The 144,179-nt window shown below is 46.2% G+C and overlaps 1 protein-coding gene across 1 annotated transcript; it reads right to left on the reverse strand.

Annotated features, from left to right (window-relative positions):
• Positions 1-9,684: 9,684 nt before the first annotated feature.
• Positions 9,685-54,728, reverse strand: TF (transferrin). The gene is made up of 17 exons (XM_038752325.1): positions 54,560-54,728; positions 47,322-47,482; positions 45,916-46,024; positions 45,050-45,241; positions 41,450-41,594; positions 39,713-39,768; positions 36,031-36,209; positions 32,556-32,727; positions 27,201-27,349; positions 24,011-24,101; positions 22,201-22,251; positions 20,534-20,689; positions 19,143-19,290; positions 17,106-17,170; positions 16,123-16,307; positions 11,900-12,086; positions 9,685-9,941 (listed from the first exon to the last, which is right to left on the reverse strand). Exons 1-17 carry the CDS (start codon positions 54,603-54,605, stop codon positions 9,907-9,909), a joined length of 2,127 nt encoding a protein of 708 aa, XP_038608253.1. The 5' UTR covers positions 54,606-54,728; the 3' UTR covers positions 9,685-9,906.
• Between the last annotated feature and the right edge of the window lie 89,451 nt (positions 54,729-144,179).

The raw sequence follows: 144,179 nt of genomic DNA on the forward strand, positions 1-144,179 counted from the left end.
GGGAAGTACAAGTTGGCAACACACAGTAAGCGCTCAATAAATACGATTGAATTAGTGAATGAATGACTAGGGGTGGGACAGTCAAGCAGAGGCCTACCCATTCCCTTCTTAGCTTGGCCAGAGGTTGGCGAGTGGAAGGCAATCTGCTACAAGTCAAAACTCACCTGTGTTGGGCAGCAGCGGCAGGGGAGAGAGTCATTCATTCATTCATTCAATCGTATTTATTGAGCGCTTACTGTGTGCAGAGCACTGTACTAAGCACTTGGGAAGTCCAAGTTGGCAACATCTAGAGACGGTCCCTGCCCCACAGCGGGCTCACAGTCTAGAAGGAGGAGACAGACAACAAAACCAAACATATTAACAAAATAAAATAAATGGAATAAATATGTACAAGTAAAATAGAGTAATAAATATGTACAAACATATATACATATATGCAGGTGCTGTGAGGAGGGGAAGGAGGTAAGGCGGCAGGGATGGGGAGGGGGAGGAAGGAGGGGGCTCAGTCTGAGGTGAGTCTGGGGCGAGTGAGTCGAGGACGCAGACTCAAGCTGACTCCTCGGAAAGAGGCAGTGGTAAACTAATTCCATATTTTTACCAAGAAAACTGTATGAATACACTACCACAACGATTGCAGATGGAGGTGGGGCATTTTGGGAGAGATGTGTTCATGACATCACTATGGGTTGGAGACGACAGAATAAAACAAGAAAACATTTCACGGGTTTCTACCAATCCAAGTCTCCTCCCTCCTCCCTTTAATTTCTGTCTCCCCTTGTAGACTGTAAGCTTCTTATGGGCAAAGATCACATCTACCAACTCTGTTCTATTGTACTTTCCCAGGGGCTTAGTACAGTGCACGGTACACAGCGTATGCCCAATAAATACCTTTGATTGACTGATCGATCTGTAGACCAGGAATAAGATACCTGCTCTCCTTACCTCTTATATTGTGAAACTGCATGGGAAAGGGCCTGTGTGGTATCTAGGCCCACGAAAAGCCATCAGGGGGGTTGGAATGATGGTAAAGTCCTCCCCTCCCTTCTAGACTGTGAGCCCACTGTTGGATAGGGACCGTCTCTATATGTTGCCAACTTGTACTTCCCAAGCGCTTAGTACAGTTCTCTGCACACAGTAAGCACTCATCATCATCATCAATCGTATTTATTGAGCGCTTACTGTGTGCAGAGCACTGTACTAAGCACTTGGGAAGTACAAGTTGGCAACATATAGAGACAGTCCCTACCCAACAGTGGGCTCACAGTCTAAAAGGGGGAGACAGAGAACAAAACCAAACATACTAACAAAATAAAATAAATACAATAGATATGTACAAGTAAAATAAATAAATAAATAAATAGAGAAATATGTACAAACATATATACATATATACAGGTGCTGTGGGGAAGGGAAGGAGGTAAGATGGGGGGTGGAGAGGGGGACGAGGGGGAGTCAATAAATACGATTGAATGAATGAATGTTTTGGAATAATCTGGTAAGGAATTGGAAGATCCTTGAGGACAAGGATTATGCCTTACCAGTTCCATTGCACTGTACTCTGCTAGGCTCTTAGTGCAGTGCTCTGCCATTGATTGGGAAATTGATTGATTGATTGATTGATTGAATTAGCTCTTAGCAGCACAGTCTAATGGAAAGACCACAAGCCTGGGGGGTCAAAGGTTCTAACCCTGGTTCTGCTGGTTGTCTGCTGTGGGACATTCGGCAGATCACTTAACTTCTCTGTGCTTCCATTTCCTCACGTGTAAAATGGGGGTGAAATGCCTGTTCTCCCTCTTACTTAGACTGGGAAACCCATGTGGGCAGCGTGGCTCAGTGGAAAGAGCCCGGGCTTTGGAGACAGAGGTCATGGATTCAAATCCTGGCTCCTTCAATTGTCAGCTATGTGACTTTGGGCAAGTCACTTCACTTCCCTGTGCCTCAGTCCCCTCATCTGTAAAATGGGGATAAAGACTGTGAGCCCCCTGTGGGACAACCTGATCACCTTGTAACCTCCCCAGTGCTTAGAACAGTGCTTTGCACATAGTAAGCGCTTAATAAATGCCATTCATTCATTCATTCATTCAATCATATTTATTGAGCATTTCCTGTGTTCAGAACACTGTACTAAGCGCTTGGGAAGTACAATTCGGCAACAGTTTAGAAGGGGGAGACAGACAACAAAACAAAACAAGTAGACAGGTGTCAATAGAGAAGCAGAAGTAGTAGAGAAGCAGCCTGGCTCAGTGGAAAGAGCCTGGGCTTTGGAGTCAGAGGTCATGGGTTCAAATCCCTGCTCTGCCAATTGTCAGCTGTGTGACTTTGGGCAAGTCACTTCACTTCTCTGGGCCTCAGCTCCCTCAGCTATAAAATGGGGATTAAGACTGTGAGCCCCCCGTGGGACAACCTGATCACCTTGTAACCTCCCCAGCACTTAGAACAGTGCTTTGCACCTAGTAGGCGTTTAATAAATGCCATTATTATTATTATTACTAATACCATCAAAATAAATAGAATTATCTACCCCAGCGCTTAAAACATTCATTCATTCAATCGTATTTATTGAGCGCTTACTGTGTGCAAAGCACTGGACTGAGCTCTTAGGAAGTACAATTCGGCAACAGTCTACAAGGGGGAGACAGACAACACAACGAAAGAAGTAGACAAGCATCAATACCATCAGACAAAATAGAATTATCTACCCCAGCGCTTAGAACATTCATTCATTCAATCATATTTATTGAGCGCTAACTGGGTGCAGAGCACTGGACTGAGCGCTTGGGAAGTACAAGTCGGCAACAGATAGAGACAGTCCCTACCCAACAGCGGGCTCACAATCTAGATTTGTACTTCCCAAGCGCTTAGCGCAGTGCTCCGCACACAGTAAGCACTCAATAAATACTATTGAATCATTATCCTTCTAGACTGTGAGCCCACTGTTAGGTAGGGACCGTCTCTAGATGTTGCCAACGTGTACTTCCCAAGTGCTTAGTACAGTGCTCCGCACACAGTAAGCGCTCAATAAATATAATTGAATGAATGAATGAACCAAATGTGACCTGATTATCTTGTTCTTAACCCAGCATTTAGTTCTTGCCTGACATGTAGTAGATGCTTAACAAATACCACAGTGATTATTATTATTAATAATACTAATAATAATAATTTTGGTATTTGTTAAGCACTTACTATGTGCCGAGCACTGTTCTAAGTGCTGGATAGATATACAAGGTAATCAGGTTGTCCCACATGGGGCTCACAGTCGTAAACCCCATTTTCCAGATGAGGTAACCAAGGTAAAGAGAAGTTAAGTGGCTTGCCCAAGGTCACACAGCTGACAACAGGTGGAGCCAGGATTTGAACCCATGATCTCTGATTCCCAAGCCTGTGCTCTTTCCACTGAGCCATTCTGCTTATTTTATTTTGTTAATGATGTGCATTTAGCTTTAATTGCATTTGTTCTGATGACGACACCTGTCCACATGTTTTGTTTTGTTGTCTGTCTCCCCCTTCTAGACTGTGAGCCCACTGTTGGGTAGGGACCGTCTCTATATGTTGCCAACTTGGACTTCCCAAGCGCTTAGTACAGTGCTCTGCACACAGTAAGTGCTCAATAAATACGATTGATTTGAATGAATGAAAAGCACCCTGGAGAGAATGGGGAGGGTAGCCCAGATCTAGTAGGGGGAGAGGAAGACACTTTGTCCTCTTTCACTGGAATAATAATAATAATAATAATAATGGCATTTATTAAGCACTTAGTATGTGCAAAGCACTGTTCTAAGCCCTGGGGAGGCTACAAGGTGATCAGGTTGTCCCCCAAGGGGCTCACAGTCTTAAGCCCCATTTTACAAATGAGGTAACTGAGGCCCAGAGAAGTTAAGCGACTTGCCCAAAGTCACACAGCTGACAAGTGGCAGAGACAGGATTTGAACCCATGACCTCTGACTCTTTCCACTGAGCCACGCTGCTTCTGGGAGTCTTTGTTCTGTCCTGAATGACCTATGGAAGCCATTTCTCTCACTAACTCGGATAGAGGCTTTGTTAAAAAGGTTTTTAGATTAGGCCATGGTTTCTAGGATGATTGTCTGTTAATCGGTACTAAATCCCTTCAGGAGCTGTAGATAGCTACCTTGTGACCCTCACCATCAACAATCCCTGTTTGTTTCTCTCTGTTTAAGTTTTAAATTCAATCCTGTGTGTTTCTTGTGCCTGTTCGTGAGTTAAACTCAGCCCAGGCCCCTGAGGTTTATAGAGTTTTATTTAGAATTGGGGGTTGGGGTGGGATTGGTTGCGGGAAGGTCTTAAATCCATTCCTGCCTTGGAAGATGTGAAGTTTGAAATGCTCAGTCTTGTTTGCCTCATTCAAAAGAGCCCCAAATCCAATCCAGAGGGAACCCAAGTTTGACAGATTTTAATACTACTCATAATAATTATGGTATTTGTTAAGTTCTTACTCTGTGCCAAGAACTGTGCTAAACATTGAAGTTGCTAGAGAAATATGCAGATGAGACACAGTCACTATCTCACATGGGGCTCACGTGGGGCTCACAATCTAATTAGGAGGGACAACAGATACATAATTTTATTTTACAGATAAAGAAACGGAGGCACAGAGAAATTAAGGGACTTGCCTAATAATAATAATAATGGCATTTATTAAGCACTTACTATGTGCAAAGCACTGTTCTAAGCGCTGGGAAGGTTACAAGGTGATCAGGTTGTCCCTTGGAGGGCTCACAGTCTTACTCCCCATTTTACAGATGAGGTAACTGAGGCACAGAGAAGTTAAATGACTTGCCCAAAGTCACACAGTTGACAATTGGTGGAGCTGGGATTTGAACCCATGACCTCTCGACTCCAAAGCCCGTGTTCTTTCCACTGAGCCACGCTGCTTCTCACAACAGGCAAAGAACTCTTCATCAATTTTCATGAAAGCAGAGCTTAGTACAGTGCTCTGCACAGTGCTCTGCACACAGTAAGCGCTCAATAAATATGAATGAATGAATGAAGTTGCAAAAATGATTGAAGAAGAAAATTCTGATGGAAAAAGGAATTCAGAGGTATGCAGAGGTTTTCAAAAGGAATTTCTCTGCAAGGCACTTTTTTGAAGAAAGGAAGAAGGTGGTGCAACCTAAATTGGATAAATAATGATAATAATAATAATAATAATGGTATTTATTAAGCACTTACTATGTCCAATGCGTTGTTCTAAGCTCTGGGGTACATACAAGGCAATCGACACACTCCCTGTCCCACATGGGGCTCACAATCGTAATCCCCATTTTACAGATGAGGTAACAAGGCACAGAGAAGTGAAGTAACCTGCCCAAGGTCTCACAGCAGACAAGTTGCGGAGCCAGGATTAGAATCCATGTCCTCTGACTCCTAAACCCATGTTCTTGCAATTAGGGCATACTGCTTCTCAGGAGTCAGGAGACCCAGGTTCTGGTCGAAGTTTTGCCACTGGCCTGCTGTGTGACCTTGGGAAGGTTTTTCAACCTCTCTGAGCCTCAATTCCCTTATGGGCTGCAATAATTGACCATCTCGTATCTACCCCAGCATTTAGTACAGTGCCTGGCCCTTAGTAAGAACTTAATAAATACCATTAAAAAATAGTGCAGAAGGAGAAGGGAGGGTGAATCTTGTCCGGAAAATGAGGTTAATCAGGGAAGACCCCTTAGAGGAGATAAGATTTTACCCATCTCTTTCCCTTATTCCCCTTTTCTTCTTTCTCCTTCCTCCTCTCTGCCCTTCCCATCTCCCTCTTTCATTCCCCTCCTTTCATTCCCTCTCTCACTTTCTCCTCTCTCCCACCCCCCTCCTCTCTTTCCTTTCCTCCCTTTTCCCTCTTTTCTTGCTCTGGGCAAATGGGAGAGGGGATGCTAGTGAGCAAAAGCAAGGAGGAACACATGTTCTAGAAATGAAGACATGAAGGAATAGAGCCTTCATTCATTCATTCAATCGTATTTATTGAGTGATTTCTGTGTGCAGAGCACTGGACTAAGCACTTGGGAAAGTATAATACAACAATAAACAGGATCCTGAGGAGTAACAGGCATGTCTGAGGGAAAATATACCTAGTGAAAAGGCTACTAGGGACCGAAAAGAACCTCTCCTTTTGTGAGGAGTGTGTGGGCTTTCTCTCCCTGATTCCGGGTGAGACATTATTATACTACAATTAGTCTCCTGCAAAAAAAAAAAAATTCTCTGGTCTGTGTCCAACCCTGTTTGCTTGTATCCATTCCAGCGATTAGTACAGTGTCTGGAAAGGAATAAGTGTTTAACAGACACCTTTGGCCCCACTCCGTTCATCACGGTCCTCTCCTCTTTGGAGGGCCGCCTCAAAATCCAACCTCTTCCAGGGAATTTTCCCTGCTTAACTCTAGACTGGAAGCAAGTTATAGGAAAGAAATTTGTCTACCAACTCTGTTATACTGCCTCATCTGTAAAATAATAATTGTGGTAGCTGTATATATGTTTGTATGTTTTTATTACTCCATTTATTTTATTTGTACCTATTTATTCTATTTATTTTATTCTGCTAATATGTTTTGTTTTGTTGTCTGTCTCCCCCTTCTAGACTGTGAGCCCGCTGTTGGGTAGGGACCATCTCTATATGTTGCTGACTTGTACTTCCCAAGCGCTTAGTACAGTGCTCTGCACCCAGTAAGTGCTCAATAAATATGATTGAATGAATGAATGAATGGTACTTGTTAAGCGCTTACTGTAGACCAAGAACTGTTCTAAGTGCTGAGGTAATTTCAGGTTAATTAGGTTGGACACTGTCCTTGTCCCCCTTGGGCTTACACTCTTAATCCCCACTGAGCAGATCACTGTACTAAGAACTTGGGAAAGTAATAATAATAGTAATGGTACTTGGTAAGCGCTTACTACGTGCCAAACATTAGGGTGGAAACAGTCCCTGTCCCACCAAGGGCTCATAGTCTCAAACCCCATTTTACAGATGAGGGAACTGAGGACCAGAGAAGTTAAGTGACTTGCCTAAGCTCACCCAGCAGACATGTGAGGGAGCAGGGATTAGAACCCAGGTCTTTATGACTCCCAGTCCTGGGCTCTCTCCACTGAGCCACGATGCCTGTATACTTGTTTTATTCTGTTGTCTGTCTCCCCCTTCTAATAATAATAATAATAATAATAATAGGCATTTGTTAAGCACTTACTATGTGCAAAGCACTGCTCTAAGTGCTGGGGAGGATACAGGGTGATCAGGTTGTCTCACCTGGGGCTCACAGTCTTAATCCCCATTTTACAGATGAGGTAACTGAGGCCCAGAGAAGTTAAGTGACTTGCCCAAGATCACACAGCCGACATGTGGCGGAGTCGGGATTCGAACCCATGACCTATGACTCCAAAGCCCGTGCTCTTTCCACTGAGCCACGCTGCTTCTACGCTGTTAACCCGTTGTTGGGTAGGGATTGTCCCTATTTTTTGCCGAATTGTACTTTCCAAGCGCTTAGTACAGTGCTCTGCACACAGTAAATGCTCAATAAATATGAACGAATGAATACCTTCCTAAACACTCTCCAGCTTAATCCCCAGTAAAATGGGGACTAAGAGTGTGAGCCCCACTGGGCTTAACCTGATTAATTTGTATATACCCCAGTGCTTAGAAGCATACTTGGCATATAGTAAGTGCTTAGCAAGTACCATAATAATTATTACTATTATGATTACTTTCCCAAGTTCTTAGTACAGTGCTCATGGCATTATCCTCAACTGATCTCTCTCATTCAACCCACATATTTGATCTGAGCGTAGAGAAGCAGCATGGCTTAATGAAAAGAGCACGGGTTTGGGAGTCAGAGGTCATGGGTTCCAATCCCAGCTCTGCTGTGTGACTTTGGGCAAATCACTTAACTTCTCGGTGCCTCAGTTACCTCACCTGTAAAATGGGGATTAAGACCGTGAGCCCCAATTGGGACAACCTGGTTACCTTGAATATACCTCAGAGCTTAGAACAACGCTTGGCATATAGTAAGTGCTTAACAAATACCATAATCATTATTATTGTTATCTGTCACCGAATCCTCTGCGTTCAATGGCAACATCGCTAAACTCCTCCCTTTCCTCTCCATCCAGACTGCTACCATGTTACTCCAAAATCCCATCTTGATCACTGCATCAGCCTCCTTGTTGACCTCCCTGCCTCCTGTCTCTCCCTATTTCAGTCCACACTTCACTCTGCTACCGGGATCATTTTTCTATAAATCTGTTCAATCCACATTTCCCCACTCCACAAGAACCTCCCGAGGTTGCCCATTCCATCAAACAGAAAAACTTTTCACCATCTATTTTAAAGTACTCAATCACCTTGGCCTCTCCTACTTTACTCCTGATTTCCTGCTGCAATGCAGCCCCATCACTCTGCTCCTCTGATGCCTCCTTCTTGCCAACCCCTCTCTGACATCCCGACTGTGGCCTGTACACCCTCCCTCTTCATTTCTAGTCCAGTGGCTAGAGCACAGCCCTGCGAGCCAGAAAAACCTGGATTCTAACCCCAGCTCTGCCACTTGGCTGCTGTATGACCCTGGACAAGTCACTTAAGCTTCTCTGGGCCACGCTTACCTAATCTGAAAAATGTGCATTGAGACCGTGAGCCCCATCTTACCTCCTTCCCTTCCCCACAGCACCTGTATATATGTATATACGGTTGTACATATTTATTACTCTATTTATTTATTTATTTATTTAGTTTACTTGTACATTTCTATCCTATTTATTTTATTTTGTTGGTATGTTTGGTTCTGTTCTCTGTCTCCCCCTTTTGGACTGTGAGCCCACTGTTGGGTAGGGACTGTCTCTATGTGTTGCCAATTTGTACTTCCCAAGCGCTTAGTACAGTGCTCTGCACATAGTAAGCGCTCAATAAATACGATTGATTGATTGATTGATTGATAGAGAAGCAGCATGGTTTAGTGGAAATAGCCCGTGCTTGGGAGTCAGAGGTCGTGGGTTTTAATCCCGGCACCACCACTTATCGGCTGTGTGACTTTGGGCAAGTCATTTAACTTTTCTGTGCCTCAGTTACCTTATCTGCAAAACGAGGATTAGGACTGTGAGCCCCACGTGGAACAACCTGATTATGTTGTGTCTACCCCAGTGCTTGACACATAGTAAGTGCTTAATAAATACCATCATTATCATGACTATCATTATATGGACTGTGTCCAACCTAATTAGCTTGTATAATAATAATGAAGGCATTTATTATGGACTGTGTCCAACCTAATTAGCTTGTATAATAATAATGAAGGCATTTATTAAGCACTTACTATGTGCAAAGCACTATTCTAACCACTGGGGAGGTTATAAGGTGATCAGGTTGTCCCACGTGGGGTTCACAGTCTTAATCCCCGTTTTCCAGAGGAGATAACTGATGCACAGAGAAGCTAAGTGACTTACCCAAAATCACACAGCTTACAATTGAGAGAGCCGGGATTTGAACCCATGACCTCTGACTCCAAAGCATGTGCTCTTTCCACTGAGCCACGCTGCTTCTCCAGCACTACCCCAGCCCATAGGGCAGAGATCATTTCTACCAACTGTTGCGCTGTCCCCTCTCAAGCGCTTAGTAAAGTGCTCTGCACAAGCGCTCAACAGATATAACTGGTTGAGAATTGACGCGCAACGGAGGAAGCAGCATTTAAAAGAGAAGCCAGTGGGTGGAATTTTTTTCATTTTATTTCTTGCTCAGAAACAGCAGGGAGTTGTTAAGGTGGATGAACCTGAATGAAACCTCTCAGGGGCCAGGTGGAAAAGAAAACGAGGAGGAGGCAGAAGCCTGGAGGAATCCCTACGGTGCTGGAGTTGGGCATGGAGAACGGGACGGGGAAGTGGAGCAGTCTGATTTTCGGTCCTGTCTGGGTGTTCTTCGGGACAGGGTTCCTATTCCGAGTGGAAGTTGCAGACTGCCAGGAGTTCTGTGGAGAATGTTCAGATGGAACATGTCAATTGCTTAAAAACAATTCCACTCCCTCCCTCCACCGACTGGGAAAACATGGATCCTATTCCAACCTATTCTATTTATTTTATTTTGTTGATATGTTTTGTTTTGTTCTCTGTCTCCCCCTTCTAGACTGTGAGCCCACTGTTGGGTAGGGACCGTCTCTATATGTTGCCAACTTGTACTTCAAGAGCTTAGTACAGTGCTCTGCACACAGTAAGCGCTCAATAAATACGATTGAATGAATGAATGAATGACCTTCTGGGATTACTTTAGCCATATGAAGTACAGTATTGTTACGTGGTCAGCAAAGCCTTGCTAAAAATATATCTTGGTACAGCGCTCTGCACACAGTAAGTGCTCAATCAATCAATCGTATTTATTGAGCGTTTACTGTGTGCAGAGCACTGTACTATATATGATTGAAGGAATGAATACATCTCTTCCAGGGAGATTTCTCTAATCTTTCATCTCCTTACCCTCTCCTCCCTCCCTTCTGCATCACCAATGCACTTGATTCTGTATCCTTCTAAGCTCTTTGATGGTCATTCAATACTCATCCCCACAGCACTTACGTCCAGTCAGTCGTATTTATTAAGCGCTTATTGTGTGCAGAGCACTGTTCTAAGTGCTCGGAAGAGTACATTTGTCACATCTTTATACTCTGCTGTTTCCCCTGCAAGTAATTTATTTTAATATCTGTCTCCCCCGCGAGATTGTACACTCCTGGAGGGCATCAGTTCTACCAACTTTATTCTATTGTACTCTCCTAAACACTTAATATCCATTGTTTGACTGACTGTTATCTGAAGGACAGCTCACTGCCTCTTTCCTGGGAAAGATCTCTGATGGCAGGGAATCTCTTATTTTTTATTATTCTCTCTCAATTGCTTGATACAGTGCTCTGCACACAGTAGGAGTTCAATAAGTACGACACATCGATTATTATTCGCCCCAGGGGCACTCCGCGATTACTTGTCCACTTATTTCAAAGTAGGAGGTTGGTGACAATCTCCCCCTTCCATTAAATGGAGCAAATTAAAACACTTAAAAAGTCTAAATCACAGCCTGGCTCACCACCCACAACGGCCCGCAGATGTATGCAGGTACTGATTTCTATTCCTGCCGAACCTTGTTTTTGTTTAGCTTTGCTTCGACCTAAATCTGCCTGCTAAAGCATCGCTTTGCTATTATTCATTGTCGAGTTCCACATCTCCGGGAGTTTCTCAGTGGAGCATCCAGCACCTTGCTGTCCCCCTGCCACTTTTCAATATGAATTTGAGGATTACGTAGGGGCGGTTTGCAGGTGGAGGGCGTGGTGGGGATACTGAGATACATCTTAGTATCTTTTGTTCTGAGCACAACCAAACTGTAAGAATCATCATCATCATCAATCGTATTTATTGAGTGCTTACTATGTGCAGAGCACTGTACTAAGCGCTTGGGAAGTACAAATTGGCAACATATAGAGACAGTCCCTACCCAACAGTGGGCTCACAGTCTAAAAGGGGGAATAAATTCCACCTGATGTCACCTGATGTCACCCCGACACTGACTAGGGAAACCTGGCTTCAAATAGAGCCAAGAAATAAGCCATTAAGGCTTGCTTGTAATAAATTCCACCTGATGTCACTCCGACACTGGTTAGGGAAACCCGGCTTCAAATAGAGCCAAGAAATAGGCCACCAGGGCTTGCTTGTATTTCCTCCCCTTGCAGGGAAAAGGGGAGAGGCGAAGCAGGTGGGCTTCCTTCCTCGCCGCAGGGCTGGCAAACGGGGAGGAACTTGAGCTAGAAGTGATCATCATCATCATCAATCGTATTTATTGAGCGCTTACTGTGTGCAGAGCACTGTACTAAGCGCTTGGGAAGTACAAGTTGGCAACATATAGAGAGAGTCCCTACCCAACAGTGGGCTCAGTGATGGCTCTACTTACCAGAGGTAGAACACTGGCTCAGACCAGAGACGGCTGCGAGATATTCCGGTCCTAGGAATTTCTGATAAGTTGTTTTATCCTTAAGGTCGGACAAGCACACGGTGGAGTCTTTGAACAGGAGGTCTTTGGTGTTGGACTTGAACAGCTCGAAGATGTCTTTTTCGCTTCCTTGGCTTCCATAGAGCTCCTGAACAGGGTTAACAGAGTCAATCAATCAATCAATCGTATTTATTGAGCGCTTACTGTGTGCAGAACACTGTACTAAGCACTTGGGAAATACAAGTTGGCAACATATAGAGACGGTCCCTACTCACAGTGGGCTCATTCGTTCAGCCGTATTTATTGGGTGTTACTGTGTGCAGAGCACCGTACTAAGTGCTTGGGAGAGTAGTCATTCGTTCAGCCGTATTTATTGGATGTTACTGTGTGCAGAGCACCGTACTAAGCGCTTGGGAGAGTACAATACCACAATAAAAAGGCCCATTCCCTGCCCGCAATGAGCTTACAGTCTAGATTTAGATATAAGTATCCATACAGGAGAGCCAGTGAACGGTAAATTAATCAATCATATATATTAACGCTTACCATGTGCAGAGCACCGTACTACGCGCTTAGGAGAGTACAATACCACAATAAAAAAGCCCATTCCCTGCCCACAATGAGCTTACAGTCTAGATTTAGATATAAGTATCCATACAAGAGAGCCAGTGAATGGTAAATTAATCAATCGTATTAACGCTTACCGTGTGCAGAGTACAATGCAACAAAAGGCACATTCCCTGCCCACAATGAACTTACAGTCTAGTGTCATTAAGCACTTAATAACACCCCATAAAGTAACTTAAACTTGAAAATAATGCACCATAAAGCGGCTTAAGCTCTTTGTGGGCAGGGAATATGTCTACCACATCTTGTACTCTCCTAAGCTGTCTGCTGTGTGACCTTAGGAAAATTAGAGAAGCAGCGTGGCTCAGTGGAAAGAGCCTGGGCTTTGGAGTCAGAGGTCACGGGTTCAAATCCTGGCTCGGCCACTTGTCAGCTGTGTGACTTTGGGCAAAGTCCCTTAACTTCTCTGTGCCTCAGTTACGTCATCTGTAAAATGGGGATTAAGACTGTGAGCCCCATGTGGGACAACCTGATCACCTTGTATCCCCCCCAGTGCTTAAAAGAGTGCTTTGCACGTAGTAAGTGCTTAACAAATACTATCATTATTATTATTATTATTATCACTTCACTTCTCTGGCCCTCAATTACCTCATCTGTAAAATGAGGAGAGAGACTGTGAGCCCCATGTGGGACAGGGACTGTATCCAACCCAATTTGCTTGTATCCACCCCAGGGCTTAGTACAGTGCCTGGCACAAAGTAAGCACTTAACAAATACCATTATTACAGTAAGCGCTCAGTAAATATGAGTGATCGATTGACGCGGCTGTTGGTTTTTACAGGGATATAAACGCCTCGAGGGCAGGGAAAGCTCTTGATTACTAAGATTGGACAGTGCCTGCTGTGATACCAAACTCTAGGTTTCACATCGAATCAGACGGAGCAATCTCACAAGTGACCATGGCACCAAGGCTCCTTCTAATAATAATTACGGTATTTGTCAAGCACTTACTAGGTGCCAGGCACTGTATTACTAAGCACTGAGGTGGATACAAGCAAATTGGGTTGGAAACAGTCCCTGTCCCACATAGGGCTCGCAGTCTGAATCCCCATTTTACAGATGTTAAGCACTTCCTATGTGCAAAGCACTGTTCTAAGCACTGGGGGGATACAAGGTGATTAGGTTGTCCCACGTGGGGTTCACAGTCACAATCCCCATTTTGCAGATGAGGTAACTGAGGCTCAGAGAAGTTAAGTGACTTGCCGAAGGTCACACAGCAGATATGTGGCGGAGTCAGAATTTGAACCCATGACCTCTGACTCCAAAGCCCGTGCTCTTTCCACTGAGCCACGCTGCTTCTCTAAAGGAGTTACAGATGAGGCAACTGAGGCCCAGAGAAGTGAAGTGACTTGCCCAAGATCACACCCTTTGCTTCTCCCAAACTCAGTTCCTCCTCAGGGTGGCTTGTTTTTTGACTCTCCCTCCCTGACACATTGTTCAAGCCCTTCTTTCTGCCCGGAATTCCCTCCTACTTCAAATCAGCCAAACCACAGCCCTGCCCATTCCCAAAGCGCTCTGGAAAACCCACCTCGAACAGGAGCCCTTCCCTGACTAAATCCCATTTTCCTTCCAGTCAATCAATGGTATTTACTGAGCACTCACTGTGTGTACAGCACTGAGAAGCAGTGTGGCCTTGTGGAAAGAGCATGGGCCTGAGAATCAGAGGACCTGGGTTCGAATCCCAGCTTCACCCCTTCACACATTCCCATTCTACGATGAGTTTTCAGTCTCAAGTGTTTAGTAGAGTGCTCTGCACCCAGTATAAATGCTCATTAAATGCCACTGATGACTATGCTGATAAAGCTTATATGCTACAGACCACTTATCCTTTAATATACACACACACACACACACATTTTAAGTTAATGAACATATAATCAAACAATTTCTTCTGCCCAACTTCCTGCTGTTACCAGCAGTGGTAAAGGTCTAGACTGTAAATTTGTTGTGGGCAGGGAATGTGTCTACCAACTCTGTTATATTATACTCTTCCAAGCTCTTAGCACAATGCCCTGCACACAGTGAGCACTCAACACAATTGATTGATTGATTGCTCTTAATTAATTAATGATGGTATTTGTTCATTCATTCATTCAATCGTATTTATTGAGTGCTTACTGTGTGCAGGGCACTGTACTAAGCACTTGGGAAGTACAAGTTGGCAACATATAGAGACGGTCCCTACCCAACAGTGGGCTCACAGTCTAGAAGAAGCACTTCCTATGTACCAAGCACTGTTCAAAGCACTGGGGTAGATACAAGGTTATCAGGTTCATTCATTCATTCATTCATTCAATCGTATTTATTGAGCGCTTTCTGTGTGCAGAGCACTGAACTAAGCGCTTGGGAAGTACAAATTGGCAACATATAGAGACAGTCCCTACCCAACAGTGTGGGCTCACAGTCTAGAAGGGGGGCTCACAGTCTAGAAGGGGGGTTGTCTCTAGAAGGTTGTCCCACATGGAGCTCACAGTTTTAATCCCCATTTTTCAGATGACGTAATTGAGGTACAGAGAATAATAATAATGTTGGTATTTGTTAAAACACTTACTATGTGCCAGGCACAGCTCTAAGCTCTGGGGTAGATACCGGACTATCAGGTTGTCCCATGTGGAGCTCACAGTCTTAAACCCCATTTTCCAGATGAGGTAACTGAGGCACAGAGAAGTGAAGTGACTTGCCCAAAGTCACAAAGCTGAGAAGTGACAGAGCCGGGATTCAAACCCACAACCTCTGACTCCCAAGCCCGTGCTCTTTCTGCCAAACTACGCTGCTTCTCTTCTGCTCTTATCATTTGCAAATAATTTGTGTCTATCTTCCCACTTTGACTATAAGCTCCTAGACAGCAGTGACCCAATCTTATTCATGTGCTTAGCTCCTTCAAGTAATAATAATAATAATGGCATTTATTAAGCGCTTACTATGTGCAAAGCACTGTTCTAAGCACTGGGGAGGTTGGAGGTGATCAGGTTGTCCCCCAGGGGGCTCACAGTTTTAATCCCCATTTTACAGATGAGGTAACTGAGGCACAGAGAAGTGAAGTGACTTGCCCAAAGTCACACAGCTGACAATTGGCAGAGCTGGGATCTGAACCCACGAACTCTGACTCCAAAGCCCGGGCTCTTTCCACTGAGCAGCGCAATAAGTACCATGGACCGATGGATTTTCAGAGCAGCAGGGTGGGCTAGTGGAAAGAGCATAGGCCTGGGATTCAGGAGACCTAAATTCTAATCCCAGCTCCACCATTTGCCCGCCGTGCGACGCTAGGCAAGTCGCTTAAACCGCTCTGATCCTCAGCTTCCTCATCTGTAAAACAGGGATTAAATAAATACTCTCCTTCTCATTTCAACTCCGTGTGGGACAGGTACAAGATCAGATTGTAACTTCCCCAGGGATCTGCCAAGCGTTGGCACCTAGTAAGCGGTTAACAAATGTCACGCTTGTCACTGTTGTTACTATTATTACTTTAAGCAGGGATGGAGCCGGCAGGGCAGAAAGAGAAAATGCTTCAGTGGTCTGGTCCCGGACCGCCCCAGGAGGCCCCGCGTCGTACGGACCTGTTGGTTGAGGAGGACCTGACGGACGACGTCGGCCTTGTCTGGCCGGGAGACCACGGCGTGGGTGGGAGCCTGGGCCAGGTGGCACGTCTTAGCTTCGGTCACAGGCTTCCTGGTACCGTCCAGGCACAGCAGCTCGAAGTCATCGCTCTTCAGGTCTTTGGCCCAGGGATCGGAGTTTAGACCTGGAAAGAAAACGAGGCTCAGCGTCCTGACAGCTCTCTCCCCTGCTGCCGGCTCAATCTGCAGGCGGCAGTCCACGGGGTGAGAGAAATAATAATAATAATAATAATGGTATCTGTTAAGCACTTACTATATGCAAAGCCCTGTTCTCAGTGCTGGGTGGATACAAGGTTATCAGGTTGTCTCACGGGGGGCTCACAGTCTTAATCTCCAATTTACAGATGAGGTAACTGAGGCCCAGAGAAGGGAAGTGACTTGCCCAAAGTCACACAGCTGACAAGCGGCAGAGCCGAGATTAAAACCCATAGCCTCTGACTCCCAAGCCCGGGCTCTTTCCACTGAGCCACGCTGCTTAACTGTACCACCTGCTCCTCCTCCTCCTCCTATCAACCGTCCTGTCCAGTATGTGGGAACTACCCTGCCTTTTCCCTAAAAAGGAACAAGCTCTCTGTGCCCCCCGCCCCCTCTACGCTCTTCTTATTGTGTGAGTTCCATTTCCTTTCCCTCCCCAGACCTCGCAACAAAACCAGCCTTGGGTCCTTTCTCAGGATTTCCTGGGCTTAACCACCAGTTTCCTTAACAACCCCCAAGGCCTCCTAAGAGCAATCAGAAGGCCCAGTTAGAATGCAAGACCCCTAGTTCTCCCGAAGACAAACTCATTCAGGCCCGGCCTCACTGATTCACAAAATCCCCAGGTAGATTGCCCTTCTTCGAGTCTGTAAAGACTGGAAGTCAGGGCCCTAGGCCTAAAATAATTCATGAAAGGCCTCCGTTTATTCTCAGATAAAGCAGTCACGTACCGTTTGTATTCTCCAGGACAGTGCTGTCTTTCACAAAAGCAACATCCCCCTTCTCAACAAGGCACCTGGAAAAAAAAGAAAGGAGAAAGAAAGAGAGAGAGAGGAGAGAGACAAAGACAGGGAGAGAAAAAGGGAGGAGAGAGAAGAAAAAGACAAGGAGGGAAAAAGAGAGAGAGAGAGAGAGAAAATTAAAAAGTGAAGGAAAGAAAGAAGGTAAAAAAAGGAAAGAAAGAAAAAAGAAAGGAAGAAAAAGAAAGAGAATATATTTTAGAATTCATTTTAAACTCCAACATACATGGTCAATAGCTCAGAAGAGGGAGAGTCAGGACAAATCAAGCAAGGAAGGGAGTCAAGGAGGAGAGACATTTGCAAGTAGGGTATCTGTTAAGCACTTATTAACTTTCAGGTATTATAGTAAGCACTGAGGGAGATACAAGATAATCAGGTTGGACACGGTCCATGCTTTTTTTAATCAATGATATTTGTCATTATTATTTTTAGTAGTAATAATAATAATAATTGTGGCATTTGTTAAGCACTTAGTAGGTTCCAGGCACTATACTAAGCACTGAGGTAGATGTAAGATAATCAGCTTGGACGCAACCTATGTTTTCAAAATGATATGTGCTATTATTGTTATTATTATCGGCATTTGTTAAGTGCTTACTGTGTGCCAAACACTGTACTAAGCACTGGGGTGAATACAAATTGGGTTGGACACAATCCCTGTCCCACATGGGGCTCAAAGTCTTAATCCCCATTTTACAGATGAGGTAACTAAGGCCCAGAAAAGTGAAGTGACTTGCCCAAGGCCACACAGCAGACAAGGGGCTGAGCCGGGATTAGAACCCATGACCTCTTGATTCCCAGGTCCACGCTCTATCCACTACGCCTTGCTGCTTCCCTAATAATGATAATAATAATTGTGGTATTTTTCAAACACTTCTTATGAGTCAGGTGCTGTTCTAAGCACTGGGTTGGATATATGTTAGGTTGCTTGTATCCACCTCAGTGCTTAGTACAGTGCCCGGCACATAGTAAGCGCTTAACAAATACCACAATTATTATTTGAGTCCTCACACCTCAGCACTTAGGTCTCCCTCAGCCCCCTCAGTACATTCATTTACTCATTCAATCAAAGCAACGTGGCTCAGTGGAAAGAGCCTTGGCTTTGGAGGCAGAGGTCATGGGTTCAAATCCCAGCTCTGCCACTTGTCAGCTGTGTGACTTTGGACAAGTCACTTCTCTTCTCTGGGCCTCAGTTCCCTCATCTGCAAAATGGGGATTAAGACTGTGAGCCCCCTGTGGGACAACCTAATCGCCTTGTATCTCCCCCAGCGCTTAGAATAGTGATTTGCACATAGTAAGCACTTAATAAATACCATCATTATTATTATTATTATTATTACTTATTGAGCAAGCGTGGTTCAGTGGAAAGAGCCCGGGCTTGGGAGTCAGAGGTCATGGGTTCTAACCCCGCCTCCGCCACTTGTCAGCTGTGTGACTTTGGGCAAGTCACTTCACTTCTCTGGGCCTTAGTTGCCTCATCTGTCAAATGGGGATGAAGACAGTGAGCCCCCCGTGGGACAACCTGATTACCTTCTATCCCCTAGTGCTTAGAACAGTGCTTGGCAAATAGTAGGTGCTTAACAAATGCCATTATTATTATTATCATTATTATTATTATTATTACTGAACACCATACTTCCCAAGCGCTTAGTACAGTGCTCTGCATACAGTAAGTGCTCAATAAATACGATTGAATGAATGAATATGTATCTTTAAACTCAGTCCCCCCCGCTTGTAATTTTAGTGTCTGTCTCCCTCACTAGATAGCAAGCTCCTTGAAGGCAAGGCCTTGCCTACTAATTCCAATTGTACTCTCCCAAGCACTTAGTACAGTGCTCTGCCCAGACTGAGCGCTCAATTAATGGCCCTGATTGTCTGTTATATTGTTCTATTGGACTCACCCAAGCTCTTAGTCTAGTGCTCTGCACACGGTAAGCGCTCAATAAATACGACTGACTGATTGATTACCTAAATGCTCCGGTGTAGCCGTAGTATTGCTCGTTGCTGTTGGCGACGCATTTGTGCACCTGGTCGGTCTTGGGGTTCCCAGCACAGAGTGCGCAGAGGTTGGAGTTCACATCCGAACCAGGAGCGCAGCTTTCGCTGAAGTACTCGCCTGAATAATAATAATAATAATAATAATAATGGCATTTATTAAGCACTGACTATGTGCAAAGCACTGTTCTAAGCGCTGGGGAGGTTACAAGGTGATCAGGTTGTCCCACGGGGGGCTCACAGTCTTAATCCCCATTTTACAGATGAGGGAGCTGAGGCCCAGAGAAGTGAAGTGACTTGCCCATAGTCGCACAGCTGACAATTGGCGGAGCCGGGATTTGAACCCGTGACCTCTGACTCCAAAGCCCGGGCTCTTTCCACTGAGCCACGCTGGCAGAGGTGGCAAACCTTCTTCCTCCTCCTCCTCCTCCTCTTCCCCCACGCCCACAGCCACCCCAAACCCCTTCACCCCATAGGTTTCAGGCACTCCGAGGCTTTTTTTTTTAATGGTATCTGTTAAGCGCTTACTACATGCCAGACACTGTACTAAAGCGCTGTGGTTGATAGAAGCTAGTCAGGTTGGCGCCGTCCAAGTCCCACGTGGGGCTCACGGTCTTAAACGCCATTTTTCAGGTGAGGGAACTGAGGCCCAGAGAAGTGAAGTGACTTGGCCAAGGTCACACGGCAGACAAGTGGCAGTAGAACTCAGGTCTTTCTGACTTCCAGCCCTGTGCTCTACCTGCTTCCTGGACCAAAATTGATTTGTCCTGGCTCTCACTCTTTCAAGCTGTTGGTCACATATCTTGGAGCTTAAATTAACTGTAACATATATTCTCTTTCTCTCTCTCTCTCTCTCTCTCTCTCTCTCTCTTTCCTCTCTCATTTCCTCTGTTTTCTCTCACTTTCTCTCTTTTTCTCTTAATTTTTCTTTTTTTCTTTCTCTTTTTCTATTTCTTTTTCTTTCCTTTTGTTTTTTCTTTTTTTCTTTCTTTCTCTTTTACTTTCTTTTTTTCTTTCTCTTTTTCTCTCTCTCTTTTTCTTTCCTTTTCTTTTTTCTCCTCTTTCTTTCCTTCTTTCTTTCTTTCTTTCTTTCTTTCTTTCTTTCTTTCTTTCTTTCTTTCTTTCTTCCTTCCTTTCTTCCTTCCTCAGTTACCTCATCTGTAAAGTGAGGATTAACAATGCATAAGCCCCCTGTCAGGAACTGTGTTCAACTCGATTTGCTCATGTCCACCCCAGCGCTTAGTACAGCGCCTGGCACATAGTAAGCACTTAACGAACACCATTATTGTTATTATTGCTATGATTGTAGACCACGTACCCCCCAAATGAAGGGCACGTCCGGCTGTGGAGGGGACCCCGCTTACCGAATTTGCAGTCGTGGGTCTGGTTGTACAGCAAGCCCATGGGGATGTTCCAGCCGGCCGTCCTCCCGACTCCCGTGTGGCACGATTTCTTGCCTTTCAGCTGGCCCCATTTGAGATTGGGGTCGGACTTCTTTGCCACGGCCACGGTGTAGTACCCTGACACCCCGCGCAAGGAAAAGAACGGACATCAATCCCACCCGGATCCTCTCCCCGGGCCCCGGAGTTCGGCTCCGCCATCTCCACTCTTGGCTCATTTCCCCCCGCTCCCTGCCTCGCCTGGTTTGGTGAGAGAAATAGGAAGGTAACCACCAGAGTTTTTACCTTCCTTCCCTAAAGAACACTAAGGAGTTTGTTCTTTTTATTTTTTTAAAAAAGAGATCATATATTCAGAGGTAACATTCAGATTTATCAGCTGAAGGATGAGGGCAGGGATCCTTGTCCTCTAGACTGCAATAATAATAATAATAATAGCATTTATTAAGCGCTTCCTATGTGCAAAGCACTGTTCTAAGTGCTGGGGAGGTTACAAGAGGATCAGGTTGTCCCCTGGGGGGCACACAGTTTTAATGCCCATTTGACAGATGAGGTAACTGAGGCACAGAAAAGTGAAGTGACTTGTCCAAAGTCACACAGCTGGCAATTGGTGGAGTGGGGATTTGAACCTACGACCTCTGACTCCAAATCCCGTGCTCTTTCCACTGAGTCACGCTAAATGAAGAGCAGAAGGGAAACCATTTCATGGAACAAGTGCTTACGTCTAAATGCCTACTGAAAATTACGGAAATTTTGAAGCATTGCTTGGCAATGTGACGGGGGGCAGTGGGATTAATGGTGCTATATCTTAAATGGTACTTCTGAATCCACTCCACAAAGTTCATCATTGAGCCATTTAAAAAGTCCCGGCTTACAAAGGGCAGGGAATGGATCTGCTAATTCTGTTGTATTGTGCTCTCTGAAGCGCTTAGTACAGTGCTCTGCACATAGTAAGCGCCCAATAAATACCACCTTCTAGTAACCAGATTGCCAACAGGCAGAGTTGACATCCGGCAGGGCAAGAGGAAAGAGTAGGAATCTGTAGTTTAATTTAATCTGTAACCGCAGTTTATTTATTCATCTAAATGTCTCTCTCTCCCCCTTTAGACTGTAAGATCTTTGTGGGGGGAGTTGTTAATTACTGTTAATGATTTTTCTCATGAAGTAGATGGGGAAACTGAAGGGTAATAATCCAAGAATGTAATCAATAAATGTTATTACTGCAAGAGCAAAATCAGCAGCAGAGGTGGGGTTCAGACCCTCAGTTCACTAGTGCCTTAACCACCTTCTCACTCATGGCCTAGTGGAGAGAGCACAGGTTTGGGAGTCAGAAGGTCATGAGTTCTAATCCTGGCTCCGCCGCTTGTCTGCTGTGTGACCTTGGACAAATCACTTCACTTCTCTTTCCCTCAGTGACCTCATCTGTAAAATGGGGATTGACACTGTGAGTCTCACGCGGGACAGGGGACTGTGTCCAACCGGATTTGCTAGTATCCACCCCAGTGTTTAGTATAATACCTGCCGCATAATAAGCGCTTACCAAATGCTATCATCATTATTATCATTATTATGTCAGAAGCTGAGCCATGGAGTTTTGGTTCCTCCTCCTGCCAGGGTTACCTACTGGCACTTACCTTCCGCGGGCCTCTTCACACAGTCAGGTGTGACGGAAGTGTCTAAAGGCGCTGCATGACAAGGATAAGAGAAAGATAGGGCAAAGAGTTAATAGCTGTGTAGCCAAATCTTAATCATCCTGCCTGTCCATATTCATTGATTCATTCAATCATATTTATTCATTCATTCATTCAATCGTATTTATTGAGTGCTTACTGTGTGCAGAGCACTGTACTAAGCGCTTGGGAAGTACAAGTTGGTAACATATAGAGACGGTCCCTACCCAACAGCAGGCTTACAGTCAAGAAGGGGCTCACATCCATTTTTAGACTGTGAGCCCACAGTTGGGTATAGACTGTCTCTATATGTTGCCAACTTGTACTTCCCCAAGCGCTTAGTACAGTGCTCTGCACACAGTAAGCGCTCAATAAATACGATTGATGATGATGATTTGCTTCTCGTTCTATTATATTTATTGAAGACATTGTCAGCAGAGCACTGCACTAAGCTCTTGGGAGAGTACAATTATGACAGAATTGTTAAACACGCTCCCTGCTCACAACGAGCTTACAGTCTAAATGGGGAGAGAGAAAAAAGTAGGGCTTCCCAGACTGAGCCACCTTTTTTCTCTCCTTCTCCCCATTCCCCCCCACCTTACCTCCTTCCCTTCCCCACAGCACCTGTATATATGTTTGTACAAATTTATTACTCTATTTTACCTGTACATATTTACTATTCTATTTTTTTGTTGATAATGTGCATCTAGCTTTATCTTTATTTATTCTGATGACCTGACACCCGTCCACATGTTTTGTTGTGTTGTCTGTCTCCCCCTTCTAGACTGTGAGTCCGTTGTTGGGTAGGGACCGTCTCTATATGTTGCCAACTTGTACTTCCCAAGAGCTTAGTACAGTTCTCTGCACACAGTAAGCGCTCAATAAATATGATTGAATGAATGAAATGAATAAAATTAAACTGCAGTTACAGATTAAATTAAATTACAGATTCCTGTTCCTCCCCCTTGCCGTGCCGGATGTCAACTCTGCAACTCTGCCTGTTGGCAATCTGGTTACTAGAAGGTGGATGGATGGTAGGATGGAGAGGAGGGGGAAAAAAATCTACAAAGTCTGATTATTTATCTGTGGATTTCGACAATCTGGGCTATTCATTTGTTCATTCAATTCATTCAATCGCATTTATTGAGCGCTTACTGTGTGCAGAGCACTGGACTAAGCGCTTGGGAAGTACAAATAGGCAACAGAGGTGGTCCCTACCCAACAATGGGCTCACAGTCTAGAAGGGGATATTCTTGTTCCTGTGCCCGAAGATAATCCGTGTACCCCTTCTGGGGCACGTAGGTCCTTCTCCTGTTTGATCGGACGATTGTCTGTAGTCATTTTGGGCAGGGAATGTGTCTGTTATATTGTTATATCGTACTCTCTCTGCACACAGAAGAGAAGCACTGTGACCCAGTGGAAAGAGCACAGGCTGGAAGTCAAAGGACATGGGTTCTAATTCCCGCTCCACCTTCATATCTGCAATGTGACCTTGGGCAAGTCACTAAGCTTCTCTGTATCTCAGTTACCTCACCTGTAAAATGGGGATTAAGACAGTGAGCCCCACGTGGGACAGGGACAGTGTCCAACCTGATTATGTTATAACTATTCCAGTGTTTAAAACAGTGCTTGGTACTTAGTAAGCGCTTAACAAACACCACAGTTATTAAGTGCTGAATAAATAGGATTGACTGACTGACTGACTCCACCTAGGGTGAGTCTCTGGTTGGGATGTCGGGGGGCTTCGGTGAGGGGGAAGAGCCGCGCTACTTACCGTAGCTCTCTGCCAGGACGGGCACTAATCCACACTTGCCGGCAGTATAGACAAATCCTCCATCCAAGCTGATGGCATCGGCTTCCCCTTTCTGCAGACAGAGAGAGTTGTCACAGAGAGTCCTCAGATGCTAATTTCTCACTGGGCCTCCATCTCACCTAGCTCGCCGCCAACCCCTGGCCCACGTCCTGCCTCCCTCCTCAAATCTGCCAGACAACCCCCATCTTCAAAGCCTTACTGGAGTCCCATCTCCTCCAAGAGGCCTTCCCAGACTAAGCCCCACTTTTCCTCATCTCCCACTCCCTTCTACGTCCCCCTGACTCGCTGTCTTTGCTCTTCCCCCTTCCCCTCGCCCCACGGCTCCTTTGTATAGATCTGTAATTTTTTTTATTTATATTGATGTCTGTCTCCCCTGCCTCTAGACTGTGAACTCGTTGTGGGCAGGGATTGTCTCTATTGCTATACTGTACTTTCTCAAGCGGTTAGTACAGTGCTCCGCACACAGTAAGTGCTCAATAAATACGATTGAATGAATGAATGAATGGTTAAGGGCCGGCCAGTTGGGTGGCAGAGTGAAGGGAAGCCAGGCTGAGTCCATCATCACCAGTCACATCCACTTTGGGTCACCTCAACCTCCTGATGGCAAAAAGGCAGAGGGAGCTACTGGCCAACCGAGTCTTGGGATGCCCATCTGTTATGGCAGCACTCCGTAATAATAATAATGGTACTCTATGAGCCCCATGAGGGACAACTTCATTACCTTGTATCTACCCCAGTGCTTAGAACAGTGCTTGGCACATAGTAAGCGCTTAACAAATACCATCGTTATTATTCTTATTATGACTGAAGGTCATCAATCAATCAATCAATTGTATTTATTGAGCACTTACTGTGTGCAGAGCACTGTACTAAGCACTTGGGAAGTACAAGTTGGCAACATATAGAGACAGTCCCTACCCAACAGTGGGCTCACAGTCTAAAAGGGGGAGACAGAGAACAAAACCAAACATACTAACAAAATAAAATAAATAGAATAGATATGTACAAGTAAAATAAATAGAGTAATAAATATGTACAAACATATATACAGGTGCTGTGGGGAAGGGAAGGAGGTAAGATGGGGGGGATGGAGAGGGGGACGAGGGGGAGAGGAAGGAAGGGGCTTAGTCTGGGAAGGCCTCCTGGAGGAGGTGAGCTCTTAGTAGGGCCTTGAAGGGAGGAAGAGAGCTAGCTTGGCGTATGGGCAGAGGGAGGGCATTCCAGGCCCCGGGGATCAAAGTAGCAGCAGCATTTGTTAAGCGCTTCCTTTGTGCAGAGCACTGTGTTAAGCTCTGGGAAAGAATACTGGACGAGGGAGTTGGATTCGGTCCGTGGCCCTCAGGGGGCTTAAAATTTAAAAACAAAAAGAAGCAGTTTTGCCTAGCGGTTAGGGAGTAGTTAGAGCAAGGGCCTGGGAGTTGGAAGGATCTGGGTTCTAACCCTGGCACTGCCACCTCCGCCACCTATTTTAGTCACTTAACTTCTCTGGGCCTCAGTTACCTCACCTGGAAAATGAGGAATAAGACTTTGAGTTCCAACCTGATTAGCGTCTCTCTACGCCAGTGATCAGTACGGAGCTTGGCGCAAAGTAAGTGCTTAACAAATACCACTGGGGAGGGGGAAAAATGTTGGGGAAGAGAGGGGAGTGAGGAGTCTTGGGGAACAGTTTAGCACATGGCTGGCTCTAGGGAGGTGGATATTTTCTGACCTATACAACACACACACACACACAAACACACAGTGGCTCTAAGGTGGTGGATGTTTTTTGATCTACACAACACACACACACACACACCTCCAAAGCTCTCCAGCCCCTTGGGAAATGGGGTCAACACTTCCTGGGGGGTGGGGAGAAGAGGGGGGACAAGATGGAGAAGCGTGGCTCAGTGGAAAGAGCACGGGCTTTGGAGGCAGAGGTCATGGGTTCAAATCCCGGCTCCAGCTTTGGGCAAGGCACTTAACCTCTCTGTGCCTCAGTTCCCTCATCTGTAAAATGGGGATGAAGACTGTGAGCCCCACATGGGGCAACCTGATCACCTTCTATGCCCCCAGCGCTTAGAACAGTGCTTGGCACATAGTATGCGCTTAACAAACACCATCATCATCATTATTATTATTCTCTGGGCCTCAGTTCCCTCATCTGTAAAATGGGGATGAAGACTGTGAGCCCCACGTGGGACAACCTGATCACTTTGTAACCTCCCCAGTGCTTAGCACATAGTAAGCGCTTAACAAATACCATCATCATTATTATTATTATTCTCTGGGCCTCCGTTCCCTCATCTGTAAAATGGGGATGAAGACTGTGAGCCCCACGTGGGACAACCTGATCACTTTGTAACCTCCCCAGTGCTTAGCACATAAGCGCTTAACAAATGCCATCATCATTATTATTCTCTGGGCCTCAGTTCCCTCATCTGTAAAATGGGGATGAAGACTTGTGAACCCCACGTGGGACAACCTGATCACTTTGTAACCTCCCCAGCGCTTAGCACATAGTAAGCGCTTAACAAATACCATCATCATCATTATTATTATTCTCTGGGCCTCAGTTCCCTCATCTGTAAAATGGGGATGAAGACTTGTGAACCCCCTGTGGGACAACCCGATCACTTTGTAACCTCCCCAGCGCTTAGCACATAGTAAGCGCTTAACAAATACCATCATCATTATTATTATTATTCTCTGGGCCTGAGTTCCCTCATCTGTAAAATGGGGATGAAGACTGTGAGCCCCACGTCGGACAACCTGATCACTTTGTAACCTCCCCAGCGCTTAGCACATAGTAAGCGCTTAACAAATACCATCATCATTATTATTATTATTCTCTGGGCCTGAGTTCCCTCATCTGTAAAATGGGGATGAAGACTGTGAGCCCCACGTGGGACAACCCGATCACTTTGTAACCTCCCCAGCGTTTAGGACATAGTAAGCGCTTAACAAATACCATCATTATTAGTATTATTATTGAAAAGTCAGCTCAAGGGATTTTTAAGAAATGACTCCTGCACTTTCTCCCTCTTTGGGGCTAATTACTCAGGCCCGGGCTAAACCAAGGTGGCTTCTCACCCGATGCCCCGGCTCAGCCTCCCTCCCCACAGCCAGGGGAGGGAAGAAGGAGGAGGAGGAGGAGAGCAGGAGGCGTCCATACCATAATCTTGGCAATGCAGTCTTCGGTGGTCTCGGCCACGGCGCACTCGACGGCCCCCCCGCTCACGGCGCTCCACTGGTCGCATTTGGCCTTCTCGTCCTTACTCACTGTGCACCATAGCACCTTCTTGGATTCGGCAGTGCTCTTCTCTAGGAGGACACGGGATGGGTGCGGGGAGAGAGGGGGCGAGAAGAGAGGAGGGTGGGCAAGGTCAAAGGGAGATTCCCAACATGGACTAGGCCCGGGGGGGGAGCGGGCGGAATACAAGGGCTGGACTAGAATAAGAGGCATCTTCATAAGAGCGCGGGTTTGGGAGTCAGAGGTCATGGGTTCTAATCCCACCTTTTAGACTGTGAGCCCACTGTTGGGTAGGGACTGTCTCTATACGTCGCCAACTTGTACTTCCCAAACGCTTAGTACAGTGCTCTGCACACAGTAAGGGCTCAATAAATACGATTGACTGACTTGTCAGCTGTGTGACTTTGAGCAAGTCACTTCACTTCTCTGGCCCTCAGTTCCCTCATCTGGAAAATGGGGATTAAGACTGTGAGCCCCACGTGGGACAACCTTGATTACCTTGTATCCCCCTGCCAGCGCTTAGAACAGTGCTTGGCACATATAAAGCGCTTAGCAAATACCAACGTTATTATTATAAGTACTGATAGCGCATAGAACAGCGCCTGACACATAGAGAATATGTGCTTCTGACATAGAGAAGCAGCGTGGCTCAGTGGAAAGAGCCCGGGCTTGGGAGTCAGAGGTCGCGGGTTCTGATCCCGGCTCCGCCACTTGTCCACTGTGTGACTTTAGGCAAGTCACTTCACTTAGAGAAGCAGCGTGGCTCAGTGGAAAGACCATGGGCTTTGGAGTCAGAGGTCATGGGTTCAACTCCAGACTCCACCACATGTCTGCTGTGTGACCCTGTGCAAGTCACTTCACATCTCGGAGCCTCAGTTACCTCATCTGTAAAACGGGGATTAAGACTGTGAGCCCCACGTGGAACAACTTGATCACCTGGTATCCCCCCACCCAGCACTTAGAACAGTGCTTTGCGCTTAGTAAGCGCTTAACAAATGCCATCATTCTTATTATTATTATTCTCGGGGCCTCAGTTACCTCATCTGTAAAATGGGGATTAAGACCGTGAGCCCCACGTGGGACAACTTGATTACCTTGTATCCCCCCCGAGCACTTAGAACAGTGCTTTGCACATAGTAAGCGCTTAGCAAATGCCATCATCATCATTATTATTATTATTCTCGGGGCCTCAGTTACCTCATCTGTAAAATGGGGATTAAGACCGTGAGCCCCACATGGGACAACTTGATCACCTTATATCCCCCCCCAGCACTTAGAACAGTGCTTTGCACATAGTAAGCGCTTAACAAATGCCATCATTATTATTTTTATTATTCTCAGGGCCTTGGTTACCCCATCTGTAAAATGGGGATTAAGATTCTGAGCCCCATACGGGACAACCTGATTACCTTATATTTCCCCCCAGGCTTAGAACAGTGCTTGGCACATAGTAAGCGCTTAACAAATACATCATTATTATTAGTAGTAGTAGTAATAATAATAATAAATAACATTGTTATTATTATATGTCTACGCCTGCACACTCATACATCCACACACTTGCACACATGCACACACGGAGCACAGCTGTCCTTCTGACCATGCTCAGCCACCAAACCAACCCCTTGCTACTGTTTTGTTTTGTCGTCCGTCTCCCCCTTCCAGACTGTGAGCCCGCTGTTGGGTAGGGACCGTCTCTCTCTGTTGCCGACTTGGACTTCCCAAGCTCTTAGTCCAGTGCTCTGCACACAGTAAGCGCTCACGACTGAATGAATGAACAAATGCTCCTACAGTGTCATCCGGTGGAATGTCCCAGGCGATCAAAGTCAGTCTCCCAGGGCAATTTCTCTGCCAAAACAACGAACCCCCTCCCTTCCTCCTGCCATGGCCACCCTCAGACCACCACCCTGGAGAGTCCCGGCCGCCACCCGAAGCCCCCCACCCTTTTATCTGCCACCCACTCAGTCACACACCTCCTGCCGCTCCACTTACCTTCCCCCGGCCAGATTCTGCCTCCAAAGCCGCCCTTCAGGCATCTACTGCCTATCCCGACTCCACTCCCGGACAAAAAAAAAGGCAAAGTACCTTCTGGTCCCACCTCCGCCAGCCCCTAATTGCCTGCTTACCTACCCTTCCTTGCCCCAAGACCCCAAGCCACAACTGTAGGAAGACCGTCACACGGCAGACGGAATTGGAAGTAGGAAACGATCAATCCATCGATCGATATTCAACAAGCACCTAAGCTGTGCGGAGCACTGTCCTAGGCACTTGGAAAGCAGCATGGCCTAGTGGATAGAAGGTATTCATTCATTCAATCGTATTTACTGAGCGCTTACTGTGTGCAGAGCACTGTACTAAGAGCTTGGGAAGTACAAGTTGGCAACATATAGAGACGGTCCCTACCCAACAGTGGGCTCACAGTCTAGAAGAATATATACTAGATATATCTAGCTTAGTACAGTGCTCTGCACACTAAGCGCTCAATAAATACGATTGATTGAATGAATAGAGCACAGGCCTAGGAGTCAGAAGGTCATGGGTTCCAATTCAGGCCCGCCACTCATCTGCTGTGCAACCTTGGGCAAGTCACTTCACTTCTCTGGGCCTCAGTTCCCTCATCTGGAAAATTCCCCCTTCTAGTCTGTGAGCCCGCTGTTGGGTAGGGACCGTCTGTATGTGTTGCCAACATGTACTTCCCAAGCGCTTAGTACAGTGCTCTGCACACAGTAAGCGCTCAATAAATACGATTGAATGAATGAATGAATGAAAGTGGGGATTGGGCTGGTGAGCCCCACAGGGAGCTGGAACTGTGTCCAACCCCATTGAGCCCATTGTTGGGAAGGGACCGTCTCTATATGTTGCCGACATACTTCCCAAGCGCTTAGTACAGTGCTCTGCACACAGTAAGCACTCAATACATACGATTGAATGAATGAATGAATGAAGGAATAAATACGATTGAATGAATGAATGAATGAATGAACCACCCCATAGCTCAGTGCAGTGCCTGGCACATAGTAAGCACTTAAATACCATTATTATTACTAGCAATAATATTAATAATTGATGGCATTTGTTAAGCCCTTACTATGTGCAAAGCACTGTTCTAAGCACTGGGCTTAGAACTAGGGGCTACTAGTAATAGTAGTAGTAGTAGTAGTAGTAGTAGTAGTAGTAGTAAACATAAGTGATGCTTTCACGGAACTTACAGTCTAGCATGGAAGATGGGCACTAAAATACATACATTGCAGGAAGGAAGAAGTAAGAGAGTATGAAGATTTGGGGAGGGCAGAAGGGAATGAATATCCAAGTGCTTTGATGACATCACAGTTGCATAAAAAAAGAAAGGGGAAGAGAGAGAAATCAACTAGAAGCAATCAATTAGAATCAATTAGAAGGACTATCTGAGAGGAAGTGCAATAGCAGAGGTAAAATAGGGATGAAAAAAGGAGAGGTGAAGGGGAGAATGGAGATCAGTCTGTGGAATAAAGAGAAGGTAGATAAGAAAACAAAAAGGAAGTCACCTTTTCTAGGTACTTGTGAACATGGAGGGAAAGCAGCCTGACTGAGCCCCCTTTTCCCTCTCCTCCTCCCCATCCCCTCAGCTCTACCTCCTTCTCCTCCCCACAGCACCTGTATATATGTTTGTACAGATTTATTACTCTATTTATTTCGCTTGTACATATTTACAATTCTATTTATTTTGTTAATGATGTGCATTTAGCTTTAATTCTATTTGTTCTGCTGACTTGACACCTGTCCACATGTTTTGTTTTGTTGTCTGTCTCCCCCTTCTAGACTGTGAGCCCGTTGTTGGGTAGGGACTGTCTCTCTATGTTGCCAACTTGTACTTCCCAAGCACTTAGTCCAGTGCTCTGCACACAGTAAGCGCTCAATAAATATGATTGAATGAATGAATGAAAGCAGGAGAAGGGGAAGGAGAGAGCAGACGGGACCCTCTGAAGGAAATAAAGGCCACAGAGGAGTGATGCCAAGGGTGAGAGAGGAAGGAAGGAATATCGAATGGAAGCTGTAGTAATAGTAACAGCATTTTTTAAGCACTTATTATGGGTCAAGCACTGTTCTAAGTGCTGGGATAGATACCAGTTTTTGATGGTACAGTGCTCTGCACACAGTAAGCGCTCAATAAATACGATTGATTGATTGATTGATGGAGTTTGCTAAGTGCTGTCTCTGTGGCAGGCACTGTAGGAAGCACTGAGGTAGATACAAGCTAAGTGCTGGGATAGATACAAATTTTTTTTATGGTGTTTGCTAAGTACTTTCTATGTTCCAGGCACTGGACTAAGCACTGGGGTAGAAAACATCCACGCCCCACACGGGGCTCACGGTATTAATCCCCATTCTGCAGGTGATGTAACCTAGGCACAGGGGAGTTAAGTGACTTACCCAAGACCCTACAACAGACAAGTGGCGGAGCCGGAATTAGAACCCAGTTCCTTCAGACACCTAGGCCTGCATTCGATCCATTAGGCCACGTTGCTCTCCTACAAATTAATCAAGTTGGACACAGTCCCTGTCCCACATGGGCTCACCGCCTAAGTAGGCAGGAGAACTGGTATTTAATCCCCATTTTACAGATGAGGAAACTGAAGGCACAGAGAAATTCAAGTGACTTGCCCAAGGTCCCACAGCAAGCAATTGGTAGAACCAGGATTAGAACCCAGGTCTCCTGACTCCCAACTGTTTTCCATTAGACCCAACTGCTCAGTTAAAAATGCTTGATTGGAGTTGCTGTGTGACCTCAGGCATGCCATGTAACCTCTCTGACTCTCTAGTAATCCACCTGTAAAAGTGAGGAGATCCTGCAGAAAGGGCTTTGCAGCGTGGCTCAGTGGAAAGACCACGGGCTTTGGAGTCAGAGGTCATGGATTCAAATCTTGGCTCAGCCAACTGTCAGCCGTGTGCCTTTGGATGCGTCACTTAACTCCTCTGGGCCTCAGTTACCTCATCTGTCAAATGGGGATTAAGACTGTGAGCCCCCTGTGGGACAACCTGGTCACCTTGTAACCTTCCCAGCGCTTAGAACAGTGCTTTGCACATAGTAAGCGTTTAATAAATGCCATTATTATTATTATTATTATTGTTATATCCCCCCCAGAGTGGTGGGCAAGCTCGAAAGGCGTCGACCAATTCAGGTGCATTGTACTCTCACAAACTCCCACACAGCGAGCACTCAATCAATACCACCGATGGATCGATCAATAGATTGAAAACACCCCGGCCCTTTCGGAACGGTCTTGTTCCGTTGCTTACCTTTCCTCAGATTCTGGATAGCCCGGGTGGTTTTGTAGCCCAGATACAGCGCCGAGTCCATCTTGGGTGGGATGTTGAGGAGCCTGTTGGCAGAATCCTTAAAGAGCAGGTCTTTCCCGTGAGGAGAGCTGAAGAGTTGGAATGCCTCGGGCTTGTCCTTGCCGAATTTTTCCTGTTGAAAGAACGAGAGGCCAGCGAAAGGTGAGGGAACGACGGCCCGGCTGAGGGGGTTGGTGATGGAGGCGGGAAAAGAGAATGACAAGGACTCCCAGGCTCCAGGGAAAATGAAAAAGGAGAGAGCAACAGGGGGAAAGGAGTTGAGCGGGGCCCTGGATTTCCCAGCATTGGCGGTGCTCTGTATTACATCGGTTAAAGGCAGGGTGGAGGCCTTCAACTGGTCACGGCCCGCCCCACTGCCACATAATAATAATAATGATGGCATTTATTAAACGCTTACTATGTGCAAAGCACTGTTCTAAGCGCTGGATACATAAAATGATGGTTCTCCCTCAGACCACCGGCTGGGTGCCCAAAGGGCCTCAAAGCCCGCTAGAAGTTGGATGGACACAAAGAGAGGCCAGGTATCTTGGAGTTAGAGGACCTGCTAGGAGGCAGTGTGGCCCAGTGGAAAGAGCCTGGGCTTTGGAGTCAGAGGTCAAGGGTTCGAATCCCCGCTCCGCCAATTGTCAGCTGAGTGACTCTGGGCAAGTCACTTCACTTCTCCGGGCCTCAGTTACCTCATCTGTAAAATGGGGATTAAGACTGTGGGCCCCCCGTGGAACAACCTGATCAACTTGTAGCCTCCCCAGCACTTAGAACAGTGCTTTGCACATAGTAAGCGCTTAAAAGATGCCATTATTATTATCATTAATACTTCCCAAGTGCTTAATAAAGTGCTCTGCACACAGTAAGCGCTCAATAAATATGATTGAATGAATCTCTCCCATCACATAGTACAGTGCTTGGCACCTTGTAAGCACTTTCCAAGTGCTTAATACAGTGCTCTGCATACAGTAAGCGCTCAATAAATATGATTGAATTAATGTTCTAAATGCTGGGGTAGATAATTCAATTTAGTCTGATGGTATTGACACCTGTCTACTTATTTTGTTGTGTTGTCTGTATCCCCCTTCTAGATTGTTGCCGAATTGTACTTCCCAAGCGCTTAGTACAGTGCTCTGCACACGGTAAGCGCTCAATAAATACGATTGAATGAATAAGTACGATTGAATGAATACTGGACCAGGAGTTAGAGGACCTGAGTTCTACTTCCAGGCTCTGTGACTTGCCCACTGTTGGACTCAGGCAATCTGGACCTCAGCACCCTCATCTGCAAAATGGGGATCTTAATCCCTTCTTCTCCCTTCTTCATATGGATGTTGGAAAGAAAATTCAGACTGCTGAAGTGAAGGTGCTTCGGGAAGATAAAGCGCTTTACACTTCCAAGGAATTTTTACTTATGGGTTGGTACTGAGGGCTGGGGGATAGAATGAGATTTTTAGAGTATCAAGAAGAAAAGGAAGTTGGGGGTTAGGGGTCTTTCTCTCTCCTTTTTTCTCTCCCCTCACCTAGACTGTAAACTGACTGTGGGCAGAGAATGTGTCTGTTTATTGTTGTACCGTACTTTCCCAAGCGCTTAAGAGAAGCAGCGTGATTCAATGGAAAGCGCTTAGTACAGTTCTCTGCACACAGTAAGCACTCAATAAATACGATTGAATGAATGAATGAATGAAAGAGGATGGGCTTGGGAGTCAGAGGTCATGGGTTCTGATCCCGGCTCCCCCCATAGGCCTGCTGTGTGACCTTGGGCAAGTCACTTAACTTCTCTGAGCCTCAGTTACCTCATCTGTAAAATGGGGAATCAGACTGTGAGCCCCACATGGGACAAGGTGATCACCTTGTATCCTCCCCAGTGTTTAGAACAGTGCTTTGCACAAAGTAAGTGCTTAACAAATGCCATTAGTATTATTAATACCATGCTCTGCACACAGTAAGCACTCAATAAATGTGATTGAATGATGAATTAATGAATAATAATAATGATGGCATTTGTTAAACACTTACTATGTGCCAAGTACTGTTTTAAGCGCTGGGACAAATACAACATAATCAGGCTGACTCACATGGGGCTCACAGTCTTCATCCCCATTTTATGCCTTCATTCATTCAATCGTGTTTATTGAGCGCTTACTGCGTGCAGAGCACTGTACTAAGCGCTTGGGGAGTACAGGTTGGCAACATATAGAGACGGTCCCTACCCAACAGTGGGCTCACAGTCTAGAAGGGGGAGACAAAGAGCAAAACAAAACATATTAACAAAATAAATAGAATAAATATGTACAAATAAAATAGAGTAACTGAGGCACAGAAAAGTGAAGTGACTTGCCCAAAGTTACTTAGAAGTGGCGGAGCTGGGATTAGAATCCACGACCTCTGATTCCCAAGCCCGGGCTCTTTCTATTAAGCCACGCTGCTTCTCTCCCATAGAATACAAACAAGGGTGATTGTAAGCTCCTTCAGGGCAGAGACTGTTTAGACTAACCTTTGTATTGGGCTTTCCCAACCTCCCTCTTCATATCCAACAGACTCTCCCCGCCTTCAAAGCCTTACTGAAGGCCCATCTCCTCCAAGAAGCCTTCTGTGACTAAGCCCCCCCTTCCTCTTCTACGTCACCCCGACTTGCTCCCTTTATTCATTTCCTCTCCCAACCCCACAGCACTTATGTCCACATCTGTAGATTATTTATTGCTCTTGACGTCTGTCTCCCACTCTAGACCGCAAGCTCGTCGTGGGCAGGGACTGCAACTGTCATACTGTTCCATCGCACTCACTCAAGCGCTTAAAACAGTGTTCTGCACGCAGCAAGCGCTCTATAAATACGACTGAATGAGCGAGTGAACGAATGAACAGAGAAAGCGCCCAAGAAACGGCACTGCTTTCTGGATGGAAATTTGTACTTCCCAAGCGATTAGTACAGTGCTCTGCACTTAGTAAGCGCTCAATAAATACGATTGATGATGATGATGGAATCATTTCATTCAGTCGTATTTATTGAATCGTATTTATTGAGCGCTTACTGTGTGCAGAGCATCGTACTAAGCACTTGGGAAGTACAAGTTGGCAGCATATAGAGACGGTCCCTACCCAACAATGGGCTCACCGTCTAGAAGCGGGAGACAGACAACAAAACATGTGGACAGGTGTCAAGTCACCAGCATAAATAAAAATAAAGCTAGATAGACATCATTAACAAAATAATTACAACAGCAAATATGTACATGTAAAATAAATAGAGTAATAAATCTGTATATACATATATATATACAGGTGCTGTGGGGAGGGGAAGGAGGTAGGGCAGGGGGGATGGGGAGGAAGAGAGGAAAAAGGGGGCTCAGTCTGGGAAGGCCTCTTGGAGGAGGTGAGCTCTACAGTAGGATTGACAGGAGGAGGTGGCAGAAGGCGGAAAGCATGGTACCTGGGCCTGCCTGAGGAAATCCCAGATGAGATCTCTCTTGCCATCGACGCTGCGAGCCACGACGGCGTGGGCGGGCACTTGGGCCAGGTTGCACGTCAGGTACTCTGACACTGGCTTCCTGGAGTCATCCTCGCAGAGCAGCTCAAATTTGTCCTGCTCCTCCTGGGTTTTCAGGTTCTCTGGGGAGTGCGGGATGTGCGGAAACCCTCAGAATGAGCAAACTCCAAGGAAAGAGAAGCCGCCCCACCACCAAACCTGGCCACGCTTCAGCCCTAGTCACAGACGAGGAAGGCGTGAGACAGAGCTGAAGGATAATCAGCAACAGGCCCGTTTGACCTCCCAACTTGGCTTTTCCCCCGGAGATGGGAGAAGAGCAGCGAGGGGGTGGAAGCGGAGGGGCTTGGTAGGTCATTATATCTCCCCTACCACCTAGCACAGTGCTTAGCACATGTTCAGCCCTTAAAAAGTACCACTATTATCATTATGTTGCCAATTTGTACTTCCCAAGTGCTTAGTACAGTGCTCTGCACACAGTAAGCACTCAATAAATACGATTGAATGAATAAATAATGAGGGGAGCGATGGCTTCGGACACGGCCCGGGGGGCTCAGAGAAGCAGCGTGGCTCAATGGAAAGAGCCTGGCCTTTGGAGTCAGAGGTCATGGGTTCCAATCCCGGCTCCCCCACTTGTCAGCTGTGTGACTTTGGGCAAGCCACTTCACTTCTCTGGGCCTCAGTTCCCTCATCTGTAAAATGGGGATGAAGACTGTGAGCCCCCCGTGGGACAACCTAATCGTCTTGTATCTCCCCCAGCGCTTAGAACAGTGCTTTGCACATAGTAAACGCTTAATACATGCCATCATTATTATTGTTATCCCCGTTTTACCGATGAGGGAGCCGAGGGACAGAGAAGTGAAGTGACTGGCCCAAGGTCACACAGCAGACAGGCGGCGGAGCCGGGATTAGAACCCAGATCCTCTGACTCCCAGCCTCAGTCCCTTCCTGCTTCTTCCGTAACCTCCCTCAATACCTTATACAGGTGAGGTAACTGGGGCCCAGAGAATAATAATGTTGGCATTTATTAAGCACTTGCTATGTGCCAAGCACTGCTCTAAGCGGACCCTCTCTCTATGTTGCCAACTTGTACTTCCCAAGTGCTTAGTACAGTGCTCTGCACACAGTAAGCGCTCAATAAATATGATTGAATGAATGAATGAATGAATAGAAAGTACAGAGAAACAGAGTGGCCTAGTGGAAAGAGCCCAGAACTGGGAGTCAGAGGACCTAGGTTCCATTAATAATAATAATAATAATGATGATGGTATTTGTTAAGTACTTACTCTGTGACAAGCAATCAATCAATCAATCAATCGTATTTATTGAGCACTTACTGTGTGCAGAGCATTGTACTAAGCGCTTGGGAAGTACAAGCTGGCAACATATAGAGATAGTTCCTACCCAACAGTGGGCTCACAGTCTAGAAAGGGGAGACAGAGAACAAAACCAAACATACTAACAAAATAAAATAAATAGAATAGATAGGTACAAGTAAAATAAATAAATAAATAGAGTAATAAATATATACAAACATATATACATATATACAGGTGCTGTGGGGAAGGGAAGGAGGTAAGAGCCGGGGCTTGGGAATCACTGTTCTAAGCACTGGGGTAGATACAAGGTAATCAGGTTGTCCCATGTGGGGCTCATAGTCTTCATTCCCATTATACAGGATGAGGAAACTGAGCCACAGAGAAGTTGAGTGACTTGCCCAAAGTCACACGGTTGACAAGTGGTGGAGACGAAATTCGAACCCACGACCTCTGACTCCTAAGGCCGTGTTCTTTCCACTAAACCACGCTGCTTCCAATCCCAACTCTGCCACTTGTCTGTCGCGTGATCTTGGACAAGTCACTTCACTTCTCTGTGCCTCAGTTTCCTCATCTGTAAAACAAGGATTAAATCCTACTGTCGTGCACAGCAGCTATGTACATATCTTTAAATTATACATTAGGGACTGTCTCTATATGTTGCCAACTTGTACTTCCCAAGCGCTTAGTACAGTGCTCTGCACACAGTAAGCGCTCAATAAATACGATTGATGGATTGAAAAAATAGCATTTATTTATATTAATGTCTGTCTGTCCCCAAGACTCTAGCTCGTTATGGGCAGGGAATGTGTCTGCTAATTCTGTTGCACTAGCCAAAGCGCTTAGCACAGTGCTGTGCACATAGTAAGCACTCAATAAATACCATTGATTGATTGATTGCTCAGACTTTGAGCCCCATGTGGCCAGAGGACTATGTCCAACCTAATCCCAGCTCTGCCAATTGCCAGCTGTGTGACTTTGGGCAAGTCACTTCACTTCTCTGGGCCTCAGTTCCCTCATCTGTAAAATGGGAATGAAGACTGCGAGCCCCCAGTGAGACAACCTGATCACCTGGTAATCTCCCCAGCGCTTAGAACAGTGCTTTGCACACAGTAAGTGCTTAATAAATGCTATCATTTTTATTATTATTAGTAATTATCCTGTATTTACTCCAGGGCTTAGTGCAGTGCTTGGCACACAGTAAGCACTTAATGATAATAATAATTGTAGTATTTGTTAAGCGGTTACTATGTGCCAGGCACTGTACTAAGCGCTGGGGTGGATACAAGCAAATCAGACTGGACAGAATCCCTGTCCCATGTGGGGCTCACAGGCTCAACAGAGAAGCAGTATGGCTTAGTGGAAAGAGCACGGACTTGGGAGTCAGAGGACGTGGGTTCTAATTCCGGTTCCCCCACTTGTCTGCTGTGTGTCCTTGGGCAAGCCACTTCACTTCTCTGGGCCTCATTTATCTCCTCTGGAAAATGGGAATTAAGACTGTGAGCCCCAAGTGGGATAACCTGATTACACTCTGTTCTATATGTTGCCAACTTGTACTTCCCAAGTGCTTAGTACAGTGCTCTGCACACAGTAAGCGCTCAATAAATATGACTGATTGATTGATTGATCACACTGCATCTACCCCAGTGCTTAAAACAGTGCTTGGCACGTGGTACGCGCTTAACAAATGCAATTATTTGGAGGCCTTCCCAGACTGAGCCCCTTCCTTCCTCTCCCCCTTTTCCCCTTTTCCATCCCCCCATCTTACCTCCTTCCCTTCCCCACAGCACCTGTATATATGCATATATGTTTGTACATATTTATTACTCTATTTATTTATTTTACTTGTACATATCTATTCTATTTATTTTATTTTGTTAGTATGTTTGGTTTTGTTCTCCGTCTCCCCCTTTTAGACTGTGAGCCCACTGTTGGGTAGGGACTGTCTCTATATGTTGCCAACTTGGACTTCCCAAGCGCTTAGTACAGTGCTCTGCACACAGTAAGCGCTCAATAATATGATTGATGATGATGATGATGATGATGATGAATTATCATCATTACCATTTTCCCAATCCACCCGCACTCAAATCTCTGAACAGGACCCAAAATATGATTAGGAGACGGGGGAAGAATCATTGTCAGATTTCCACAGTTGGGCTTGGGGAAAGGAGAAGAGTGAGCAAAGAGAGGAAGTGGAAAAGGGGGAAAAAAAAAATATCAAAAAGACGTAAAACCAAGATGAAGAGAGGTTGGACAGTCCCTGAAGCAGGCAGAGAGGGGCAGGGAAACGTTTTCGCCTCCGTACTTACCTAGAACAGTAGTGTGCTTGACAAAACACACATCCCCTGCACCTTCTTTCAAGCACCTACAAAGCGGAAAGAGACAGCAACAGTGAAGAGACTGCCGGGAGTTCAGGGAACCGTGACCATAATCGAATCGACCCCAGTGCTTAGCACAGTGCTCGGCATACGATCAGGACCTAAGAAAGCAGCGCTGAGCAGCAGCGTGGCTCAGTGGAAAGCGCACGGGCTTTGGAGTCAGAGGTCACGGGTCCAAATCCCCGCTCCGCCAACTGTCAGCCGCGTGACTTTGGGCAAGTCACTTCACTTCTCTGGGCCTCAGTTACCTCATCTGTAAAATAGGGATTAAAACTGAGCCCCCTGTGGGACAACCTGATCTCCTTGTAGCCTCCCCAGCGCTTGGAACAGTGCTTGGCACATAGTAAGTGCTTAAGAAATACCAACATTATTATTATATGTGGAGTCAGAGGTCATGGGTTCAAATCCCGGCTCTGCCAATTGTCAGCCGTGTGACTTTGGGCAAGTCACTTCGCTTCTCTGGGCCTCAGTTACCTCATCTGTAAAATGGGGATTAAAACTGAGCCCCCTGTGGGACAACCTGATCACGTTGTAGCTTCCCCAGCGCTTGGAACAGTGCTTGGCACATAGTAAGTGCTTAAGAAATACCAACACTATTATTATATGTGGAGTCAGAGGTCATGGGTTCAAATCCCGGCTCTGCCAATTGTCAGCCGTGTGACTTTGGGCAAGTCACTTCACTTCTCTGGGCCTCAGTTACCTCATCTGTAAAATGGGGATTAAAACTGAGCCCCCTGTGGGACAACCTGATCACGTTGTAGCTTCCCCAGCGCTTGGAACAGTGCTTGGCACATAGTAAGTGCTTAAGAAATACCAACATTATTATTATATTTGGAGTCAGAGGTCATGGGTTCAAATCCCAGCTCCGCCAATTGTCAGCCGTGTAACTTTGGGCAAGTCACTTCACTTCTCTGGGCCTCAGTTACCTCATCTGTAAAATGGGGATTAAAACTGAGCCCCCTGTGGGACAACCTGATCACGTTGTAGCTTCCCCAGTGCTTGGAACAGTGCTTGGCACATAGTAAGCGCTTAAGAAATGCCAACATTATTATTCTATTTGGAGTCAGAGGTCCTGGGTTCAAATCCCGGCTCCGCCAATTGTCAGCCATGTGACTTTGGGCAAGTCACTTCACTTCTCTGGGCCTCAGTTACCTCACCTGGAAAATGGGGATGAAGACTGTGAGCCCCCCCGTGGGACAACCTGATCACCTTGTAGCCTCCCCAGCGCTTAGAATAGTGCTTTGCACACAGTAAGCGCTTAATTACTTACTTAGCCTTTATTATCATTATTATTAATATTAAGGGCTGCTAGTCACTATTATTAGAGAGAAGGCAGGCAGCTGACTTGGGTCCTAATAATAATAATAATGGTGGTATTTGTTACGCGTTTACTATGTGCAAAGCACTCTTCTAAGCGCTGGGGGGATACAAGGTGATCAGGTTGTCCCACGTGGGGCTCACAGTCATCATCCCCATTTTCCAGATGAGGGAACTGAGGCTCCGAGAAGTGACTTGCCCAAGGTCACACAGCAGACGTGTGGCGGAGCCGGGATTCGAAGCCACGGCCTCTGACTCCAAAGCCCGGGCTCTTTCCACTGAGCCACGCTGCCCTGGAGCGGAGAGGGCTCCAGAGGGGATGAGCGGGCCGGCTCAACGTAGGTCACTCACTTGAAGGCCCCAGAGTAGCCGTAGTAGGGCTCTCGGTCCGAACAGGCGCACTTGTCGTTGCCCACACCCTTGCAGAGACGGCAGAGGTCGGGATCCTTCCCGGCGGCACAGGGGACGCAGCTCGCGGAGAAGAACTTGGCCACAGCTGTGTCGGAAACGGACGGCAGAGAGGAGAGGTTGGAGGAGGTGTCCGCCGCCCCCGAAACCCCACCCCGCAGGCAAGCGAGCCTCCCGTCCCCGACCAAACCGGGTCACCCTGCTCCGCCGTTTGTCAGCTGTGGGACCTGTGGGACTTCACCTCTCTGGGCCTCAGTTCCCTCATCCGGTGGTATTGACACCTGTCTACTTAACAATAACAATAATACAGTCTAGAAGTCCATCTCCCCCATTTGTTGTGGCAGGAAATGTGTCTGGATGTGTCAAAAATCTCCAGTGGCTACCAATCAATCTGCGCATCAGGCAGAAACTCCTCCCCCTGGGCTTCAAGGCTGTCCATCCCCTCGCCCCCTCCTACCTCACCTCCCTTCTGTCCTTCTCCAGCCCAGCCCGCACTCTCCGCTCCTCTGCGGCTGATCTCCTCACCGTACCTCGCTCTCGCCTGTCCCGCCATCGACCCCCGGCCCACGTCATCCCCCGGGCCTGGAATGCCCTCCCTCCGCCCATGCGCCAAGCTCGCTCTCTTCCTCCCTTCAGGGCCCTACTGAGAGCTCACCTCCTCCAGGAGGCCTTCCCAGACTGAGCCCCTTCCTTCCTCTCCCCCTCGTTCCCCTCTCCATCCCCCACATCTTACCTCCTTCCCTTCCCCACAGCACCTGTATATATGTATGTTTGTACATATTTATTACTCTATTTATTTATTTTACTTGTACATATCTATTCTATTTATTTTATTTTGTTAGTATGTTTGGTTTAGTTTTCTGTCCCCCCTTTTAGACTGTGAGCCCACTGTCGGGTAGGGACTGTCTCTATATGTTGCCAATTTGTACTTCCCAAGCGCTTAGTACAGTGCTCTGCACATAGTAAGCGCTCAATAAATACAATTGATGATGATGATGTTTATTGTTGTAGCGTACTCTCCCAAGGGCTCAGTACAGTGCTCGACCCACTGTAACCGCTCAGTAAATACAATCAAATGAGCGAGTGAAGGAATGAATAAATTCTGTTGATTGATTGACGCAGAGTGGGAGGATGGAGAAGCAACGTGGCTCAGTGGAAAGAGCCTGGGCTTTGGAGTCGGAGGTCAGGGGTTCAAATCCCGGCTCCGCCCCTTGTCAGCTGTGTGACTTTGGGCAAGTCACTTCACTTCTCTGGGCCTCAGTTCCCTCATCTGTAAAATGGGGATTAAGACTGTGAGCCCCCCGTGGGACAACCTGATCAGCTTGTAACCTCCCCAGCGCTTAGAACAGTGTTTTGCACATAGTAAGCACTTAACAAATGCTATCATTATTATTATTATTATTATTATTATTATTATTATTATTACGGAGGAATAGTGAGAGTAGGAGCGTTGGCAGGTGGAAGGTTGGCCATGATTCTGGACAGAATGATAGTCTTCCTAAGAGCCCAAATCTCCTATTTTGTTCTTTGCCCACGACTCAAATTTAGGCACCCAGGGGAAGAGAGTTTAATGGCTGTGCAGGAAGCCACCCACAGAGTGGTTTCTTTTTCAGCAGCCTTCCAGCAGTGTTGTGGTTGTTTAATTGTATTCATTCAATCGTATTTAATGAGCGCTTACTGTGTGCAGAGCACTGTACTAAGCACTTGGGAAGTACAAGTCGGCAATACATAGAGACGGTCCTTACCCAACAACAGGCTCACAGTCTAGAAGGTGTGGTATTGGATAATAATAATAATAATAATGGCATTTATTAAGTGCTCACTATGTGCAAAGCACTGTACTAAGCACTTGGGAAGTACAAGTCGGCAATACATAGAGACAGTCCCTACCCAACAACGGGCTCACAGTCTAGAAGGTGTGGCATTGGATAATAATAATAATAATAATAATAATGGCATTTATTAAGTGCTCACTATGTGCAAAGCACTGTACTAAGCACTTGGGAAGTACAAGTCGGCAATACATAGAGACGGTCCCTACCCAACAACGGGCTCACAGTCTAGAAGGTGTGGTATTGGATAATAATAATAACAATAATGGCATTTATTAAGTGCTTACTATGTGCAAAGCACTGTTCTAAGCACTGGGGAGGTTACAAGGTAATCAGCTTGTCCCATGGGGGGGGTCTCACAGTCTTCATTCCCATTTTACAGATGAGGTAACTGAGGCGCAGAGAAGTGACTCGCCCCAAGTCACGCAGCTGACAAGTGGTGGAGCTGGGATTTGAACCCATGACCTCTGACTCCAAAGCTCTTTCCACGGAGCCATGCTGCTTCTCTTTACGTGCCAGGCACTGTACTAACTGCTAGGGTAGATATAAGCTAATCGGGGTGGACTGTGTCCCACCTGGGGCTCACCGTCTCCATCCCCATTTTCGAGATGAGGTCACTGAGGCCCAGAGAAGTGAAGCGACTTGCCCAAGATCACACAGCAGACAAGTGGCAGAGCCTTCTGACTCCCAGACTAGTTCTTTAGAGAAGCAGCGTGGCTCAGTGGAAAGAGCTGGGCTTTAATAATGATGATGGCATTTATTAAGCGCTTACTATGTGCAAAGCACTGTTCTAAGCACTGGGGAGGGTACAAGGTGATGAAGTTGTCCTACAGGGTGCTCACAGTCTTCATCCCCATTTTACAGATGAGGGAACTGAGGCCCAGAGACGTGACTTGCCCAAAGTCACACAGCTGACAATTGGCAGAGCCGGGATTTGAACCCATGACCTCTGACTCCAAAGCCCGGGCTCTTTCCACTGAGCCACGCTGCTTCTCTTTAGAGTCAGAGGTCATGGGTTCAAACCCCGGCTCCACCAATTGCCAGCTGAGTGATTTTGGGCAAGTCACTTAATTTCTCTGTGCCTCAGTTCCCTCATCTGTAAAATGGGGATGAAGTCTGTGAGCCCCCCATGGGACAACCTGATCACCTTGTATCCTCCCCAGAGCTTAGAACAGTGCTTTGCACATAGTAAGCGCTTATTAAAGTGTACTTGTACATATCTATTCTATTTTATTTTGTTAATATGTTTTGTTTTGTTGTCTGCCTCCCCCTTCTAGACTGTGAGCCGCTGTTGGGTAGGGACTGTCTTTATATGTTGCCAACTTGGACTTCCCAAGCGCTTAGTACAGTGCTCTGCACACAGTAAGTGCTCAATAAATCCAATCGATTGATGGATTGATTAAATCAAGCAGCAGCGTGGCTCAGTGGAAAGAGCCCGGGCTTTGGAGTCCGAGGTCGTGGGTTCAAATCCCGGCTCTGCCAGTTGCCAGCTGTGTGACTTTGGGCAAGTCACTTCTCTGGGCCTCAGTTCCCTCATCTGTAAAATGGGGATTAAAACTGTGAGCCCCCCGTGGGACAACCTGATCACCTTGTAACCTCCCCAGCGCTTAGAACAGTGCTTTGCACATAGTAAGTGCTTAACAAATGCCATTATTATTATTATTATTATTGAGTCGGGACCACGGGGCCTCCCCGGGGCGTCCACACTAACCTTTCTCAATGGGCATGGTGGCCGCTCCCGGCCACTTTAGGAGATTGAGGTCCAGGAGACGTCCGATGGGCATGATCCAGCCCGCGAACCTGCCCAGGCCGGTGTGGCAGGATTTCTTGCCGCTGAGGTCTTTGAACTGGAAGCCGGTGCCCCTCTTCCCCACAGCCACGGTGAAGTAGTGAGTGTTGGGGTCTGCAAGAGAGAGGAAGCCCCTCAGCCGGTCAGCGGAAGACCCCGTGGTCAACTTGAACCCACGCTACCCAGGAAGGCCGTTCATTCAGTTCATTCATTCACTCAATCCTACTTATTGAGCGCTTCCTGTGTGCAGAGCACTGGACTAAGCGCTTGGGAAGTGCAAGTCGGCAACAGATACGGTCCCTACCCAACAACGGGCTCACAGTCTAGAATCAATCGTATTTATTGAGTGCTTACTGTGTGCAGAGCACCGGACTAAGCGCTGGGAAGTCCAAGTCGGCAACCTATAGAGACGGCCCCTACCCAAAAGTGGGCTCACAGTCTAGAAGGGGGAGACAGGCAACAAAACACGGAGACAGGTGTCAAAGTCGTCAGTCCTTCAGACTGGGACCCCCTTGTGGGACTAATTACCTAATTATCTTGTCCCCATCCCAGAGCTTAGCATAATGCCTGGCACCCAGCAAGCGCTTAGTATCACGGTAATTATGGAAATAATAATAGTGATAATGATTCTAAGGTCGCAATAGCCACCCCAAATGGTTCAGAATGACGCGTCTTGTGGGATTCCCAAGACTGTCCCATGTCCACCCGCTGTCTGCGGCCAGTGAGACCGCAAAAACCTACAGCCACTGTCCACATCGGCCGGTCCACTGGCATCAGGGAAAACTTACGGTCTCGAGTGCCATAGTCCTCGGCCACGATGGGCTTCAGGTTGTAGGGGGCCAGGCCTGCTTCATAGACCAAACCGCCGTCAACAGTTATGCCGTCGGCTTCGTTTTCCTGGGGGGATCAAAAACAACAAAGAAAAATTCCCCATCTCAGAGCCGGAGCCACGAGATTCCACGGAAGAGGGCTCCCGGGCAGGCAGTCGGGCGATTAAAGTTTCCGTGGCCTGGTGATCCACCAGTGCTTCGCACATAGTAAGTGCTTAAATACCATCATCATTATTATTAGACTATCAGCTGGTTGTGGGCATTCATTCATTCAATCGTATTTATTGAGCGTTTACTGTGTGCGGAGCACTGTACTAAGTGCTTGAGAAGTACAAGTTAGCACTTGAGAAGTACAAGCTAGGGACCGCGTCTACCAACTTTATGTTATTGTTCTATTGGACTCTCCCAAGCATTTAGGACAGTGCCCTGCACCGAGTAAGTGCTCAATAAATCCGATTGACTGATTGATTGAAGGAACTTCAAAGGACCCTCTAGAACATTCCTCTGCTCCAGATAGAACCACACTGAAGTCATTTCAGGCATTGTCTCCTAAAGCAAGTGTTATATGTTGCCAACTTGTACTTCCCAAGCACTTAGTCCAGTGCTCTGCACACAGTAAGCGCTCAATAAATACGAATGATTGATTGTTAAGAGTCTGCAGGGGCTAACCTCATGAGAACACATTGCAATGACCCAGAATTAGGGTTTTTCTCAGTGTACCCCCTAAATCCCTTATCCTGAAATTCTCACTCCATCCAGTTGCAATGGATGGCAGACAAGTGGCAGGATTTAGACTGGGAGCCATGTGGGACAGGGATTGTGTCCTACCTGATTTGCTCATATCCACCCCAGCGCTTAGTACAGTGCCTGGCACGTAGTAAGTGCTTAACAGATATCACCGCTGCAGGCTGGGCAACCAGATTTGGCCCCTTTTGCATTTCCGACTCTTAGAGTGCTTAGTACAATGCTCTGCAGATAATAAGCACTCAAAAACCATTGGTTGAATGAATGAATGATTGGTCAGCTCTCTGGAAGATATTTTGATAAGTATTATTCTATTTATTTATTTATTTTACTTGTATATATCTATTCTATTTATTTTATTTTGTTAGTATATTTGGTTTTGTTCTCTGTCTCCCCCTTTTAGACTGCGAGCCCACTGTTGGGTAGGGACTGTCTCTATATGTTGCCAACTTGGACTTCCCAAGCACTCAGTACAGTGCTCTGCACACAGTAAGCGCTCAATAAATACGATTGATTGATTGAATGATTGATTCCCATGGAAAACCAACTGGTCCCCGGGCCCTCCCGCCCCGGCCCGGCCCTCCTCGTCCCCCAAGAAGCCAGCCGTGGGGGTCACTCACGGCGATAGCCTTGATGCATTCGAGGGAGGAGGTCTTCTTCACGCAGCTAAGGGTGGGGGTGGCCTCTTTCATCTCTTCTTTGAGTTCGTTGCATTTCTTCAACTCACTGTCCGACGTGACGCACCACCTCACGTTCTTCTCGGGGGTGGCGAGGCATAGCCCTGGAAAGGCAGACCAATAACGAAGATGTCAAGGGGCCCTGAAAGCCTCACTCAGAGCAGAGTGAGCCAGCCGGCTCAAAGAAATAATAATAATAATAATAATAATAATAATAATAATAATAATAATGGCATTTGTTAAGGGGACTGGATCGTTCATTCATTCACTCAATCGTATTTATTGAGCGCTTACTGTGTGTAATAATAATAACGGCATTTATTAAGCGCTTACTATGTGCAAAGCACTGTTCTAAGCGCTGGGGAGGTTACAATGCGATCATGTTGTCCCACGGGCGGCTCACAGTCCTCATCTCCATTTTCCAGATGAGGGAACTGAGGCACAGAGAAGTGAAGTGACTTGCCCAAAGTCACACAGCTGACAAGTGGCGGAGCCGGGATTTGAACCCCTGACCTCTGACTCCTAAGCCCGGGCTCTTTTCCACTGAGCCAAGCTGGTGTGTAGAGCACTGTACTAAGCGCTTGGGAATAGGACTGTATATAGTGTATTACAGTATAGTACAGTACAGCATAGGGAAGCAGTGTGGTTCAGTGGCAAGAGCCCGGGCTTTCGAGTCAGACGTCAGGGGTTCAAATCCCGACTCCACCGCTTGTCAGCTGTGTGATCTTGGGCAAGTCACTTCACTTCTGTGGGCCTCAGTTCCATCTGTAAAATGGGGACGAAAACTGTGAGCCCCGTGGTGGGGCAACATGGTCACCTTGTATCCCCCAGCGCTTAGAGCAGTGCTTTGCACATAGTAAGCGCTTAATAAATGCCATCATTATTATTATTATTATTATTAAGCGCTTACTATGTGCTGAGCACTGTTTCTTCTAGACTGTGAGCCCGCTGTTGGGTAGGAACCGTCTCTATGTGTTGCCAACTTGGACTTCCCAAGTGCTTAGTCCAGTGCTCTGCACCCAGTAAGCGCTCAATAAGTACGATTGAATGAATGAATGAATGTTCTAAGCGCTGGGGGAGATACAAGGTCATCAGGTTCCCCCCTGTGGGGCTCACAGTCTTCATCCCCATTTTACAGATCAGGGACCTGAGGCCCAGAGAAGTCCAAGTGACTTGCCCAAAGTCACACAGCTGGTCAGTGGCGGAGTGTAAAATGGGGATTAATAATAATGATGGCATTTATTAAGCGATTACTACATGCAAAGCACTGTTCTAAGCGCTGGGGAGGTTACAAGGTGATCAGGTTGTCCCACGGGGGGCTCACAGTCTTAATCCCCATTTTCCAAATAAGGGAACTGAGGCCCAGAGAAGTGACTTGCCCAAAGTCACACAGCTGACGGAGCCGGGATTTGAACCCATGACCTCTGACTCCAAAGCCCAGGCTCTTTTCCACTGAGCCACGCTGCTTCTAAGACTGTGAGCCCCACGTGGGACAACCTGATCGCCTTGTATCCCCCCCAGCGCTTAGAACACTGCTTGGCACATAGTAAGTGCTTAACAAATGCCATCATTATTGTTATTATTATTATTAAAACCCTAAACTACATTGGATCCACTTTTCTGGGGGAACAATCCTTGGAGTCGGTCAGTGAATGGTAATCACAGAGCATGTACTGTGTGTAGAGCACTGTACTAAGCGCTTGGGAGAACACAAGACAACAGTATAACAGTATATATACTGTTATAACAGTGTAACAGTATAATAGTCCGTAATGAGTTTACAGTCTAGGGAAGAGCTCCAAATCCAGAGTTCTGTGCCCCGGGGCTTCCACACCTTCCTAGAAGAAACCAGCCAGAGGGATTTCCAGGACAGAGGAGGCCAGGTGGGCCTGGGAGCCAGAAGGTCCTGGGTTCTAATCCCTCCTCCGCCACTTGTCTGCTGTGCAGCCTTGGATAAGTCACTTCCCTTCTCTGTGCCTCAGTTACCTCAACTGCAAAATAGGGATTAAGACTGTGAGCCCCATATGGGGCATGGGCTGTGACCAACCAAATTAGCTTGTACCTAACCCAGTGCTTAGTACAGTGGCCTGGCACATAGTAAGCGCTTAACAAATATCACTAAAAAAAGAAAGAAAGAACCCCGTTACAACTGGGGCTTGAGGCATTGAGGAGTTTTCTCCCTACTTAAGAGAAGCAGCGTGGCTCGGTGGAAAGAGCACGGGTTTGGGAGCCAGAGGTCATGGGTTCTAATCCCAACTCTGCTGCTTGTCAGCTGTGTGACTTTGGGCAAGCCACTTAACTTCTCTGTGCCTCAGTTACCTCATCTATAAAATGGGGATTAAGACTGTGAGCCCCACATGGGACAACCTGATCACTTTGTATCCCCCCCGCCGCCCCGGCACTTAGATTAGTGTCTCACACATAATAAGCGCTTAACAAATGCCAGAATCATTATTATTATTATTACTTTGCCCTTAGAACAGTGCTTTGCACATAGTAAACGCTTAATAAATGCCATCATTATTATTATTACTTTGCCAGTGTCCGAATCAACGATGCCCTACAAAAAGAGTTGAAATGCTGCCCTCACCGGCTTGGCTGAAGGGAAGGAAACAGGGGAAGGGGGAAGCAGAGAAAAATTCTGGGTTTCCTGGGTCTTAGAGTGGAAATCAGAAAAGACCACAGACCTCTCAGGTGCCACCAGTAACCTGTCGCGGCTGGGAGGGACGGAGGGGAGCCCTGGGCCGGAAAATCCCGAATGGTCATGAGCTTGGCCCGGGACATTAGCGGCATCAGCAGCCCCGCAGCTTTGGAAATCAATCAATCAATCGTATTTATTGAGAGGTTATTGTGTGCGGAGCACTGTCCTAAGCGCTTGGGAAGTACAAGTTGGCAACATATAGGGACGGTCCCTACCCAACAGTGGGCTCACAGTCTAAAAGGGGGAGACAGAGAACAAAGCCAAACATACTAACAAAATAAAATAGAATAGATATGTACAGGTAAAATAAATAGAGTAATAAATAAGTACAAACATATATACATATATACAGTATATACATATATACAGGAAAGCCACAGCATGGTTTGTGAGAAGAGTTAAAAGCCCTGAGAGGGGGGACAAACCCCGTTTTCCCAAGGTAGAGAGCCAGGCCTCATCCATCTCACTTGTCCAGGTCTTGAGCAGACCTCTTCACCCCTCTGAACCACAGTAAAATTCCCATTCCTTCCCTGTTGAAAAGTCCCTCAGGAGATGATGAGTGTAAAGCGTCTCCCTCAGAGCATGGGCCTGGGCAACAGGAGACCTGGGTTCTAATCCCGGCTCCATCACCCGCCTGCTGCGAGACCTTGGGTAATCAATCAATCGTATTTATTGAGCGCTTACTGTGTGCAGAGCACTGTACTAAGTGCTTGGGAAGTACAAGTCGGCAACACATAGAGACAGTCCCTACCCAACAGCGGGCTCACAGTCTGGAAGGGGGAGGCAGAGAACTAAACCAAACATACTAACAGAATAAAATAAGTAGAATAGATATGTACAAGTAAGATAAATAAATAAATACTTCTCTAAGAAGTCAAGAGGAGCAGCGTGGGTCAGTGGAAAAGAGCATGGGCTTTGGAGTCAGAGGTCAGGGGTTCAAATCCCAGCTCTGCCAATTGTTTTATTTGTACATATTTATTCTATTTATTTTATTTTGTTAATATGTTTTGTTTTGTTCTCTGTCTCCCCCTTCTACACTGTGAGCCTGCTGTTGGGTCGGGACCGTCTCTATATGTTGCCAACTTGTACTTCCCAAGCGCTTGGTACAGTGCTCTGCATACAGTAAGCGCTCAATAAATATGATTGAATGAATGAAAGACTTTGGGCAAGTCACTTAACTTCTCTGTGCCTCAGTTCCCTCAACTGTAAAATGGGGATTAAGACTGTGAGCCCCACGTGGGACAACCTGCTCACCTTGTAACCTCCCCAGTGCTTAGAACAGTGCTTTGCACATAGTAAGCACTTAATAAATGCCATTATTATTATTATTATTCTCTGTGTCAGTTTCCTCATCTGTAAAATGGGGCTTCAATACCTTTTCTCCCTCCACCTGGTGGGAGCCAGCACAGGGACTGATTACCCTGTACGGAGAGCGGAACTTGGCACCTAATAAGCGCTTAACAAAAACCACAATTATAAGTGCCTTGAATTCCTTAACTAAAGTACTTCATCCCTTTCTCGGTAGCTCAGGAGTTGTTAGTTTTTCACACTGGCTGATTGGAGGAGGCATAGAACAGTCTCTCCCCACATTTAATAATAATAATGACGGTATTTGTTAAGCGTTAGCTATGTGCCAAGCACTCTTCTAATGCTTCCTAGCCTAAAGACTGCCAAGAGTAGAAGCCCTTTTGTCATTGTGTATCAATCAGTGGCACTTACTGGACACTTGCTGTGTTCAGAGAACTCTACTAAGCGCTTGATAGAGTACAGTACTAAAAAACTGGTAGACCTGCTCCCTGCCCACAAAGGGGGAGAGAGACATTAATATAAAGAAATAATTTATAGGTATTTATATAAGTGCAGTGGGGTTGAGGGGAGTGTGATTCAATAAAGCATCTATAGAGAGCAACAGAGACTGCAATGGTGACAACAAGGACCTGAAATCCTTACCAGATTCTCAGAAAGATGGAAACGATGAAGCACAGAGAAGTCAGGCTACTAGACCGGCTGAAAAGGAGTGTGGCTCAGTGGAAAGAGCCCAGACTTGAGAGTCAGAGGTCATGGGTTCTAATTCCGACTCCGCCGCTTGTCAGCTGTGTGACTTTGGGCAAGTCAGTTAACTTCTCTGTGCCTCAGTTACCTCATTTGTTAATGGGGATTAAGAATGTGAGCCCCACATGGGACAACCTGATCACCTTGTATCCCCCCCAGCGATTAGAACAGTGCTTTGCACGTAGTAAGCGATTAACAAAGGGCATCATTATTATTAGACCAAATCACACAGCATGACCAAGGTAGAATTAGCATTCAAAGCCAGTCCTCTGAAGCTCCTCACCACAGAGGAGACCCAAGGTGCCTCTAATAATAATAATAATAGCCCACCTGTCCACATGTTTTGTTTTGTTGTCTGTCTCCCCCTTCTAGACTGTAAGCCCCTTGTTGGGTAGGGACCGTCTCTAGATGTTGCCAACTTGTACTTCCCAAGCACTTAGTACAGTGCTCTGCACACGGTAGGCGCTCAATAAATACGATTGAATGAATGAATGGATTCACAAAAAGCTGATTTTGCTGCTCTGGGACAGCACCCAAATATACTGGAAGGGAAAGTGTTTCCTGCCAGGGCCACTGATAAATGGGGGGAGGAAGATGGGAACGGAGACCTCCAGCCTATGTTATGTGCACGGTGGAGGATGGTTTGGCTTTAATATGGTATTTGTCAAGCGCTTACTATGTGCCAGGCACTTTACTAAGCACTAGGATAGAAACATTCATTCATTCAGTCGTATTTATTGAGCGCTTACTATGTACAGAGCACTGTACTAAGCGCTTGGGAAGTACAAGTTGGCAACATATAGAGACGGTCCCTACCCAACAGCGGGCTCACAGTCTAGAAGGGGGAGACAGAGAACGAAGCAAAACATATTAACAAAATAAAATAGAATAAATATTCACAAATAAAACAAATAAATAGAGAAACAAGATCATCAGGTTGGACACGGTCCCTGTCCCACATGGGGCTCAGTCTTCATCCCCATTTTACAGATGAGTGAACTGAGGCCCAGAAAAGTGAAGTGACTTGTCCAAGGTCCCACAGCAGATGCATGACGGAGCCAGGATTAGAACTCAGGTCCTTCTGATTCCCAGGTCTGTGGTCTATACACTATGTCATGCTGCCTCCGTTTGAGGTAGCTGAGATGCAAAATAATGATAATAATAATAATGATATAATGCTTGCTAAGGGCTTACTATGTGCCAAGCATGTAGTAAGTGCTGGGATAGAGGCAATATTAAACTGATCACACACAGCGCCTGTCCCCCCAAGGCCTCACAAACCAAAGGAGAAGGAAAACAGGTCTCTAATCTTCATTTTCCATTCATTAAATCGTATTTATTGAGCGCTTACTGTGTGCAGAGCACTGTACTAAGCGCTTGAGAAGTACAAATCGGCAGAGGACAGAACTCAAGCCCAGAGAAAGAGCCCGGGCTTGGGAGTTGGAAAATGTGGGTTCTAACCCCAGCTCCACCACTTGTCTACTGTGTGACCTTGGGCAAGCCACTTCACTTCTCTGGGCCTCGGTTACCTTATCTGTAAAATGGAGATTAAGACTGTGAGCCTCACGTGGGGCAACCTGATTACCTTGTATTCATTCATTCATTCAATCGTATTTACTGAGCACTTACTGTGTGCAGAGCACTGTACTAAGCGCTTGGGAAGTACAAGTTGGCAACATATAGAGACAGTCCCTACCCAACAGTGGGCTCACAGTCTAGAAGGGGGAGATTTCTTGCCCAATTGTACTTTCCAAGCACTTAGTACAGAGTTTGTATCTGCCCCAGCACTTTGAACAGTGCTTGGCCCATAGTAAGTGCTTAACAAATACCATTATTACTATTATGCGCCAAGCACTGTTCTGAGCGCTGGGGTAGATACAGGGTAATCAAGTTGTCCCACGTGGGGCTCACACTTTTAATCCCCATTTTCCAGATGAGGTCACAGTGGCCCGGAGAAGTGAAGTGACTTACCCAAGATCACACAGCAGCCAAGTGGTGCGCTTACTGCGTCCAGAGCTCTGTACTAAGCGCTTGGAGAGTACAATTGGGCAAGAAGTCTCCCCCTTCTAGACTGCGAGCCCGTTGTTGGGTAGGGACCGCCTCTATATGATGCTCAATTGTACCACCCAAGCGTTTAGTCCGGTGCTTTGCACACAGTAAGCGCTCAATAAATACGATTGAATGAATGAGTGAATCATCATCATCATCAATTGTATTTATTGAGCGCTCACTATGTGCAGAGCACTGTACTAAGCGCTTGGGAAGTACAAACTGGCAACATATAGAGACAGGCCCTGCCCAACAGTGGGCTCACAGTCTAAAAATGTGTCCCAAGCGCTTAGTCCGGTGCTCTGCACACAGTAAGCGCTCAATAAATACTACTGAATGAATGAGTGAATGTGTGTGGGGGGCCGGGGATGTCACTCACCGAGAATCCAGCAGGACAGCAGGGCGGAGAGGACTGATGCTCTCATCTCTCCGATGCCGGGGCCGCGATGCGCGGCCTGGAGGAGGAGGAGGAGGAGGAGAGGAGGAGGAGGAGGAGGAGGAAGAAGAAGAGGAGGAGGGCCGGAGCGTTGTATGCGCTGAGTCCCGGAGCTGAGTGCAGGCCAGGCCTCTTTATAGAGCGGCCGCCCTGGCTGGTCCACCCACCTTTCCCAACAACCGCCCCTCCTCCTCCTCCTTCTTCTCCTTCCTCCTCCTCCCCGCAGAGAAGCAGCGTGGCTCAGTGGAAAGATCATGGGCTTTGGTGTCAGAGGTCATGGGATCAAATCCCGGCTCGGCGGCTTTGGGCCAGTCACTTCACTTCTCTGGGCCTCAGTGACCTCATCTGTGAAATGGGGATGAAAACTGTGAGCCCCCCGTGGGACAACTTGATCCCCCGGGGCTGAGAACAGTGCTTGGCACGTAGTAAGCGCTTACCAAATGCCATCATCATCATCATCATCAGGTCACTTCACTTCTCTAGACCTCAGTTACCTCGTCTGGAAAATGGGGATTTAGACCGTGAGCCCCCCGGGGGACAACCTGATCACCTTGTAACCTCTCCAGCGCTTAGAACAGTGCTTGGCACATAGTAAGCGCTTAACAAATGCCATCATCATAATCAAGTCACTTCACTTCTCTAGACCTCAGTTATCTCACCTGGAAAATGGGGATTTAGACTGTGAGCACCCCGGGGGACAACCTGACCACCTCATAACCTCCCCGGCGCTTAGAACAGTGCTTTGCACATAGTAAGCGCTTAATAAATGCCATCATTATTATTATTATCATACTCCCCCTCCTCCTTCCTCCCCCCTTTACATTCATTCAATCGTATTCATTGAGCGCTTACTGTGTGCAGAGCACTGGACTGAGCGCTTGGGAAGTACAAGTCCGGCACAGATAGAGACGGTCCCTACCTACCAACAGGCTCACGGTCTAGAAGGGGGAGACAGACAACAAAACAAGACATGTAGACGGGTGTCAAAATCGTTAAAACAAATAGAATTAGAGCTACATGCACAGCATTAACAAACTCCTCCTCCTCCCCTCGTCATCTCATTCATTCATTCACTCAATCGTATATATTGAGCGCTTACTGTGTGCAGAGCACTGTACGCTCCTCCCCTCCCCTCCTCCTCCTCTCTGTCCTCTCCCTCCTCCTCCGCCTCCTTCTCTCTTTCTCCTCCCCCTCCTCTCTGTCCTCCCCTCCTCCTCTCCATTCTCCCCTCCTCCCCTCCCCCTCTTTCCTCTCCTCCTCTCCATCCTCCCCCGCCTCCTCCCTTTCCCCCTCCCCCTCCTCTTCCCCCTCCTCCTCCTTCCCTCCCCCTCCTCCTTCCCTCCTCCTCCTCCTCCTCCCCCCCTCCTCCTCTGTTTCCTCTTCTCCTCTCTTTCCTTCCCTACTCCTCTCTTTCCCCTCCTCCTCCTCTCTGTCCTCTCCCTCCTCCTCCGCCTCCTTCTCCCTTTCTCCTCCCCCTCTTCTCTGTCCTCCCCCTCCTCCTCTCCATTCTCCCCCTCCTCCCCCTCCCCCCTCTTTCCTCTCCTCTCCATCCTCCCCCTCCTCCCCCCTTTTCCCTCCCCCTCCTCTCCATCCTCCCCTCTTCCCCCTCCTCCTCCCCTCCTCCTCTCCATCCTCCCCTCCTCCTCCTCCTCCCCTCCTCCTCCTCCTCCCCTCCTCTTTCTCCCCTCCTACTACTTCCCTCCTCCCACTTCCCTCCTCCCCCTCCTCCTCTCCATCCTCCCCTCCTCCTCCTCTCCTCCCCTCCTCCTCTCTTTCCTCCCCTTCTCCTCTCTTTCCTTCCCTCCTCCTCTCTTTCCCCTCCTCCTTCTCTCTATCCCCCCCTCTCTTTCCTCCCCTCCTCCCCTTCCTCCTCTTCATCCACCCCTCCTCCTCTCTTCCCCTCCTCCTCTCCATCCTCCCCCTCCTCCTCCTCCCCTCCTCCTCTCTGTCCTTCCCCTCTCCTCCTCCCCTCCTCCTGTCTTTCCTCCCCTCCTTCTCTCCATCCTCCCCCTCCTCCTCCACCCTCCTCTCTTTCTTCCCCTCCTCCACTCCATCCTCCCCTCCTCCTCCCCCTCTCTTCTCTTTCTTCCCCTCCTCCACTCCATCCTCCCCTCCTCCTCCTCCCTGTCCTTCCCCTCCTCCTCCTCCCCTCCTCCTCTCTTTCCTCCCTCCTCCTCTCTTTCCTCCCTCCTCCTCTCCATCCTCCTCCTCTCTGTCCTCCCCCTCTTCCTCCACCCCCTCCCAACAGCCCACAGTAGGCCAAGGCTTGGGGGCCCAGAGATGGGCAGGCAGATGGCGGCAGGACTGGAGGGAGAATAATAATTATTATTATGGTATTAAGTGCTTACTATGTGCCAGAAACTGTACTAAGTGCTGGTGTTGATGCGAGCTAATCAGATTGGATACAGTCCCTATCCCACATGAGGTTTCACTGTCTTATTTCCCATTTTCCAGATGAGGGAACCGAGGCACAGAGAAGTGAAGCGACTTGCCTAAGTTCACACAGCAGGCAAATGGCAGAGATTAGAACTCAGGTCCTACCAAATCCCAGGTCCATGCTCTATCTATTAGGCCACACCATGGGTGGGGGCGGGGGGGGAGAGGAGAAGGGGCACATAGTAAGATCTTAACAAATAGAGAAGCAGCGTGGCTCAGTGGAAAGAGCCTGGGCTTTGGAGTCAGAGGTCATGGGTTCAAATCCCAGGTCCGCCACCTGTCAGCTGAGTGACTTTGGGCAAGTCACAACTTCTCTGGGCCTCAGTTCCCTCATCTGTAAAATGGGGATTAAGACTGTGAGCCCCCTGTGGGATAAGCTGATCACCTTGTAACCTCCCCAGTGCTTTGCGCTTAATAAATGCCATTATTATTACCCTAAGTTTTATTACTATTATTATTATGGGGCCATTGTTATTATTATTATTACCCTAGGTTTTATTACTATTATAATTATTATGGGGGCAGAGAGAATATGGGGAGGGGGGAGGGAATGGGAGAAGGAGGAAGGAAGAGGAGGGAATCAATCAATCAATCAGTCAATCGTATTTATTGAGCGCTTACTGTGTTCAGAGCACTGTACTAAGCGCTTGGGAAGGACAGGTTGGCAACATATAGGAACAGTCCCTACCCAACAGTGGACTCACAGTCTCAAAGAATGGGGAAGGGGAGGATGTGGAGGGTGGGGGAAGAGGGAGAGGGACACCAGGTTGGTTCCAAGGAGAAGGAAGAGGAAGGAAGGGGATGAAGAAGAGGGAATTCCCCTCTGGTCGAAACCTGCCGGCCTGAAATGGGAGGAGACTGGTTTCGGATCCGATCCAATCCGGCCCTGGGAGAGTCTGCCTGCCTTGGACAGGGCAGCCATGGGGGATTCAACTGTCTCTTCCTCTTTCCTGTGACTGGGTTTCTCCCAGAGGCCTTCCCAAAGCCCTCCGTACCTGCCCTGCCCACCTTGCCCACCTTGCCCACCTCGCCCAGGTGAGCCAGGATGGCAGAGAGAAAACCTTCTGCCCACCCCCTTGTCCTCCCTGCTCTCTTCCCCCTCCAGCTGCCAATAGCCCTGTGACTGTGAGCCCACTGTTGGGTAGGGACTGTATATCAATCAATCAATCAATCAATCAATCGTATTTATTGAGCGCTTACTATGTGCAGAGCACTGTACTAAGCGCTTGGGAAGTACAAATTGGCAACATCTAGAGACAGTCCCTACCCAACACCGGGCTCACAGTCTAAAAGGGGGAGACAGAGAACAAAACCAAACATACTAACAAAATAAAATAAATAGGATAGATATGTACAAGTAAAATAAATAAATAAATAAAGAGTAATAAATATGTACAAATATATGTACATATATACAGGTGCTGTGGGGAAGGGAAGGAGGTAAGATGGGGGGGATGGAGAGGGAGACGAGGGGGAGAGGAAGGAAGGGGCTCAGTGTGGGAAGGCCTCCTGGAGGAGGTGAGCTCTCAGCAGGGCCTTGAAGGGAGGAAGAGAGCGAGCTTGGCGGATGGGCAGAGGGAGGGCATTCCAGTCCCGGGGGATGACGTATACGTTGCCAACTTGTACTTCCCAAGCGCTTAGTACAGTGCTCTGCACACAGTAAGTGCTCAATAAATATGATTAATTGATTGATTGACTGCCAGGAGGAAAGGGAGACAGGGCTCAAGGTGCGGGCAGGGAATGGAAAGGGGCAGAGAACTAAAATCCATCAGTCGATGGTGTTTATTCATTCATTCATTCAATCATGGTTATTCATTCATTCATTCGATCGTGGCTCAGTGGAAAGAGCCCGGGGTTTGGAGTCAGAGGTCACTGGTTCAAATCCCGGCTCCACCAATTGTCAGCTGTGTGACTTTGGGCAAGTCACTTCACTTCTCTGGGCCTTAGTAACCTCGTCTGTAAAATGGGGATTAAGACTGTGAGCCCCCCAGTGGGACAACCTGATCACCTTGTAACTCCCCAGCGCTTAGAACAGTGCTCTGTACATAGTAAGTGCTTAATAAATGCCATCATCATCATTTAATCGTATTTATTGAGCACTTACTCTGCGCAGAGCACTGTACTAAGCGCTTGGGAAGTACAAATTGGCGACATATAGACCCCTACCCAACAGCGGGCTCACAGTCTAGAAGAGGGAGACAGACAACAAAACAAAACGTGGAGACAGGTGTCCAAATCGTCAGAACAAATAAAATTAATAGAATAAATATGTACAAGTAAAATAAATAGAGTAATAAATATGTACATATTTGTGCGTACTGTAAGCCCCACGTGGGATCTGATGAGCTCGTATCTACCCCAGTGCTTAGCAGAGAGTCTGGCACGTAGTAAACACAAATACCACAATTAGTCGTAGATCATTCATTCATTCAATCGTATTTATTGAGCGCTTACTGTGTGCAGAGCACTGTACTAAGCGCTTGGGAAGTCCAAGTCGGCAACAGATAGAGACGGTCCCTACCCAACAGCGGGCTCACAGTCTAGAAGGGGGAGACGGACAACAAAACAAAACATGTGGACAGGTGTCAAGTCATCAGAACAAATAGGATTGAAACTAAATGCACATGTGTGACTTTGGGCAAGTCACTTAACTCCTCTGTGCCTCAGTTACCACATCTGTAAAATGGGGATTAAAACTGTGAGCCCACCATGGGACAACCTGATCCCCTTGTAACCTCCCCAGCGCCTAGAACAGTGCTTTGCACATAGTAAGTGCTTAACAAATACCATCATCATTATTATTATTATTATCATCAACAAAATAAATAGAATAGTAAATATGTACAAGTAAAATTGTTTGCTATGTGCAGAGCATTGTACTAAGCGCTTGGGAGAGTACAATATAACAGAGATGATAGACATGTTCCCTGCCCACAACAGATTAATTTTTTCTGAACAGTCTCCAGGGACATCCCCACCATTTGAACCCCAAGGCTAAGGCAGGCTTCAGACAGACTGTGGTAAAAATAATGATAATAATAATAATAATAATAATAATGATAATAATGACATTTATTAAGTGCTTACTATGTGCAAAGCACTGTTCTAAGCACTGGGGAGGTTACAAGCAGCGTGGCTCAGTGGAAAGAGCACAGGCTTTGGAGTCAGAGGTCATGGATTCAAATCCTGGCTCTGCCAATTGTCAGCCGTGTGACTTTGGGCAAGTCACTTCACTTCTCTGGGCCTCAGTTCCCTCACCTGTAAAATGGGGATTAAGACTGTGAGCCCCCCCGTGGGACAACCTGATCACCTTGTAACCTCCCCAGCGCTTAGAACAGTGCTTTGCACGTAGTAAGTGCTTAATAAATGCCATCATTATTATTATTAGAAGGCGATCGGGTTGTCCCACAGGGGGCTCACAGTCTTAATCCCCATTTTTACAGATGAGGTAACTGAGGCACAGAGAAGCTAATAATAATGATGGTATTTTGCTAAGCACTTACTATGTGCTAAGCACTGTTCTAAGCACTGAGCACTGTTCTAAGCGCTGAGTTAAGTGACTTGCCCAAAGTCCCAGGGCTGACAATTGGTGGAGCTTGGTTGACCTCTGACTACAAAGCGCGTGCTCTTTCCACTGAGCCAACGCTGCTTGGTAAGCAAGCTAAGTCTTCATTACAGGGCACAATGCGCTCCGCACAACGCTCGGCGAGCTGTAAGCGTTCAATAAATAGCATTGGTTGGTCGATAGATGCAAGAGGGGGAAGCATCCCTTCCCAAAGACGGTAGGTGCCCAGTTCCCTCATCTGGAAAATGGGAATGGAGACTGTGAGCCCCACTTGGGACAATCCAATCACCTTGTACGCTCCCAGCGCTTAGAACAGTGTTTGGCACATAGTAAGCACTTAAGGAAAGAGCACAGGCTTTGGAGTCAGTGGTCAAGGGTTCAAATCCCAGCTCCGCCAACTGTTGGCTGTGTGACTTTGGGCAAGTCACTTCACTTCTCTGGGCCTCAGTTACCCCATCTGTAAAATGGGGATTGACTGTGAGCCCCCTGTGGGACAACCTGATCCCCTTGTAACCTCCCCAGCACTTAGAACAGTGCTTTGCACATAGGAAGTGCTTAATAAGTGCCTTCATTATTATTATTATCATTATTATTATTATTATTATGGCCCTGTCCCAGATGACTGTCTCACAGATGGCGGCAGGCAGTGTCAGCTGTGGGACTTTGGGCAAGTCACTTAACTTCTCTGTGCCTAAATTACCTCATCTGGAAAATGGGGATTAAGACTGTGAGCCCCACCCCCACCCCCACCGTGGGACAACCTGATCCCCTTGTAACCTCCCCAGTGCTTAGAACAGTGCTTTGCACATAGGAAGTGCTTAATAAGTGCCATCATTATTATTATCATTATCATTATTATTATTATTATTATGGCCCTGTCCCAGATGACTGTCTCACAGATGGTGGCAGGCAGTGTCAGCTGTGGGACTTTGGGCAAGTCACTTAACTTCTCCGAGCCTCAGTTACCTCATCTGGAAAATGGGGATTAAGACTGTGAGCCCCCCGTGGGACAACCTGATCCCCTTGTAACCACCCCAGCACTTCGAACAGTGCTTTGCACATGGTAAGCGCTTAATAAACGCCATCATTATTATTAGTAGTAGTAGTAGTAGAAAGAGCACAGACCTGGCAAGTTTGGAGAAACCCGGTTCTAGACCCAGCTTCAGGACGTGCCAGCTGTGTGACCTTGGGCAATTCATTGATTTTCTCTCTGCTTCAGTTTCCTCATCTGTAAAATGGGGGACCAAGTAACCATTCTCTCTTCCTCCTAGAGCGCAGGCCACATGTGAAATAAGGACTGAATCTGATCTGATTATCTTGATTCTGCCCCACCGTTTAGCATGGAGTAAGTGCTTGATAAATTCATTCATTCATTCATTCAATCGTATTTATTGAGCGCTTACTGTGTGCAGAGCACTGTACTAAGCGCTTGGGAAGTCCAAGTTGGCAACATATAGAGATGGTCCCTACCCAACAGCGGGCTCACAGTCTAGAAGGGGGAGACAGAGAACAAAACAAAACATATTAACAAAATAAAATAATTAGAATAAATACGTACAAATAAAATAAATGAATAAATAGAGTAATAAATACGTACAAACATATATACATATATACAGGTGCTGTGGGGAGGGGAAGGAGGTAAGGCGGGGGGATGGGGAGGGGGAGGAGGGGGAGAGGAAGGACGGGGCTCAGTCTGGGAAGGACTCCTAATTAATGCACTTAATAAATGTTAAAAAAAGAAAGAAAAAGAAAGAGAAGCCGTGGGCAGGGGGGACAGGGTGGTCTTGCCCCGGCCCCTCTCGGGGTAGGGGGCAGCTCTGACAGGACATGACAGCAAGTTTCCAGCTCTAGACAGAGACCATGGGTGGAAGGAGTGGACATTCAGTGGACGGGACATCCAGTATGGCAGAGAAAGTATGCAACGTTTAATTATGCACCTGTCTTTAGGCTGGGTAGCATCCTCCACCTGTAATTCATTTGGACATCTGCCTCCCCTGATAGATTGTAAACTCCTTGAGGAGAGGGATTATGTCTACTCTTACACTAGTGTAATAATAATAATAATAATAATAATGGCATTTGTTAAGTGCTTACTATATGCCAAGCACTGTTTTAAGTGCTGGGGGGGATACAAAGTAATCAGGTTGTCCCATGTGGGGCTCACAGTCTTAATCCCCCTTTTACAGATGAAGGAACTGAGGCCCAGAGAAGTGAAGTGACTTGCCCAAGGTCACACAGCTGACAAGTGGAGGAGCCAGGATTAGAACCCATGACCTCTGACTACAAGCCTGTGCTCTTTCCACTGAGCCACGCTGCTCCTACTCTCCCAAGTGCTTAGTACAGTTCTTTGCACAGGGTGAACAAATACTACTGCTTGATTGACTTCTTGATAGAAAGTGCATGGAGTCACAGCTCCATGTAGAGAGGCAAAGTTGGGAAATATTTCTCTTCTGGATGCTGATGATGATTATGGTATTTCTTAAGTGCTTACTAAGTGCCAGGCACTGTACTAAGCACTGGGGTGGAAACAAGCAAATTGGGTTAGACAAAATCTCTGTACCACGTGGGGCTCACTGCCCCCATCTCCATTTTACAGATAACGTAACTGAGGCCCAGAGAAGTGAAGTGACTTCCTCTAAATCACACAGCAGACAAGTGGAGGAGGTAGGATTAGAACCCATGACCTTCTAACTTTCAGGCCCGGGCTCTAGCCACTCCCCCATGCTGCTTCATGCTAGCCTGAGAGTTTGAATTCCCTTTACCAGGCCACAAAGAGGAGACGAGTGAGAGAACAGGAAACGTGCCTATCAACTCTGTTATATAGTAGGGTATTTACAGTATTTATTTATTCATTCATTCATTCTTTCAATCGTATTCATTGAGCGCTTACTGTGTGCAGAGCACTGTACTAAGCGCTTGGGATGTACAAGTTGGCAACGTATAGAAACATTCCCTACCCAACAGTGGGCTCACAGTCTAGAAGGGGGAGACAGACAACAAAACCAAACATCTAAACCAAAGAAGCGCTTAGTATGTGCCAAGCACTGCTCTAAGCGCTGGGGTAGATACAAGCTAATCAGTTTGGACACAGCCCCTGTCCCACTTGGGGCTCACAGTCTTAATCCCCATTTTCCAGATGAGGGAACTGAGGCCCAGAGAAGTAAAGTGACTTGCCCAAGGTCACACAGCAGATAACCCACAACCTTGGTGTCATCCTCAACTCTGCGCTCTCGTTCACCCCTCACATCCAAGCTGTCACCAAAACCTGCCGGTTTCAGCTCCGCAACACTGCCAAGATCCGCCCTTTCCTCTCCATCCAAACTGCTACCCTGCTCATTCAATCTCTCATCCTATCCTGACTGGATTACTGCAACGGCCTCCTCTCTGATCTCCCATCCTCCTGTTTCTCCCCACTTCAGTCTATACTTCACGCCGCTGCCCGGGTCATCTTTGTGCAGAAACGCTCTGGGCATGTTACTCCCCTCCTCAAAAATCACCAGTGGCTACCAGTCAACCTACGCATCAGGCAAAAACTCCTCACTGTGAGCTTCAAGGCTGTCCATCCCCTCACCCCCTCCTTCCTCACCTCCCTTCTGTCCTTCTGCAGCCCAGCCCGCACCCTCCGCTCCCCTGCTACTAATCTCCTCACCCGGCCTCGTTCTCGCCTGTCCCGCTGTCAACCCGGGGCCCACGTCCTCCCCCTGGCCTGGAATGCCCTCCCTCCGCACATCCACCAAGTTAGCTCTCTTCCTCCCTTCAAAGTCCTACTGAGAGCTCACCTCTTCCAGGAGGCCTTCCCACACTCAGCCCCCTCCTTCCTCTCCCCCTCCCCATCCCCTCGGCCCTACCTCCTTCCCCTCCCCACAGCACCTGTATATATGTTTGTACAGATTTATTACTCCAGTTTACTCGTACATATTTACTATTCTATTCATTTTATTTTGTTAATATGTTTTGTTCTGTTGTCTGTCTCCCCCTTCTAGACTGTGAGCCCGTTGTTGGGTAGGGACCGTCTCTATATGCTGCCAATTTGTACTTCCCAAGCTCTTACTACAGTGCTCTGCACACAGTAAAGCACTCAATAAATACGATTGAAAGAATGAATGAATGAAAGTGGCAGAGCCGGGATTACACCCTAGGTCCTTCTAACCCCCAGGCCATCCACGAGGTCATGCTGCTTTCCTCCCAAGCGCCTCGTACAGTGCTCTGTGCACAGTAAGTGCTCAGTAAATATAGTTAATGGCTTGCTCGCTTGATTGATTGGAAAATGACAGAAACAAGAGAGATCTCACCTGCCCAAAGACCAAGAAGGAATCCTAGACTTCTGGAGCAGAGATTTTCAGGGATCAACTTCCCCACCCATCAGTACGTTTCCACACGGTCAGACCAACCAAGCGGGGTTTTGGTCTTTTTAAAGTTCACAGACTGTGGTCCCTGCCAGATCATGCTGACTTCTGCCTTTTTAATAATACTATTACTACTACTACTAATAATAATAACATTTATTAAGCACTTACTATGTGCAAAGCACTGTTCTAAGCCCTCAGGAGGTTACAAGGTGATCAGGTTGTCCCACGGGGGGCTCACAGTCTTCATCCCAATTTTACAGATGAAGTAACTGAGACCCAGAGAAGTGAAGTGACTTGCCCAAAGTCACACAGCTGACAATTGGCGGAGCCAGGATTTGAACCCACGACCTCTGACCCCAAAGCCCGGGCTCTTTCCACTGAGCCATGCTGCTTCTCTTTGCTCCCTCATACCCACCCCTCAAGCCCCACAGCACTTGTGTCTATATCCGTAATTTATTTATTATATACTGAGAAGCAGCGGGGCCTAGTGGATAGAGCACAGCCTGGGAGTCAGAAGGTCATGGGTTCTAATCCCGGCTTCCCCACTTGTCTGCTGTATGACCTTAGGCAAGTCACTTCACTACAATGGTGCTCTGCACACAGTGAGCGCTCAATAAATACCCCTGGTTCCCTTCCCCGCAGCACCTGTATATATGTATATATGTTTGTACATATTTATTACTCTATTTATTTATTTATTTTACTTGTACATATCTATTCTATTTATTTTATTTTGTTAATACATTTGGTTTTGTTCTCTGTCTTCCCCCTTCTAGACTGTGAGCCCACTGTTGGGTAGGGACTGTCTCTATATGTTGCCAACTTGTACTTCCCAAGCACTTAGTACAGTGCTCTGCACACAGTAAGCACTCAATAAATACGATTGATTGATTGATTGATTGGATTGCCTGGCAAACAATTCTTCCTTGTTCCTGTCCGAACTCTGTTCTGTTTTAAAATCAAGGCCTCGTCTTCCTGTTCTGTCCTCAGCGAAGGTGGAAAACAGTGGTCAGTACCCTTCCTTCCTGCCACATATTTGAGAAGAGACATTAAATCGCGCCTCAACCTCTCTCCTCCAGAATGAACAGGAGAAGCAGTGTTGCCTAGGGACAGAGCATGGGCCTGGGGATCAGAAGGACTTGGGTTCTAATCCCCACTTGTCTGCTGTGTGACCTTGGTCAATTCACTTCGCTTCTCTGTGCTTCAGTTCCCTGATCTAAAAAATGGGATTTAAGACTATGAATCCCATGTGGGACAGGGATTGGGTGCAACCTGTTTAGTTTGTCTCTACCCCAGCGCTTAATACGTAGTGAGCACTTAACAAACACCATTAAAGAAAAAGAACCTGTTTTCCATTTTTCATTATTTTTGTTTCCCTTCTCTTGGGCCTCTCCAGTTTTGCAATTCCTTTGGCCACGAGAAAGTGGACTAGTGGAATGAGCTTGGGACCAAGAATCAGATGACCTGAGATGTAGTTCCAGCCCTGCTTCTAGCTTGCTGTGTGACCTTGGGTAAGTCATTCTCTGGGCCTTCATTTCCTCCTCTGCAAAAGGGGGACAAAATGCCTGTTGCTCCTTATTAGCACCAGGTGAATCAGAGGTTGTGGGTTCTAATCCCGCTCTGTAACTTGTTAGTTATGCGACTTTGGGCAAGTCACTAAACTTCTCTGTGCCTCAGTTACCTCATCTGTCAAATGGGGATTAAGCCTGTGAGCCCCACGTGGGGCAACCTGATTACCTTGAATCTACCCCAGTGCTTAGAACAGTGCTTGGCATATAGTAAGCACTTAACAAATATCATTATTATTATTAACTCTCCAATCTGACTATTTTGTATCTACCTCTGTTCTTAGCGTGACCTTAGTGGCTGATAATAATGATAATTGATATAATAATTAATAAATAATAATAATAAATAGCCACCATTAACAGTATTACTAAAACTGGATCCAGGCCTCTAGTTAGGACTGGATTTTTACAGATAAATCAGAAGTATGACTTCCCAGGTGTTGCAAGGCATGTTGTTGCTTTGTTGTTTTTTAAAAAATTATACCTTTGACCTTCTGGATCAATTCCAGCAGTAGTCTGCTATCAGTTTTCTACTAACCTTCATGCTTGAAGAATTTCCCACAATGGAATCTTACCCGTATGTGGTTTTCTTTTAAAAAACAGAAGTAACAGTCTCTTCTATATTGTGCACTAGCAAAATTTGCCTTTTTCTACGAGATTGGTGTTGATATTTCTTTTCTGTGGTATTTGTTAAGAGTTTACTGTGTGTCAAACACTGTTCTAAGTGTTGGGATAGACAGAAAATCAATTAGGTTGGACACAGTCCCTAAGTAGGATGGAGACCGGGAGAACTGAGGCACAGAGAAGTTAAGTGACCTGCCCACGGTCACACAACAGTCAATTGCACTTCCCAAGCGCTTTTAGTACAGTGCTCTGCACACAGTAAGTGCTCAATAAATACGATTGAATGAGTGCATTGGCAGTGTCGGGATTAGAACTCAGGTCCTCTGACTCCCAGGCTGGTCCTTTTTTCACTAGGTCATGTTGCTTCTCCAATTTGCATTGTCTAGTTTGCTTTTGATTCTGCCTCTATCGCAATCTTCCTGAAGCCTCTGCTCTTAAAACTACCCTTCTCCTGCTTGCTTCATGCCACTCTACTTTCTCTCTCTCTCTTTCCCCCCTTCCTCTGCTCTCCGCAATATTTTCTCCAGCATTTCTCACTGGAAATGGTGCAATCCAAGTTTCTTCCCCCTTCTTTGTTTGTGAGGCCTTACCATTTTTAGAATACAGTAGTTGCCCAGGTAGCCTGCTATTTTACATGCTCCACCCTTGGCACATAACGATTTATTTATTCTAGGCATTTATTCATTTACTTAGCCCTGCCATTGTTCCAGTGGAAAGATAACTGCTTTGGGAATCAGGAGAATTGATTCCAGGGTAACTGGCTAACCTGGGCAGAGACTCACAGGTACTACCCTGCTCAACTCCTGCTCGCCCAGTGGGAATAATAATAATAATAATAATAATAATAATAATAATAATAATAATGGTATTTGTTAAGCGCTTATTATGTGCAAAGCACTGTTCTAAGCGCTGGGGTAGATAGAAGGTGATCAGGTTGTCCCACTGGGGGCTCACAGTCTTAATCCCCATTTTACAGATGAGGGAACTGAGGCCCAGAGAAGTGAAGCGACTTGCCCAAAGTCACACAGCTGACAAGCGGCAGAGCCAGGATTTGAACCCATGACCTCTGACTCCAAAGCCCGGGCTCTTTCCACTGAGCCACGCTGCTTCTCTAATGTGGCTGGCAATCAATCAATCAATCAATCGTATTTATTGAGCGCTTACTATGTGCAGAGCAGGAAGACCAATAGCATACATGTTACTGGGTAAGGCCAACAGCACGATACTCCTGGTGCATTCTCAGTCCTGGAATTTCACGGATCAAACTTCCACCCGTCGCTCCCGACATTCATTTATTCATTCATTCAGTCATATTTATTGAGCGCTTACTGTGTGCAGAGCACTGTACTAAGTGCTTGGAAAGTACAAGTTGGCAACATATAGAGACGGTCCCTACCCAGCAACGGGCTTACAGTTTAGAAGGGGGGGGGACAGACAACAAAACATGTGGACAGGTGTCAAGTCAGCAGAATAAATAGAAATAAAGCTAGATGCACATCATTAACAAAATTAATAGAATAGTAAATAGGCAGGGAAGGCCTCAAAGAGGAGATGTGTTTTTAATAAGGTTTTGGAGGTGGGAAGAGTAATCATCTGTGATTTATGAAAGGGAGGCCATTCCAGACCAGAGGCGGGAGAGGTTGGCAGTGAGAGAGGTGAGACTGAGCTAACAGTATGTTGGCATTAGAGAGAGAAGTGTGCAAGCTGGAATATAGTAGGATATCAAAGCAGCAAGGGAGGACGGGACAGTTGATTGACATGCTAAGAACAGGGGTGGATACAAAATAATCAGATTGGAGAGTTAATAATAATTAAAATGGTATTTGTTGATTGAGTGTTTAAAAGCCAATGGCAAGGAGTCTCTGTTTGATGCGGAGGTGGATGGACAGCCATGTTGCAAACTTGTACTTCCCACGCGCTTAGTACAGTGCTCTGCACACAGTAAGTGCTCAATAAATACGATTGAAAGAATGAATGAACCACTAGAGGAATGGATGAATCTGTATCTGAATCTGTAGGAATACCTGTATAAAGCCTTATCCTGAGCGTGGCTCAGTGGAAAGAGCCCGGGCTTTGGAGTCAGAGGTCATGGGTTCAAATCCCGGCTCCGCCAATTGTCAGCTGTGTGACTTTGGGCAAGTCACTTAACTTCTCTGTGCCTCAGTTCCCTCATCTGTAAAATGGGGATTAAAACTGTGAGCCCCCATGGGACAACCTGATCACCTTATAACCTCCCCAGAGCTTAGAACAGTGCTTTACACATAGTAAGTGCTTAATAAATGCCATTATTATTATTATTATTATTATTATTATTATTATTTAAGCGCTTACTATACCCCAAGCATTGTATTCATTCATTCATTCATTCAATCATATTTACTGAATGCTTACTGTGTGCAGAGCACTGTACCAAGCGCTTGGAAAGTACAATTCGGCAACAAATAGAGACAATCCCTACCCAACAACGGGCTCTGGGGTAGATACAAGTAAATCGGGTCCTACATGGGGTTCACAGTCTAAGTAGGCGGGAAAACAGGCCTTGAATCCTCAATTTGCAGAGGAGGGAACTGAGGCACAGAGACGCTAAGTGACTTGCTCAAGTTCACACAGCAGACAAATGGCAAAGCGGGATTAAGACTCAGGTCCTTCTGACTTCCAAGCCCATGCTCTATCCACTAGACCATGCTGCTTCCCACACTGTTTCTAATCCCTGGATTAGAACCCAGGTTCTCTGACTCTCTCTTTCTACTGGGTTTTGCTGCTTCTTGTCTACTTTGGTTGTTCCCAGATATTTGGGGGCTTTTCCTTTTGTTCCCTCTCATGTGCATAAAATCTGTGCCCTCCTCTCTCCTCCTTTTGACTGTAAGAACCTCAAGGGCAGGGACCACGTCTTCAAATTTTACTCTGGGTTCCAAAGCGGTATTTGTTGAGCACTTACTATGTGCCAGGCACTGTACTAAGAGCTGGGGTAGATACATCTCTACTTGGGTGTCCTCCCGCCACCTAAAACTCAACATGTCCAGGGTTGAGCTCCTTATCTTCCCTCCCAAACCCCGTCCTCTCCCTGACTTTCCCGTCACTGTGGACGGCACTACCATCCTTCCCATCTCACAAACCCGTAATCTTGGTGTCATCCTTGACTCTGCTCTCTCATTCACCCCCCACATCCAATCTGTCACCAACACCTGTCAGTGTCACCCTCACAACATCATCAAGATTTGCCCTTCCCTTTCCATTCAAACCGCTACCATGTTAGTACAATCACTCATCCTATCCCGACTGGATAACTGCATCAGCCTTCTTTCTGATCTCCCAGCATCCTGTCTCTCCCCACTTCAGTCTATACTTCACTCTGCTGCCTGGATTATCTTTCTACAGAAACGTTCTGGGCATGTCAACTCTCCCTTCCAAAAATCTCCAGTGGTTGCCTATCAACCTCCTTATCAAGCAAAAACTCCTCACTCTGGGCTTCAAGGCTGTCCATCCCCTCACCCCCTTCTACCTCACCTCCCTTCCGTCCTTCTCCAGCCCAGCCCGCACCCTCCGCTCTTCTGCCATTAACCTCCTCACTGGGCCTCGTTCTCGCCTGTCCCGCCGTTGACCCCCGGCCCACGTCCTTCCTCCCCCTGGCCCGCAATGCCCTCCCTCCTCACATCCACCAGACAATCACACTTCCCCCCTTCAAAGCCCTACTGAAGGCTCACCTCCTCCAGCAGGCCTTCCCAGACTAAGCCCCCTTTCTCCTCAGCTCCTCCCCTCCGCTTCACCCCACTCATTCCCTTTGCTCTACCCCCCCGCAGCACTTGTGTATATATGTACATCTCTATAATTCTATTAATCTATATTAATGCCTGTTTACTTGTTTTGACATGTATATACCTATAATTCTATTTATTAATATTGATGCCTATTCATTTGTTTTGATATCTATCTCCCCCCCTTCCAGACTGTAAACCCAGTGTGAGCAGGAATCATCTCCCTTTATTGAGAAGCAGCGTGGCTCAGTGGAAAGAGCCCAGGCTTGGGAGGCAGAGGTCATGGGTTCTAATCCAGGCTCCACCAATTGTCAGCCTTGTGACCTTGGGCAAGTCACTTAGCTTCTCGGTGTCTCAGTTACCTCATCTGTAAAATGGGGATGAAGACTGTGAGCCCCACATGGGACAACCTGATTGCCTTGTATCTACCCCAGCGCTTACAACAGTACTTTGCACATAGTAAGCGCTTGATGTCATCATCATCATTATTATTATTATTGCTGAATTGTACTTTCCAAGCGCTTAGTACGGTGCTCTGCATAAAGTAAGTGCGCAATAAACACGATCCCAACTTGTACTTCCCAAGTGCTTAGTACAGTGCTCTGCACACAGGAAGGGCTCAAAAAATACGATTGAATGAATGAATGAATACAATACATTCCGGGTGGATACAGTCCCTGTCCCACATAGGGCTCACAGTCCTCAAACACATTTTACAGATGACGTAACTGAGGCACAGAGAAATGACATATTTTGCCTAAGGTCACACAGCAGACAAGTGGCAAAGCTGGGATTAGAACCCAGGCCCTTCTGACTCCCAGCCCGGGCTCTATCCACCAGGCCATATAGCTCAGTATAGGGACCGTCTCTATATGTTGCCAACTTGTACTTCCCGAGCACTTAGTACAGTGCTCTGCACACAGTAAGCGCTCAATAAATACGATTGATGGATTGATTGATTAGTATCATGTATGGAGTACATAGTTCAGGCGGCAAGGAGCATGAAACTGTATCTCCTATGTTATTGTTGCCTTATGCTGTACAGTCATATCCGACCCATAAGGACGCCACAGACATATCTCTCCCAGAACGCCCCACCTCCATCTGCAATCGTTTTGGTAGCGGATCCATAGAGTTTTCTAGGTCAAAATACGGAAGCAGTTTTCCATCGCCTCGTTCCACGCTAATAAACTTGAGTCTCCGCTCTCGACTCTCCCCTGCCGCTGCTGCCCGGCACGGGGGAGTTTTGACTTGTAGCCGATGACCTGTCACTCGCTAGCCACTGGCCAAGCTAGGAATGGAATGGGTAGGCCTCTGCTTGACTCTCCCTCCCGTAGCCGAGACGGGTAGAGGACTGGAAATTCTCCAGGTGCCACCCTGAGAGGGGGTAGCTCCTACAGCATTTATTTAATGCTGTTGCCTGGTTTCACTTTCCTGGTGTCTGGCCCCAGTTCTCCCGCTCTTGATTCTTGATTCTTAGATTAGAAGCTCTTTGAAGGTCAGAGATCTCATTCACTATTAACTCACGTGCTTTTCCCCAGTGCTTATCATCGATCGTATTTATTGAGCGCTTAAGCAGCGTGGCTCAGTGGAAAGAGCACGGGCTCTGGAGTCAGGGGTCATGGGTTCGAATCCCGACTCCGCCACATGTCTGCTGTGTGATCTTGGGCAAGTCACTTAACTTCTCTGGGCCTCAGTTACCTCATTGTAAAATGGAGATTAAGACTGTGAGCCCCACGTGGGACAACCTGATCAGCCTGTATCCTCCCCAGCGCTTAGAACAGTGATTTGCACATAGTAAGCGCTTAACAAATGCCAATTATTATTATTACTGTGTGCAGAGCACTGTACTAAGCACTTGGGAAGTACAAGTTGCTTAATAAAAACCATTACTATTACGACTATTACTATCACGACCATAAATATCAATAAATATTTATTCATTCATTCAGTCAATCGTATTTAAGGTCAGAGATCTCATGTGCTTTTCCCCAGTGCTTAATAGAAGCCATTGCTATTACAACTATAAATATCAATAAACATTTATTCATTCATTCATTCATTCATTCAATCGTATTTATTGAGCGCTTACTGTGTGCGGAGTACTGGACTAAGAGCTTGGGAAGTCCAAGTTGGCAACATCTAGAGATGGTCCCTACCCAACAGTGGGCTCACAGTCTAGAAGGGGGAGACAGAGAACAAAACAGAACATATTAACAAAATAAAATAAATAGAATAACTATGGACAAATAAAATAAATAAATAAATAAATAGAGTAATAAATACGTGCAAACATATATACATATATACAGGTGCTGTGGGGAGGGGAAGGAGGTAAGGTGAGAGGGGTGGGGAGGGGGAGGAGGGGGAGAGGAAGGAGGGGGCTCAGTCTGGGAAGGCCTCCTGGAGAGGGTGAGCTCTCAGTAGGGCCTTGAAGGGAGGAAGAGAGCAAGCTTCATTCATTCAATCGTATTTATTGAGTGCTTACTGTGTGCAGAGCACTGTACTAAGCACTTGGAAAGTACAATCTGGATGACTGACAGGCTGGCTCATCACTCACTATAAAGCTGTGCTGTAATGAGCAGTGCTTCCGTATGATAGTAGATGCCATAAAGTAGATAGCGTCCACATAGTAGATGCCACTGGCCTCCTGGGTGACCTAAAGCAAGACACTTAACTCCTCTGTGCCTCAGTTCCACTATCTGCAAAATGGGGATTCAATACCCGTTCTCTTCCTACTTAGACTGTGAGCCCCCTGTGGGATCTGATTATCTTGTATCTTCCCCAGTGTTTACTGCAGTGCTTGGCACAGAGTAAGTGCTTACACATACTACAATTATTCAATCATATCTCCTCCAGGAAGTCTCCCCTGACTAAATTCTCACCCCCACCACACCCAATTTTTCCTCCCCACTGATTCACGTTCATTCAGAGAAGCAGTGTGACTCAGTGGAAAGAGCACGGGCTTTGGAGTCAGAGGTCATGGGTTCGAATCCCGACTCCACCACATGTCTGCTGTGTGATCTTGGGCAAGTCACTTAACTTCTCTGGGCCTCAGTTACCTCATCTGTAAAATGGGGATTAAGACTGTGAGCCCCACATGGGACAACCTGATCACCCTGTATCCTCCCCAGTGCTTAGAACAGTGCTTTGCACATAGTAAGCGCTTAACAAATGCCAATTATTATTATTATTATTATTCATTTATTCAATCGTATTTATTTAGCACTTACTGTGTGCAGAGCACTGCACTAAGCGCTTGGGAAGTACAAGTTGGCAACATATAGAGACGGTCCCTACCCAACAGTGGGCTCACAGTCTAGAAAACCTATGCACTTAGTCCCATTAGTACAGTGCTAAGCACTTAGTACAGTGCTCTGCATCATCATCAATCGTATTTATTGAGCGCTTACTATGTGCAGAGCACTGTACTAAGTGCTTGGGAAGTACAAATTGGCAACATATAGAGACAGTCTCTACCCAACAGTGGGCTCACAGTCTAAAAGGGGGAGACAGAGAACAAAACCAAACATACTAACAAAATAAAATAAATAGAATAGATATGTACAAGTAAAATAAATAAATAGAGTAATAAATATGTACAAACATGTATACATATATACAGGTGCTGTGGGGAAGGAAAGGAGGTAAGATGGGGGGATGGAGAGGGGGACGAGGGGGAGAGGAAGGAAGGGGCTCAGTCTGGGAAGGCCTCCTGGAGGAGGTGAGCTCTCAGTAGGGCCTTGAAGGGAGGAAGAGAGCGAGCTTGGTAGATGGGCAGAGGGAGGGCATTCCAGGCCCGGGGGATGACGTGGGCCGGGGGTCGATGGCGGGACAGGCGAGAACGAGGTACGGTGAGGAGCTTAGCGGCAGAAGAGCAGAGGGTGCGGGCTGGGCTGGAAAAGGAGAGAAGGGAGGTGAGGTAGGAGGGGGTGAGGGGATGGAGAGCCTTGAAGCAGAGAGTGAGAAGTTTCTGCCTGATGCGTAGGTTGATTGGTAGCCACTGGAGATTTTTGAGGAGGGGAGTAACATGCCCAGAGCGTTTCTACACAGAGATGATCCGGGCAGCAGCGTGAAGTATAGATTGAAGTGGGGAGAGACAGGAGGATGGGAGATCAGAGAGGAGGCCGATGCAGTAATCCAGTCGGGATAGGATGAGAGCTTGAATGAGCAGGGTAGCAGTATGGATGGAGAGGAAAGGGTGGATCTTGGCAATGTTGCGGAGCTGAGACTGGCAGGTTTTGGTGATGGCTTGGATGTGAGGCGTGAATGAGAGAGAGGAGTCGAGGATGACACCAAGGTTGCGGGCTTGTGAGACGGGAAGGATGGTAGTGCCGTCAACAGAGATGGGAAAGTCAGGGAGAGGGCAAGGTTTGGGAGGGAAGACAAGGAGTTCAGTCTTCGACATGTTGAGCTTTATGTGGTGGGCAGACATCCAGATGGAGATGTCCTGAAGTCAGGAGGAGATGCGAGCCTGGAGGGAGGGGGAGAGAGCAGGGGCAGAGATGGAGATCTGGGTGTCATCAGCGTAGAGATGATACTTAAAGCCGTGGGAGCGAATGAGGTCACCAAGGGAGTGCGTGTAGATCGAGAACAGAAGGGGACCAAGCAATGAACCTTGGGGAACCCCCACAGTAAGAGGATGGGAGGGGGAGGAGGAGCCTGCAAAAGAGACCGAGAAAGAACGACCGGAGAGATAAGAAGAGAACCAGGAGAGGACGGAATCTGTGAATCCAAGGTCAGATAGCGTGTTGAGAAGAAGGGGGTGGTCCACAGTGTCAAAGGCAGCTGAGAGGTCAAGGGGGATTAGGACAGAGTAGGAGCCGTTGGATTTGGCAAGCAGGAGGTCATCGGTGACCTTTGAGAGGGCAGTTTCCGTGGAATGTAGGGGATGGAAGCCAGACTGGAGGGGGTCGAGGAGAGAGTTGGTGTTGAGGAATTCTAGGCAGCGCGTGTAGACAACTCGTTCAAGGAGTTTGGAAAGGAATGGTAGGAGGGATATGGGGCGATAACTAGAAGGTGAGGTGGGGTCAAGAGAGGGTTTTTTTAGGATGGGAGAGACATGGGCATGTTTGAAGGCAGAGGGGAAGGAACCAGTAGGAGAGTGCTCTGCACACAGTAAACACTCAATAAATATGATTGAATGAATTCCCTAGGCACTTAGGTTCTCACCGCACTCTCACACTTCAAGAATATGCCCTTAATTCTCAGTTTTCATTCAATCATATTTACTGAGCGCTTACTGCATGCAGTACAAATCAGCAACAAATAATAATAATAATGGTATTTGTTAATAATAATAATAATGGCATTTATTAAGCGCTTACTACAAGCAAAGCACTGTTCTAAGCACTGGGGAGGTTACAAGGCAATCAGGTTGCCCCACAGGGGGCTCACAGGCTTAATCCCTGTTTTACAGATGAGGTAACTGAGGCACGGAGAAGTTAAGTGACTTGCCCAAAGTCACACAGCTGACAATTAGCAGAGCTGGGATTTGAACCCATGACCTCTGACTCCAAAGCCCGGGCTCTTTCCACTGAGCCACAATTTGCTATGTGCCAGGCACTGTACTAAGCGTTGGGGTGGATACAAGTAAATCGGGCCTGTCCCACCTGGGGCTCACAATCTCAATCCTCATTTTACAGATGAGGGTAGAGAGAAGTTAAGTGACTTGCCCAAGGTCACACAGCAGACAAGTAGCAGAGGCGGAATTAGAACCCATGACCTTCTGTCTGCCAGGCCCATGCTCTATCTGCTACGCCATGCTGCTTCTCTACCCAACAACGGGCTCACAGTTGTTTCCCGTGCCTATAATTTATCCGAGCATCCAATTTCTCCTCTTGACTCTAAACTCCTTAAGAGCAGGGATTGACTCCCGACTACACCATACTCTCCCAAGGACTTAGTCCAGAGCTCTGGACACAGAAAGCGCTCAATAAATACCACTGATCGATTGATTGGTTGGTTAACAGGACTGCAGCATTACTGCTTTGTCATCTTTATTCATTCAATTGCATTTCCTGAACACTTACCGTGTGCAAGGGTAGGGACTGTCTCTATATGTTGCCAGCTTGTACTTCCCAAGCGCTTAGTACAGTGCTCTGCACACATTAAGCGCTCAATAAATACGATTGATTGATTGATTTCAAAGCACTGTACTCATTCATTCATTAATTCATTCATTCAATCGCATTTATTGAGCGCTTACTGTGTGCAGAGCACTGTACGAAGCGCTTGGGAAGTCCAAGTTGGCAACATATAGAGACGGTCCCTACCCAACAGTGGGCTCCCAGTCTAGAAGGGGGAGACAGACAACAAAACAAAACATATTAACAAAATAAATAGAATAAATATGTACAAGTAAAATAAATAAATAAATAAACAGGGTAATAAATACATACAAACATATATACATATATACAGGTGCTGTGGGGAGGGGAAGGAGGTAAGGCAGGGGAGATGGGGAAGCGAAGGAGGGGGCTCAGTCTGGGAAGGCTCACTAAAGAGCATAGTCACTCAACTCACTAATAATAATGACTAATAATTGTGGTGATTGTTAATTATCAATCAATCAATCAATCATATTTATTGAGCGCTTACTGTGTGCAGAGCACTGTACTAAGCGCTTGGGAAGTACAAGTTGGCAACATATAGAGACAGTCCCTACCCAACAGTGGGCTCACAGTCTAAAAGGGGGAGACAGAGAACAAAACCAAACATAATTACTTATTTTGTGCCAAACACTGTATTAAGTGCTGGGATAAATACAAGATCATCAGACCCCACATGGGGCTCACGGTCTAAGTAGAAAGGAGAACAGGTTTTGAATCCCCATTTTACAGACGAGGGAACTGAGGCACAGAGAAGTTGAGGGAGTTTTCCCAGGTTACACACAGCAGGTAAGTTGCAGAGTCAGGAATATCTGATGCTATTGATGCCTATTTGTTTTGTTTTGTTTTGTTTTGTGGTCTGTCTCCCCCTTCTACACTGGGAGCCTGTTGTTGGGTAGGGATTGTCTCTGTTGCCGAATCGTACTTTCCAGGTGCTTAGTACAGTGCGCGACACATAGTAAGCGCTCAGTAAATACAATAGAATGAATGAAGGATTAGAACCCAGGTCTTCAGACTCCTAGACCTGAGCTCTTTCCCCTCTGCATTAATACATTTATTCGTTTATTAATCCAGACTGTGAGCCCGCTGTTGGGTAGGGACTGTCTCTATGTGTTGCCGACTTGGACTTCCCAAGCGCTTAGTACAGTGCTCTGCACACATTAAGCACTCAATAAATACGATTGATTGATTGATTGATTGATTAATGTCAAATTTTCCCTGTCACACAACTGGGCTGTCCAGATTAGTGTCCTGTTGGCTTTTAGGTTGCTATTGGACGCTTGTACTAGGAGGCTTCAAGATGTCTGGAGGCTGGGCTTTATTCTTTATCTAACATTCTACATGTCCAAGGAGATGGCTAATAATAATAATAATGATAATAATAATAATGATACTTGTTAAGCGCCTACTATGTGCCAAGCACAAACAGAGATAACAAGACCAGAGCCTTAGCATTATAAAGAGTAGCTCTTCTTGACTGTGAGTCCGTAGTTGGGGAGGGACCGTCTCTATACGCTACCGATTTGTACTTCCCAAGCGCTTAGTACAGTGTTTTCTGCCCACAGTAAGCGCTCAATAAATACAACTGAATGAATGAATGAATCCACAAAGCATTTTTACCCCACCTGCCCCTAGTTAGGGCCAGCTCAGCAAAGAGTTTGAGAGAGATCTCATTTTACAGATTTTACAGAGATCTCATCTGTCAAATGGGGATGAAGACTGTGAGCCCTACATGGGACAACCTGATAATAATAATAATAATAATTGGCATTTGTTAAGCGCTTACTATGTGCAAAGCACTGTTCTAAGCGCTGAGGAGGATACAGGGTGATCAGGTTGTCCCACGTGGGGCTCACAGTCTTAATCCCCGTTTTACAGATGAGGTAACTGAGGCCCAGAGAAGTTAAGTGACTTGCCCAAGATCACACAGCAGACATGTGGCGGAGTCTGGATTCGAACCCATGACCTCTGACTCCAAAGCCCTTGCTCTTTCCACTGAGCCACGCTGATGACCTTGTACCTACCCAATGCTTAGAACAGTGCTTGGCACATAGTAAGCGCTTAACAAATACCATCGTTATTATTATCTCTGTTCTGGAGATCCTCTAGACTGTAGGTTTGTTGAGAGCAGGAAACAGGTCTACCATCTCTGTTACAATGTACTCTCCCAAGCATTTAGCACAGTGCTCTGCACATGGTAAGCAGTCAGAAAATATGTTTGATTGAGTGATTGATTAAGAAACAGGAGAGAGCTGTCTGAATGGCTGGGGGAAGCTTGCCTGGAGATGGGGGAATGCACAGGTGACATAATAATAATAATAATAATAATAATAATAATAATAATAATAATAATAAAACTGTGGTATTTGTTAAGTGCTTACTATGTACTTACACTAAGTACTTACTCTGAGAAGCAGCATGGCTCACTGGAAAGAGCATGATGATGATGATGATGGCATTTATTAAGCGCTTACTATGTGCAAAGCACTGTTCTAAGCGCTGGGGAGGTTACAAGGTGTTCAGGTTGTCCCACGGGGGGCTCACAGTCAATCCCCATTTTCCAGATGAGGTAACTGAGGCACAGAGAAGTGAAGTGACTTGCCCAAAGTCACGCAGCTGATAATTGGCGGAGCCAGGATTTGAACTCATGACCTCTGGCTCCAAAGCCCGGGCTCTTTTCCACTGAGCCATGCAGCATGGGCTTTGGAGTCAGAGGTCGTGGGTTCGAATCCCGGCTCCACCACATGTCTGCTGTGTGACCTTGGGCAAGTCAGTTAACTTCTCTGGGCCTCAGTTACCTCATCTGTAAAATGGGGATGAAGACTGTGAGCCCCACGTGGGACAATCTGATCACCTTGTATCCCCCCCAGCACTTAGAACAGTGCTTTGCACATAGTAAGCGCTTAACAAATGCCATCATTACTATTGTTATTATGTTCCAGGCACTGTTCTAAGCGCTGGGGTAGATACACGCTAATCAATTTGGAAACAGTCCCTGTCCCCCATGGGGCTCACAGTCTTAATCCCCGTTTTCCAGATGAGGGAACTGAGGCACAGAGAAGTACAGTGACTTCCCCAAGGTCACACAGCAGACATGTGGCAGAGCCGGAATTAGAACCCAGGTCGTTCTGACTCCCAAGCCCGTGCTCTATCCACTGAGCCACGCTGCTTCTCTACCTTTCATACCAAAGTTTCTCTGACACGTAGCAGAACAGCGAAGACAGTGTCAATTAATTAATTCATTCATTCATTCAATCGTATTTATTGAGTGCTTACTGTGTGCAGAGCACTGTACTAAGCGCTTGGGAAGTCCAAGTTGGCAACATACAGAGACCGGCCCTACCCACCAGCGGGCTTGCAGTCTGGAAGGGGGAGACAGATAACAAAACATTAATAAAATAAGTAGAATAGTAAATCAATTGTTCATCAGTGGTATTTATTGAGTGGTTACTTTGTGCAGAGCACTGTATTAAGCCCTTGGAGAGCACAGTGAAGCTGGTAGATATGATCTCTGCACTGTAGGAGTTTCCAATCTAGTAGGGAATACTTGTCTGTCTCTCTTTCCCTGGGATGAGGAGAAGCAGCATGGCCTAATGGCGAGCGCACAGGCCTTGAAGTCTAATCCCAACTCTCCCAGTTGCTCGCCGTGTGACCCTGAGCAAGTCACTTCACTTCTTTGTGCCTCAGTTTCCTCAACTGCAAAATGAGGATTAAGTACCTGTTCTCCCTTCTACTTAGACTGTGAGCCCAATGCGGAACGGTGACTGCGTCCGACCTAATTAACTTGTACCTACCCCAGTGCTTAGAACAGTGTTTAAAACACAGTAAGAGCCTAACAAATACCGTAAAAGATTAGAATTAGAAGTTTGTTGGCTAGCTACCTTGGGTTTCCTCTTCTTGGTTGCATTACCTTTAAGTGTTGAGCAAACAGGGCTTACTCTAGGTTCTCTTATTACAACATTAAGGATTACACTTGCTTTGATTTACCCAAGATTGTGCACTGATTACAAGGACAATGGAGAAATACAAATTGACCAACCTCCTTGTTTACACAGAAAATGTATTTTTGTACTGAAAGGGGCACCTAGACCTCACTTGGCCAAGATGAAGTAACAACTGAAACAAGATTTGTGTCTTTGATTATGAGTGGAAAATGAATAAATGCATCCCCAGAACGTGATGGGGGATTGAACTGCTTCAGTGCTTATGTATATATCCGTCATTTTATTAATCTCTCTGCTCTTCCCCCCTATCCCAGCCCCACAGCACTTATCTGTCATTTTATTTATTTGTGTTGATGTCTGTCTCCCCACCTCTAGACTGTGAGCTCTCTGTGGGCAGGGAATACTACTGTTTATCGTTGCACTGTACTTTCCCACTCATTTAGAACAGTGCTTTGCAAAGCATTGTAAATAAAAATAATAAAATGAAATAATAATGGCATTTATTAAGTGCAAAGCACTGGGGAGGTTACAAGGTGATCAGGTTGTCCCACGGGGGGCTCACAGTCTTCCTCCCCATTTTCCAGATGAGGTAACTGAGGCAAAGAGAAGTTAAGTGATTTGCCCCAAGTCACACAGCTGACAATTGGCGGAGTCTGGATTTGAACCCATGACCTCTGACTCCAAAGCTCTTACTCTTTCCACTGAGCCACGCTGCTTCTCAGGGCTTGGGAGAGTTCAGTACAGTACAGTATCCACACCAGCGCTTAGTACAGTGCCTGACACATAGTTAAGATCTTAAAGAATACCATTATTATTGTTATTATTACTAACAAGTAACAGACACATTCCCTGCCCAAAATGAACTTATAGTCTAGAGAGGGAGACAGCCATGAATGTAAATAAATAAATTGCTACCTTACAGCATCCCACAAATCCACTGACCTCTCCAGACCTCCTGTGGCAATATTCCCAAAATCCTCCCAGAAAGGTTTGGGAAGCAAGAGAAAATGTTTCAGGAGTGTCCTCCCAGTAGGTGGAAGGAAGCAGCGAGGCCTAGCGGAAAAATCACGGTCCTGGGAGTCAGGAGGAGCTGGGTTCTAATTCCAGCTCTGCCACTTCTCTGCTGTGCAACCTTGGACAAGTCACTTCACTTCTCTGAGCCTCAATTACCTCCTCTGTAAAATAGGGGATAAGACTGTGAGCCCCATATAATAATGGCATTTATTAAGCACTTACTATGTGCAAAGCCTTGTTCTAAGCGCTGGGGAGGTTACAGGGCAATCAGGTTGTCCCACAGGGGGCTCACAGGCTTAATCCCCATTTTACAGATGAGGGAACTGAGGCCCAGAGAAGTTGAGTGACTTGCCCAAAGTCACACAGCTGAATGTGGTAGCAGTTTGGAAGGAGAGGCAAGGGTGGATTTCAGCAATGCTGTGAAGGTGGGACTGACAGAATTCAGGGACAGATTTAATATGTGGGTTGAATTAGAGAGAGGATTCTAGGATAAAGCCAAATAATGGGCTTGTGAGACAGGGAGGATGGTGGTGCCGTCTACAGTGATGGGAAAGTCAGGGAGAGGACAGGGTTTGGGTGGGAAGGTAAGGAGCTCTGTCTGGGACAAGTTAAGTTTGAAGTGAAGGGAGGACATCCAAGTAGAGGTGTCTTGAAGGCAGACATCGTCTGTGCTAGTGGCCCGTGATCATTCTGTGCTAGTGGCCCAGGGCTCATGGGCAACGGGGTTGGAGCCAGGATGGTGGCACTCATTCATTCATTCAAACGTATTTATTGATCACTTACTATGTGCAGAGCACTGTGCTAAGCGCTTGGGAAGTACAAGTTGGCAACATATAGAGACGGTCCCTACCCAACAGCGGGCTCACAGTCTAGAAGCGGGAGACAGAGAACAAAACAAATTAACAAAATAAAATAAATAGAATAAACATGTACAAATAAAATAGAGTAATAAATACGGACAACTTGACTCCCGCATTCAAAAATGGGTTCAACGCAATATGAATTGGCACAGGTTCTGGATTGTTTTCGAGCTTTACCGCTGACTCAAATACGATGTTTTGTGAGCAATGCTTTGGCAGTGCCCCTCTGAGAGAAAAAGACTTGACAGTGGTCAAGTCTCCATCCTCCCCCGAGTCGGAGGGGAGAGGTGCTCATGCGTATTTTGAGGAAGAGCCCCCCAACAAAGAAACCTAAGATGGTTTGGTCCCGGGCCTAAAGAGAGAAGACGGCCACCAGGCCCCAGTGCGGAGATGAGGGGAGGCGGCCACCTCTCCGGGGCAATCGGGCCCAGAGAACGCCTCTGCTGTGAACGAGCTGCTTCAGTGGGGAAATGGTCAGCGGTAACCTCCCCACCTTCCTTTAGACTGTGAGCCCTAGTTGGATCTGAGGGACCGTCTCTATATGTTGCCAACTTGTACTTCCCAAGCGCTTAGTACAGTGCTCTGCACACAGTAAGTGCTCAATAAATATGATTGAATGAATGAATGCCCCTTAACACTTTCATATTCACCCCACCCTTAGAGTATTTATGTACATACCCTTATGCTCTGTTGCTTTCCTCTCCTATCTAATCCATCTAATTTATTTAGATAATAAATTCTAAATAAATTTCTAATTTATCTATCTAATTTATTTTATTATCTGACTCCTCACCCCACTCCCAGATTGTAAACTGGGTGGAATACAGAGGGCCCCAGAGGGAGCAGATACAAGCTAATCGGGTTGGACATAGTCCCTGTCCCACATGGGGCTCACAGTCTTGGTCCCCGTTTTACTGCTGCGGGTATCTTATTCCCAGGTCAGGAAGACCGTGCACTTAGTACAGTGCTCTGCACACAGTAAGCGCTCAATAAATACGATTGAATGAATGAATGACTTCACCAGACTAGGGCCTGTGTTCCCTAGATTGTGAACCCTTCTAGACTTAGAAGCAGCGTGGCTCAGTGGAAAGAGCACGGGCTTTGGAGTCACAGGTCATGGGATCAAATCCCGGCTCCGCCAATTGTCAGCTGTGTGACTTTGGGCAAGTTACTTGACTTCTCTGTGCCTCAGTTCCCTCATCTGTAAAATGGGGATTAAGTCTGTGAGCCCCATGTGGGACAACCTAATCACTTTGTATCCTCCCCAGCGCTTAGAACAGTGCTTTGCACATAGGGCCAGAACCCAGGGCCTTCTGATTCCCAGGCCCATGCTTTATCTAGTATCAAACCTAGCCCTTAGTACAGTGCCTGGCATTCATTCATTCATTCATTCATTCAATCGTATTTATTGAGCACTTACTGTGTGCAGAGCAATTTAACTAAAAAAAAAAAACAGATGCAGACGTGTCTGTCTCCACTGATCAACTGAGGCAAGAGGGACCACCCAGCAGGAGAGGCAGAGACCAAGGAAAGTAGCAGCCCCTCCTGTCTTTGCCACCATTACCAGGAAAAGTCGTGGGAGTTAAACATGCTGGGGAAGGGCAGGCATTGAGAAGCAATATGGCCTAATGGATAGAACATGGATAGGGAGTCAGAAGGACCTGGGTACTAACCCCAATTTCATCACTTGCCTGCTATGTGACCTCTGGCAAATCACTTCACTGTGCCTCAGTTTCCTCATCTGTAAAATGAGGATTAAGACTGTGATTACCCACATGGAACATGGACTGTGTCCACCCAGGTTAGCTTTCATCTATCCTGTACAGTACCTGGCACATAATAAGCTCGTAAATACGATTAAGAATAAAAAACAAGGCAAAGCCGACTGCCCATAAAGCTTATCTTCTCCATGGGGGATTTCCAAATTTGCCAGTTCCTTTTAGGGGGAGGGAAGGGGAATTATGTAAACTTGGGTTCAAGGGAAACCACAAGGAGTTTAGCTGGATTAAGAGAGGAAATTGCCATTGTGTAAAAGGGTGGAAAGAAACACTGGGTGGTGAGGACCCAAACAATGAGCCATTTCAAACCATTTCAAACCTGGACCAGCAGCAGTCCAGGGTAGGTGAGTCAAACACCTATATCTCACCTCAGAACTGCCCCATTTCCTGCTCCAAGATGGAAACCATTTTGCAGTTGTTGTTGTTGTTGTTGTTTTTCTATGGTATTTGTTAGGAGCTTCCTATATGTCAAGCCCCGTTCTAAGCCCTGAGGTAGATTCAAGTTAATCAGATCTCACGGTCTAAGCAGGAGGGAGAACAGGCATTTAATCTTCATTTTACAGATGAGGCAACTGAGGCACAGAGAAATGAGGTGACTTTCCCAGGGCCACACAACAGGCAAGTGGCAAGAGCTGTTGAGGCATTTTAAGCGCTTGATATTCACCCACCCTCAGTTCAAAAACCCTAATGTACGAGCCATAATTCCTTTTAAGGTCTGTCTTCAATCAATCAATCGTATTTATTGAGCGCTTACTGTGTGCAGAGCACTGTACTAAGTGCTTGGGAAGTACAAGTTGGCAACATATAAAGACAGTCCCTACCCAACAGTGGGCTCACAATCTAAAATGCTGCTTCACAATCGAAGCAGCATTGGGATCGTCACAAGGGCTCTGCTCTGTCTCCTCAAAATAGTCATTTATTCATTCAATCGTATTTATTGAGTGCTTACTGTGTGCACAGCACCGGACTAAGTGCTTGGAAGGTACAATTCGGCAGCAGACAGAGACAATCCCTACCCAACAACGGGCCCACAGTCTAAAATAACAGCTGGTTTTTTGCTTTAAAGCATGGGCCCGCACTTCCCTACCGCCCCGTTCAAAGAAATCACCATTGAGATTGGACGGGGTATCCTGGGCTGACTAGAAAAGAAAGAAAATTCAAATCACTCCCCCAAGAAAGCTCCATTAGCAAGTTTTTCTAGGCAAGGAAGGAAGCAGTGTGGCCTAGTGAGCACAGGCCTCGGAGTCAAAGGATTTAGATACTAATCCCAGGTTCACCCCTTTTCTTGCTGGGCAAATCCCTTCACTTCTCTGGGCCTCAGTTCCTTCATCAGTAAAAAGGGGAATAAGACTGTGAGCCCCGGGGGGGACAGGGACTGGTGAACAACCTGAGCGCCATAGTACGGTGCCTGGAACATAGTAAGGGCTTAACGAATACCATTAAAAAAAAAATCCAGGCAAGGAAACCAACAGTCAGCTTTACTGGATAATCTACCAGCACTGGCTCTCAAATCAACGACCTACTTTATTCATTTAGTGTTGCCGAATTGCATTTCCCAAGCGCTTTGGGAATACTGTCAGGCCCATTCTCTTTTCACTAAGCTGTACTGCTTCTCTGTTGTTTTGTACTCTCTTCAGGGCTTAGTCCATCGTTCTACACAAGCAAGTGCTCAATAAATATCATTTATCGATTGATTGATTCGTGTTCATCTTGGCTTCAGAGGTCCAAGGCAAAGGTGCTAACTTTTCCTTCTGAGAATGGGAAAAAAGGGAGACTGGGATTTTAGGGGGGAAGAGGCCTTGGAGGGGACGGAGTTCAGAGAATTTACAATCAATCAATCGTATTTATTGAGCGCTTACTGTGTGCAGAGCACTGTACTAAGCCCTTGGGAAGTACAAGTTGGCAACATATAGAGACAGTCCCTACCCAACAGTGGGCTCACAGTCTAAAAGGGGGAGACAGAGAACAAAACCAAACATACTAACAAAATAAAATAAATAGAATAGATATGTACAAGTAAAATAAATAAATAGAGTGATAAATATGTACAAACATATATACATATATACAGGTGCTGTGGGGAAGGGAAGGAGGTAAGATGGGGGAAGGAGAGGGGGATGAGGGAGAGAGGAAGGAAGGGGCTCAGTCTGGGAAGGCCTCCTGGAGGAGGTGAGCTCTCAGTAGGGCCTTGAAGGGAGGAAGAGAGCTAGCTTGGCGGATGAAAAATATGGAACACTTCACGAATTTGCCAGCAAGTCGCCATTTGGGGTCTTCCCAACCCTGGCTTTCAACTTTCAGGTCTGGTCCGTCCCTGAGGTTGAGTGTGGTTGCAGAGCCAGCTCAAAAAATTGAGGTGGACGGAAGACTGTTGCCCCACTGAGTGGCTGCAAGTTATGAAAAGCAGCGAGGCCTAGTGGTTAGGGCACGGGTCTGGGAATCAGAAGGTCCTGGATTCTAATCCTGGTGCCAACACGTGTCTGCTGTGTGACCTTGGGCAGGCCATTTCACTTCTCTGGGCCTCAGTAAAATGGGGATTAAGACTCTCTCGGACTCTGGTTCCTCCACAGCCCTTGGTTCCTCCAAAGAACTTGGCCTCTCCGCAGGCCCCGCCTCGACCACAGGCCCCGTCTCCACCATTGTCCCAGTTCCTCCATAGACCTTAGCTCCTCCATAGGCCTCAGCTCCACCACAGAACCTGACTTCTCCACAGAACCTGGTTCCTCCACAGACCCCGGACCCTCCGCAGGCCCCGCTCCACCACAGGCCCCGGCTCCGGCATTGGCCCAGCCCCTCCATAGACCTTATCTCTTCCACAGGCCCCAGCTCCTCCACAGAACCCAGCTACTTCACAGACCCCGGCCCCTTCACAGGCCCCCCGCTGCTCCACCCCAGGACCTGGTTCTTCTGTTGGTCCAGCTCTTCCTTAAAGCAGGAGTGCGGCTCAGTGGAAAGATCACGGGCTTGGGAGTCAGAGGTCGTGGGTTCTAATCCTGACTCTGCCACTTGTCTGCTGTGTGACTTCAGGCAAGTCACTTAACTTCTCTGGGCCTCCGTTACCTCATGTGTAAAATGAGAATTAAGACTGTGAGCCCCACGCGGGACAACCTGATTACCTCTTATCCCCTTCAAGCACTTAGAACAGTGCTTGGCACATAGTAAGAGCTTAACAAATGCCATCTTATTATTGTTATTATTACCTTGTCTCCTCCACAGACCCCAACTCCTCCACAGACCCTGGGCCCTCCACGGGCCTCCGCTCTACTACAGGTCCCAGTTCCACCATTGGCCCAGATTCTTCATAGGCCTTATCTCCTCCACAGGCCCCAGCTCATTCACAGAACCCGACTTCTCCACAGACCCCGGCCCTCCACAATCAATTAATCAATCAATCAATCATATTTATTGAGCGCTTACTGTGTGCAAAGCACTGTACTAAGCACTTGGGAAGTACAGGTTGGCAACATATAGAGACAGTCCCTACCCAACAGTGGGCTCACAGTCTAAAAGACCACAGGACCCAACTCCTCCACTGGCCCAGACCCTGGCTCCTCGACTGCCCTTGGTTCCTCCACAAACTTCAGTTCCTTCAGAGATCTCAGCTCCTACCCCAGCCCCAGCTCAATCCTGACCCGCTCAGGGGCCAGCTGCCAAGGCCCGGGGAAGTTGGGGGGCAGAGTCACGGGTGGACAGAACTGCTGTTGCCATTGCCCCGACCTGCTGGAAAGCCCCCTCCTCCCCCATGGCCCTCTGCCTCTGTAGCCTGTCCCTTGCCCCCCCAGCCAAAGGTGGGACTATGGATCCTTCCCCAGGATTTCCAGGGGGACAGATGGTGCCCCCAAATTCATCATCATCATCATCATCATCAATCGTATTTATTGAGCGCTTACTGTGTGCAGAGCACTGTACTAAGCGCTTGGGAAGTACAAGTTGGCAACATATAGAGACAGTCCCTACCCAACAGTGGGCTTGTGCAGAAACGCTCTGGACATGTTACTCCCCTCCTCAAAAATCCCAAGTGGCTACCAGTCAACCTATGCATCAAGCAAAAACACCTCACTCTCGGCTTCAAGGCTGTCCATCCCCTCTCCCCCTCTTACCTCACCTCCCTTCTGTCCTTCTTCAGCCCAGTCCACACCCTCCACTCCTCCGCCGCTGGTCACCTCCTCACCGGGCCTCGTTCTCGCCTGTTCCGCCATCGACCCCCAGCCCCCGTCCTCCCCCTAGCCTGGAATGTCCTCCCTCCGCACATCTGCCAAGCTAGCTCTCTTCCTCCCTTCAAAGCCCTACTGAGAGCTCACCTCCTCCAGGAGGCCTTCCCAGACTGAGCCCCCTGTTTCCTCTCCTCCTCCCCATCCCCCCGTCCTACCTCCTTCCCCTCCCCACAGCACCTGTATATATGTATGTACAGATTTATTACTCTATTATTTATTTTACTTGTACATATTTACTATTCTATTTATTTAGTTAATGATGTGCATTTAGCTTTAATTCTATTTATTCTGACACCTGTCCACATGTTTTGTTGTCTATCTCCCCCTTCTAGATTGTGAGCCCATTGTTGGGTAGGGACTGTCTCTATATGTTGCCGACTTGTACTTCCCAAGCACTTAGTACAGTGCTCTGCACAAATTAAGTGCTCAATAAATACGACTGAATGAATGAATGAGTCCCCAAATTCATGACCATCCACTGGATGTGAGGCAGCCAGTCACGGGACATAAACATGGCTGACCAGTTGCCTCTCCCAGAATGGGATGAAGGGAACTGGACACAAGCTGGAAATGAAGGATCCCAACTCTGAGGGATCATGGCACCCATTGGAATGGGCTCTTGGTTTGGGAAAGGTGTCTGGAGTCGGTCTGGCAACGAAGTTATCCATCCACAGACACCTCAGACAGAAATTCCTTATCTGTGGCTTTAAGGCCTTCGATCGACTCTCTCCCTCCTACTAAAACCTACTATTGATCACATACCAATAATAATAATTATGGTATTTGTTAAGCGTTTACTGTATGCCAAGCACTTTTCTAAGCACTGGAGTAGATACAAAGTAATCAGGTTGTCCCACGTGAGGCTCACGGTCTCAATCCCCATTTTACGGATGAGGGAACTGAGGCACAGACAAATTAAGTGGCTTGCCCAAGGTCACACAGCAGACAAGCAGCGGAGCCAAGATTAGAACCCACGTCCTCTGAATCCCAACCCCATGCTCTTTCCACTAAGCCACACAGCTTCTCCACTATTCAGACTACACACTTTGCTCCTCTAATGCCAAACTGCTCATCCTACCTCCCTCTCTTCCGTTTCACTGCCAACCCCTCACCCACATCCTCCCTCTGGCCTGAAGCTCCCCACCCCCTATTATATAATAATAATAATAATAATAATAATAATGGATCTTTTCAGTCATTCATTCAATCATATTTATTGAGCACTTACTGTGTGCAGAGCACTGTACTAAGCGCTTGGAAAGTACAATTTGCCAAGCGCAGTTCTAAGCACTGGGGGAGATACAAGGTAATCAGGTTATCCCACGTGGGGCTCACAGTTTTAATCCCCATTTTACAGATGAGGTAACTGAGTCACAGAGAAGTTAAGTGACTTGCCCAAAGTCACACAGCTGACAAGTGGGAAGAGACGGAATTAGAACCCATTACCTCTGACTCCCAAGCCCGGGCTCTTTCTACTGAGTCGCTGCTTCTCTTGCTCTCCCACCCTCAAAGACTTACTAAAAATCACATCTTCTGCAAAAGGCCTTCCCTGACTAAGCCCTCATTTCTCCTACTATACTTGGGTCTGCACCCAAGAGTCATGGGTTCGAATCCCAGCTCCACCACTGGTCTGCTGTGTGGCCTTGGGCAAGTCACTTAACTTCTCTTTGCCTCAGTTTCCTGAATTGTAAAATGGAGATTGAGACTGTGAGCCCCAAGTGGGACAGGGACTGTGTCCATCTCGATTTGCTTGTATCCTCCTCAGTACTTAGAACAGTGCAGGCACATAGTAAGCGCTTTAACAAATACCATAATTATTACTTTATTATTATTATCATTATCGTTATAAAGCACTTTGTTACTCATCTACCCCCAACATATAGCATTTATTTGCTTATGCTGTGGTTCTCCCATTTCCCATATCTGTAATTTATTTAACTGGCTCTCTACCTCTCTAGACTAAAAATTGCTTATGGGCAGGGATTGTATCATTTATACTCTCCCAAGCACTTAGTACAGTGATCTGCACACAATTTGTGTTTAATAAATACCATATTCATTCATTCATTCATTCGTATTTACTGAGCGCTTACTGTGTGCAGAGCACTGTACTAAGCGCTTGGGAAGTACAAGTTGGCAACATATAGAGATGGTACCTACCCAACAGCGGGCTCACAGTCTAGAATATAGCATATATAATATCATACCATATAATACCATATATAAGCCAACTCCCTTTGTAGAGCACTCCAGTTTTCTGAGCTGTATCACTAAAATGGAGTGGGCAGGAATAAATGAGCCATTGCCTGAAGTTTCAGAGGCGGTAATCCCTTCTTCCTGCTCCTGGAATCTTCCTGCCTTCAGGACCTGGGAAGCAGCCTGGCATAATGGTTAGAGACTGGGCCTTGGAGTCAGAAGGTCATGGGTTCTAATCCTGGCTCTGCAACTTATCTGCTGTGTGACCCTGGGTGAGTCACTTCACTTGGCTGGGCCTCAGTTACCTCATCTGGAAAATGGAGAATGAGACTGTAAACCCCACTTGGGACAGGGACTGTGTCCAACCTGATATGCTTGTATCCACCCCAGTGCTTAGTAAAGTGCCTGGCACATAGTAAGTGCCTAATAAATACAATTATTATTATTATTATTATTATTATTGGGGAGGTAGCATGGCATAGTGGATAGAACAGGGGCATGGGAGTTAGATGGTCGGGGTTCTAATCCCGCCTCTGCAATTTGTCTGCTTCTGCAACATTGCCAAGATCTGCCCTTTCCTCTCCATCCAAACTGCTACCCTGCTCATTCAAGCTCTCAGCCTATCCTGTCTGGATTACTGTATCAGCCTCCTCTCCAATCTCCCATCCTCCTGTCTCTCCCCACTTCAATACATACTTCACACCACAGCCCGGATTGTCTTTGTCCAGAAATGCTCTGGGCATGTTACTCCCCTCCTCAAAAATCTCCAGTGGCTACCAATCAACCTACACATCAGGCAGAAACTCCTCACCCTTGGCTTCAAGGCTGTCCATCACCTTGCCCCCTCCTACCTCACCTCCCTTCTCTCCTTCTCCAGCCCAGCCCGCAACCTCCGCTCCTCTGCCGCTAATCTCCTCAGCGTGCCTTGTTCTCGCCTGTACTTCCATGGACCCCAGGCCCACGTTCTCCCCCTGGCCTGGAATGCCCTCCCTCCCAACATCCGCCAAGCTAGCTCTCTTCCTCCCATCAAGGCCCCACTGAGAGCTCACCTCCTCCAGGAGGCCTTCCCACACTGACCCCCCACCTTCCTTTCCCCCTCCTCCCCCTCCCCATCCCCCCTGCCTTACCTCCTTCCCCTCTCCACGGCACCTGTATATATGTATATATGTTTGTACATATGTATTACTCCATTTATTCATTTATTTTATTAGTACATATTTATTCTATTAATTTTATTTTGTTAATATGTTTTGTTTTGTTCTCTGTCTCCCCCTTCTAGACTGTGAGCCCACTGTTGGGTAGGGACCAACTCTGTATGTTGCCAACTTGTACTTCCCAAGCGCTTAGTACAGTGCTCTGCACACAGTAAGTGCTCAATAAATACGATTGAATGAATGAATGAATTAATGGCCTTGGGCAACTCACTTTCGCTTCTCTGGGCCTCAGCTACCTCATCTGTAAAATGGGGATTGAGATTGTGAGCCCCACATGGAATAGACTGTGTTCAACCCGATTTACTTGGATCGACCCCAGTGCTTAGTACAGTGTTTGGCCCATAATTAAGCACTCATTATTATTATTATTATTATTATTATTATTCTTTCGTGGGAGGAAGCCCCTTGCCACCTACTTCATCATCATCATCAATCGTATTTATTGAGCGCTTACTATGTGCAGAGCACTGTACTAAGCGCTTGGGAAGTACAAGTTGGCAACATATAGAGACAGTCCCTACCCAACAGTGGGCTCACAGTCTAAAAGGGGGAGACAGACAACAAAACCAAACATACTAACAAAATAAAATAAATAGAATAGATATGTACAAATAAAATAAATGAATAAATAAATAGAGTAATAAATATGTACAAACATATATACATATATACAGGTGCTGTGGGGAAGGGAAGGAGGTAAGATGGGGGTATGGAGAGGGGGACGAGGGGGAGAAGAAGGAAGGGGCTCAGTTCGGGAAGGCCTCCTGGAGGAGGTGAGCTCTCAGCAGGGCCTTGAAGGGAGGAAGAGAGCGAGCTTGGCGGATGGGCAGAGGGAGGAAATTCCAGGCCCGGGGGATGACTTGGGCCGGGGGTCGATGGCGGGACAGGTGAGAACGAGGTACGGTGAGGAGATTAGCGGCGGGGGAGCGGAGGGTGCAGGCTGGGCTGTAGAAGGAGAGAAGGGAGGTGAGGTGAGGTTACTTCTCAGGGAAATAACACTCTAGCTATGAATAGCTCATCATCTTGCATTCCATCATCCATCTTTTACTTTACATTACTTTACATCCATTATTTTACTTGTACGTATTTACTATTCTATTTATTTTGTTAATGATGTGCATTTAGCTTTAATTCTATTTGTTCTGATGACTTGACACCTGTCCACATGTCTTGTTTTGTTGTCTGTCTCCCCCTTCTAAACTGTGGGCCGGTTGCTGGGTAGGGACCGTCTCTTTATGTTGCCAACTTGTACTTCCCAAGCGCTTAGTACAGTATCCTGAACACAGTAAGCGCTCAATAAATGTGATTGAATTAATGAATGAAATCCAACTCTAGACTGCAAACTCGTTATGGGCAGAGAACATGTCTGCTAATTCTGCTGCATTGTACTCTCCGAACTGCTTAGCATAATGCTCTGCACATAGTAAGTGCTCAACAGATATCACAGATTGATGGATTGATTGACTGAGGCAGCACAGAGCCACTGCCTTACCCTGTTGTCCACCACGGAAGAGGGCAGGGTGTCTAAGAATGAAAATGCCATTCGCAGGGCAGGTTGGCCCTGCGGGGAGCCGGACCCATTCATTCATTCATTCATTCATTCATTTATTCAATCGTATTTATTGAGCGCTTACTGCATGCAGAGCACTGTACTAAGTGCTTGGGAAATACAACTTGGCAACATATAAAGACAGTCCCTACCCAACAACGGGCTCACAGTCTAGAAGGGGGAGACGGACAACAAAACAAAACATGTAGACAGGCGTCAAAGTCGTTTGGTCTAGTGAGCAACAGTGTGGCCTACATCACAGGCTTGGAAGTCAGGGGAACTGGGTTCTAATCCCGCCTCCACCACTTTTCTGCTGTGTGACCTTGGACAAGTCACTTCATTTCTCTATGCCTCAGTGACCTCACCTGTAAAATGGGAATTCAAGCTGTGAGCCTCACGTGGGACGTGGACTGTATCCAACCTGATTAGCTTGTATAATAATAATAACTGTGGTGTTTGTTAAGTGCTTACTATGTGCCAGGCATTTTACTAAACTCTGGGGTGGATACAAGCAAATCAGGTTGGACACAGTCCCTGTCCCACTTCGGGCTCACAGTCTCAATCCCTGTTTTACAGATGAGGTAGCTGAGGCACAGAGAATTGAACTGACTTGACCAAGGTCACACAGCAGACATGTGGCAGAGGCAGGATTAGAACCCGTGACCTTCTGACTTCCGGGCGTGTGCTTTATTCATCACTCCATGTTATCCTTCCTGTCTTACAAGCCTGAAACCTTGGTGTCATCCTTGACTCCACTTTCTCATTCCCCCCACATAACCAATCCGTCACCAAAACCTGCCGGTCTCACCTTCACAACATGGCCAAGATCCGCCCTTTAATCTCCATCCAAACCGCTACCTTGTTGGTACAATCTCTCATCCTATCCCGACTGGATTACTGCATCAGCCTCCTCTCTGATCTCCCATCCTCCTGCCTCTCCCCGTTTCTGTCTATACTTCACTTCCCTTCAAGGCCCTGCTTCCCTTCAAGGCCCTGCTGAGAGCTCACCTCCTCCAGGAGGCCTTCCCAGACTGAGCCCCTTCTTTCCTCTCCCCCTCGTCCCCCTCTCCATCCCCCCGTCTTACCTCCTTCCCTTCCCCACAGCACCTGTATATATGTATATATGGTTGTACATATTTATTACTCTATTTATTTATTTATTTATTTATTTTACTTGTACATTTCTATCCTACTTATTTTATTTTGTTGGTATGTTTGGTTCTGTTCTCTGTCTCCCCCTTTTAGACTGTGAGCCCACTGTTGGGTAGGGACTGTCTCTATGTGATGCCAATTTGTACTTCCCAAGCGCTTAGTACAGTGCTCTGCACATAGTAAGCGCTCAATAAATACGATTGATTGATTGATTGATTGATTCACTCTGCTGCCTGGCTCACTTTTCTACTGAGACGCTCTGGGCATGTCACTCCCCTCCTCAAAAATCTCCAGTAGTTGCCTATCAACTTCCGTATCAGGCAAAAACTCACTCTTGGCTTCAAAGCTGTCCATCCCCTCGCCCCCTCCCACCTCACCTCCCTTCTGTCCTTCTCCAGTCCAGCCTGCACCCTCGCCGCTAACCTCCTCACTGGGCCTTATTCCCCCTTCTAGACTGTGAGCCCACTGTTGGGTAGGGACTGTTTCTATGTGTTGCCAGCTTGTACTTCCCAAGCGCTTAGTACAGTGCTCTGCACACAGTAAGCGCTCAATAAATACGATTGATTGATTGATTGATTATTCTTGCCTGTCCTGCCGTCGACCCCTGGCTCTCATCCTACCTCTGTCCTGGAATGTCCTCCCTCCTCAAATCTGCCAAACTAGCACACATCCCCCCTCAAAGCCCTACTGAAAGCTCACCTCCTCCAAAAGGCCTTCTCAGACTAAGCCCCCCTTTTCCTCTGCTCTATATATTGCCAACTTGGACTTCTCAAGCGCTTAGTACAGTGCTCTGCACACAGTAAGCGCTCAATAAACATGATTAAATGAATGAATGCATTTATTTATTTTATTTGTCCATTTTTATTCTATTTATTTTATTTTGTTAATATGTTTTGTTTCATTGTCTGTCTCCCCCTTCTACACTGTCTCTATATGTTGCCAACTTGGACTTCCCAAGCGCTTAGTACAGTGCTCTGCACACAGTAAGCGCTCAATAAAGATGATTGAATGAATGACTGAATTTATTTATTTTATTTGTCTATTTTTATTCTATTTATTTTATTTTGTTAATATGTTTTGTTTCATTGTCTGTCTCCCCCTTCTAGACCGTCTCTATATGTTGCCAACTTGGACTTCCCAAGCGCTTAGTACAGTGTTCTGCACACAGTAAGCGCTCAATAAATGCGATTGAATGAATGCTCCTCCTCCCCTCCCCTTCGCCCTGACTCCCTCCCTCTGCTCCCTTCCTCAGAGAAGCAGCTTGGCTCAGTGGAAAGAGCCCGGGCTTGAGAGCCAGAAGTCATGGGTTCTAATCCAGGCTCCACCACCTGTCAGCTGTGTGACTTTGGGCAAGTCACTTAACTTCTCTGGGCCTCAGTTGCCTCATCTGTAAAATGGGGATTAGGACTGTGAGCCCCACGTGGGACAACCTGATCACCTGGATCCCCCCAGCACTTTGCACATAGTAAGCGCTTAACAAATGCCATCATTATTATTTTTATTATTACCCCCCTCCCCGCCTCACAGCACTTAAGTATACAGGTACAAATTTATTATTCTATTTATTTTATTAATGATGTGTATATATCCATAATTCTGTTTATCTATTTTGATGCTATTGATGCCTGTCTACTTGTTTTGATGTCTGTCTCCCCACTTCCAGACTGTGAGCCCGTTGTTGGATAGGGATTATCTCTATTTGTTACTGAATTGTATTTTCCAATATGTTGCCAGCTTGTACTTCCCAAGTGCTTAGTACAGTGCTCTGCACACAGTAAGCGCTCAATAAATGTGATTGAATGAATGAATGAATGTGTCTACTCCAGTGCTTAGTATGGTGCCTGGCACAGAGTAAGTGTTTAACAAATACCATTAAAAAAAAAAGGGGGTCTTGAGGGCTATTGGATGGAGCTGCAGGGAGCCTGACCCCCTTGGGCAATCAATCAATTGATCAATGGTATTTATTGAGCGAGTACTGTGAGCAGGGCTCTGTAATAATAATAATAATGATGATGTTGGTATTTGTTAAGTGCTTACTATGTGCAAAGCACTGTTCTAAGTGCTGAGGAGGATACAAGGTGATCAGGTTGTCCCATGTGGGGCTCACAGTCTTAATCCCCATTTTACAGATGAGGTAACTGAGGCAGAGAGAATAATAATAATAATGATGGCATTTATTCAGCGCTTACTATGTGCAAAGCACTGTTCTAAGCCCTGGGGAGGTTGCAAGGTAATCAGGTTGTCCCGTATGGGGCTCACAGTCTTAATCACCATTTTGCAGATGAGGCACGTGAGGCCCAGAGAAGTTAAGTGGCTGGCCCAAGGTCACACAGCTGAGAAGTGGCTGAGCGGGGATTCGAACTCATGACCTCCGACTCCCAAGCCCACGCTCTTTCCACTGAGCCACGTGGCTTCTCAAAACTTTTAGCTCAGCACTTCAAGGGAATTTATTCTAGACTCTCCTGTGTATTTTCAGTCTTTCTTTTTAATTCTCATACCAGAGGGGGGTGGGATTAGAACCCAGGCCTCCAAACTTTCGAGGCTGTAGGATTTCCTCTAGGCCACAGCGTACAATATAACAGAGTCGGTAGATACGGGCATTGTGAGGAGCTCAACTGAGATGGGTGGCTCTCTGGGGATGTGTGGGAGCAATGATTGTCTTCTAAATTTTCTTACTCCCCTCCTTAGTCCCAATTTAATCAATCAATCAATCAATCGTATTTATTGAGTGCTTACTATGTGCAGAGCACTGTACTAAGCGCTTGGGAAGTACAAATTGGCAACACATAGAGACAGTCCCTACCCAACAGTGGGCTCACAGTCTAAAAGGGGGAGACAGAGAACAGAACCAAACATACCGACAAAATAAAATAAATAGGATAGAAATGTACAAGTAAAATAAATAAATAAATAAATAAATAGAGTAATAAATATGTACAACCATCCGCCCAGGGAAGAGAGGATACCCAGCCAGCTCTGGAGAACCTGGGAGGAAAAAAACTGAAAAATCAGTTGGCCATGTCGAAAAATTGGGGGCAGGGCAGGCCCTGTGGCTGTCTGAACCAATATTTGTTGCTAAACATTACCCAATTTACAAATGACACACAGCAAACAAAGGTTCTCTCTGTGTGCCTGGATCAGGGCCTTCCTGCTCTCCTGCTAACCTAGGCCTGCTCCTCTGAACCGCCTTCCGCTAAGGCATTTAGGAGGAAGGAGGAATTTAAGGAGTAAGGCATTTAAGGAGTAGGAGGAAAACCCAGAGATGGGGAGGGTGAGGAGGGGTTTGGGGGTCCGAGTCACTTCCCTCAGCTTGGGGCACTAGTTTGTTTTTTAAATAATAATAATAATAATAATGGTATTTCATCAATCATCATCATCATCAATCGTATTTATTGAGCACTTACTGTGTGCAGAGCACTGTACTAAGTGCTTGGGAAGTACAAGTTGGCAACATATATTTTGTTGCTAATGATGCCTATCTACTTGTTTTGTTTTGTTGTCCGTATTTGTCCGTATTTGTTAAGTGCTCACCGTTTTAATCCCCATTTTACAGATGAGGTATCTGAGGCACAGCAACAGAGACAATCCCTACCCAACAACGGGCTCACAGTCTAGAAAGGGGAGACAGACAACAAAACCAGTAGATAGGCATCAATAGCATCAAAATAGATTAACAGAATTAATAATAATAATAATGGAATTTATTAAGCACTTACTATGTGCAAAGCACTGTTCTAAGCACTGGAGAGGTTACAAGGTGATCAGGTGGTCCCACAGGGGGCTCACAGTCTTAATCCCCATTTTACAGATGAGGTAACTGAGGCACAGAGAAGTGAAGTGACTTGACCAAAGTCACACAGCTGACAGATGGCGGAGCTGGTATTTGAACCCATGACCTCTGACTCCAAAGCCTGTTCTCTTTCCACTGAGCCAGGCTGCTTCTCAATGTTAAGTGCTTACTGTGTGCCGAACACGGTTCTAAGGGGTAGGGCAGATGACTGATTATGTCTTTTGATGTCCGTAGCCCCGTTCTAGACTGTGAGCCCATTGTTGGGTAGGGATTGTCTCTATTTATTGCCGAATTGTACTTCCAAGTCCTTAGTACAGTGCTCTGCACACAGTAAGTGCTTAATAAATACGATTGAATGAATGAAAACAAGTTAATGAGGTTGGACCAGGGGGCACACAGTCTAAGTAGGAGGAAGAGCAGGTATTTAATCCCCATTTTATAGTTGAGGAAACTGAGGCACAAAGACATTCATTCATTCAATCAATTGTATTTAGTGAATGCTTACTATGTGCAGAGCACTGGACTAAGCGCTTGGAAAGTACAATTCAGCAACAGAGACAGTCCCTACCGAACAATGGGCTCACAGTCTAGAAGGGGGAGACAGACAACAAAACAAAACAAGTAGACAGGCCTCAATAGCATCAAAATAGATTAACAGAATTAATAATAATAATAATAATAATAATAATGATGGAATTTATTAAGCACTTACTATGTGCAAAGCACTGTTCAGGTTACAAGGTGATCAGGTTGTCCCACAGGGGGCTCACAGTCTTCATCCCCATTTTACAGATGAGGTAACTGAGGCATAGAGAAGTGAAGTGACTTGCCCAAAGTCACACAGCTGACAGATGGCGGAGCTGGGATTTGAACTCATGACCTCTGACTCCAAAGCCCAGCTTTTCCCACTGAGCCATGCTGCTTCTCAATGTTAAGTGCTTACTTTGTGTCAAACACGGTTCTAAGGGGTAGAGCTGATGACTGCTTACTTCTTTTGATGTCCGTCGCCCCCGTTCTAGACTGTGAGCCCGTTGTTGGGTAGGGATTGTCTCTATTTGTTGCCAAATTGTACTTCCAAGTGCTTAGTACAGTACTCTGTATTCAATAAGCGCTCAATCAATATGATTGAATGAATGAAGACAAGTTAATGAGGTTGGACACAAGGGGCACATAGTCTAAATACGAGGAAGAACAGGTATTTCTGGTAAACAAGTTAACAGGTAAACAGGTATTTAGTCCCCATTTTATAGTAAGGAAACTGAGGCACAAAGACATTCGTTCAATCAATTGTATTTAGTGAGTGCTTACTACGTGCAGAGCACTGTACTAAGTGCTTGGAAAGTACAATTCAGCAACAGAGGCAATCCCTACCCAACAACGGGCTCACAGTCTAGAAGGGGGAGACGGACAACGAAACAAAACAAGTAGATAGGCATCATCATCATCATCAATTGTATTTACTGAGTGCTTACTGTGTGCAGAGCACTGTACTAAGCGCTTGGGAAGTACAAACTGGCAACATCTAGAGACAGTCCCTACCCAACAGTGGGCTCACAGTCTAAAAGGGGGAGACAGAGAACAAAACCAAACATACTAACAAAATTAAATAAATAGAATAGATATGTACAAGTAAAATAAATAAATAAATAAATAAATAGGCATCATTAGCAACAAAATAGATTAACAGAATTATAGATAAATATACATCATTAATAGAATTAAGTGACTTCATTCATTCATTCAATCGTATTTATTGAGCGCTTACTGTGTGCAGAGCACTGTACTAAGCGCTTGGGAAGTACAAGTTGGCAACATATGGAGGCGGCCCAAGTCACACAGAAAACAGTTGGCAGAGCCGGGATTAGAACTCAGGTCTTCTCATTCCTAAGTCAGCGCCACTGCTACTAGGCCACGCTACTTCTACCCCGCAGCCCAGCAGGTTATGGGGAGGAGGGCACCATTTTACCCTCTCAGCTGCACCCTAAACCATCTCCCTCTCTCCCGACCCCACATTCCCCTCCAGAGTGCCATTTGTAGTGAGCTGTGGCCCAGCTGGGCAAGTAGAAACAATCAATCAATCAATCAATCATATTTATTAAGCGCTTACTGTGTGCAGAGCACTGTACTAAGCGTTTGGGAAGTACAAGTTGGCAACATAAGGGCAGGGGTGAGCCTGGAAAAGACACCCAATGAGGTGGCCATCACACATCTCCCTGAGTTGAAGCGATGTTCCCTTCTCCCCAGCTTACGGCATCTTCCTCGCCACGGAGTCAAAACCTGGAGCTCCAAACTCCGTGCATTCATTCACTCATTCAATCGTATTTATTGAGCGCTTACTGTGTGCAGAGCACTGTACTAAGCACTTGGAATCGAACCCGGGTCAACTGCTTGGAAGGCCGCTATGCTAACCGCTATACCAGCAACGCAGGAATACCCCTTCGCCGGTCACTGGAGTGCTAGGCCCCTGGGGGGGGAGGTCTTAATGATAATAATCATAATAATAACAATTAATTATAATTATGGTACTTGTTAAGCCATGGGAGAAGCACTGTTTTAAGCGCTGGAGTAGATACAAGCTAATCAGGTTGGATACAGTCCCTGTCAGTCAATCAATCAATCAATCAATCAATCATATTTATTGAGCGCTTACTGTGTGCAGAGCACTGTACTAAGCGCTTGGGAAGTACAAGCTGGCAACATATAGAGACAGTCCCTACCCAACAGTGGGCTCACAGTCTAGAAGGGGGAGACAGAGAACAAAACCAAACATACTAACAAAATAAAATAAATAGAATAGATAGGTACAAGTAAAATAAATAAATAAATAAAGTAATAAATATGTACAAACATATATACATACATACACATGTCTTAAGTGGGGCTCGCACTCTTAATCCCCGTTTTACAGATGAGGTAACTGAGTCCTGGAAAAGTGAAGTGAGTTGCCCAGTGTCACACAACAGACCTCCTTCCCCTCCCCACAGCACCTGTATATATATAAAAAATGTTTGTACGTATTTATTACTCTATTTTATTTGTACATATTTATTCTATTTATTTTATTTTGTTAATATGTTTTGTTGTCTGTCTACCCCTTCTAGACTGTGAGCCCGCTGTTGGGTAGGGACCGTCTCTATATGTTGCCAACTTGGACTTCCCAAGTGCTTAGTACAGTGCTGTACACAGTAAGCGCTCAATAAATGCGATTGAATGAATGAATGAATGAATGGGGCTCGCACTCTTAATCCCTATTTTACAGATGAGGTAACTGAATCCCAGAGAAGTGAAGTGAGTTGCCCAAGGTCACACAACAGACAAGCGTCAGAGTCGGAATTAGAACCCAGGCCCTCCTGACTCCGAAGCCCGTACTCCGTCCACTAAGCTCCACCGCTTCAAAAAGTATTTGACCCAAGCTGGATTTGCAAACGGGACCTCTCACACCCTAAGCAAGAACCTTACCCCCAGACCTACCAGCCCTGGTTTCTGTAAACCCGCAGATGAAGAGGAAGCACGTGTCCTCAGTTTACCTCTACCTTCTCAAACAGCCCAGCATGTAAAGCAGCGTGGCTCAGTGGCAAGAGCCCGGGCTTTGGAGTCAGAGGTCATGGGTTCAAATCCCGGCGCCGCCACTTAATAATAATGGTGGTATTTGTTAAGCGCTTACTATGTGCAAAGTACTGTTCTAAGCGCTGGGGGGGATACAAGGTGATCAGGTTGTCCCACTTGGGGCTCACAGTCTTAATCCCCATTTTCCAGATGAGGTAACTGAGGCACAGAGAAGTTAAGTGGTTTGCCCAAGGTCACACAGCTGACAAGTGAAAGCTCACCTTCTCCAGGAGGCCTTCCCAGACTAAGCCCCCTCTGCCGTCCTCTCCCCCTCCTCCTCCCCATCCCCCCGCCTTACCTCCTTCTCCTCCCCACACCACCACCTGTATATATATATATATATATGTTTGTACATATTTATTACTCTATTTATTTATTTTATTTGTACATATTTATTTTATATATTTTATTTTGTTAATATGTTCTGTCTTGTTGCCTGTCTCCCGCTTCCAGACTGTGAGCCCGCTGTTGGGTAGTAACCGTCCCTATATATTGCCAACTTGTACTTCCCAAGCGCTTAGTACAGTGCTCTGCACACAGTAAGCGCTCAATAAATACGATTGAATGAATGAATTAATAAGTGGCGGAGCCGGGATTCGAACTCATGACCTCTGACTCCCAAGCCCAAGCTCTCTCCACTGAGCCATGCTGCACTTGTCAGCTGTGCGACTTCGGGCAAGTCACTTAACTTCTCTGGGCCTCAATTCCCTAATCTGTCAAATGGTGATTAAGACTGAGCCCCCCGTGGGACAACCTGATCACATTGTAACCTTCCCATCGCTTAGAACAGTGCTTTACACATAGTAAGCACTTAATAAATGTTATTATTATTATTATTATAGGAGAATGCAGGCTCCAGCTCACATACCTTGATCACCACTACACGCAAGGACACAACCATTTCTGGTCCAAGCACTTGTCCTCTCTGACTTCAACTAGTACGTCAGCCTCCTCACGGACCTCCCTGCCTCTAGCCTCTCTCTTAATCCACTCTGCTGCCCGGATCATTTTTCTATTAATAATATTTTCACATTTTTCTAATAATATTCTATTTATTTTGTTAATGATGTGCGTCTAGCTTTAATTCTATTTGTTCTGTCGCCTTGACACCTGTCCATATGTTTTGTTTTGTTGTCCGTCTCCCCCTACTAGACTGTGAGCCCGTTGTTGGGTAGGGACTGCCTCTATATGTTGCCAACTTGTACTTCCCAAGCGCTTAGTTCAGTGCTCTGCACATAGTAAGTGCTCAATAAATACGACTGAATGAATGAATTTTTCCATAGAAAAGGTTCCATCCTCATCCATCTCCCCTCTCGTCAAAAATCTCCAAATGTTATCCACACTATTTACATCAAACAGAAACTCCTGACCATTTTGGCTGTAAGGCATTCCATCAGCTGTCCCCCTTTTACCTAACCTCACCCCTCTCCCACTAAAACCTAGCAGTCACACTTTGCTCCCCTAACACCACCCTAAATATTGGAGAAGCAGCGTGGCTCAGTGGAAAAAGGCCGGGCTTTGGAGTCAGAGGTCATGGGTTCAAATCCCGGCTCCGCCAACTGTCAGCTGTGTGACTTTGGGCAAGTCACTTCACTTCTCTGTGCCTCAGTTACCTCATCTGTAAAATGGGGATGAAGACTCTGACAACCTAATCACCTTGTATCCCCCCCAGCGCTTAGAACAGTGCTTGGCACATTGTAAGTGCTTAACAAATGCCATCGTTATAGAGAAGCAGTGTGGCTCAATGGAAAGAGCCCGGGCTTGGGAGCGAGAGGTCATGGGTTCTAATCCTGCCTCTGCCACTTGTCAGCTGTGTGACTTTGGGCAAGTCACTTCACTTCTCTGTGCCTCAGTTACCTCAGCTGTAAAATGGGGATTAAGACTGTGAACCCCTTGTGGGACAACCTAATCACCTTGTAACTTCCCCAGCACTTAGAACAGTGCTTTGCACATAGTAAGCGCTTAATAAATGCTATCATTATTATCTCAATCTCCCCTCTCTCTAATATCAATCGTATTTATTGAGCGCTTACTATGTGCAGAGCACTGTACTAAGCGCTTGGGAAGTACAAATTGGCAACATATAGAGACAGTCCCTACCCAACAGTGGGCTCACAGTCTAAAAGGGGGAGACAGAGAACAAAACCAAACATACTAACAAAATAAAATAAATAGAATAGATATGTACAAGTAAAATAAATAAATAGAGTAATAAATATGTACAAACATATATACATATGTACAGGTGCTGTGGGGAAGGGAAGGAGGTAAGATGAGGGGGATGGAGAGGGGGACGAGGGGGAGAGGAAGGAAGGGGTTCAGTCTGGGAAGGCCTCCTGGAGGAGGTGAGCTCTCAGCAGGGCCTTGAAGGGAGGAAAGTGTTATAATAGTAATCATAACACTAATGGTATTCGTTAAATGCTTACTAATAATAATGATGGTATTTGTTAAGTGCTTACTACGTGCCAAGAGTTGTTCTAAGCACTGGGAGAGATACAAGGTAATCAGGTTGTCCTACATGGGGCTCACAGTCTTCCTCCCCATTTTACAGGTGAGGGAACGGAGGCACAGAGAAGTGAAGTGACTTGCCCAAAGTCACACAGCTGACAAGTGGCAGAGCCGGGATTAGCTCCCACGACCTCTGACTCTTAAGCCCGTGCTCTTTTCACTTCGCCATGCTGCTTCTCTCTCTGGTGCCTTTCTCCAGCCCTCATCATCATCATCATCATCAATCGTATTTATTGAGCGCCTACTATGTGCAGAGCACTGTACTAAGCTCTTGGGAAATACAAATTGGCAACATATAGAGATAGTCCCTACCCAACAGTGGGCTCACAGTCTAAAAGGGGGAGACAGAGAACAAAACCAAGCATACTAACAAAATAAAATAAATAGAATGGATATGTACAAGTAAAATACATAAATAAATAAATAAATAGAGTAATAAATATGTACAAACATATATACATAAATACAGGTATATACAAATTGTAGAGCCCTCTCTACAATTTTCCACTCTCCTTGCCCCCCCTGCACCCCATATCTGACAGAGCCCCTCCTTCCCCACCTTCAAAGTCCTAATAAAATGCCATTTCCTCCAGGAGGCCTTCCCTGACTAACCGCTCATCTCTCTACCCTATTCTCCCTCTTTTCAGTTTTAACTATAAATTTGGATCTCTGTATCCTCTAAGCACTTTGACACACACCCCATACCACTCTAGACCGTGAGCCCACTGTTGGGTAGGGACCGTCTCTATACGTTGCCAACTTGTACTTCCCAAGCGCTTAGTACAGTGCTCTGCACACAGTAAGCGCTCAATAAATACGATTGATGATGATGATGACCAAGCGCTTAGTACAGTGCTCTGCACACAGTAAGCGCTCAATAAATACGATTGAATGAATGAATGAATGAATTCGCCCAGAACGAGTTTAGTGGATGAAGCTCGGGCCTATGGGTCAGAAGGTGGTTTCTAATCTCGGTTCTGCCACATCTCCACTGTGTGACCTTGGACAAGTCACTTCACTTCTCTGGACCTCAGTTACCTCATCTGTAAAATGGGGATTAAGACTGTGAGCTCCACTTGGGGCAGGGACTGTGTCCAACCTGATTAGCTTGTATCTACCCCAGGGGTTAGAAAAGTGCTTGTTATGTAGTAAGTGCCTAATAAGTGCTCTTGTGTAGTCGAGTTGTCTACGACCCACAGTGACATCCCTCCCCTAATGTTCCACCTGAGAAGCAGCGTGGCTCAGTGGAAAGAGCCCGGGCTTTGGAGTCAGAGGTCAAGGGTTCAAATCCCACCTCTACCAATTGTCAGCTGTGTGACTTTGAGCAAGTCACTTCACTTCTCTGGGCCTCAGTTACCTCATCTGTAAAATGGGGATGAAGACTGTGAGCCCCCCGTGGGACAACCTGATCACCTTGTAACCTCCCCAGCGCTTAAAACAGTGTTTTGCACATAGTAAGCGCTTAATAAATGTCATTATAATTATTATAATTATCTGCAATCGTTCTGGTAGCGGATCCTTAGAGTTTTCTTGGCCAAAATATGGAAACTGTTGACCATTGCCTCCTTCCGCGCAGTCAGCTTGAGTCTCCGCCCTCGACTCTCTCCCTTGCTGCTGCTGCCCAGCATGGGTGAGTTTTGACTTTTGCCTTCCACTGGTTAGCCACTGGCCAAGCTAGGAGTGGAATGGGTAGGCCTCTGCTTGACTCTCCCTCCAATAGTCGAGACTGGTAGAGGACTGGAAACTCTCCAGGTATGACCCGGAGAGGGGAACAAGTACCATAATTTATATTATTATTATTATTATTATTATTATTAAGTACGTATACTTATATTCTACTGCTTCCCCTATCTGTAATTCATTTTGATGTCTGCCTCCCCTTCTCAATTTTAAGCTCCTTGAAGACATGGCTCATGCCTACCAACTCTTCTGCATTATTATTAGTAATAATAATAATAATAATGGCATTTATTAAGCACTTACTATGTGCAAAGCACTGTTCTAAGCGCTGGGGAGGTTACAAGGTGATCAGGTTGTCCCACGGGGGCTCAAGTCTTAATCCCCATTTTACAGTTGAGGGAACTGAGGCCCAGAGAAGTGAAGTGACTTGCCCAAAGTCACACAGCTGACAATTGGCGGAGCCGGGATTTGAACCCTTGACCTCTGACTCCAAAGTCCGTCCTCTTCCCACTGAGCCACGCTGCTTTGTACTCTCTCGAGTGCTTAGTAGAGTGCTTTGCGTGGCTCATTGGAAAGAGCCACGCAAAGCACACAGTAAGCGCTCAATAAATACGATTGAATGAATGAACTTAACTTCTCTGTGCCTCAGTTCCCTCATCTGCAAAATGGGGATGAAGACTGGGAGCCCCCCGTGGGACAACCTGATCACCCTGTAACCTCCCCAGCGCTTAGAACAGTACTTTGCACATAGTAAGTGCTTAATAAATGCCATCATTATTATTATTATTACACTACAAAAATCAAAAGACACATTCCCTGCCCACAGCGAGCTTACAGTCTAGAAAGAGGGGGAGACGAACATTAATATAAATAAATAAATGTCGGATATGTATATAAGTACTGTGGGGCTGGGGGGGGGGAACAAAGGGAGCAAGTCAGGGGGATGCAGAGTCACACAGCTCATGGCTCAGTGGAAAGAGTACGGGCTCTGGAGTCAGAGGTCAGGGGTTCAAATCCCGGCTCCGCCACTTGTCAGCTGTGTGACCTTGGGCAAGTCACTTAACTTCTCTGAGCCTCAGTTACCTCATCTGTAAAATGGGGATTAAGACTGTGAGCCCCACGTGGGACAACTTGATTACCTTGTATACCCCCAGCGCTTAGAACAGTGCTCTGCACATAGTAAGCGCTTAAAAATGTCATCATTATTATTATTATTATTAAGGGAGTGGGGAAAAAAGAGAGAGGGACTTAGGGCTTAGTGTGTTCAGAGCACTGTACTAAGCGCTTGGGAGAGTACACTGTAACAATATAACAGGCACATTCCCCGCCCATAAAAAGCACTGTACTATGCTCTTTGGCGAGAGCAATATATTGAGTGGGTAGATATGTTCTTTTTCTTCTCAGGGTCACGCCTGGAGAGTTTCCAGTCCTCTACCGGTCTTGGCTACGGGAGGGAGAGTCAAGCAAAGGCCTACCCATTCCATTCCACTCCTAGCTTGGGCAGGGCTAGAGAGTGGAAGGCAGTCTCAATCGTATTTATTGAGCACTTACTGTGTGCAGAGCACTGTACTAAGCGCTTGGGAAGTACTAGCTGGCAAGCAGAGGAGGAGAAAAAAAGTAGGGGAAAATCACCAGCATTCAAGAGGATCTGGTAAAGGCAAAGAGCAGCTTGAACGGTAGGGACTGTCTCGTGGCTCAGTGGAAAGAGCCCGGGCTTTGGAGTCAGAGGTCATGGGTTCGAATCCCGGCTCCGCCACATGTCTGCTGTGTGACCTTGGGCAAGTCACTTAACTTCTCTGAGCCTCACCTGTAAAATGGGGATTAAGACTGTGAGCCCCACGTGGGACAACCTGATCACTTTGCACCCCCCTCCAGCGCTTAGAACAGTGCTTTGCACACAGGAAGCGCTTAACAAATGCCAACGTTATTATTATTATTATATGGTAGGGACCATCTCTATATGTTGCCAACCTGTACTTCCCAAGCGCTTAGTACAGTGCTCTGCACACAGTAAGCGCTCAATAAATACGATTGATTGATTGATTGATTGATTAATTGAGACTCGAGCTTACTGTGGGGAAGGAGGCCATGGCAAACCACTTTCATATTTTTACCGAGTAAACTCTACGGATCCACTATCAGAACAATTGCGGATGGAAAGCGGGGCATCTTACCTCCTTCCATTCCCCACAGCACCTGTATATATGTATATATGTTTGTACATATTTATTACTCTATTTATTTATTTTACTTGTACCTATCTATTCTATTTATTTTATTTTGTTAGTATGTTTGGTTTTGTTCTCTGTCTCCCCCTTCTAGACTGTGAACCCACTGTTGGGTAGGGACCGTCTCTATATGTTGCCAAGTTGGACTTCCCAAGCGCTTAGTACAGTGCTCTGCACATAGTAAGTGCTCAATAAATACGATTGAATGAATGAATGAATGACTGTCTCTATATGTTGCCAGCTTGTACTTCCCAAGCGCTTGGTACAGTGCTCTGCACACAGTAAGCGCTCAATAAATACGATTGATTGATTGATTGATTGATTCAGGGACAGATGCGTCCCTGGTTTCGCTATGGGTCGGGAACGACTCGACGGCATAAGACTAGACGTGTTCGTTGCGTTCATCCGACAATTCCCACTTCCAGGCTCGTGGGCTAGGCCTCAACTTTATCCCCCCAAGTTAAAAATTATCTTTATTAATTATCAGCTAAACGTTGGCCACTCTTGAGTCAGGAGGGAAGAGGCAGGGAAGGTCTGTGACCCTGTGGCCAGCGGGTGTTGTCTGTGACCTACTTTTCTCTCCGTCGCCCGCCGGGGATGGAAACCAACCACAGGGAACCGGAGCCAGAGAATTCCAATTCCAGAGGCTTCGACTGAGCCGTAAGCCGTCGAATGGCCGAAACGACACGTACACCGCTTCGCCGACCTTCCACTCTGTAGTTCACGTTTGGGAGTCAGAGGTTGTGGGTTCTAATTCCGGCTCCGCTGCTCGTCTTTTGTGTGACTTTTGGCAAGTCATTTAACTCCTTGTGCCTCAGTTACCTCAACTGTAAAATGGGGATTAACGCTGTGAGCCCCAGATGGGACAGCCTGATAACCTTGTATCTCCCCCAGCATTTAGAACAGTGCTTGGCACATAGTAAGAACTTAACAAATACCATCATTATTATTATTATTATTTCTTAAGCATGTAGAGAAGCAGCGTGGCTCAATGGAAAGAGCCCGGGCTTGGGAGTCAGAGGACGTGGGTTCAAATTCCGGCTCTGCCGCTTGTCAGCTGTGTGACCTTGGGCAAGTCACTTCACTTCTCTGTACCTCAATTCCCTCATCTGTAAAATGGGGATTAAGACTGTGAGCCCCAGATGGGACAACCTGATAACCTTGTATCTCCCCCAGCACTTAGAACAGTGCTTGGCACATAGTAAGAACTTAAGAAATACCATCATTATTATTATTATTATTTCTTAAGCACTTAGAGAAGCAGCGTGGCTCAATGGAAAGAGCCCGGGCTTGGGAGTCAGAGGACGTGGGTTCAAATTCCAGCTCTGCCGCTTGTCAGCTGTGTGACCTTGGGCAAGTCACTTCGCTTCTCTGTGCCTCAGTGACCTCATCTGTAAAATGGGGATTAAGACCGTGAGCCCCACGTGGGACAACCTGATCACCTTGTATCTGCTCCAGCGCTTAGAACAGTGCTTTGCACATAGTAAGCACTTAACAAATGCCACCATCATCATCATTATTGTCTGCAGAGCACTGTACTGAGCGCTTGGGAGAGTACAATAGAACAATAAATGGACACCTTCCCTGCCCACAATGAGCTTACAGTCTAGAGACCTACACGCAGAATCAGTCAACCAATCAATTGCATTTATTTATTTTACTTGTACATATCTATTCTATTTATTTTATTTTGTTAGTATGTTTGGTTTTGTTCTCTGTCTCCCCCTTTTAGACTGTGAGCCCACTGTTGGGTAGGGACTGTCTCTATATGTTGCCAACTTGTACTTCCCAAGCGCTTAGTACGGTGCTCTGCACACTGTAAGCACTCAATAAATACGATTGATTGATTGATTGATTGACTGAGCACTTACTGTGTGCAGAGCACTGTGCTAAGCTCTTGGGAGAGGACAATATAAGCGTTGGAAGACACGTTCCCCACGTGTGATACTCAGCCTAAAAGGCATTCAGCATGTCATTCCCGGCTGCCTCCTTCTCGTCTATCACACCTCCGATCCCTTTCCCATATCCTCCCGTCTCTGACTAGGACCTCCCTTCCACTCCATACCCACCCCACTCAGACTGCCCCTCTAGACTGTAAGCTTACTGTGGTCAGGGAACACGTCTATATTAGATTGTACTCTCTCTAGAGCTTAGGACAGTGTTCTGCATGCAGTGAGAACTCCAAAAATACAGTTGATTGACTTTAAAGCCTTATTAAGGTCACATATCCTTCAAGAGGCCTTCCTTGACTTTGCAAGCCCTCTTTTCCTCTCAACTCTCCCACACCCTTCTGCGTCTATGCCCTTGGATCTGTACCCTTTGGGCAGCCATTTGTCAGTTGTGTGACCTTGGGAAGCCACTTAACTTCTCTGTGCCTCAGTTCCCTCATCTGTAAAATGGGGATTAATTACTCCCGGCCCACGTCATCCCCCGGGCCTGGAATGCCCTCCCTCTGCCCATCCGCCAAGCTGGCTCTCTTCCTCCCTTCAAGGCCCTGCTGAGAGCTCACCTCCTCCAGGAGGCCTTCCCACACTGAGCCCCTTCCTTCCTCACCCCCTCGTCCCCCTCTCCATCCCCCCCCATCTTACCTCCTTCCCTTCCCCACAGCACCTGTATAGATGTATATATGTTTGTACATATTTATTACTCTATTTATTTATTTATCTTACTTGTACATATCTATTCTATTTATTTTATTTTGTTAGTATGTTTGGTTTTTTTTTTTCTCTGTCTCCCCCTTTTAGACTGTGAGCCCAATGTTGGGTAGGGACTGTCTCTATATGTTGCCAATTTGTTCTTCCCAAGCACTTAGTACAGTGCTCTGCACATAGTAAGCGCTCAATAAATATGATTGATTGATTGATTGATTGATTGACTGTGAGCCCCACGTGGGACAACATGATCACCTTGTATCCCCCCAGCGCTTAGCACATAGTAAGCGCTTAACAAATACCATTACTATTACTATTATCCCTTCCCCACAGCACCTATATATATATGTATATATGTTTGTACATATTTATTACTCTATTTATTTATTTATTTTACTTGTACATATCTATTCTATTAATTTTATTTTGTTAATATGTTTGGTTTTGTTCTCTGTCTCCCCCCTTCTAGACTGTGAGCCCACTGTTGGGTAGGGACCGTCTCTATATGTTGCCGACTTGTACTTCCCAAGCGCTTAGTACAGTGCTCTGCACACAGTAAGTACTCAATAAATATGATTGATTGATTGATTGATTATTATTTGATATTCACCCCACCTTCAGTTCCATGGCCTTTATTCATTCATTCAATCGTATTTATAGAGCGCTTACTGTGTGCAGAGCACTGTACTAAGCACTTGGGAAGTCCAAGTCGGCAACATATAGAGACGGTCCCTACCCAACAACGGGCTCACAGTCTAGAAGGGGGAGACAGACAACAAAACAAAATATGTAGACCGGTGTCAAAATCTGTTATACCCACAAATTATTTATTTATATAATGTCTGTCTTTCCCTCTAGACTGTAAGCTCCTTCGGGTCAGGGAACGTGTCAACTAACTCTGTTGTACTCTCCCAAGCACCTAGTGCAGCGCTCTGAACATATAATAATAATAACGTTGGTATTTGTTAAGCGCTTACTATCTGCCAAGCACTGTCCTAAGCGCTGGGACAGATATAAGGTTATTAGGTTGTCCCACTTGGGCTCATAGTCTTGATCCCCATTTTACAGATCAGGTAACTGAGGCACAGAGAAGTTAAGTGACTTGCCCAAAGCCACATAGCTGACAAGTGGTGGAGCCAGGATTAGAATAATAATAATGATTTTGGTATTTGTTAAATGCTTACTATGTGCCAAGCACTGTTCTAAGCACTGGGGGAGATACAAGGTGATCAGGTTGTCCCACATGGGGCTCACAGTCTTAATCCCCATTTTCCAGATGAGGTAACTGAGGCACAGAGAAGTTAAATGACTTGCCCAAAGTCACACAGCTGATAAGTAGTGTAGACTAAACTGTTCTAGACTAGACTAGTACTAGACTAGACTAGTTCTAGACTGTGAGCCCACTGTTGGGTAGGGACCATCTCTATATGTTGACAACTTGTACTTCCCAAGCGCTTAGTACAGTGCTCTGCACACAGTAAGCGCTCAATAAATACGATTGAATGAATGGTGAAGTCGGTTTTAGAACCCACGACCTCTGACTCCCAAGCAAGTGTTCTTTACACTAAGCCACGCTAAGCACTCCATAAATATAACTGATTCATTTATGTACTCTGGCCTGACCTCCTCTCCACTGGACCACTTTTTCATTCATTCATTCATTCAATCGTATTTATTGAGCGCTTACTGAGTGCAGAACACTGTACTAAGCACTTGGAAAGTACAATTTGGCAACAGATAGAGACAACCCCTACCTGACAACGGGCTCACAGTCTAGAAGGGGGAGACGGACAACAAAACAAAACAAGTACACAGGCATCAATAGCATGAAAATGGATCAATAGATTTGTAGATATATACACATCATTAATAAAATGAATAGAGTAATAAATATGTACAAATATACTTTGCTAGCCATTACATAATCTCCAGCCTGCCCTCCCTCAAGAACACTATGATGTCTAGGGGCCCTATGTAGGACAGGGACTGTGTCCCCCCCAGATTATCATTAATTCACTCAATCATATTTATTGAGCGCTTACTGTGTGCAGAGCACTGTACTAAGCGCTTGGGAAGTACAAGTTGGTCCCTACCCAACAGCGGGCTCACAGTCTAGAAGTAGCTACCCTAGCACTTAATACGATGGCATTTATTAAGCACTTACCATGTGCAAAGCACTGTACTAAGCTCTGGGTAATAATAATAATAATAATGATGGCATTTATTAAGCACTTACTATGTGCAAAGCACTGTTCTAAGCGCCGGGGAGGTTACAAGGTGATCAGGCTGTCCCACGGGGTGCTCACAGTTTTAATCCTCATTTTACAGATGAGGCAACTGAGGCCCAGAGAAGTGAAGTGACTTGCCCAATGTCCCACAGCTGACAGTTGTCAGAGCTGGGATTTGAACCCATGACCTTTGACTCCAAAGCCCGGGCTCTTTCCACTAAGCCACGCTGCTTCTGTACAGTGCTCGCCACATAGTAAGTGCTTAACAAAAACCACAATTATTTATTATCATTATTACTGCGGTGGAGGAAAGATAAAAGGGAACAACATTTCCTTCTATTAATAGCAATAGCAGCAATAATAATTGTGTTATTTAAGCCCTCCATACGTGCCATAACACTGCGCTAAGCAGTAAGCGCTCAATAAATAAATAAATACGGTAAATACGATACATTGGGACGGGCAGATAATCAGATCAGACGACATGCCGTTCGACACAGGGCTCACAGTCTAGACTGTGAGCCCACTGTTGGGTAGGGACCGTCTCTATATGTTGCCAACTTGTACTTTCCAAGCGCTTAGTACAGTGCTCGGCACACAGTAAGCGCTCAATAAATACGATTGAATGAATGAATGAATGAATGACCTGGGGAGAACAGATGAAGCTATACATCTAGCACAGCACTTCTCAGCCTGAGTTTGAGGTGACTAGTTTTGGGGTGCAATAAAGGACCTTGACTTGACTTGTCTTACTTTCTGTGTAGAAGAGTGGATAGAGTAATCGCCCGGGAGCCAGAAGGACCTGCATTCTAATCTCAGCTCCATCACTTCTCTGCTGTGTGACCTTGGGCAAGTCACTTTACTTCTCAGGGCCTCAAATCCCTCATCTGTAAAATGGGGATTAAAACTGTGAGCCCCATGTGGGACAGGGACTGTGTCCAGCCTGATTATCTTGCATCTATCCCAGTGCTTAGAACAGTGCTGGGCACATAATAAGCACTTAACAAATGCCATTATTATCATTATATTGTTTTATTCTGCTCTACCAAGCACTTGGTACAGTGCTCTGCACACAGTAAGTGCTCAATAAATACAATTGCTGACTGGCAACGTCTCTGTGCCTCAGTTCCCTCATCTGTAAAATGGAGATGAAGACTGTGAGCCCCATGTGGGACAGGGACTGTTTCCAACTTGAGTAGCTTGCATCTACCCCAGCCCTTTATAGTACAGTGCCTGGCATATAGTACACGCTTAACAAATACCATTAAAAAAAAGGAGGAAAGCTGGCTATAAGAAACAATGAGTTAATGAGGACATTGTTGATATTATTAGGGCAAATTTGCCATATTTCTCTATTTCAGGCACCCACTAGGTTGGGCTGGATTGAATGCTGTTCTTTCATTCATTCATTCATTCAATCCTATTTCTTGAGTGCTTACTGTGTGCAGAGCACTGTACTAAGTGCTTGGGAGAATACAATATAACAATAATCAGTGACATTCCCTGCCCACAAAGAGCTCACAGTCTAGAGAAGCAGCGTGGCTCAGTGGAAAAGAGCCCGTGCTTTGGAGTCAGAGGTCATGGGTTCAAATCCCGGCTCTGCCACTTGTCAGCTGTGTGACTTTGGGCAAGTCACTTCACTTCTCTGTGCCTCAGTTCCCTTATCTGTAAAATGGGGATGAAGACTGTGAGCCCCCCGTGGGACAACCTGATCACCTTGTATCCTCCCCAGTGCTTAGAACAGTGCTTTGCATGTAGTAAGTGCTTAATAAATACCATTATTATTATTATTATTATTATTATTAGAGTGGGAGAGACAGACATCAATCAATCAATCGTATTTATTGAGTGCTTACTGTGTGTAGAGCACTGTACTAAGCACTTGGGAAGTACAAGTTGGCAACATATAGAGACAGTCCCTACCCAACAGTGGGCTCACAGTCTAAAAGGGGGAGAGACAGAGAACAAAACCAAACATACTAACAAAATAAAATAAATAGAATAGATATGTACAAGTAAAATAAATAAATAAATGAAGGGACAGAAATGTACATAATAATGATAATAATGATGACATTTATTAAGCACTTACCATGTGCAAAGCACTGTTCTAAGCACTTACTATGTGCAAAGTACTGTTCTAAGCACTTACTATGTGCAAAGCACTGTTCTAGGCGCTGGGGGTGGAATACAAGGTGATCAGATTGTCCCTCGTGGGGTTCACAGTCTTAATCCCCACTTTACAGATGAGGTAACTGAGGCCCAGAGAAGTTAAGTGACTTGCCCAAAGTCACACAGCTGGCAAGTGGCGGAGCCGGGAGTAGAACCCAAGTCCTCCATCTCCCAAGCCCGGGCTCTTTCCACTGAGCCACGCTGCTTCTCTGCTTGGGGGCTGGAAGAGCAAAGGGATAAATCTTCTAGACTGTTGGGTAGGGACCATCTCTATATGTTGCCAACTTGGACTTCCCAAGCACTTAGTACAGTGCTCTGCACACAGTAAGCGCTCAATAAATACAATTGAATGAATTGCATGAATAAATAAATAGAATTACAGCTATGTACACAAGTGCTTTGGGGTTTGGAGACAGGGGAGGAATGAAGGGAGCCAGTCAGGGTGACACAGAAGGGAGTGGGAGATGAGAAAAAGGGGGGCTTAGTCTGGGAAGGCCTCTTGGAAGAGATGCGCCTTCAATAAAGCTTTGAAATGGGAGAGAGTGGTTTTTCCGAGGGGCAGGGGGATGGATCGGTTGACCTCGGTGAAGAAGCCCAAGTGTTGAGGTGCAGCAGGATCGCATTTGGTTGCAGAGAGGCCCGATGAAGGAGTGCTATGGCCAGCCAAGATGAAGAGTCAGAGGGGAACCGAACCCGGCGGCTGGGTGAGCTAGGCCAGAGGCATTATAACAATTGGGAAACCCGGATGGTTGAGGGAGGGAAGGCGAAAGCAAGTCATTTGGAAATGAGTTTGCCTGACGTGCCTGCAACGGGGCAGACACCATCATCATCAATCGTATTTATTGAGCGCTTACTGTGTGCAGAGCACTGTACTAAGCACTTGGGAAGTCCAAGTTGGCAACATATAGAGACGGTCCCTACCCAACAGTGGGCTCACAGTCTAAAAGAAGGAACTTGGCAGCGAAAGAATCAATCAAACAGCAGAGTTAAGAGAAGCAGCGTGGCTCAGTGGAAAGAGCCCGGGCTTTGGAGTCAGAGTTCCTGGGTTCAACTCCCGTCTCTGCCAATTGTCAGCTGGGTGACTTTGGACAAGTCACTTCAATCAATCAATCAATCAATCAATCAATCGTATTTATTGAGCGCTTACTGTGTGCAGAGCACTGTACTAAGCGCTTGGGAAGTCCAAGTTGGCAACATATAGAGACAGTCCCTACCCAACAGTGGGCTCACAGTCTAAAAGGAGGAGACAGAGAACAAAACCAAACATATTAACAAAATAAAATAAATAGAATAGATATGTACAAGTAAAATAAATAGAGTAATAAATATGTACAAACATATATACATATATACAGGTGCTGTGGGGAAGGGAAGGAGGTAAGATGGGGGGATGGAGAGGGGGATGGGGGCAGAGGAAGGAAGAGGACTGCTCTGTGCCTCAGTTAGCTCATCTGTAAAATGGGAATTAAGACTGTGAACCCCCCGTGGGACAACCTGATCACGATGTTACCTCCCCAGCGCTTAGAACAGTGCTTTGCACATAGTAAGCGCTTAACAAATGCCATCATTATTATTATTATTATGTCACTTCACTTCTCTGTTCCTCAGTTCCCTCATCTGGAAAATGGGGATTAAGACTGTGAGCCCCCCGTGGGACAACCTGATCACCTTGTAACCTCCTCAGCGCTTAGAACAGTGCTTTGCACACAGTAAGTGCTTAATACATACCATCATTATTATTATTAATAGAATTTACTGAGCACTTACTACATGCAGAGCACTGTCCTAAAGCCCAGTCATTGCCTTCAGGGCCAGGGAGGGAATTTTGGAATATCCTCTCTATCCCAACTCTCATCCCGGAAAAACCTGCTTTATTATGGTGTTTGTTAAGTGCTTACTATGTGCCAGAAACTGTACTACTACTACTACTAATAATAATTGTGGTATTTGTTAATTGCTTACTATGTGCCAGGCACTGTACTAAGCGCTGGGGCAGATTCAAGGTTGGGCACAGCCCCGGCTCCATATGAGGCTCACAGTCTTAATTGCCATTTTATAGATGAGGTAACTGAGGCACAGAGAAGTGAAGTGACTTGCCCAGGGTCACCCAGCAGACAAGCAGCTGAGCCAGTATTATCATCAATCATATTTATTGAACTCTTACTGTGTGCAGAGCACTGTACTAAGCGCTTGGGAAGTACGAATTGGAGTATTAGACCCCAAGCCCTTCTGACTCCCGGTCCCGTAGGCCACGCTACCTCTGTTAGACTGTAAATTTCTCAAGGGCAATAGCCATTCCCAACTCCCATTGATACCAACCTCCCCACCCACAGTGGTTAGTCCAGTATCCAAACTCCCTATGGGAAGGAAATGTGTTACTCCTCTTTGGTACCTCCCGAACACAGTCAGAGAAATACAAGGATTGATAAATACAATTAAATGAATGAATGAATCGCATTGCCCCACTATTGATTGACCAACTGAATGACTCCAGACAAAACACGGCTCTGAAATCACACTTCCTCCAGGCAGACTTCCTCAATAAATGTCTAATCTTCTCAGGTTATATTCCCCCAGTTGTCACTTCAGCCTCTCCCAGTCACTTCTGAAATTCCGATTTCCCATTGCATTTAAGTACATTTTTTACATACTCTACATACATTACATACTTTACATACTCTACATACATTTTACATACATTCTTTACAGTCCTTTACCAGTCTCGACTATGGGAGGGAGAGTCAAGCAGAAGCATATCCATTCCATTCTTAGCTTGAGCAGTGGCTAGCAAGTGGAAGGTAATCTGTTTCAAGATTACCTCATCTGGAGAATGAGGTTTTAGACTGTGAGCCCACTGTTGGGTAGGGACTGTCTCTATATGTTGCCAATTTGTACTTCCCAAGTGCTTAGTACAGTGCTCTGCACATAGTAAGCGCTCAATAAATACGATTGATGATGATGATGATGATGGAGAAGCAGCGTGGCTCAGTGGAAAGAGCACGGGCTTTGGAGTCGGAGGGCATGGGTTCAAATCCCAGCTCTGTCAATTGCCAGCTATGTGACTTTGGGTAAATCACTTAACTTCTCTGTGCCTCAGTTACCTCATCTGTAAAATGGGGATCAAGGCTGTGAGCCCCCCCCGTGGGACAACCTGATCACCTTGTCACTTTCCCAGCGCTTAGAACAGTGCTTTGCACATAGTAAATGCTTAATAAATGCCATCATCATCATTATTTTTATTACAAGTCAAAACTCCCCTGTGCTGGGCAGGAGCAGCATGGGAGAGAATAGAGGGAGGAAACTCAAGTTGACTGCACTGAAAGAGGCAACCGTAAACCACTTCCATATTTTTATCAAGAAAAATCTATGGATCCAATTACCAGAACGATTGTAGATGGAGGTGGGGCGTTCTGGGAGAGCTGTGTCTCTGGTGTCGCTATGTGTCGGAGACGACTCAATGGCATAAGACAAGACAAGACCATCCATTTATTCAATCATATTTATTGAGCGCTTACTATGTGCAGAGCACTGTACTAAGTGCTTGGAAAGTACAATTCAGTGATAAAGAGAGACAATCCCTGCCCACACTGGGCTTACAGTCTAGAGGGGAGGAGACAGACATCAATACAGGTAAACAGGCATCAACATAAATAAATAGAATTAGAGATATATATGTAAGTACTGTGGGGAGGGGAAAGGGGGGAAGAGCAAAGGGAGAGAGTTGAGGTGATGCAGAAGGGAGGGGGAGCTGAGGAAGAGGAGGCTTAATCTGGGAAGACCTCTTGGAGGAGATGAGCCTTCAGTAGGGCTTTAAAGGGGGGAAGAGTAATTGTCTGGTGGATTTGAGGAGGGAGGGCATTCCAGGTCAGAGGTGGAATGTGGGCCAGGTCAGTGGAGAGACAGGCGAGATGGAGGCCTGGAGAAGGTTAGTACCAGAGGAGTGAAGTGTGCAGGCTGGGATGTAGAAGGAGAGAAGGGAGGCGAGGTAAGAAGGGGCAAGGTGAAGGAGAGCTTTGAAGCCGATAGCCAGGAGTTTTTGTTTGATACGGAGATTGATAGGCAACTACTGGAGATTTTTGAGGAGGGGGTGACATGCCCTGAAAGTTTCCATAGAAAGTTAATCTGGACAGCAGAGCGAAGTATGGACTGCATTGGACAGAGGCAGGAGGTTGGGAGTTCAGAAAGGAAGCTGATGCAGTAATCCAGTCGGGATAGGATGAGTGACTGTACTAACACGGTAGCGGTTTGGATGGAGAGGAAAGGGCGGATCTTGGCGATGTTGTGAAAGTGAGACTGGCAGGATTTGGTGACAGATTGGATGTGGGGGGTGAATGAGAGAGCGGAGTCAAGGATGACACCAAGGTTGCAGGCTTGTGAGACGGGAAGGATGGTTGTGCCATCCACAGTGACAGGAAAGTCTGGGGGAGGACAGGGTTTGGGAGGGAAGATAAGGAGCTCTGTCTTGGACATGTTGAGATTGAGGTGGCGAGAGGACATCCAGGTAGAGAAGTCCTGAAGGCAGGAGGAGATGTGAGCCTGGAGGGAGGGGGAGAGATCAGGGGAGGAGATATAGATTTGGGTGTCATCCATGTAGAGATCATGGGAGCGAATGAGTTATCCAAGGGAGTGAGTGTAGATGGAGAACAGAAGGGGACCAAGAACTGACCCTTGAGGGACCCCCTACAGTAAGGGGATGGGAGGGGGAGGAGGAGCCCACAAAGGAGGCTGAGAATGAACGGCCGGAGAGATAAGAGATGTGAGAAGCAGCGTGGCTCAGTGGAAAGAGCATGAGCTTTAGAATCAGAGGTCACGGGTTCAAGTTCCGGCTACGCCACTTGTCAGCTGTGTGACTTTGGGTAAGTCACTTAACTTCTCTGTGCCTCAGTTACTTCATCTTTAAAATGGGGATGAAGACTGTGAGCCCCCGTGGTACAACCTGATCACCCTGTAACCTCCCCAGCGCTTAGAACAGTGCTTTGCACATAGTAAGTGCTTAATAAATGCCATTATTATTATTATTATAAGAGGAGAACCAGGAGAGGACAGGAGTCAGTGAAGCCAAGGTTGGAGAATGTGTTGAGGAGAAGGGGATGGTCGGCAGTGTGAAAGGCAGCTGAGAGGTCAAGGAGGATTAGGATCGAGTTCCCTGTTTCGTGCCCTATTACCGAAGCAGCGACTCTTGTACATATTCCCTTCTCCTTATTCCTCCCATCTACAGATTATTTTAGTGCTCGTCTTCCCCACAAAATCCCCTGCTCCCAGTAAGAAGTTCCCCTGCTCCCAAAGACTTCCTTTTCCAGAGGTCAGCTGGCTCGGGGAAGAAGAGAGAAGGCAGGAGGCCTCCTGGGGAAGAAAAACAAGTCTCCCACATCGGCCGGCCCGGCTGGACCACCTCCCAGTTCCTTGGGAGGTGGTTCTGACCGCTGATGCTCCGGGAATTCCTTCTTCCTCCTGCCAATCAGGGCTGTTTTGCAATGAAGGGAAGTACTGAGTGTCACAGCAGCCTCCCCCATCGCTCTCTGAAGCAGGGGAGGGAAGGAGGGAGGGCAGATTTACCAGGCCAAAGACCATCATCATCAATCGTATTTCTTGAGCGCTTACTGTGTGCAGAGCACTGTACTAAGCGCTTGGGAAGTCCAAGTTGGCAACATATAGAGACAGTCCCTACCCAACAGTGGGCTCACAGTCTAAAAGGGGGAGACAGAGAACAAAACCAAACATACTAACAAAATAAGATAAATAGAATAGATATGTACAAGTAAAATAAATAGAGTAACAAATATGTACAAACATATATACATATATACAGGAAGATAAAGCTTTGGGAACTGTATCGTTCATTCATTCAATCGTATTTATTTATTGAGCGGTTAAAGAGTGTAGAGCAGTGTACTAAGCGCTTGGGAATAGGATAGTATATAGTATATTACAGTATAGTATAGTACGGTATAGAGAAGCAGTGTGGTTCAGTGGCAAGAGCCCGGGCTTTGGAGTCAGAGGTCAGGGGTTCAAATCCCGGCTCCACCGCTTGTCAGCTGTGTGACCTTGGGCAACTCACTTCACTTCTCTGGGCCTCAGTTCCATCTGTAAAATGGGGATGAAGACTGTGAGCCCACTGTCTTTTAGACTTTTAGACTTTTAAACTTTTAGACTGTGAGCCCACTGTTGGGTAGGGACTGTCTCTATACGTTGCCAATTTGTGCTTCCCAAGCGCTTAGTACAGTGCTCTGCACATAGTAAGCACTCAATAAATACGATTGATTGATTGATTGATTGAGCCCCGCGAGGGGCAACCTGATCACCCTGTAACCCCCCCAGCGCTTAGAAGAGTGCTTTGCACATAGTAAGCGCTTAATAAATGCCCTCATTATTATTATTATTATTATTATTATCCCTGGTCCTAGGCCTCCTTCTCCACCTGGTCCTGACCCTCGTCACCTGCCTACCCCTGGCCCTCCTCCTCCCCCTTGTCCTGGCCCTAGTCCTCCTCTGTCTGGTCCTTGCCCCCCTCCTCCCACGGTCCTGGCCCACCCCTTCCGCCTGCTCTGGTCCATTCCCAGAGACCACATAAAAGCCTCCCTCCCAAATCCACCCCCTTCTTTTAATTCTCTTGGCACTTTGGTTCCCCGGGTGAATAGCCCCGAACAATGGACAATGGGGTTTTCAGAGGGAAGGGTGACCAGCCAGCCTCTTAGAGGGAGGGGGAGAAGGAAGGAGAGTAGAGGCGCTAGGCATTAGGCAACAGAACTTACTTCCAGAGGAGACTGAAATGTCCCCAAACAAGGCCATGGAAACCCAGCTTAGGCGGCCCCGGGGGGCCCACTCCTGCTTTTCTGCAATGGCTCAGAGTAAGGGAGAGAGGGAAATATGGGGTTTTTTTTAATGGTATTTGTTAAGCCCACAGTGTGTGCAAAGCACTGTTCTAAGCACTGGGGTAGATACAAGTTAATCAGGCCAGACACGGTGCCCGTCCCACGTGGGGCTCACAGTTCAAGTGGGAGAGAGAACAGGTTTTGAATCCCCATTTTGCAGTTGATAAATCTGAGGGATAGAGAAATTAAATCAGTCAGTCATAAGTATTGAACACTTATTATCAATAATAATAATAATGGTATTTATTAAGTGCTTACTATGTGCAAAGCACTGTTCTAAGCGCTGGGGAGGTTACCAGGAGATCAAGTTGTCCCATGAGGGGCTCACAGTCTTCATCCCCATTTTACAGATGAGGTAACTGAGGCACAGAGAAGTTAAGTGACTTACCCAAAGTCACACAGCTGACAATTGGTGGAATCAGGATTTGAACCCATGACCTCTGACTCCAAAGCCTGTGCTTTTTCCACTGAGCCACACTTCTTCTCTGATCTGATTGAATTGGTCATCCCCTGCTCTCAGTCGATCACTGGGATTTATTGAGTGCTTATTGTGTGCAGAGAAGTGTACCTAGCTCTTATTATCACCCGTGCAGCAGCTCAGCTCTAAGGTTTTCTGGGGTGGAGACTGAAAACACAGATTTACTGGAGGTTTTCAGACTCCCCAGGGAGGTTATTCTTCTTTCCACTGAGCCACGCTGCTTCTCTAGTTGTTTTTTTTAATGGCATTTATCAAGCACTTACTATGTGCAAAGCACTATTCTAAGTGCTGGGGAAGCTACACGGTGATCAGGTTGTCCCACACGGGGCTCACAGTCTTCATCCCCATTTTACAGATGAGGTAACTGAGGCACAGAGAAGTTAAGTGACTTACCCAAAGTCACACAGCTGACAATTGGCAGAGCTGGGATTTGAACGCATGACCTCTGACTCCAAAGCCAGAGTGGCAATGCTCTTTCCACTGAGCCACGTTGCTTCTCTAGTTGTGTGCAGAGCACTGTAATAATTATAATAATAATGATGGTACTTGTAAAGCACTTATTATGTATCAAGCACTGTTCCAAGCACTGGAGTAGATACAAGCTAATCAGGTTGGACACAATCCCTGTCCCACATGGGCTCACAGTCTTCATCCCCATTTTACTACAGATGAAGTAACTGAGGGACAGAGAAGTGAAGTGAGTTGCCCAAGATTATAAAGCAGGCACCTCGTCCTTCTGACTCTCAGGCCAGTGCTCTAACTGCTCGGGAGAGTACAATAAAACAATAAACTGATACATTCCCTGCCCACAATGAGCTTGCAGTGGGAAAGAGCCCGGGCTTTGGAGTCAGAGGTCATGGGTTCAAACCCCGGCCCCGCCAATTGTCAGCTGTGTGACATTGCCAAGATCCGCCCTTTCCTCTCCATCCAAACCGCTACCCTGCTCATTCAAGCTCTCCTCCTATCCCGTCTGGACTACTGCACTAGGCTTCTCTCTGATCTCCCATCCTCGTGTCTCTCTCCACTTCAATCCATACTTCATGCTGCTGCCCGGATTATCTTTGTCCAGAAACGCTCTGGACATATCACTCCCCTCCTCAAAAACCTCCAATGGCTACCGATCAATCTGCGCATCAAGCAGAAACTCCTCACCCTGGGCTTCAAGGCTGTCCATCACCTCGCCCCCTCCTACCTCACCTCCCTTCTCTCCTTCTACTGCCCAGCCCGCACCCTCCGCTCCTCCACCACTAATCTCCTCACTGTACCTCGCTCTCGCCTGTCCCGCCATCGACCCCCGGCCCACGTCATCCCCCGGGCCTGGAATGCCCTCCCTCTGCCCATCCACCAAGCTAGCTCTCTTCCTTCCTTCAAGGCCCTGCTGAGAGCTCACCTCCTCCAGGAGGCCTTCCCAGACTGAGCCCCTTCTTTCCTCTCCCCCTCGTCCCCCTCTCCATCCCCCCGCCTTACCGCCTTCCCCTCCCCACAGCACCTGTATATATGTATATATGGTTGTACATATTTATTACTCTGTTTATTTATTTATTTATTTATTTTACTTGTACATTTCTATCCTACTTATTTTATTTTGTTGGTATGTTTGGTTCTGTTCTCTGTCTCCCCCTTTTAGACTGTGAGCCCACTATCGGGTAGGGACTGTCTCTATGTGATGCCAATTTGTACTTCCCAAGCGCTTAGTGCAGTGCTCTGCACATAGTAAGCACTCAATAAATACGATTGATTGATTGATTGATTGATTGTACATATTTATTACTCTATTTATTTATTTATTTATTTTACTTGTACATTTCTATCCTACTTATTTTATTTTGTTGGTATGTTTGGTTCTGTTCTCTGTCTCCCCCTTTTAGACTGTGAGCCCACTGTTGGGTAGGGACTGTCTCTATGTGATGCCAATTTGTACTTCCCAAGCGCTTAGTACAGTGCTCTGCACATAGTAAGCGCTCAATAAATACGATTGATTGATTGATTGATTGATTTGGGCAAGTCACTTTACTTCTCCGTGCCTCAGTTACCTCATCTGGAAAATGGGGATTAAAGACTGTGAGCCCCACGTGGGACAATCTGACCACCTTGTAACCTCCCCAACATTTAGAAGAGTGCTTTGCACGTAGTAAGCGCTTAATAAATGTCATTATTATTATTATTATTATTATTATTATTATTATTATTATTATTATTATTATTATTACAGCCTAGAGAGGGAACTTGCCAGCAGGGAAATGGTCCAGTCGGGATTAGAACCCTGGTTCTCTGGCTCCCAAGACTGTGCTTTATCCACTAGGCCAAGTTGCTGCCTATGAGTGTTGCCTGCCTTGTTTTTAGACTTGTTTTTATCCCCCTTTTAGACCGTGAGCCCAATGTTGGGTAGGGACTGTCTCTATATGTTGCCAATTTGTACTTCCCAAGCGCTTAGTACAGTGCTCTGCACATAGTAAGCGCTCAATAAATGTGATTGATTGATTGATTGATTTAGGTAACAGCCACTTATTGGGAAGAAGACCCAGTTAAGGGAGCCCCCAAACCTTCCATCTGGGAAGGGCCCGCTTCTGTTCTTAAAACAAGGTGAATAATCGCCTCGGGGTGCAGGGAGAGGTGGGCAAGCAACGTGGCCCCTCTCCAAGATGGTGGAGAAAAGAGCAAGGTGACCTTCTGGCCCTCTCCAAGATGCCAGCATCAGGGTTGGGTTGTTTTTCATTTTCTTTTTTCAATGGTATTTGCAAAAAGCACTTACTCTGTGGCAGGCACTGTACTGAGTCCCGCGGTAGATACGAGCTAATCAGGTTGGACGCAGTCTATGTCCCACATGGGGCGCACGGTCTTATAATAATAATGGCATTTATTAAGTGCTTACTATGTGCAAAGCACTGTTCTAAGCACTAGGGAGGTTACAAGGTGATCAGGTTGCCCCAAGGGGGGCTCACAGCCTTAATCCCCACTGTACAGATGAGGTAACTGAGGCACAGAGAAGTTAAGTGACTTGCCCAAAGTCACCCAGCTGACAGTTGGCGGAGCTGGGATTTGAACCCATGACCTCTGACTCCAAAGCCCGTGCTCTTTCCACTGAGCCACACTGCTTCTCTAATTTCCGTTTTACAGATGAGGTAACTGAGGCACAGAGAAATGAAGTGACTTTCCCAAGTGGCAGAACCAGGATTAGAACCCAGATCCTTCTGACTTCCAGTTCCGTGGTTTCTTCACTAGGCCACACAGCTTCTGAAGGTAGATGATTCCTAGGTAGAGATTCTTAGATAGTTGTTGGGGACATTATCTGGGGAGATGAGAAGTTAATCAACCAATCAATCAATCGTATTTATTGAGCACTTACTGTGTGCAGAGCACTGTACTAAGCGCTTGGGAAGTACAAGTTGGCAACATATAGAGACAGTCCCTACCCAACAGTCCCTACCCAACAGTGGGCTCACAGTCTAAAAGGTCAGAGAAGGTCTCCTGGAGGAAATGTGATTTCAGAAGGATTTTGAAGATGGGAAAGCCCGGGCTTTGGAGTCAGTGGTCATGGGTTCAAATTCCGGCTCTGCCAACTGTCAGCTGTGTGACTTTGGGCAAGTCGCTTAACTTCTCTGTGCCTCAGTTCCCTCATCTGTAAAATGGGGATTGACCATGAGCCCGCCGTGGGACAACCTAATCAACTTGTATCCTCCAGCACTTAGAACAGTGCTTTGCACATAGGAAGCGCTTAATAAATGCCATCATTATTATTATTATTTGAAAGGGAAGGGAATTCCAGGAAGGGAAAAGGAAGCAAGAGGTCAGTGGGGGTTGGTGGGGGAGATGAGAATGAGGTACCGTGAGTAGGTTAGCTTGAGAGGAAAAGGAGGGTAACTTGATGGGCGGGAAGAAGGAGGATAAGAAGGAGGAAGAAACCTGGTGGAGTCCCTTAAAACAAATGTCAGGACTTCCTCCTTGAGGAGGAGAGGAATGGGAAGCCATTAGAGGATGATTGGGGGGTTGGGGGGATGTGTGAAGAATGACGTATTAGGAAAATAATTTGTGTGACAGAGGGAAGAGTGGCCTGGAGGCAAGGTGGTCTGTGAGGAGGAGGAGGAGGAGGAGGAGGAGGAGGAGGAGGAGGACAAGGAGGACAAGGAGGATGAGGAGGAGGAGGAAGAGGAGGAGGAGGAGGAGGAAGAAACTCAACCAGGCTTCAAGATCATCATCATCATCATCATCAATCGTATTTATTGAGCACTTACTGTGTGCAGAGCACTGTACTAAGCGCTTGGGAAGTACAAGTTGGCAACATATAGAGACAGTCCCTACCCAACAGTGGGCTCACAGTCTAAAAGGGGGAGACAGAGAACAAAACCAAACATACTAACAAAATAAAATAAATAGAATAGATATGTACAAGTAAAATAAATAAATAAATAAATAAATAGAGTAATAAATATGGACAAACATATATACATATATACAGGTGCTGTGGGGAAGGGAAGGAGGTAAGAAGGGGGGATGGAGAAGGGGACGAGGGGAGAGGAAGGAAGGGGCTCAGTCTGGGAAGGCCTCCTGGAGGAGGTGAGCTCTCAGCAGGGCCTTGAAGGGAGGAAGAGAGCTAGCTTGGCGGATGGGCAGAGGGAGGGCATTCCAGGCCCGGGGGACGATGTGGGCCGGGGGTCGATGGCGGGACAGGCGAGAACGAGGTACTGGTGAGGAGATTAGCGGTGGAGGAGCGGAGGGTGCGGGCTGGGCTGGAGAAGGAGTGAAGGGAGGTGAGGTAGGAGGGGGCGAGGGGATGGACAGCCTGGAAGCCCAGGGTGAGGAGTTTCTGCCTGATGCGCAGATTGATTGGTAGCCACTGGAGATTTTTGAGGATGGGATACAACAAGTGCCTGGACTTTGGTGATGGCCGCCTGGGTGAGGAGGAAGTCACAGATCCTGGAAATGTTGTGTGGGAAAACCCAGCAGGATTAGGTGAAACACTAAATATGAGTGGTGATGAAAGAGAGAAGTCCAAGGATAATGGGTTCTAATCCCCTGCCTCAGTGCTTGGGGCATGGCTTCCAATCTCTGCTACTCATCCGCTGTGTGACCTTGGGCAAGTCACTTCACTTCTCTGGGCCTCAGTTTCCTCAGCTGTAAAATGGGGATTAAGACTGCTAGCCCCATATGGGGCAGAGACTGTTTCTAACCCAATTATCTTGTATCTACCCCAGCTCTGAGTAGAGTGCCAGGCACATAGTACTTCCCAAGTGCTTAGTACAGTGCTCTGCACACAGTAAGCGCTCAATAAATATGATTGATTGATTGATACTAAGCATTAACAAATACCACTATTATTATTACTACTAATAGTAATAATAATAAATATGATTGCCATAGAGCTTGAGGTGTTGGCGGACAGTCACAAAGGGATATGCTGGAGGAAAGAGGAAATGTGACACTGAAGAAGAAGTAGGTTTGGGAGGTGGTAGTTGATCCAGTGCTTAGAGCAGTGTTTTGCACACAGTAAGTGCTTAATAAATGTTATCATTATTATTATTATCCTGTGGGAGTCAGGTTTAGTACAGTACCCCAGGAGGCACTCAATACATACCCCAGCACTTAGAACAGTGCTTGGCACGTAGTAAGTGCTTGACAAATACCATTATTATTATTATTAATACATACGAAGCAGAAGCTTCATGGCTTGAGAATCAATCTATCAATCAATCAATCAATCGTATTTACTGAGCGCTTACTGTGTGCAGAGCACTGTACTAAGCACTTGGAAAGTACAAGTTGGAGAAGCAGCGTGGCTCAGTGGAAAGAGCCCGGTCTTTGGAGTCAGAGGTCATGGGTTCGAATTCCGGCTCCACCACATATCTACTGTGTGATCTTGGGCAAGTCACTTCACTTCTCGGAGCCTCAGTTACCTGATCTGGAAAATGGGGATGAAGACTGAGAGCCCCACGTGGGACAACCTGATCACCTTGTATCCCCCAGCGCTTAGAACAGTGCTCTGCACATAGTAAGTGCTTAACAAACGCCATCCTTATTATTATACGACCCACTGATAGTACTGATTTTCGATTTCTGTCACTTGGGTTTTTCATTTACAGTTTTTTTAACAATATCTAAAATAGGTAAGATAATAATAACGGCATTTATTAAGTGCTTATTATGTACAAAGCACTGTTCTAAGCGCCGTGGAGGTTACCAGGTGATCAGGTTGTCCCACAGGGGACTCACAGTTTTAATCCCCATTTTACAGAAAAGGTAACTGAGGCACAGAGAAGTTAAGTGACTTGCCCAAAGTCACACAGCCGACAACTGGTGGAGCCGGGAGTTGAACCGATGACCTCTGACTCCAAAGCCCGGGCTCTTTCCACTGAGCCACGCTGCTTCTCCTGATACTGACAGTAATAGTGATAATAATAATCATAATCATGATAATAGTAATTGTGGTATTTTTTAAGTAAGTGCCTACTATATGTCAAGCACTGTACTAAGCGCTGGGGATAGAAGCAAGATCATCAAGTTCTACATGGGGCTCACCATCTAAATAAGATGGAGAGCAGGCCTTCAATCCCCATTTTGTAGATGAGGGACTAAAGCACAGAGAAGCGCAGAGGTTTGCCCAAGGCCACATAGCAGACAAGCGGCAGAGCTGGGGTTAGAACCAATCAATCAATCATATTTATTGGGTGCTTATTAGGTTCAGAGCACTGTGCTGAGTGCCGGGGAGAGTACAATTCAACAGAATTAGCAGAGAATTAGCAGACACGTCCCCTGCCCATTACAAGATTTCAGTCTAGAGGAAAATGGTATTTGGTAAGTACTTACTAAGTGCCAGGCTATATACTAAGCACTGGAGCACAGTTTTTTAGACTGTGAGCCCACTGTTGGGTAGGGACTGTCTCTATATGTTGTCAACTTGTACTTCCCAAGTGCTTAGTACAGTGCTCTGCACAGAGTAAGCGCTCAATAAATACGATTGATTGATTGATTGGAATAGATACAAGCTAATCAGGATGGACACAGTCTCTGTCCCACATGGGACTCCCAGTCTTAATCCTCATTTAATAATAATAATGATAATAATGTTGGCATTTGTTAAGCTCTTACTATGTGCAAAGCACTGTTCTAAGCACTGGGGGGGGTACAGAGTGATCAGGTTGTCCCACATGGGGCTCACGGTCTTAATCCCCATTTTACAGATGAGGTAACTGAGGCTCAGAGAAGTTAAGTGACTTGCCCAAGGTCACACAGCAGACATGTGGCGGAGCCGGGATTCGAACCCATGACCTCTGACTCCAAAGCCCGGGCTCTTTCCACTGAGCCAAGCTGATTTGACAGATGAGGTAACTGAGGCCCACAGAAGTGGAATTCTATGTGGCCCAGGGAGGAGAATCAGTGACCAAACTCCCAAATCTTTGGCTCCTTTATCTCCTAAACACTGTATTCTTGGCCTGTAACTAAATCATCATCATCATCAATCGTATTTATTGAGCACTTACTATGTGCAGAGCACTGTACTAAGCGCTTGGGAAGTACAAATTGGAAACATATAGAGACAGTCCCTACCCAACAGTGGGCTCACAGTCTAAAAGGGGAAGACAGAGAACAAAACTAAATATACTAACAAAATAAAATAAATAGAATAGATATGTACAAATAAAATAAATAACAGAACTAAATGTTCTGTTCAGCTCATCCCATCTGTATTCTGGAGGTGAAGCTACGTGGCTCAGTTGAAAGAGCGCAGGCTTTGGAGTCAGAGGTCATGGGTTCAAATCCCAGCTCTGCCAACTGTCAGCTGTGTGACTTTGGGCAAGTCACTTAACTTCTCTGTGCCTCAGTTACCTCATCTGCAAAATGGGGATTAAGATTGTGAGCCTCCAGTGGGACAACCTGATCACCTTGTAATCTCCCCAGCACCTAGAACAGTGCTTTGCACATTGTAGGTGCTTAATAAATGCTATTATTATTATTATTATTATCAATCAGAAAAGCAGTGTGGCTCAGTGGAAAGAGCACGGGCTTTGGAGTCAGAGGTCATGGGTTCAAGTCCCGGCTCCACCAATTGTCAACTGTGTGACTTTGGGCAAGTGGCTTAACTTCTCTGTGCCTCAGTTACCTCATCTGTAAAATGGGGATTAAGACTGTGAGCCCCCTGTGGGACAACCTGATCACGTTGTAACCTCCCCAGCACTTAGAACAGTGCTTTGCACATAGTAAGCGCTTAATAAATGCCAACATTGTTATTAATTATTTACCCTCTTCCCCTCTCCTCAGAACTTGTATGTATTTGTACATATTTGTTACTCTATTTGTACATATTTACTACTCTGTTTATTTTATTAATGCTGTATACATAGGTATAATTCTATTTATTCTGACGGTATTGACACCTGTCTACTTGTTTTGTCTTGTTGTCTGCCGCCCCCTTCTAGACTGTATTTATTACTCTATTTTATTTGTACATATTCATTCTATTTATTTTATTTTGTTAATATGTTTTGTTTTGTTGTCTGTCTCCCCCTTCTAGACTGTGAGCCCGCTGTTAGATAGGGACCGTCTCTAGATTTTGCCAACTTGGACTTCCCAAGTGCTTAGTCCAGTGCTCTGCACACAGTAAGCGCTCAATAAATATGACTGAATGAATGAATGTGAGCCCGTTGTTGGGTAGGGACCGTCTCTAGATGTTGCCAAATTGTACTTCCCAAGCGCTTAGTTCAGTGCCCTGCACACAGTAAGCGCTCAATAAATACGATTGAATGAATGAAATAATTAGGTAGAGTTAATGAATCACAGGACACTCACTCAGACGCAAACACCTACGGAGCACAAAGCTTAGCTCCAATTGGCCCCTGTTCTTTTCAATGGTATTTATTGAGCGCCTTTTGTGTGCAGAGCACTGTACAATGTGCTAGGGAAACTACATATTATAGAGTTGGCGCTCATATTCCCTCCCCACAACGAGCTTAGAGTGTAGAAATTCTTGTTCTGCCCCGGGGGAAAGGGCATGGCTTATTTTCAGGAACTGGCTACCAAATCTTCTTCCCGGTCCTTGGATCTACACTGAGTGACCCTGAAGAAATGACTCATAATTTGGCCCTGGAAGCCTGACAGAGTCCTTCAGGTGATTCCGCAGTCTTCACAGTCACCAATTTCCTCCTGAGCTCTCTCCTTAACCCCGCTAGCTGCAGCAGATAGCCTTTTTTATGGTATTTGTGAAGCGCTTATGGCCTAGCCGATAGAGCTGGAAGTCAGAAGGTCAAGGATTCTAATCCCTGCTCTACAACTTGTCTGCTGTGTGATCTTGGGCAAGTCACTTTATCATCAATCGTATGTATTAATAATAATAATAATAATAATAATGGCATTTGTTAAGCGCTTACTATGTGCAGAGCACTGTTCTAAGCGCTGGGGGGGTCTACAAGGTGATCAAGTTGTCCCACGTGGGGCTCACAGTCTTAATCCCCATTTTACAGATGAGGTAACTGAGGCTCAGGGAAGTTAAGCGACTTGCCCAAGGTCACACAGCAGACATGTGGGGGAGCCGGGATTCGAACCCATGACCTCTGACTCGGGCTCTTTCCACTGAGCCACGCTCCTTGCAGAGCACTGTACTAAGCGCTTGGGAGGTACAAATTGGCAGCATATAGAGACGGTCCCTACCCAATAACGGGCTCACAGTCTAGAACGGGGAGACAGACAACAAAACAAAACATGTGGACAAATAAATAGAATAGTAAATATGTACAAGTAAAATAAATACCACCACCACCACAGTTTTCTTATTATGTACAATATAATAATATTGTCAATCAATCAATCAATCAATCATATTTATTGAGCGCTTACTGTGTGCAGAGCACTATACTAAGCGCTTGGGAAGTACAAGTTGGCAACATATAGAGACGGTCCCTACCCAACAGTGGGCTCGCAGTCTAAAAGGGGGAGACAGAGAACAAAACCAAACATACTAACAAAGTAACTCTGTTCCTCAGTTCCCTCGTCTGTAAAATGGGTATTAAGACTGTGAGCCCTATGTGGGACAGGAACTGTGTTTAACCTGATTGTCTTGTATAATAATGTTGGTATTTATTAAGCGCTTACGATGTGCAAAGCACAGTTCGAAGCACTGGGGAGGTAACAAGGTGATCAGGTTGTCCCACGGGAGGCTCACAGTCTTCATCCCCATTTTACAGATGAGGGAACTGAGGCACAGAGAAGTGAAGTGACTTCCCCAAAGTCACACAGCTGACAATTGGCAGAGCCGGCATTTGAACCCATGACCTCTGACTCCAAAGTTCGGGCTCTTTCCACTGAGGCACGCTGCTTCTCTACCCCAGCACTTAGAACAGTGTGAGCCCGCTGTTGGGTAGGGACCGTCTCTATATGTTGCCAACTTGTACTTCCCAAGCACTTAGTACAGTGCTCTGCACACAGTAAGCACTCAATAAATATGATTGAATGAATGAACAGTGCCTGGAACACAGAAAGCGCTTAACAAATACCATTATTATTATTATTAATGTGCTAGGGATTGTAGATACAGGATAATCAAGTTGGACACAATCCCTGTCCCATATAGGACTCACAGTCTTAAGCCTCATTTTACAGATGAGGTAACTGAGGCCCAGAGAAGTGAAGTGACTTGCCCAAGGTCACACAGCTGACAGGTGGCAGAGCCAGGATTAGAACCCATGTCCTAATGACTCGCAGGCCTGGGCTCTTTCCACTAGATCACACTGCTTCTCATTAGGCCATGCTGCTTTTCCTTTGGTCATGCCCTCAGTGGAAATGGATAATGTCTGAGCATCTTCTCTGGACAAACGACTCTTCAGCTCCTTGAAAAATGTGCTTTTCCTTTGGTCGTGCTCTCAATGGAAATGGACAATGTCTGAGCATCTTTTCTGGACAAACGACTCTTCAGCTTCTTAAAAAATGTGCTTTCTGCCTCCTCCATGAGAAGCAGCAGGAGTAGAACCAGGGAGATTCTCCGCTGAATTTCATTCATTCATTCAATCGTATTTATTGAGCGCTTACTGTGTGCAGAGCACTGGACTAAGCGCTTGGGAAGTACAAGTTGGCAACATATAGAGACAGTCCCTACCCAACAACAGGCTCACGCTGCTCTACCTGTCATTCATTCAATCGTATTTATTGAGCACTTACTGTGTGCAGAGCGCTTGGGAAGTACAAGTTGGAACACCAGTATTTTTCCCAGTTAGTACAAGGCTATATTCAAGGTTGCTTAAATAAAAAGGAGGGAGGAAGGGATAAGGAGAAAATTCATTCATTCAGTTGCATTTATTGAGCTCTTACTGGGTGCAGAGCACCGTACTAAGCGCTTGGAAAGTACAGTTTGGCAACAGATAGAGACGGTCCCTACCCAACAACGGTCCCACAGTCTAGAAGGGGGAAACAGACAACCCAACAAGTAGACAGGCATCAACAGCATCAAAACACATCTCTCATGTCTTGTCCTAATTTCCCTTCTTTTACCTGCAGAAATCAAAGAGGAGGAGAGAAGAAAAGTAGAAATTCAAGAGAAAGCCCTTCACTACATACATTATGCATAATACACACACATATATGTATATCACTGTGGGCAGGGAACGTGCCAGCCAACTCTGCTGTACTGTACACTCCAAGCATTTAGTGCAGTGCTCTGCACATAGTGAGCGCTCCATAAATCCAATCGATTGTAACAGAACTATAGGTCGATACGGATTGAAGAATGTTAGGACCAAATGAATTAAGACATTTCAGGGGGTTTTGTTGATACCCTACCCTGAAAATACAGGCAGGGAGGACTTCTAAAACCCCCAGAGCTCTACTGCCCAGGAGAAAACTTTCCCTGTCCGCTCCCATTATTCCACCCAGAATTCCCACCGGATCCTGCTCTCCTCCACCGTGGCTGGAAGGAGAAGTAGAGGCCCTTCTCCGACTTTGGCGCTTCTGGGAAGGTTGTGACTGTGGCTCTGATTGTGGCTGCGCCAGTGTGTCGGCTGGGGTTGCGGGGGTGGTAGTAGTTGTGGTGGAAACTGTGGTGGTGGTGGTATTTATTTTACTTGTACATATTTACTATTCTATTTATTTGTGCACATGTTTAGTTTTGTTGTCTGTCTCCCCATTCTAGACTGTGAGCCCATTATTGGGTAGGGACCGTCTCTATATGTTGCCAACTTGTACCTCCCAAGCGCTTAGTACAGTGCTCTGCACACAGTAAGCGCTCAATAAATACGATTGAATGAATGACTGACTGAATTTTGTTAATGATGGGAATTTAGCTTTAATTCTATTTGTTCTGACGACTTGACACCTGTCCATCTGTTTTTTTTTGTTGTCTGTCTCCCCCTTCTAGACTGTGAGCCCATTGTTGGGTGGGGACCGTCTCTTTGTGTTGCCGACTTGTACTTCCCAAGCGCTTAGTCCAGTGCTCTGCACACAGTAAGTGCTCAATAAATGCAATTGATTGATTGATTGATTAGTCCAGTGCTCTGCACACAGTAAGCGCTCAATAAATACGATTGAATGAATGAATGTTGTTAATGATGCGCATTTAGCTTTAATACAGATTTATTACTCTATTTTACTTGTACATATTCACTATTTTACTTATTTTGTTAATGATGTGCATCTAGCTTTATTTCTATTTATTCTGACGACTTGACACCTGTCCACATGTTTGGTTTTGTTGTCTGTCTCCCCCTTCTAGATTGTGAGCCCGTTGTTGGGTAGGGACCGTCTCTCTATGTTGCCAACTTGTACTTCCCAAGCGCTTAGTCCAGTGCTTAGCACACAGTAAGCGTTCAATAAATATGACTGAATGAATGAATGAATGAATGGGGTTGCCATGGTAGTGGTGGTGGCTAAGGCAGTGACTACGTGGTGGGGGGGCTGTGGTTGTGTTGTAGTTAATAATAATAATAATTTTGGTATTTGCTAAGCGCTTACTGTGTGCCAAGCACTGTTCTAAGCGCTGGGGGAGATACAAGGTCAGCAGGTTGTCCCACATGGGGCTCACAGTCTTCACATCCCCATTTTCCAGATGCGGTAACTGAGGCACAGAGAAGTGAACACAGTCTTTTAGACTGTGAGCCCACTGTTGGGTAGGGACTGTCTCTATATGTTGCCAATTTGTACTTCCCAAGCGCTTAGTACAGTGCTCTGCACATAGTAAGCACTCAATAAATACGATTGATGATGATGATGAAGGGGTTTGCCCAAAGTCACACAGCTGATAAGTGGTGGAGTCGGGATTAGAACCCATGTCTTCTGACTCTCCAAGCCCGCGCTCTTTCCACTGAGCCACGCTGCTTCTCTAAGCAGCAGATCCGACCTGCTCTGGTCCAACTTCCCCAACTTAATGCTGTCCTTCCTACACAACCGCCAGCGGAACCGCAGGCCGTGCTGACCGTTTGTTTTGTCTTCTAGGACTAATTGGTCCTGTGCGATTCCAGGAGGAAAGTTCCTTCAGGAAAACTCCATGAAATCTCAATGAGAAGCAGCGTGGCTCAGTGGAAAGAGCCCGGGCTTTGGAGTCAGAGGTCATGGGTTCAAATCCTGGTTCTGCCAATTGCCAGCTGGGTGACTTTGGGCAAATCACTTCACTTCTCTGGGCCTCAGTTACCTCATCTGGAAAATGGGGATTAAGACTGTGAGTCCCCCGTAGGACAACCTGATTGCCTTGTAACCTCCCCTGTGATTAGAACAGTGCTTTGCACATAGTAAGCGCTTAATAAATGCCATCACAATAATTATTATTATTATACAAGGTAATGAGGTTGTCCCACGTGGGGCTCACAGTCTTAATCCCCATTTTACAGATGAGGTAACTGAGGCTCAGAGAAGTTAAGTGACTTGCCCAAGGTCACACAACAGACATGTGGCGGAGCCGGGATTCAAACCCATGACCTCTGACTCCAAAGCCCGGGCTCTTTCCACTGAGCCACGAGTCCACCGTGGGACAACCTGATCACCTTGTAACCTCCCCAGTGCTTAGAACAGTGCTTTGCACAGAGTAAGTGCTTAACAAATGCAATTATTATTATTATTATTATTATTATTAATTAATGGGGCCAATTGTGTAAAGGCGTGTTGATAGAGAAGCGGCATTCTGGGGTGGAGAGGGTGGGGAAGAGAGGCGTGACCTGTATGATTCCCCCTGCCTTCAAAGCCTTATTGAAGGCCCATCTCCTCCAAGAAGCCTTCCCTGACTGAGCCCTCCTTTCCTCTTCTATTCCCTTCCGCATCTCCCTGACTTGCTCTCTTTATTCACCCCCACCAAGACCCACAATACTGATGTACGTATCTCTAATTTTTTTTATTTATATTGTCTGACCACCCCCCATCCCCAAAATGTAAACTCCTTGTGTGCAGGGAGTGTGTCTGTTAATTTCAGGAAGCAGCGTGGCTCGGTGGAAAGAGCCCGGGCTTTGGAGTCAGAGGTCATGGGTTCAAATCCCGGCTCTGGGCAAGTCGCTTCACTTCCCTGGGCCTCAGTTCCCTCATCTGTTAGACTGTGAGCCCACTGTTGGGTAGGGACTGTCTCTATATGTTGCCAATTTGTACTTCCCAAGCGCTTAGTACAGTGCTCTGCACACAGTAAGCGCTCAATAAATACGATTGATGATGATGATGATGATCTGTAAAATAAATCAATCGTATTTATTGAGCGCTTACTGTGTGCAGAGCACTGTACTAAGCGCTTGGGAAGTACAAGTTAGCAACATATAGAGACGGTCCCTACCCAACAGTGGGCTCACAGTCTAGTCTGTAAAATGGGGATGAAGACTGGGAGCCCCCCGCGGGACAACCTGATCACCTTGTAACCTCCCCAGTGCTTAGAACAGTGCTTGGCACATAGTAAGCACTTAATACATGCCATCATTATTATTATTAATTGTTATACTGTACTCTGCCAAGTGCATAGTACAGTTCAGTGCACACAGTAAGTGCTCAATAAATGCGATTGAATGAATGAATAAATACAATTGACCGAGTGACCGACTAATTAAGCTACCTTGTTTGGAACGCATGTAAGCGCCCTGTGGGCAGAGAATGTGTCCATCAGCTCTGTTGTATTGTCCTCTCCCAAGCGCTTAGTACAGTGCTCTGCCCACAGTAAGCGCTCAGTAAATACTGCTGATGGATCGATTCGTATCTGCGACCCTGCTCTGCTCTCAACTCTCCTGATGGTTCTATCCGTATGCGTGGTGGATAGGGAACGGGCTGGGAGTCTGAAGGCCATGGGTTCTAATCCCAGCTCTGCCACTTGTCTGCTGTGTGGCCTTGGGCAAGTCACTTCACTTCTCTGAGCCTCAGTCACCTCATTCATTTTTCATTCATTCATTCAATCATATTTATTGAGCGCTTACTGTGGGCAGAGCACTGGACTAAGCCCTTGGGAAGTCCAAGTTGGCAACGTAGAGAGACGGTCCCTACCCAACAGCGGGTTCACAGTCTAGAAGGGGGAGACACAACAAAACAAAACATATTAACAAAATGAAATAAATAGAATAAATATGTATAAGTAAAATAAATCGAGTAATAAATCTGTACAAACGTATATACAGGGGCTGTGGGGAGGGGGAGAATAAGGAGGGGGCTCAGTCTGGGAAGTGAAGATTGAGTCTATGAACCCCACATGGAACAGGGACTGTGACCAACCCAATTTGCCCTCATCCACCCCAGTGCTTAGTACAGTGTCTGGCACATAGTAAGCACTTAACAAATACCACAATTATTATTATTAATAATAATAATAATAATAATGGCATTTATTAAGCGCTTACTATGTGCAGAGCACTGTTCTAAGCGCTGGGGAGGTTACAAGGCGAGCAGGTTGTTCCACAGGGGGCTCACAGTCTTCATCCCCATTTTACAGATGAGGGATCTGAGGCGCAGAGAAGTGAAGTGGCTTGCCCAAAGTCACCCAGCTGACAATTGGTGCAGGCGGGATTTGAACCCATGACCTCTGACTCCAAAGCCCGGGCTCTTTCCACTGAGCCACACTGCTTCTCTGTAATATCGGCATCTTGGACAGAGGGTTGGACCATACGTCCCCTCAGCAGTTATAAGAAAGGGGGAGACCGAACGATGCTCCCATTTCCCAGGGGCTAAAGACCTTAACAATAATATTAATAATATTAATATTATTATTATTAACAATAATAATAATGGTATTTGTTAAGCGCTTACTATGTGCCAAGCACTGTTCTGTTGTTCTCTTCCCTCTGAACCCAAAAAACCTTAGGTTAGTACAAAGGCCAAAGTTTTATGAAGCACTCTGATTAGGTCCAGGTACAATGTGTGACACGCAATGTGTAACAACGTTGCCTCTTATTTCAAACGTTCAGTACAGTGCTCAGCACACAGTAAGCACTCAATAAATACCATTGATTGCTCTCTGCCCATGGAAGTAGTGTGGCCCAGTGGATAGAGCATGTAACTGGGTGTCCTGAATAAACCAGCTCCTTGTGGGCAGGGAACGTCTACCAATTCTATTACATACATTGGCAGGAATATTATTTATTAAGCCCTTATTGTGTGCAAAGTAGTAATTATAATGATTGTGGTATTTGCTGAGTATTTACTATGTGCCAAGCAGTGTTCTAAGTGCTGGGGTCGATACAAGGTAATCAGTTTGGGCACGATACTGTTTCCTCATGGGGCTCACACTCTTAATCCCCATTTTACAGACATTGGCAGCAGCCTGGCATTAGGACACTAGTCTTGGGCTCTCACTTTGGGGTACCCTCTCAATCAATCAATCAATCAATCAATCATATTTATTGAGCGCTTACTGTGTGCAGAGCACTGTACTAAGCGCTTGGGAAGTACAAGTTGGCAACATATAGAGACAGTCCCTACCCAACAGTGGGCTCACAGTCTAGAAGGGACCCCCTGCCCTGGGGGGTCCGGAGCAGGGGCTGATGATGATGATGGCATTTGTTTGGCGCTTACTAAGTGCCAGGCACCGTACTAAGCGCTGGGTGGATACGAGTTTATCAGTTTGGACACAGTCCCCGTCCCGCAGAGGGCTTACATTCTCCATCCCTGATGAGATACCTTAATACAGATGAGGTAACTGAGGCACAGAGAAGTGCAATTCTATTTATTCTGATGGTACTGACACCTTCTACTTGTTTTGTTTTGTTGTCTCTCTCCCCCTTCTCGACTGTGAGCCCATTGTTGGGTAGGGACCGTCTCTATATGTTGCCGATTTGTACTTCCCAAGCGCTTAGTACAGTGCTCTGCACACAGTAAGCCCTCAATAAGTACGATTGAATGAATGAATCAATGAAATGACTTGCCTAAGGTCACACAGCAAACATGAGGCAGGGTCAGGATTAGAACCCATGACCTTCTGAATCCTTGGCCATTGTTCTGAAGCTGCTTCCCTAGCTTCAACTACCACCTCTATCCTTCAAAGCCCTACCTGTATATATGTTTTTATGTATTTATTACTCTATTTATTTATTTATTTTACTTGTACATATTCTATTTATTTTATCTTGTTAATATGTTTTGTTTTGTTCTCTGTCTCCCCCTTCTAGACTGTGAGCCCACTGTTGGGTAGGGACCGTCTCTATACGTTGCCAACTTGTGCTTCCCAAGTGCTTAGTACAGTGCCCTGCACACAGCAAGCGCTCAATAAATACGATTGAATGAATGAATGAATAAATACTGAGAGCTCACCTCCTCCAGGAGGCCTTCCCAAACTGAGCCCCCTTTATCCTCTCCTCTTCCCCATCCCCCCCAACCCTACCTCCTTCCCCTCCCCACGGCATCTATATATCTGTTTGTACAGATTTATTATTCTATTTATTTTACTTGTACATATTTACTATTCTATTTATTTTGTTAATGATGTGCATCTAGCTTTGTTTGTATTTATTCTGATGACTTGACACGTGTCCACATGTTTTGTTTCATTGTCTGTCTCCCCCTTCTAGACTGTGAGCCCGTTGTTGGGTAGGGACCATCTCTATATGTTTCCAACTTGTACTTCCCAAGCGCTTAGTCCAGTGCTCTGCACACAATAAGCGCTCAGTAAATACGATTGAATGAATGAATGAATGAATGATGACACCCGAATCTCCATCTCCAGCCCTGTTCTCTCTCCTTCTCTGCAGTCTCACATTTCCTCCAAGACAGCTCTACTTGGAAGTCCTCCCATCACCTCAACCTTAATATGGCTAAAATTTAACAACTCATTTTCCCCCCCAAACCCCGCCCTCCTGCTCATTTTCCCATCATTGTTGACGATATCACCATCCTTCCTGTCTCACAAGCCCATAACCTTGGAATGACAAGCGGCGTGACTCAGTAGCAAGAGCCCAGGCTTGGGAGTCAGAGGTCATGGGTTCTAATCCTGGCTCCGCCAACTGTCAGCTGTGTGACTTTGGGCAAGTCATTTAACTTCTCTGGGTCTCAGTTCCCTCATCTGTAAAATGGGGATTAAGACTGTGAGCCCCACATGGAACAACCTGATCACCTTGTATCCCCCCAGAGCTTAGAACAGTGCTTTGCACATAGCGCTTAACAAATACCATCATCATTATTATTATTATTAACCTTGACTCTTCTCTCTCGTTCCACCCACATATTCAAGTCATCTCTAAATCCTGTCAGTTCTACCTTCACAACATTGCCCAAATCCACCCCGTCCTCTCCATCCAAATCACTACCACATTAATGCAAGGACTTATTCATTCATTCATTCATTCAATCCTATTTATTGAGCGCTTACTGTGTGCACAGCACTGTACTAAGCACTTGGGAAGTCCAAGTTAGCAACATGTAGAGACGGTCCCTACCCAACAGCGGGCTCACAGTCTAGAAGACTTATCTTATCCCACCTTGATTATTGTTTCAGCCTCCTTGCCGACCTTCCTGCCTCCTGTGTCTGTCTACTCCAGTCCATACTCCATTCTGCTGCCTGAATCATTTTCCTTCAAAAACTTGCAGACCATGTCTCCCCACTCCCCAAGAAACTCCAGTGGTTTCCCATCCACCTCTGCACCAAGCAAAAACTCCTCACCATTGATTTTAAAGCACTCCATCACCTCGCCCCCTCCCACCTCACCTCGATAATTTTCTCCTACAACCCAGCCCGCACACTTCGATCCCGTGACGCTAAACTTCTCACTGTCCCTCCATCTCGTCTATCTCATCACCAACCGCTTGCCCACATCCTACCTCCGGCCTGGAATGCCCTCCCTCCTCCCATCAGACGGATAATTGCTCTCCCCCACTTCAAAACCTTAGTGATGGCACATCTCCTTCAGGAAGCCTTCCCTGACTGAGCCCTCCTCTCCTCTCACTCATTCATTCAATAATATTTATTGAGCACTTACTGTGTGCAGAGCACTGGATTAAGCGCTTGGGAAGTACAAGTTGGCAACATATAGAGATGGTCACTACCCAACAATGGGCTCACGGTCTAGAAGGGGGAGACAGACAACAAAACAAAGCATGTGGACAGGTGTTAAGCCATCAGAATCATCAGAGTCATCACTCCCTTCCGCACCGCTCAAACGTGCTCCTTCATTCATCCTCTCTCCCTTCCCCATGGCACATATGTACATATCTGTAAATATCTGTAATTTATTTATTTTTTTTCATTTATCTATTTATTTATCATCATCATCACTATCAATCGTATTTATTGAGCGCTTACTGTGTGCAGAGCACTGTACTAAGCACTTGGGAAGTACAAATTGGCAACATATAGAGACAGTCCTTACCCAACAGTGGGCTCACAGTCTAAAAGGGGGAGACAGAGAACAAAACCAAACATACTAACAAAATAAAATAGAATAGATATGTGCAAGTAAAATAAATAAATAAATAAATAAATAGAGTAATAAATATGCACAAACATATATACATATATACAGGTGCTGTGGGGAAGGGAAGGAGGTAAGATGGGGGGGGATGGAGAGGGGGACGAGGGGGAGAGGAAGGAAGGGGCTCCGTCTGGGATTATTTATATTAATATCTGTCTCCCCCTCCAGACTGTGAGCTCGTTGTGGGCAGGGAAATGTGTTTGATGTTATATTATATTCTCCCAAGTGTTTACTACAGTGCACACAGTTTGTACATAGTTATGTTTGTACATATTTATTACTCTATTTATTTATTTATTTTACTTGTACCTATCTATTCTATTTATTTTATTTTGTTAGTATGTCTGGTTTTGTTCTCTGTCTCCCCCTTTTAGACTGTGAGCCCACTGCTGGGTAGGGACTGTCTCTATGTTGCCAACTTGTACTTCCCAAGCGCTTAGTACAGTGTTCTGCACACAGTAAGCACTCAATAAATATGATTGATTGATTGATTGATTGAAAAAATGCTCAATAAATACAATTAATAATAATGATAATAATAATAATAATAGCAGGCCCCCTCTTCTGTTGTGTGACCTTGGGCAAGTCACTTAACTTCCCTGTGCCTTAGTTACCTCATCTGTAAAATGGGGAGTAAAATGTAAAATGTGAACCCCAAATGGGACAACCTAATTACCCTGTAACTACCCCAGCGCTTTGAACAGAGGCACATAGTAAGTAAGCACTTAACAAATACCATTGAGAAGCAGCGTGGCATAGTAGAAACAGCAGGGGTTTAGGAGTCAGAGGATGTGGGTTCTAATCCTAGCTCCGCCACTTGTCTGCTGTGTGACCTTGGGCTAGTCATTTAACTTCTCTGTGCCTCAGTTACCTCATCTGTAAAATGAGGATGAAGACTGTGAGCCCTATGAGGGACAACCTGATTACCCTGTATCTACCCCAGGGCTTAGAAGAGGGCTTGTCATATAATAAGCACTTAACAAATACCATAATTATTATTATTATTATCAGCAGTAAGCACACACAGGCGCTTTTTAAAGATGAGGTAACAAGCACAGAGAAGTTAGGTGATTTACCCAAGGTCACGCAGCAGACAACTGGTGGAGCCAGAATTAGTACCCAGGTCCACTGACTCAGGCCTGTGCTCTTTCCATTAGGCCACACTGCTCGGTGACCGATGGGATGACCTGATCTTG

The sequence above is a fragment of the Tachyglossus aculeatus genome, chromosome 1 (genome assembly GCF_015852505.1).
Source record: "Tachyglossus aculeatus isolate mTacAcu1 chromosome 1, mTacAcu1.pri, whole genome shotgun sequence".
NCBI classification, from domain to species: domain Eukaryota; kingdom Metazoa; phylum Chordata; class Mammalia; order Monotremata; family Tachyglossidae; genus Tachyglossus; species Tachyglossus aculeatus.

Coding starts and splice junctions, on each gene's coding strand:
- TF (XM_038752325.1), bottom strand. CDS start 54,605: ATGAGAGCATCAGTCCTCTCCGCCCTGCTGTCCTGCTGGATTCTCG. Junction 32,728..36,030: donor ATTTCCTCAGGCAGGCCCAG/GTACCATGCTTT, acceptor TTCTTTCAACAG/GAAAAATTCGGCAAGGACAA. Junction 9,942..11,899: donor GAGCCAGTGTTCTACCTCTG/GTAAGTAGAGCC, acceptor CATTCTCCACAG/AACTCCTGGCAGTCTGCAAC.